This window comes from Triplophysa dalaica, chromosome 12 (assembly GCF_015846415.1).
Source record: "Triplophysa dalaica isolate WHDGS20190420 chromosome 12, ASM1584641v1, whole genome shotgun sequence".
NCBI classification, from domain to species: domain Eukaryota; kingdom Metazoa; phylum Chordata; class Actinopteri; order Cypriniformes; family Nemacheilidae; genus Triplophysa; species Triplophysa dalaica.
Window position 1 is genome coordinate 7,389,474 of NC_079553.1, and position 121,896 is coordinate 7,511,369.

Here is a 121,896-nt window from a genome sequence, read left to right on the forward strand (position 1 = left end):
TTCACATTTTCAGCAAGAGCCAAAAACAATTTTTTGTTCAGCGTTTGTCATTCCCTCATTGATCAGATGGTGTCGCTAAATACAAACAATAATCTGCCAATTATTGTCAGATTCTTTCCTTTTTAATTACGCCAGTGAACTGAGCTTGAGACAAAGATATTGAAGCCGTCTTATGAGCGGTTTCATGGCAGCTTGGCCGCTAATGATCGTGTAACTTCTGTTCGTCTTGTGTCAAATAGTTGAATGAATCACAATGAACCTAATTCTGCCGATCCGCTGTCACATTAAACTATGAAACATATGAATCAAAAAGTAATTCTTCCAATAAACGCAAATTATGTATATAGCTTTCCTGTAGTTTAGTGATAACAGCATTGCGTTAACATCGCAAGGTTGTGGGTTCGATCCCAGGGGATTGCAAATACCTATGTAAAATGTATAGGATAAAAGCAATGTAAGTCGCTTTGGATAAAAGCGTCTGCCAAATGCCTAAATGTAAATGTAATGTTTATGCAGAATTTAGGATATGCTAAAAAAACTTTATTAATAGCTTCTGTTATTCATCATGTTATCAACGCGAGAAGCACATTCAGAGGCTCATTTAAAAGCGCTAGATGTTGTTAAAGTGTTATAAAGGGGGTTTATATGGCACATTGTATTTTTCATCATAATCACAACACGGTCATTTGTCTTAGAAAATGATTCAAGCCCCGCCCACGATTGGGTGTGCGCCGGCCATCGCCAAATCCGATTGGTTGTGGGTGAGCCCAAGAAAAACCGGCCCCTCTTCATTTCCACCTTTCATTCAGAGTAGTGACAGATTTAGTGAGTGTACAGTGTGTGTATTAATATGTAACACAAAACGATTGCAGCTAACAGTGGAGTTGAGAAAAACCGAGTAGGTGCGAGCCTGCGCGCTCATGTTTTTCTAATTCACATCCAAGAAGAGGAATTAACAGAGAGAAGGGAATTACACCAATGATGGCATTCTCTTCTTTATGGAAGTATTGCGCTCCTCTATCTCTCCTGCTGCTCCTGTCCTGTTCGCATACAGGTAAGATGAATGCTTATTTAGCGCACTTTTGAAGTTAACCTGCCGGCATCATATAGCATTGAGAATGTGGAGAACTGTTTCTCCATTTACACATGTTTTTCACTGCAGGAGGTAACGCTGTAGGGTAAATACACACACGCAACCGAACGCACATTGCATTGGATTCAACAACGTTACACTCAGATCCATTTTAATACATTGTTTGGTTCGCGAAGTGTTTGTGGTAAAGTGAAGTCGCTTGCGCAATTGAATTAGTTTTCTCCTGAAAGTTCTTCCTGTTTACGTTTGTCAGATTGTACGCGAGTGTGTAAGCAATTTGACGGCTACTTTACGCTATTGGCGTTTATTATTGGGAGTAGTTTGCGTCAACCACCTATACCTCTCTGCTGACTCCGTACGCTTCAGTGTTAAAGAGAGTTCGCTCAATAATTGGATGGGGTACATTCGTGTATGTAGAAGTACACGTGTGCGTACACGTACGCGCATGCACGTATTCCTCTCACGTCGCCTTTTTGAGATGCTGTGCGCTGTGCAGTTTATTTGTGCATAGATAGAGTTTCAATTGTTATTGTTGCCGATGTCCTTCGTTGGGATTCAGCGCGACGCGCAGAGATCCTGAGGTGGACTTGTACGACCAATGCGGCAGTCAATGAAGGAGTGCATTTACTTCTGTGTCATGGTAGCGGACTTGCGGGCTGTCCCAGGCTGTCAGGCTGTCCCATAACAGCATCACACTCCCGTCTCAAATCCCAACACGGGCCGCGTATTACATGCTTGCCATCGCATGTTAAGTGCATCTGCTGTTGCCTTGGGATTTGGATGACAAGAGTGTCTCGATGCTAGCCGGCCGTTTAATTCTTCATTTCTAGCTGTGCCATCTGTTTGTGAAACGAGGCCCAAATTAATAACAATTAATCAGCAAGAGCTGAACACGGCAACGAATGAGTCTGAAAAGAAAGTGAAGGAGTAATAGCGCCTTGATTCACTCGCACTCCATATTTATTTGACTTTTATGGGAACTGACATTATTAGCATACGGATCTAGTTGAAATTCCAAAAGCATTCATCCATTGAAATTCAATAGCTGTTTGTGGTCTGAGCCTGATCCAGGTTTGCGCGTCTATTTGTTTGACACTGTCTAATAAGTGGGTCTGTGTTGTTTGTTTAAGCATGTGGAACTGAAGGCATTTACGCAATTGTCTGCACACAGCCATGCCTCTATATCCCTGTATGCGCTTGTGCTTGTAATAAAGTAGATTGTGTGTGGAATTTGTGGAATTTTGTAAGTGGTGTAGTATGTATACATTGTTCAAATGGCATGACTGGTTGTTCATTTGGATCTTTGAGGTCAAGAGGGAGCTATGGAGATGACTGTCATTAATCTCTCCGGTGACAAGAGGTGAGAGAGGAGGAGGGATGTGGGGTGAGGGAGCTGGAGGAAGACAACTGAACTGATTATCATGCCCCTTCGTCATATAAATCAATAGAGACTTTTGATACCAGATTCACGTCGATTTATTTCTACTACCAGAAAGAACCAATTTGCCAATGTGGCAAGAGAGATGAAAAAGGGATGTTGATAAGGGGAGATTATCTGATGTATACTATCTGAAGCAGAATGAATAAGAAATAGGAAGGAGAAATTGGAGAAAATGAATATACTGTAGGGTGGAGGGATAATGATAACAAGATGACACATAGTGAAACTACTTGATCTCTCACAGGGATGGGAAGAACATGCAATAAAAGGTGTGTTGTGTGTCAGGTTTTGCCTACCAAAAAATTGCTTGATACTAAACGTGTCTTGGGGAAAATGGTCAAATGTAGAAAGGTAGGTACAGTATAGAGTAAATAATGTTATTTTGGAAACAATGGAAGTCAATGAACAGTCCGTGTACATTTTTGGTTGTTATTTAGGGTGGCCCTGAGAATAAAAGAAGAGATAATAATGTAAGCCTGGTAGCAATGAAAGATTTATAAATTCTCAGAAATAAAGTGAAGCGTGTGTGAGTGTTAATTTCCCACCCCCACCACAACAAATTCAGAATATACTGAAACAGTAATTGTGTGTTTGTGCATGTGTGTGTCCCTTGGGCATAAGCCTGCAGTCTCATATTGTGTGTTCCATCTGAGGCCCTCTTCCAGTGTTTGTTGCTCACTCTCATTGTTTCTCTCTCTCTCTTTCTCTCGCTGCACGGCCTGTTTTGCAGGGACTGACACACATGAACACACAAGCTCACAGTCAATGGGTGCAACTGCGCCAGTTGCATTCTGCATGCTGCATTCTGCGCCCGTCCTCTCCCATCACTGCTGCTCTCAATGGGCCTGCACAGTTAATCATCTCTATTTGTTTATTCGATGGCAAGCAATATGAGAGTCATTCGTTTGAATCTGTTTTCATCATTTGTTGGGACTCTGTCAATGTTGCTTGTGCTGCAGGGCCAAATTGCCTCCTAATTGGAAACACAGTGCAAATATGGCAGTGCCGTTTAAGAACATTTGTATGGATCGTACCTTTTTATTCAAATAGAAAGCAATCTGACATTACAGTTATAGTCATTGCCTTATTATACAGCTTTCCGTGGTTAAAGGTTAAGAAACAGCCATTGTTAAAACTACACAGGACGCAGAATGTTTGATTTATTGGTCTTATTTTTAAAACAAGAACGGGGCTATTGAGCAGCTTCTGTAAAATCACAAATAGGCTTATTTCAATGTGTATTACAATGCAAATGCTCTTCTGCATGTAAAGATAGTTCTTTACCAGCACTTGCATCATATTGGTAGAAGCTATAGGATTAACCTTTTTTAGTTGTATTGCATAAAATACTGAAATTGGTATTTTCACTTGTCACTTTGTTCTGTAATGCCACGAGGAAGCCTTTATCTTAAGCCAAGGTTTATCCTTTGATACCAGCCTATGGTTGTGTAATTCCCTCAGTAAAATAAAAATGTTGACATTTAATTTAAGTAGAAGCACCACCTACCCGTGTGCTGAAAAAAGACGGTGGCAAAGCCTTCGGGTAGCTTCCTATTTTTATTTTTATTTCACAGTGAACGCTGAATCCTGGCTAACACATTATGAAATACACAAGACGGAAGAACTAGCGGCTTTCTCGTATCACATTAATACACGACAGCACTATATAAACAGATGTTCATTAAGAGACATAGAACCTACTGTCACATCATGTCACGGCATGCAGACAGAAACACTGTTGTTTTGCTTAGATCTTAAAGGCCCACTGAAATGCCTTGGTACGCGCAGCATTATTTGATATGTTGTCGTAATTTTAACTGAAAAATTAAGACAATGCGAGACATATTGAGTGCCCCCTCTCCCTTTAAAAATAATCAATAACATTTTGTTTACAGCACAGTCAGCCTCAACCGGGCAATGCTGCATTTAACAGCATGATAGCCACGGTAGCGTGCCGCCCGCATGACGTAATTTTCGTCATCAGGAGGGTCCGTGGTCACCCGAATACCCTGTCTGAGTGCAGACCATTTTTTGAGACCGCGCGGATGTGAATCGTACAACACTAACTAACACAATAACCATAAAAGCATAATACAAATCGTGATTTTTGCAAAATATGATCTCATTTTGGTACCAAAGTCTTCATACTGTGTAGACTTGAAACGGAAAAGATAGGTTATGTTTTCTCAGCGGATTTGTGCGGATTTGTGGGCGGGACTTGATCATTTGATTTGATTGGACAAGAACTTTAACGAGAGGCTGAAGTGTAGCGTCATGGAATTTCTAAATTTGTTTGAGCGCATGTGCCAGACTGTCAGTTTTGAACGGTTACATTTCTTTGATGCAAATTTTGTCAGCGCTTAATAGCATATGAATTTATTGACGTCCTTAAGGCTCTCTCATTTTCAATAAAAGGAAAAAACTTTTATTTGATTTTACTGGGCCTTTAATTATTGCCTCTCCTACTGGATGCATTGAACGCCTCGTATGCGCTTCTGAAAAAAAGATAATTACAGGGAGAAATGCCCAGTTGAATGAATTCATAATAGTGCTTTATGGTGTAGTGATGCTGGCTGGGTATGTCGCAGGTGGCGTGCGTCGCTTAACTATATTTCACCGTGATTATCTCCAATCTGATTCAACTGATTAGACACTCCTTTAATTTTCTCATTTAGTCTCATTGCTTGCCCGCGGTCACCCGCATTAGACGCTCTTCTTTATGTTTCATTTCAGAGCTTAAGTGCTTCGGTGAGAAATAGCTTATGCAAGAGTGTCGTTTCAAATGACAGGGAAGATGAATCAGATGCCACTCCGTCATGTTACGTACAGACATTATTAAGGCCCACAGCCCTTCGCATTGCTATATTTAAACTAAAACTCTTTCATGTCTCCCAAAAGAATGTCTAGATCATTATTTTAATGAAATCCACTCGAATAGGTGCATCAATTAAATAACCTTATTTTTTAGGGTTATCGCTCTGAAGCCATTTCTGCTGTTTGCTTTGATTGAATCGAGGCTCGTTCATTGTGGGAATTTAAGTGCTTGCACTCTGATAGGGATGTGAATTATTGAAACGCGCCTATTTATACTGGACCCGGTTTGGTGAGACGACGCAACCTTGCTAGACGCAAGCTGTCAATAATTCAGCGCCAAACTTTTATAGTTCTGAAGTGCAGACAGATTCAGATCAAATTTTTCTTCCTGTTGTCCTGTGAGATGTCTGAGAATGGCACATTTGTCGTCTGGGGCCTGACATCTTCCTTAGCGTAGTGAATAAGACTTCAGAATAGCAATGCGTTATTTCTCAGCGCCTTTCGAGCACCATTGAGAGAGCCAAACAGAAGTTGTCATCAATCTGCAATCTCTGCCGCTGGTTCCTAATGAATACTGAGATGAATTGTAGTTTAATAGTTCTCCTGCAATATCCCTAAATCATAAGGAAACTTTCTATTTGTCTGCCTCGTCTGATAATGTTCCTGCGCCCTGAGCTATGGTGATCTTTCAGTTCTGTTCTCTCTTGTTTTTAAGCCAGAAAACCAACATGTGAAACGCTTATGAGAATACTCTTGGCAGTGTAGATGGAGAACGAAATCAAACACTAAGCTTTAGGAGCTAAAAAGAAAGTCGGAGAAGTGTTGTGGTTGATGCCACAGAGGTGAACATTCCTCTTTATAGGGGGTAGTGTTGTCATGACTTTAAAAACTCTCTGGCTTGTTTAACAACACCTTAATTCATGTCTTCTCTCTTCGTTCTCTCGCTGTCCCATAATTCCTTTGACTCATCCCTCCACCTGTCTCCAAGACTCCCATTCCGTGCCCACATGTGGTAAAGGTCCCAGGCTTTTGCGGTAATTACAGGACTTTGAGTGGCACTAAAGCCCTCGCTAGGTTTGATTGGATGAGGGGCCCATTAGAACCAAAATGGGCCCCGGCTCCAGATGGAGTGCTTGTGAAAGGCTTTGTGGCTTCTTGAGAGGGCGACTAATGCCGCCCGCACCGATTACATTATGTGGAGAGCATGGATGTGATAATGAGGCTCTGGACGAGCAGAGAGGACAGGAGGGAGCAGCCCTACTCAGGACAGGTGTGTGTGTGTGTGACATGTGTCACAGCACATCCTCATGCGAGGAGAGAAAGAAAAATAATTTTCCCTCTTTGTATATAATGTTTTGTTTAGTATGTTCATTACAAGTTGCCATAGTAACTATGGTTTCTAGCAAAACAACAGATACATTTTGTGTCATTAATAAGGACGAAACGTATCTGTTTTCTAAAGGAACATTTTGACCTACGTTACTGCGGGATATTAGTATTATTTGGGCTCTGTTGTTATTGCATGGAAAACAGAGGTCAGGACTGTCTTCCATTTCCATTTCCTTTTTCTATGGACCCAAGTCGTATGAATTTGGAAGGGCAATAAGGTTAGTTAACCATGACAGAATTTTTATTTTTAGGTGAACTGTCCCTTTAAAGTTGATCTCAGCACCTACACTAGACAGTTCAATGGGCTGTGGAAAAAATGAGCAAAATTGGAAGAGGCAGGACTGCACTGGACGCTATTTAAGAGAGTGACGAGCGGCAGTCGGAGGGAGGAATAACAAATAAATGAGCCTCTGAAGGATCTGGGGGAAGAAAGAGCAACAGCAGAGTGCAAAAGATTCTGTATCCAGTGAGAAGATTAAAGACAGCATTGGGTAGGAAGAGTGTAGAACAAAGTGAAGAAGAAAGACAGGGAGTGAGGGGAAAAAAGGAACACAAACTAAGTGGAAACTAGGAGTTCAGTACTGCCCCTGAGTGTCACAAACAAAAAGGATAAATGATCAATGAGGACATTTTACTGTAAGCCACCCACCCATCAGGAGCAGAGTGGCAGGTCAGAGGGGAAGCGCTAACACACGCACACAAACACAATTACATTTCCCTCCCAGTCTTCTGCTCTCACTGATATGCGAGCTCAACGGCGTGCTAGTAAAAGAGAAGCGCCGCTTTGATATCAGGAGAGGACCTGATTGAAAACCATCAGATAAGGGGTAAATTGAAAGGAACGGAATATAAACAAATTGCTTTCACAAGCGCTCTTGCTGTCATACGCACCGCTGTTGTGGACCTAGGGTCACACTCGGAAGAACATATACAGTGGACAGTTAAAGGGATGGATCACCCCCCCCCCCCCAAAAAAAATCTGTCATTTTACACCTGCGTGACTTTCCTGCGTAGAACACAAAAGATGACATTTTGAAGAACCAAACAATGGCGGTACCCATTGACTTGAATTGGTTTTGTGTCCACTCAGTAGAAGTGAATGAGTTCTGCAACGTTTCGGTGACCAACATTCTTCAAAATATCTTCATTTGTGTTCTGCGGAAGAAATAAAGTTACACAGGTTTGAAATGACAAGAAGGTGAGTAATGATGACAGAATTTAAATTTTTAGGTAAACTTTCCTTTTCATAGCGTAGAGAAAATATCAAAATTATAGAATAAAGATTGGGCCCATAGGGCTTGATAAGACCTGGATCAGAGTAAAAAAAAAATCCCAGCATCAGGAGTTGTAGCAGCCTGAACTTTCCGACATTGCAGTATCAACCCAACAGCGACCCCTTCCCAAACCGAGAACAATGATTTTGTGATTATGCACAAGCCTTTGATCTTTTAATTAGTAAGTGCTAAATAAATCTTCATTAGCTGTAATGAATTTACACTACGAAACAACAAACATCAAAAAGTTGCCGTTAATTCTGCAATTAAAAACTCTAAGCACGGCTGGAGGACGGGGCAACGCTCGCGATTACGTGCCCGCCGTGTTGTTTAGACTTCTTATTGTTCCCTAAGAACCACAGCAGAGACCGCGAGGTCATCCTGTTGTTCCGGCGATGCGGAGAGTTTGTCCTTCCAGCGCTGGCAGGCAGAATTGGCCCCGGGTCTCCAATAGCAGGAGATTACTCTCTCTAACAATGGATTACGTTTCCGAAATTGTCTCGGTTCGAGGGCGGTGACAGACATCCCGGACCGCCGACCTTGAGGGTTGCTGATTGCGGGAACTCAACTTCAGGGAGCTCTTGTGAGAATGGGGAAAAGGAGACACATGATAAGTAGTGCTAGATTTTTAGCGAGCGCAGGCGTGACTGGCCCTGCGGGTGGTTTTGGAAGATGCCTTTTTTGTTCCCCTGATACCAAACCTGGAGCTCTCTGCAATCTCAGTGCACATTTGAAAGGAAAACGCTGATGAGTCAGGTCCCCGCTGTCTTGCCTGTAATCACATTGCTGCGCAAGCTGTTGTATTAACGGTAATTTTTCGACGTTAACAAATTTTTGTGAGACTCGTATTTGAGATGTATGTCAATCAGAGATTTTAGCACCTCAGGCAGGGGCAGATTAAGGTTGTCAGGGGCGGATTAAGGTGGTCAGGGGCCCCTAGGCTGCTCTTTAGTTCGGACCGGGGCACATTTTGCATGAAAAATCTCTAATGTAAAAGCTGTCGTGCAAACTCAGGTGCACACTTTAGCCCATGACAATGTATTTTTTACTTGAATAAAACAAATGTAAGAGATGATAACATTGGTAATTTACCTTGGATTTGAGCAATAGTGAGCCTGCCTTGTTTTATGCATTGCGAGTGGAATCAGAGCGGCAAATTAAGGGTAATTCAGTGTTTCCAGATTTAAAAATAATCCTGATAAATAGTCTGTTTGCAAGCAACAGAAAGCTCTGTAAACGAACATACAGTAAGACCAAGTGTTGTTTACTTAGCGCTGCGCATAATAGCATCAAGTGAATAAAAAACTACATTTATATTGACCCCTGTTCTGTTTACTATCACGTGTCATGCAAGTTCGTGATGACGTAATATAAATGCAAATGCACCAGGGTTCAATAGAATCAAGCTAAGACTCCAAACCAACGCTGCGAGGGAGGTTGGGAACAATCGTACTCGGATACATTTACATTCATGTATTTGGCAGACGCTTTTATCTACATTTGTGCATTTGGCAGACGCTTTTATCCAAAGCGACTTGGATTGCATTATCCTATACATTTATACACTGGTATTTGCAATCCCCTGGGAACGAACGCAATGCTCTTACCACTGAGCTACAGGAAAGCTTTTTTATCTAAAGCGACTTGCATTGCATTGCAATCCCCATTGCAATCCCCCAATCGAACCCATGACCTTGACGTTGCTAGCGCCATGCTCTAACCACTGAGCCACAGTAAAGCTATCTACACACACATTAAGACAGCAAATACTACCTCTACATTTCTGGTTGGTTAGGAATGGCAAAAACCAGGAGAGCGCAAGCTCCGGCCTCTAAAAACGCCTTGTTCGATCTTAACTGAGATTCAAAATACTTTGCATTACATAAACTGTGTATGAAACAAATCCATAATTAAAAACCAACCTGTATAATATGAGTGTCATTGTGGAGTAACTCCTTGAAATATTACCGATGAGCTAACTGCTGCAACAGCTAAGGGTCCCACTGCAGTTGTTTCAACCGCAGCACCGATGTTAGCCAATGCAAGCTGCCAGTCCTCCTGCTACTATCTTGGTCATGTTGTTCTTTTAACCTTTTGTATTTTCCCTTTTTGTGCGCCATTGTACTCTCTTTCGGGCATTTTGCCACTATGCCATCTAGCAATAGAAGTGACGTAATGATTGACTGATTCATGAATGATTTCACCAAGAGCTGATTGGACAAATGTGACCCAAATGTCACATCTATCCAATCACTGGCTTACATTTACTTTTATTTCTTATGGGCCAGTGAGAGTCTATTTTTAGTTTGTGTTGAAGTAAATTAAAAAAAAAATCTGGCCAATCAGAGGCCTTACGCCTAGGCAAGCCTGTATGTTAATCCATGCCTGACCTCGGGGAAGAGAGGAATCAGTCAGTATGTGCCACTTAAATTACCCATGATTCCCCTTCACGTTATCTGTCTGTTCAACTAATGAAGCTCGGAGGAACACAACTCTCCGCTACAGGAAATTGTGCAATTAAAAAAAGATCGCTTATATGCTCGAAGATGGATCGGCGGAGATGACAGCAATTTATGTGCATTGATATTAAGAATATTAAGGTTTAAAACAAGTTTAGGTGATTAAGAAACTAGTTGTTGGCCCTCAAGATGCCTTCACTTGTACATTCAGATGTGGTCGCACAGTCGGGGGGTTTAATCACGTCACCTTGTTTTGAACCATTTCTATGAATCTCTCTGAGATCGCTGGAGATGGCAGCTCTTATCTCTCGCCCTGGGAGCAAAACTGAGGCTGCTGATCTGACATCTGTAGATTTTTTTTTATAGTGTTTAGACAATCTTCCCTCTTACTCAACCTTTTGGCTTCTGCCAATTACATACACATTCGCACACCTACAGACGCCCATGAATTTTCATCACTCTTTTCTCTCTCTCGTGGGAGGTTATGATGTAGTATAAGTAAGGTAAGAGAAGGTGATTTTAAAGTAGTGGCCGTGGGCTATGCTTTGTAGGAGAACCCCTGTGTTTGTGTTCGACAGGTGCTTTGGAGCAGGGCACTCAGTCCAGGTGTCCAGGTTTGACGCCTGTGGCTGTTCAGTGGTGATTTGCATAAAGAAAATCTGTTGTGCTTTTTTCCCCCGCCCTTTCTTACGCTTTAAAGACCTGCTGTGAGGCCATCAGTTTGTGCTGGACTGCGGTTTTCTTATAATCGTTCATATTGTTTCTATTTTTGCCCATTGACATTTCCTGTGCCATTTAATCCCTCATCATACTTTACTGAATCTCCTGCTGTCTTTTTCACTTGTTGTACTCTCGCTTTCGAAACTTTTGCTTTTCCTCTCAGCTCGTTTTCCTGTTTTCCGTCCCCTTGCATTTAAAGTCACCACACAGCATGAGCTGATGTCCACCGGGAGCTCTTCAAGCGCAGCAGTGGGACTTTTAAACCTATTTACTCGCATGAATGTTTAATTTTCTCATCTCTCTGCATTATCGTAATGCTGAAGAATATGAAGCAGACATATCTCTCCTTATCTCTGGCTTCCCTTCTATTTTCCCGCAAATTTATTTATTTTTCCGCAAGCCTAGTTTATCTCTTCATCTATTATATATTGCTCTCCATTTCTTTTTCTCTATTGGGCAGTATCGCATAACTTTTATGTGTTTATAGCTTAGCACTGACTGGTTCTATATGGCTCTATGGGTAATATGCCCCTATGGACGCTAGCAGTCATTGGCACAGCAGCGTGCATCCTGCATGTCATTATAATTCCAAATGCATTTGCCAGCGTGCCCCAGTCATTCATGCGTGCCCACATACCCTTTTATGCTCATTCACACACTCGCTACTTCCAGCACGTAGTATCACGGGATGAATATATTAAAGATATTTGCATCTGCCACTCTTATAAATCAGTGTTGACTAGAGGTGCTGCAGTTTGAATTCACCTGAAGGCAGTACCTTTATTTTATGTAGGCTATACATATTTTAGCCGGCCAGTTGGTCTGCCCTTCACGAACCAGAACTTTTAAATCATTAGAGAGATTCAGGGATGTGAAATTAACCTTTAAAATGAGAATTATCAGCCATTATTATTTAGATTTAAAGTTGAAGCATTTGACATAAATACTGTATATGGCAAGCAGTGGTTATGCCCTGGAAATAAATTTGCCCTCATAAAGGTAAAATAAATGCACCTGTAAATCTATTCGAGAGTAAAAGTTGTCCCACTGAAACGTTTTCTGACACTGTTTAAGATATATGTACATATATCACAAAACCCTTTACAAGGTTATAAACAGAACCATATAAACCTCAGCCCTCCCGTAAAACTGTTTGCAATCTGAAAATAAGAGCTCGCTAAACATCCACTTGTACATAAAATCCCAACAGACCAAAACCATTTAGACATTGACATAGCTACAGGGAGGAACAATATATTTTACATTTACATTAAGTCATTTAGCAGAGGCTTTTATCCAAAGTGACTTACAGAGAGTTCATGGAGCAATAAGAGATATCTCATACAGGAGCTATAATACAATAGGTGCTAATACAAAGTTCCCAGATAGCACAATCCATCTGGCTTGCGTCTATTTGACGTCTGCATTTACATCTGCAAGACCTCTGCAATACATAGTTCGCTCATCTGCAATACGTCTCGGAGACGTCTGAACATTTCTAATACGTAAAAGATCTGGAGATCTGCTGCGTAAAAATATCTGCTTAACATCTTAGAAAGAGCAGCTTTACATCCATTCTAAATCATAAACATCTTACAGACATATTGAAGATGTCTATATGATGTCTGACAGCAGACATCTCCGAGACATGTATTTTATATGTCTTGCAGATGTAAATGCAGACATCAAATAGACGTAAGCCAGATGTATGCTTGCTAACAGGGTTACTAATTTCAACAAAAGCTACACCACTATCTGTCATTTGTCTGTCAACTATTCACAGAAGAGATGGGTTTAAAGTAGTTTTTTGAGAGTTGTGAAGGAGAATGAGCGGGAAAGCGATTTACTTATGAAAAGGCAATACAAGACACCACTGGTTTGCTCCCGAAACGTCCACATCCTAAACCTCCAAAATATATACAAATATTTTCATAAACAAACAAAACATATTTTTTTGTTACTCAGAGAATGAGCCATCCTCAAAATGATTATTTTGTTACAGGTTTATAAAACTTATCAAAGTTTTATGAAACTTTTTTTACTCGCACATGCTGTGCTGACAAAGACGCAAGCTTATCTTTCGTATGGTGTCATGTTATGCACACAGTCCAAGTCCAGGAGGCCTGAAGTTTAAGTACATCACACACTCCCACGGCCCACATGCTAGACGAACACACTAGCACACTGCCATGCTGTCATAATGTTGGCTATGGTAAGTGATGATTCCACCAGGAGGTTTAACACTAGCCAGAGGGTTTTTTAGTCACTCCCACCCCCATCTTCAATCTCACAGCTCGGCTCTCCCTATCAACCCTATGCATTTCTATCTGACTCCGAGCTAACTCGCACCCTGTTGTACTTTGCCAACCCCTTCTTTCAGATGAGCGTGTAGGCGGAGACTGAAAACAGGAGGAAAATCTGAAAAAGGTCTTAATGTGTGTGTGCGTGCGAATAAGGGGCCTAACAGAAAGCCTTGGAAGCAGGCGGCAACACACGTTTTCTGGCTTCGAATTAATCCTATTGATTACACTGCTGAGATCTGGGTTGTGACACAGTTGTTATTGCTTTGAGTTTGCGATATTAATAAAAAACTGAGACGGGGAGAGGAGAGGAGGCTGAAAAGATGGAGAAAAAGAATCAATGCAACGGCTCATGAGGTAATTAAAAGAAGCGATGGACGGCATTGAAGGCTTTATTAGAGGCTCTCGGTAAAATTACTATTATTACGCAAACAGCTCCAGCAACACAGGCCTTTGTGTTTAGGAAGTAATTGCCCCTGCAATGGATTCAGATTCTCAACAATGTTGTTTTTTGTGAGCGATCGGAGACAAGAGAACAGGGGGTGGGGGCTACTCGATGCAAAGGGCACCTCTTCTGAATGCCCTGCTGTCAATATCCAAATTAATCACCTAATCGTTTTCCACAGAGCAAATGTACTTTCATGTTCTCAATTACTCCCTGTTTTCCGGCATGCTGTATTCATGAAGATGTTGTGGAAGATCGGCTTGTTGGAGTCGTATTAGCAGTTAGCGCATAGCCTCTGACACAAAGGACAGCTGTGGGCTTTAATTCATTTGCAGATTCCAAAAGTCTAACCATGACAAAGTAGAGCCAAATATAACCCTCAATGGATAAAAACATTACGTCATTGACTAAGTAAAAAAAATATGAAAAATAGGCCTAACTCACGGATAATAGATCTGATAACAGACACTTTGGAGAAAAAGCCGCCTGCATGCGAAATGATTCAGGTCTCATCATATCAAATAAATGCGCTGGCTTCCCAAAACATCTTGTCGGAAAGGAACTCGTGTGTTTGGGTGATGAGACAAGACATGTGCACTCACACTAGAAAAACATTACAGGCGGAGAGATTCAAATGTTATTGCAAATTCTGTTTAGTAGGCATTAAAAAACAGTGAATATATTAGACATGTTCGCGGATATATTTTTCATACTCTTGGAGATACAGGCTAAGGAAGACCGTGTCAGACAGATAACACTCATGCACCCGTCTACCTAGATGACTAACCAATACGTTGTAATGTACAGATGTGCGTGTGTTACCCAACAACACTTTTAAAAGCATTTTTTGTCATTGTTTTATTTGTAAAGTAGCAATGTGTTATTTAGCGACATCGACCGGTGAGGTGGCAAATTGCAACAAACGTCTCGCTCCACCCCTAAGCTCTCCCGGCTACGGTGTAGGTCCGACGCAGAAGTAAAAAGACGCTTTAGCCGGACATAGCTGATATGTTTCAGCATTTGATATGCACATTATAGTAATGCAAATAAGCGCTTGACAATGCTTGCTATTACCCTAAATGTGTTTTATTATGCTTCTGCAAAGTTTATGAAGTTCAGATTAGCTTCATGTAAATGGTTTTTACTGCTCTAATCACAAGCATTTACTGTGATTTATTGTGTTCTAATGTGCCTGCAATCAGAAGTGGTTTCACTTAGGTGTACATATGGCCATCATTATGGTTCAATGTGAGTTGTGGAGCATATTATTGCTTTGTATGATTAGAAATGATGAACTGTTTCCAGTACTGTTTTATTTCCAGCTACACACCACACAGGTTTGTTTCATCTGAAGAGATTGTATTAGGATAGAACTAAATCTACTGTAAGTCTGCTGTAGCTCTAACTGGCCAACCAGAGTGCCGTCTTATCAAATAAGGATAATAGACCTTCAGTAGTTCAGATTAAAGACTTTACAGTAAAGTTTAAGTTTATCTTGAGATTTTACAAGTGCATAGTGTCCAATGTTCTTAACTTGAAAACTAGTTAATAAAATTGTTTTGTTTATTGTGTAATTGTTACAGCTAGTATTCTCTTGTAGGGATCTACTAACAGTTATTATTGCAGTTGTTATTAAAGAGATCTTTAGTTTATAAAGATCAAAGAATCCATGCCATAGAAGACTCCATTTGACGATAGTGCTCATAGGTGTAGCATAAGCTGTCATTTCCCATTCTTGCACCCTCCTCTTGTCTCCCCAATTTTCGCAACCTCTCTTGACGGTTGTGGTGAGTAAGCGAGTTGGCAAAAAGGCCAAAAACTGAAGTGGCTCAGTCGCAGTTCTGTGTCTCTACACTTTAATGTGAACTGCCCTTGAGAAGGACAGAGAGGCTTTTATCCATGAAAGGTGAAGCATATCAAGGCCTCCACCGATGTTGTTTTTTCACATATGAGAAAATTCGCAGTTTTGTGAAATATTTCTTTGCAGGCAAAGCAGATGGTGTCAGAACCTCAGCACAATGGCAACACACACAACTACACTATTGTGTCACCAGTGACATATATGTGGTCAAAATTCACTAAAGAAAAAGTGAAACTCAGTTCTTAGTAAATATAGCAAAGTTTTATATTTTATCTAATGCAGTTACACTTGCCATTTGTATTTGGGACGGATGTTTAAAAGTGTCCATACTTTTTGGCGGTCATTGTTATCATCATAAACATTGGTTTGAGTATGGCTGTGTACCGGAAGTTGGTAATTTACATCTTTATTTTATGATATTAAGTTGCAATCTGTAACCTTTTTTGTTTATAAATACAAAAGTTATTGAGCATGCACATTAAAAATCAGAGTTTAAAACTTTTTCCTTATCATACCTTGATTCACAGCGATAAGTTTAAAGGTGTGGCAACAAGTTATTTCATGCATTCTGACTTCTTTACACTGATAACCGTTCTGGCTTTCCAGTGCTAAAAGATGCTGGACATGAACCTCACGTGGTAAGTGATACTGAGTCATGTGTCTGTGTTCATGTGTCCGTTGTGTTACAAACATGACTTTATTGAATCAGACTGTTAATGATCACATTTATATAAGGGATCATTTTATCATAGTTTGATCCCATTTATTAAAGACAGATACAGAAGTACGATTATTTCTGAGCTTGTTACCCCTTCACTCATTCGTTTCCCCTGTGGTGGAATGAACTGCCACCATCCTTCACAACTTTCAAAAAACAGCTCAAATTATACAAGTTCCGCATTTATTTGACTAACTGTCTATCTTATGTCAAAAACAAGTCTTGCTTACTCGAGCTTTATTCCTCCTATTAGCATGGTAGTAAGCTAACGGTACTGTTTAGCATGCTGACAAAACGTTTATATCCGCTCCTACTTGTAAGTCACTTTGGATAAAAGCGTCCACCAAATGAATAAACGTAAATGTAATGACAATAATTCTTTCCTGCCCCCAGATAACACTTATGCTGGTGATTATATGACTCTGAACTGTGTCAATATATTACGGTGTTCTTGTACGTGCGTCATTTCCAAGCTGCATATCCTCTTCACTGTTCCTCTCGTCGACCTGTTCAAAGAGGGTATAACAAGCCAGAGAAAGTATAAAAAGAGAAGAAATCGTAATGAGACGATCCAAAAAAACAGGCCAAAATACATAACCACGCTCGCTGTATTACTGTCACAGAGTGAGTCATCAGCACTTCCTGTTCTCTTCGTAGTTCCACACACCTTATCATAACTACTCATTTGCCCCCATACAGTATATATGATATTCAGATGGTAGAAAAGTAACGCATGCACACACTACTCCGGCCCCGTTAAGTAAAACAGAGAGAGGCTAATGCATTTGGATTTGGCACTGTGCAAATTCATCGCCGCTCCTCAGACGTGACCCACTTTATCTGAAGTGGAGCCCCATCCGTTCTGCTAAGAATCTATCACCATTAGAGCTCGGCTCTTCAGTCCCACTGCCTTGTGGTGTTATAGAGACTCACATATACGCAAATACACACAGTTTGTGTCGGCCCAGAGGGGTGCAATCATGTCCCACTACAGGGGATGGAAAAGTGACAGAAAGAAGAGACACAGATGTGTGTGTGTTTGAGTATGGTCTGCCAAACAGCGAGTGTTTGGGGCCTGGAGTTTCCTTGGTAAATGGAGGATGTCCTGAAATACTCTGCAGAAGGGGTTTGTTTAAATGAAGAATGTGTGTTTTAGCAGTTTATCCCAGTTCTGTGTGCTTGTGTGTTTAGCACGATGAGGCGTAAAGAAGCCGGATTATGGCGTATATGAGAGGACAGGATAAACAGATTTAGGAGATGGAGAAACATGAGAGGAAGATCAGAAGAGGAGAGACTTAGGATGAAGGAAACTCAGAAACGAGAGCAAAAGTTAAAAAGGAAATGTTAAGCCTTGAGAGGAACCGAGATACTTTAACACAGATTAAAATGACTCCTCTTGACTACTTAATAATTAGAGATTACTACTGAAAGAGAGCGAGAGAGAGAAAAATGAAGATGACACGATTAGGCTGTCAGTTTTAGAAGACATGTGTGTGCTTTAAAGGAAAGGGTGGTAGTGGAAATAAGAAAGATGGAAAAAGATGTGGTCGTTGTAATATGAAGTCAGGGGATTGTGAAAAAACGAAACTAACACAAACGAAACAGCAGGCGGGTGATAGAAAAGAAAGATGTAATTTGAGATTAAGATAAATGGAAATCGAATGAGAGAAATGAGCTGATTAATGAGATTTAATACAGGTGGTTATATCACATACGTTTTTCTGGAGCTAATAGAGAGAATGTCGTATATCTGAATAATACACCTAATAAAAGTTGCAACGATAAGGCCCATGCTCTGTTTACTTTTTCTTCCTTTGAATCACAGTTTGGAAACTATTTTGTGGTTGCCTGTTTGATAAGGTTGTGCAAAGCAGGAAAAAATAGAAATGCAGCTAACAAAAAGTCATTCATATCTAGGATAGAAAAATACATATATTTTTTCTGTAGATAGTTTTATCTTCAAATTATTCATCCTTTTCTGTGTTCGATTTTTGTAAGCACGTATATTTTGTGCCGATACGGTTTCGGTTCAATATTTAGTGACTTCTTGATTTTAAATCCCCGCTTTAAGCTACCGATGAGAGTTTAGCACTCGCAGATTTGTTTTACGCATTTTTAAATCCATTTCTACTGAAATCCGCTCATTTCCTCCCAGATTCCATGCGGGTCTATAAACAAACAGAACTCTCGTGCTTCTTCAATGATTGTACAGTTTGTTTAATAGTTTTACAGGAGAAATAAAGATGCAGAGAGGATGTGGGAGGTGAACTGTTAGAGAGGGAACAGCAGGTGTTACGGAGCTCGGAGATGAGAGATCTGATTATTATGATCGTGTTGATGATGCCGCTGATGAGCGAGAAGATTCAGAGAGGAAGAGAAAAAGACTGATTAGAATATGAAAGGCGAGTTGATGGCCACTTCTTTTCAGCTGAGGAATGAACCCTTGTCGATCCCTTTTTTGCTCTCTTTCTTCTAGTCACACATACGCAGGTGTTTACTAAACCTTTACCTGTGTGCCGAATGTCGAACGCAAGCCAGTTCCTGACCTTTCACTGTTGTGTTTCAGAGTTTGAAATGGATACATGTCTGCACAGGAAACGGATCATGAATGCTGATGGACACGCAACATGTGAACTTGCATCATTACTGACATTTTCACAGGAACGGTGTGCAGAGATTTTTATTCAAAATCTGTATGCTTGTGCATAGTAATATGGTGATGCTCTGGAGATATATGTCATTATAAAACAAAAACTGTTTGTGTAGCTTGTCCTCTCATTCAGATTCAGAGTCTGGATCTGATGATGTGCTGCTGAGATGCTGTAAATACACGTAGGCATTGGGGAATTATGAAGAAACTAGAATTCAGAGTTAATTAGGTATTTGTTTTCAGAGAGATGTAATGAATGACAATCACGCTGGCCAATTGTTTGATCATTTAGCAGGACTGTGTGGGATGATAAGATGTACTTTTTTCATTTGACTGACAGCTATGGGACACATTATCTTAATATCTTAATGCAAAGATAATGCAGAGCAGTGAGTATAGGCTACCTCTTGATTTGGCCAATAAAAGTCCACACTTTTAGACAAAGCTTATTATGATTACTATACTGTGACACTAGAAAATGTACAAAACATTGCTGCAGTTGAGATGTCTGCAAATGGACATTTTGTCAGATTTACCTTATATCATTGGAGATTTCACTGCACTAGTAGATGATGATGATATATTCGACCCTGTATTGTTCTGATCTATTTACTCTCTCCTTTATTCCCGGGTAAGACAGTAGATCATTTTTCCCCTTGTGCTTGTTCTTTGTGTACTTGACAACTTTAAAGTATCTGTCTGACACTGAATTAAGCCGAGTTGTGAATCACTATAGAATTGCTGAGGAATAGTGTGCAAGCACTGCATATTGTTAGTTGGAAAAATATGAGACAAAAATGCTGCTTTTTAATTTGAGTGGAGCTATAATCGATCTATACTAACAGCTTGCTAGATTGTTCATTTTTCAATATGACAGACAATTTCAAAGCTGTTTTTGAAATTCTTCTATACTAAATAATGCACATTTAATAAATGATATAAACATCTATTTTGGATGTATGGCACATTGAAGAGGTGGTGTATTGCATCAATTTCTCAAAAATGGGTTTTAACTTAAACTTTCTATTTAAAACTTTTAAAATAGGATCCAATCTGTTTTCTGCTGCTTTCATTATGTCTTACTAGCTATCTCTGACTCTCTCAAATGGCATTATTCCTTCCCTGTTCTCTTTCAAATTTATTTTCATTTTTTTCTATCTCTTTAAAGCCTTGGCTGGAGATACCGGGAGCTGTCTCATAGCGGTACACATGTTTCTTGTGTAGGAGGTAGCGGAAAGTCCTGTGAAATTGTTAAAAATGAAAGTCAGATGTTTTTTGGCCTGTTTCAAAAAGGTCACTTTTACTTTCAGTTTGACACAGAAAGTCCCCAAACTCCACCACGTAAGCCCCCCTGCATCACCCTTCCTGCCCTGACCGTAAAAGATAACAAAATGACAGAACAAGAAATACGAGAAGGAGAACCTTTGTGGTAACGGAATGATGTTTTATATTCTTTCAACTGTCCCTGTTGTTGTTGGCTTTCATGATGCAAGTATGTGAAATGTTCTCCCAAATCTTGTGACTTCAGTACTACTACCTCACATGTTCACACATGTCATCTTGGCTCTCCTGCAGATTAGGCTTCAGGAACCCACCACAGACCTGTACAGCCCGGGGCTTTATAAAACAAGAGAACTATTTACCTTAGATTAAATGGAGGTCTTTCATTTTCGGTTTATGGCACATCAAGCCTTGGCAACTGATTGAGGTTTACAGTGCTGTTTTACTCTTCCCAGAATTCTCTCTTAATATTGATGGGGGCCAATAAACCAAAGTCATTTCCTTTCCTGAGTGCTGGCCTTAAAATAAATCACTTTGGTGTAGTATGAAATTCACAACCAGACTATTTGGAGCATTTTTTTTTCACACTCGCTGCGTTGCCTTTTTGTATTTTACCAAATCCTCATAGTTCGCAGTCAGTTAAATCAGACAGATTTGATCATATTTGAATATTGATTTGCAAGTATTTCATGCATAATAAAGCCACGGTAAGTCTTTTTTTTAATGTGAAGTGATTTGTTTTTTACAAAATTATAAAAAAAATGAAATTGCTCAAAATCATTAAAGGTGCTGTGTATCCTTTTTTTGGAGGATCTATTGACGGAAATGCAATATAATATTCATAACTCTGTCTTCAGGGGTGTATAAACACCTTACATAATAAAGCGTTATGTTTTTATTACAATAGAATGAACTATTTGAATCTACATACACCGCATATCCCCTAACATTGAATTCGCCATGTTGTATACCATAGCCCTAAACAGACAAACTGGGCTACGGATTGTATTTCATAAATACTTTATCTCCTTAAGAAAGAAAAGCGAAAAGTGAGCCGTTGCATTACGCAACCTCATATCCCGCTAAATTTCATACACTGGACCTTTAAGAAAGTAGCTTTAACATAATTTGTTTGCATTTGGTTTATGTATTGTTGTCTTTTTATACATCTAATAAAATGCAAATGCTTTAATGTTTAAAAATATCTGAACGGTTATTAGTAAAATTGCAATGCAGATTTGTTATCTAGTAAAATTAATTTAAACAGAATACAGAGTATCACACAATAGTACACATAAGCATTCAAAGCTTAAGGAATAATAAGGGTGGCCTGATAACTCTCGGCAGGAACTTCTTTTACTTTCTCTTTTAAGTAGAATCTTCAGGCATGTGGGAGAGAAGACTTTAAGTGTGAACGTTTTGAATTTAAATAAGGTGTCTGCAACGTAATGATCTCAAATGACTCCGTGTCTAACCACAGACTCCCACATAGCTAACTGCCTTTCACTTGGCCTCGCACAACATCATAGAACATGAACACATGAGTTGTTGTGGACCAAGGTTGAGTGAAATTGCATTTCTTTTTGCTCCGAGGCGCCGATAGAGAAGTGTGTCTAGATGCCCTCGAGCCGAAGGAGTGTGGCTACTGTCAAGTCAGCTTTTCACTAAAACCATCCATCATGTTTCACAATTAAACCGCATGTCAAGTACCGCAGTGTGCGAGAGACCGTTTTGGTTCATAGCGCTGTGGTATTAGCAATCATACTAAAGCTATCCAAGCCTCCTGTCACATGTGAGTTGCCTGCATTCTCTGCCTTTGTTCTGTTTTTAATTGAGGATTTTCCTTTTTCACTTTTACTGACCATAGGGTTGAGAATGAAGACAAAATAATGAGGCAATGAGAGCACATGGGGTTTTTAAATAGCTCAACTCAAACACGTCACCCTTGAGCTCTTGTGCACACCGCTAGGCCACAGTTCTGACCTGCAACTCATGACCAAATTGAACATGAACTGAATGGTCTTAACTGGTCTTGACTGTGTTGATGAACAGATCCATCTAATGAGGATGTCCCATAAGTTCTTTTTCACACTCTTGACTCTAAGACTGCCTTTCTTGAGATGACACATGTTGCACTTCTTCTATCCATCACTCTTCCATTTCTGATTCTCTTTTTCACTTGGGTTGTTCATCCGTTTCACAATCTCTCTTTCTCCGACTGTGCTGAAGCTTGAGTTGTATTACTGTGTGGTGGAGAGATAAATCCTGTTGGCCAGTAGTGCTGATCACCGAGGCCGATAGTTCGGGTGGATTGGCCCGTTAATTGCCGCTCTGAGCCGGATCTCCACAGGGAGGGGTTGAAATCTTGTTCATTCTTTCTTTTTGTCCGTACTTGTGATCGGATAAAGTCAGGGGGGTCTGATCCTGGGAAACCTCACACAGTCAATGGCTTCATACTGTAGGAGTCAGTCGACCTGTTTTATAAGGAGCATAAAAAGAAGATTCTTTATGTTTCTGGATGCTATGCCATGAAACTGTGCTGTAAACAATAAATGTTGAAGAATGTAATGATAAAGAAATGTAGTCAATTATGGACAAACTGTAAGGCTGCCAAACATTTGTACAGAGTAAACATTCTCATTTTATAATAGCTCTGAATGCTCTCATAATTAGAGCTGCATCCACTAGTTTGTGGAGCTTAACTTCAGGCCAGGCACGTACATCTGATGATGCCGTATTTAGGAAAATGTATTATGATATAAAAAATGATTCAAAGGACAAAATGATTATCACAAGGCTAAATCCAGGTCATTATAATTACAAAATCTAAGAAAAAAATTAATGTTTCAAACGTTCAAAGGCAAGTGTTCCTGTAGCACCATTACACTTGTTCCCTGATTCCCAGGAAATGCACATATCTGATAAATAGTTTTAAATGAATTTGAAATCGTATACAAAACAGTCAACACAAAGTTCATAAATGTATTGAAGTCGAAATACTTTTTTAAGCCAACTTAAGCCCACAAAACTTAACTTGTCACTAAACATTTTTTGCTTGGAGAGACTTGCAATGTGTTTTTGTGTATTTGAGGGGCAGTGGAAGAGAGAGATGTTTGTCTCGGAGTATAAGTTGTCTTCTTTTAGTACAAAAACAAGAGCAGCCTGCTCAGTAGGAGCCTCTGAGGGTACTGTGATTGGCTCAGCAGGGTGGCATGAGAGAGAGGCCAATGAGGTGAAAATGAACTACACTCAACCTCCCATCTGAACATATACTCTTTCACTCGCAAACACACACATGTACACACACAAACAGGAACTCTGAAACTCTTTTATAATACAGTTTAAAAATATGAGGCGATAGCTTGGTAGTTTAAGATTTGAGCTGGAAGCTGAAAGGATGTTGGTTCAGAACCCTGCAGGGTGGTTCAGAGTTTGCCCAAGACATCTTGAATGCACTGAATAATGTTCAATAACTTGCAACACTATACTATTTAAAATACAAACTGGCATTCAGACGTTAGACTCTTTATTTTTAAACTATAGTCTTTTGTAATATTACTGGTTCATACACAGTCCTGGGGGTGTTATAAAGAGCCAATTTAGTGTGGCTGTACTAAAGTTTGAAGCCAGTTCACTGAAGTTCCCCACGGCAGCAGTCAAATAGTGTGTACTTCCCCTCAGAAGCAGAATCTTTAAACTCCGTCACCTTCAATCAATTGAAGCCTGTATTGGACTTCTTCTCCTTAGGGGGGAATTTGGACGGGAGTGAGGAAGAGTAAGTGAGAAAAAAATTCACCCTCTGTGAATTGCTTTTTAACCCCTGCTAAGGTTAAAAATAACAGCTTCATGTCTTTGGTAATGTGTTTGATGCGATATGATTGATAAAAAGAAAAAAGAAGCCTAGACCGGTGTTTGCTGGGTTTATGTGGTTGGACCAAGTAAGACTACCACGCTAACCAGGACTCTGTAGCGAAGAAGAAGAAAAATGTATTTGTTGTAAATGAAATGGTCTGGAGAAGATACACAGTCGAGTCCTCTGAGATTCAGGATACAGTTGCCAACCACGCTTGCAAAAGCCCAGTGTGAGATGGATGAATGACAGCAATGCGTACAGGAGATTTGAAAACGCAACACTGAGACTCTATTATTCGCTCAGCATCGTGCAGGATGTGATGGGAGTCATCCACTACTCCAGCCTGCTGCGTTTCATTGACGGCTTCCTGCTGAGCAGCACTGAGAGATGATGTAATGCTCAGTCTGTCAATAATATCATGTCTTGAATTGATTTTAGATGCCGTTCTAATGACTTGATACTATGGGCATGTGTGCAGTTCCAGGGTGTATGATACACTTACACTTAGACATTTAGACTAAATTAGCCTATGACAGGTAATTACTACACACGCAACTCCATTTCAGCAGCTTTTTACAGTCTTTCCAGTGGTTAGAGCATGGCGCAAACAATGCCAAGGTCGTGGGTTCGATCCCAGGGGATTGCACATACTAAGAAACAAAATGTATAGTGTAATGCAATGTAAGTCGCTTTGGATAAAAGCGTCTGCCAAATGCATAAATATATATGTGTATTCAAATCATCTCCATGGTTTGGGATTTTTTTAACTCATGTGGGTGATAAGTATTGTATTTAAAAAAATCATGTGGTCAGTGGGTTGCTTGAATGACTAATTTAGACCATAGACCACCAAAAGATGGATGATGGGTCTCTATTTACTTCCAATGTAGAAAATGAAATCCCAAAACTTCCCAGATATTGCCACTGACATATAACGCTAATGATATAATTCAGAGCTAGAGTCTGTGCAGTAGTAAGCATCAGGAGGAGACATGGTATCAAAGTAACTAAAAACAAAATGATTAGAAAAACAAACATTTGGATATACATCTGCATTATAATAACAGAAACGATCTTCGGCAAAAATGTATTTGAAGTTTAATTGATTTTTTTGTAGTTTGGCGTACATCCCGTTTGTTTACATGAAGAGAGCTGGGCTTATGACCTTCACTGCAGCCAGCCACCAGAGAGCAATTGAATTGCTTTGGATTCCCTTTTTTTAGTTTTTCTGCGGCACCCATGGCCGAGACAGACAGACCACTTTTAATTGTGTATTTGTTTGTTAATTTCAACTACACATAGTCTTAAAGCATCTTCACAAATCATTTGCATCTACAATTGTCTTTTAGGCTTTATTTATATATGCAAATTGCAAAACACTGATAATTAAGCATTTGGGAAAAGATGTTGCAACTCTTTATTGCAAGATAAAGCTTTCTGTTGTTGATGTTGTTGTTATTGATATATATCTCTGATGAGCTCTTTAAATCAGGTCACAGACTTGCGTTATGTAAGAAAAGATGTTTGCCTGAGCTATGAGCGCACTTGCAAACTATTGTTACATTAAGTTCATGATTCAGACAATCACTGTAAAGATATTTAAGTATTTTTATGGTTGTATTTATTATATGTTTGATTATGACTGCATAAACCAGGCGGAGAAAAAGATTGTGTGTTGCACAGGCCTGTGCTTGCTGAACTAATTTGCCTCACTTAATGATGAATAATCCACTGGTTGGCCATCGTGATCAATCTCTTGTTACAATATTCATAGGGAATTTGTATTTTGAAGTCCAATAAAAGGTTTGGGAGGCATCTCCGTGCATGTAAATACGATGGGCGGGACTGTGCATTGACAGTCGTGAAGAGTGACGGCAGCAACAGCCAATCAATAAAAGCCCTCAGCACGGCTATGACAGACAGCTGGTAAATTGAAGACTAGCGTGACTGCAAGATAAATGGATACAATCAGATCTGAGAAGAAGAAGAATGCCTGTTAGGAATAAATGCGCACACACAGGGCTTCAAAGAAGATGAGCCCAAGATAAATAATGTAATTTATTCAATGGCGTAGAGATGGAAAGCGACACACAAGACATGACAGAGAAAGTGCAAGAGAAAGTCATTATGGGTGGGAGATGCAGTCGATATTAAAACTATAGTTTTACTTGTACTTGGATCACACTTTCTATTCAATCCATCTCCCTGGCGATCGCTGCCATTAATTTTTCAGAGCCAATCTGCCTCTTGGACCTGAAACTTCTGTCATCGTAACTCTGTACCATTCTGTGTCGTTTTTCTACATTCTTTTGTCTTGCGTCCTTCTGTTCTTTCTTCTGCTACAGTGGCATTGTTTATTGTGCGTTGTGGCTTCCATCTGGAGTGTTTGTGTGTGAGGACGCATGAGACCGTACTGCATGTTTGATCGCAGTTTAGACAAGACTTTTCTTGCTAATCTGCTTAAGTATCAACCTTTTGTTCGAGCCATAAACAGTCTAAAATGTGTCTGTAAGATAAGGCAAAGCTACTGCTCCATATTACCCATTTCGGGCAGTTGCAGGGTTTGCTTATTTTCTTGAAACTGATGACTGCACATGCAAAGTAATTGCCAGGTACATTTGTAACATGCAAATTCATTGAAACACATGAATCTGTACGAGTTATGGGCTACAGAGAAAGTATCATATGGTGATGGACTGGTAAGTGTCCAACAATATGACGCTATTATTTAAAGAATAGTTTACCCAATAATACAAATTCTTTCATCATTTATATACTCGCATGTCAATTCAAACATGTATATGATTTTTCGTCTTTGTAACATAAAATAAGATATTTTGAGAAAGGTTTTAGTGATTTAGTGTCTATTTAATGGAAGTCAATGAGGGTCAATGTTGTTTGGTTGCCAGTGATGTATGAGAAGACACAAGGGCAAGTAATTGATTCAAGAATTTTTATAATTGTATGAAATATCGCTTTAAAGGACATTTGGGTACATTGTTTTTATTCCATGTTTGTCCCTGCTTGTTTCGGGAAAAGAGGAAGATTTAGACAAATGAAAAACGTGTCCGTCTCCTGCCCTCCCTCTCTCTCCCTTGTTGAATCTACTGGGCTTCTCCATCTATCATTCACCCTTTGCCCTCTCTCTTCGGTTATTTTTCCGCCGCATGTTCCCCTAGACATTTCTCATTTGTTGAGTGAAAGTTGCTGGTTGAATAATCATGTTTGTACTGCTTAATGGTAGGCTCTGGCTCTCATTCTCCGATTGAGCCAAGAGAGCTTATCTTTTGTGAACACTCTTTCCATGCTCGTTTCCCTATGTGCCCCCCTTCGCCAAAACACACACTCATTTTTCTCTGATGTCCCCATACTTGATTTATGTTGACCCCTTGAGCTAATGAAAAATACAGAAAAACAACCACAGCAAACAGTAAATCAGGCCAGACTTCAGCTGTCATTGTGAAACCACTATACTTGTTTGATTTCTTGTGTCTCAAGCAGTTGATGTTAATGACAATCCTCAAGTGCTTTGCAGCTCCTCTGCTATTATATTCATCCTTGTCTGTCATCTATGTGGAAATTGCCTTGACTCCAGAAATATATTTCTCACAGACCTAAGAGACTTTGATGTGGCACGATAATACAGGTCCACAGAAAACAATTCAGCCAGACCAGTTTGTGTGACGTGTGTGCTTTAGAGCTGTCATCGTGGTCCACCGGGGTTGAGAAAGGGCTTTGACAAATGAACGTCTAAGGGGCCAGTATGGGCCATAATTTTCGTCATCTGGAGGTCCTGTGGTCATCCACACATCCTGTCCTTGTGTAGCCCATTTTTTGAGACCACCCGGACAAAAGTGCATGCGCGAGAAAAGTGAAAATTAAATGAAAGAGGGAGATTTTGTCATTATATAATCTTGGATGCTCTGCGAATATAGTGCAGACTGCTGGGATTTTACATTTTTTTAGATTCCTGCGGGCATTCTCCCACACGTTTGTAATCGTTTAACACAAACGGTGTTTCCTGTAATTAAAATTGGAGGAAACTGTCAAGTCTGGTTACGCTCCATATTCAGAATGCCTGTTGAGAATTGTGTGTTTACATCTGTGCATGTTTTGGCGGTCAGGTCAGGTGAACCGAAAAACCCGCTTTACTTGTCCATTGAAAATCTAACAAAGTCTGTTTGCATTTCAGGGTGTATCTTTGGTAAAATCAAGAGAAAGGCACAGACTTAATAGGATAATTACTTTTATTCAACAATGGCAACAGCACTATGATAAAAAGCACATTTGCTTAATAAACCTAAATTTGGGCCTAATATTAATAACTGTTAACCGATTCACACAAGGGTCATTAGGTCCGAAATAAAGTTCTTACTAAGTCAGCACAGTTTTTTTGTTAATCTGATTTAATTTCATGAGGAAGGATGAGTAAAAACTATTTTTTCATTCATTATTATGTCATAATTTTATTTTCATCATAATACTGTGCTTTTCATTATACACATTTCTTAGTCTTTTCTGCATAAACTGCAAAACACCTTGATTTATGCAACCCAAAATTAGCAAAAAGACTGTCCCATTAACACAGTTATTGCTCATTGGTGAAACAATGCATGTTACAGCCTCCCAAGTCTGTAACTGAAAATCTAATTTTACTCTACCAATCCATTGTGACGCAAAGCATGCTCGGAATTAGTTTGACTTAAAACTTCAAGTTAATAAAAACATAATGATACTTTGATCAAAAGGAAGAATGTGTTTCAGTAATTGAAAATGTTTAAGTAATAAGAACTTTTCTATATTAAAAAAGTTTACATTAGTGTGTTTAATTACTTTGAGCATTGGTGTTTTCAGCGTTGTATGTATTCAATGATTTTACTGAAACTGATTCATCTGTTGTTTGCTGTGATACTGTATGGTGTGTTCCAGTGATAAATACAAAAAGCATGTGAATGCAGGTCAGACAGTCTAATTGCCGTACAGTTTGTGTGCATCTGTGTGAGGATAACATTATCTGGCCGGTGGCACTGACCCTGTGTATGTTTATCCATGTGGATATTGTTTATTTGTGTCTTAATGCAAGCCACCGAGGACATTTATGACTAGACTAGTCATGGTGACTCACCTTTATCTAGATTAATTCAAACCATGGTTGTTTTGCTTGTCCATGAGGTGGAAGAAACAATTGCACATGTGTGTGTGTGCACCTGTGGCTTTGTTTGCGTTTCATCGAACACAGTCAGAAAAGATTGAAATACACAGCTCTGAATGGATAATTTTGTCTTTCTATAGATATAAAAGGCCTGTTTACCAGATTCACCGCTGAGAGTGACAGAGTCCTTACTCACTTAAAGAGCGTTGCTTGTTGGAGAAACAAAGTTGAGGGCAAATGATCACCCGTTCCTTTTCTTTCTCTCAGCAGGGGTAGGCTGGTCTTAACACTTGGTACAAAGCGCTGCTGGAGGACGTTCAAACGCATTAGCCGCGTGCACCGGTACTTCTTTCAATATTTAATGTAAGCGTGCGTTCTGATAGCCCGCTGTAATTACCCCTCTACCTCGCTATAACTCAGCCATCTCTCTGAGTGCCAGTGTTATTTTTAGATTTTATTAATGATAATTTCCTCAGACATAAACAGTACCCTTTCTCCACCTCATTTCCTCTACTCCTCCTTCTCGGTTGCCAACTCTTTACTTTAAAGGGAATCGGTGACATTGCATGTCTGCTTCTTCCTTTGGCTCTGTTGTGTCTTTTAATGGAATTGGAAAATGAAAGAGGTCTTTAGCACCACTATCTGTAGATACACAGAAGTGTAAGAGAACATGATAGCAAATGTGTCTGCAATCTTTTTTTTAACTCACTCACTCATACACACACTGAAGGGTTGAGTGGCGAACACAAGGGAACATTATTGGCATGTCATTTACTGCACAAAACTCTTTAGACCAAGTAGAGATGGTACACAATCCTTTTCCCATTATTCTATCAACTTTTTCATGTTTTCTTTCATTTTAGGTGCATTGGAGAGAAAAATATTAAATGAGATCTTCTTTATTGTTTCAACTGAATTCGTTTTAGATTAGATGTAGCAAATTGAGATATTTTGTTGAAGTCAGCTATACTTGCCAGATATTTCTCCTGCTGTAAAGACTCATCTAATGTTTCTAGAGTTTAAGTGAACATCCCAACAAGAACTTAGAAAAAAAAAGTTGTTAATATTTCATATGACTATTAATATTGAACATATTATAATTATACATAATATTGAAAAAAATTCATCGCATTTTCCTGTCCTCTTTTGACAGGATATATCGGCCCTGATTATCGGTTGTTTATAATATAGGCCGATGGCATGAAAAATTGCTTTTACCGACAATACCGATTATGGGACAATATATTGTGCATCTCTATAGAGAATACATTTACAATATCAATATGGATTCAAACATTTATTTGACTCAACTATTTGATTTATTTTGACAGTTTGATTATGTAGACATTCCTTCTATAGCTCCATGCTCTCATTTATGTCAAATTGGAATCCCCTTCAAACTTAAGAGATCAGAGAAAAAGTTGTCAATACAAAATAAAGTGTATCTGAGAGCTCTATATCCTGAGCAATGAACGACATCCTCTGTGAGATTCTGAGTATAATTACATCTCACAATGTGCTGACATATTAAATTATTTAGTCATTGTGAACACATGATTTCCATGAGGTGTTACCCATATTATTGAGCATACATTTATTGTAATTTATCCCTTCCTGAAGGAGTATCGCTCACTTTCTAACCATCACAGTTTCTTTTCTTTGTCATTTTGGCATGCTCTAATATTTTCAGTGAAAGCTGCTTTTGGTAACAACATATATTTTGAAAGCACTCTTCAATACTGTAAACACGACATGACTCAAGTTCCTCAGTTGTTTAGCTTTTTTGTTTTGTCTATTGTACTTTTCTAAACTGTTGTATCCACTTTTTATCTCTCTATCTTCCTCCCATGTGGCGGAAAGCTCAAGTGACACGGGGAACAATATTTGAATAAAGCTTGACCGTGAGAGCCTGAAAGAGTGAAAGGAGGGAGGAGAACGGAGATAGAAGAGGAAAGATAAAGGGCATAAATAAATGTTTGTAACTAGAGGAGAGCGAGAGTCTCTTTTAATTATTGCTCTTTCTTTCTCTCTTTCTCTCTCTGGAGAAAAAGCTTTAGAACTGTGTGAAAATCAATCACTTTACTCTTTCGCTTCGCTCTGCTCTCGTTTCTCCTCTTTCATCTGATCCTTGTAACTTTCCCTCTCTTCTTTTGTGTGTGGATCTTGCTTTTCAGGACTCACACACATCTCTTTCGAATTCGAGTATTTATAAAGCAAGCACCAATTCACCACACATAACGTTTATATATAGACACAGCTTGGCTTGCAGAACATAATGTGTACGTATGGCATTAAAAGCTACAGTATATGTGGTCAAAAGTTCAGTTTCATTGGTTGATTTAACCTGTCAACATGTATGTGATCCTCCGTTTGAGTTCATGGTTTAATTTAACCCCAGGGTTTGTATTGCATTTGTGTCGCCCAATGGAAGCCCTGACTGAGTCAAAAACAATTAGTGCTTTAAATTATATATTTAAACCTCTCAGTATGTTGCCTGTAGGATGAGGCTTCATGCTCAAACAACTACGAATGAAATTCTAGTATGATGCAATTCCTTTATTCAATAAATATTTTACATTTTACAGTACAGTGTCTTTTGTTTTTATATGTTTGTACCTCCAAGCACTTTGTGCCTTTACTGCGTCTTGTTGTCTTATTCTGTTCTTTTTTGAATACATTGTGCAATCCAGTAAACATCCACATGGAGAGGTATGCACTGTGTTGCTGTGCTTTGATGTTTTCATGTTGCATAATATATTGCTTTTCTTTTTTAATTGCGTTTTCAGAATTGCGGTTAAAATATTTTTCTTCTTTTTCTCCTCATCTCTAGCAAATCATTGTTTTCCTTTAGCTCAGCATACCTGCCGTGCCCTTCCGTCTCAGCTCAGCTCTCCACACCTCTCCCTCTTTTTCATCTCCCTCCATCATTTTGCCGTTGTTTGTTCCACGTGACGTTCATCATCATCATCATCTCTCCATCTAAACTCTCTTCACTTGTTTTCTTTCTTCCGTTCCGTATGTGTGCTCTCTCAGCCTTCCACCATTTATCGTTCTTCTTTAATCATTCTTCTCTCCTTATCCGACATCCTCTCTAATCTGTTTTTTGCGGTCTTTTCTCGCTTTTCTTTCCTCTCTATATATCACGATATGTCCCAGTTCTTATGGGGGGTGGCCCCTGAGGGCCAGTCCCTTAATGAATGTGAGTGCCACATGAATATTTCATGTGCCTTGTTCCTGTTTACTTAATGATAGCGCTAATTCAAAGGCCTATTGATTAAAATTTCATTTATTTTGTTAGATGTTTTCTTGTTTATTTTCTTTTGCTCAAGTCAGGGTTTGTTTGTCTGCGTAAGCAGCATGTTTATGTGAAAATGAGTGAGGATAGATATCACTTTTGATTTTAACCGTGTGTTGCTCCTAAGAGTGTGTATGTTTGTGATACTTCAGATACAGCTTGTTGTACAGTAGTTCAGCTTGTCCTCGTTTTTCTGATGTTTTGTTCTTTTGTCTTTCTGTCTCGGGCTTCGGTTGTCTCTAGGGACGGGAATACACCTTCAAAATGTTTCCCATATTAGAGATCCAGGAAAACAGAACAAACTCCCCTCAACAGCATTGATACACTCATCATTTCCCCGTAACATCTTTCATTCTCCTGCTTGTCTTGGAGTCTCGCTTGAGCCATATGTGTCTGTTTTCTATTCTCTTTCTTTCCTGTAGGTAGTAGTTGTAGTCCTGTGTGTCTGGCCTCTTCAGTCCTGACGGTCGTGCATGTGTGTGCGCAGCTGAATCCATTCTGCAGCCCAATGTATCTTTGTTTGACTTTGATTTCAAGTCTCCTTTTTCCATCTCTCTTCCACTGATCTCTGAATCTGTGTTTTTCGTCTTCTGTGATCCCATTCTCCCTGTATCATTTACAACATCCATCTCTCCTGCCCTTACATCTCCTACCTGAAGTCATTCCTTCAAAAATTCTCTTATTTCTCACTCCATACCAGCTTTGTGTCCCCTGATAAGCTCAGCATGTAAAACTGGAAGCTCAGAAAGGAAAAAGAAAATAGAGCCCACCCCCTATCGTTTCTTAATTTTTTTTGTGTGTTCTGCATAGCCAGAAGGGCAATTTTGTCATATTTCTTATATAAGAGAAGGGAGTTAGGAAATAAGGGAGAGAGAGGGGGAAATAGAGTGATAGATTAGGAGTCTCATGCTCTACCGACTGAGCTAGCTGGGCATACACATGCACTACACCTTTGAGAGTCTGCCAAACAGTGTCAGACATGTCTTACTCGGGGAATACGCAGACACCGGTAACCTTTTTTATTCGTTAACTTCATCCCTTTTATCTTTCTTTGTATCTTTTTTTGGGCCTGGAACACTCTTTTTTATATAAAATAAAATACTATTTTTGGTGAAGCATCTAATGCACCAAGACATGGCTAGTACTGTACAATGTAATTATTTGACCAAATAATTGTCATGACAAATGAAGCGAACTTCAATTGAACTTGCAAGCGAGACAGAGAGGTGATATGAAAGCCTGTCAGGCAGTGCTTTGCTGTGGAGAAGAAGGACGGTGTGAGCAGTGATACGAGAGTGTGTCAGACTCACTTTACTTAAAAGCAATTGATGGTTGTTTCAGGACCCGTGTTTTTGTAGTCAGCCAAATAATGTCAAACTCTTGATTTTACTACAGAAATATACACAGTGCTTTGTTCTATAGCAGCACAATATCTGACTGACCATCTCCATGACTTTCAAGGGTCCTTTCAACGAGACTGATCGAGTCTGCAAATATTAGCTATTTGATCAATTTCACCAAAAAATTATGTTGTGATATTGACTCTCTGTTGTCCACCTTGTCAGAGGATTTTTGCTCATTTGAGGTGAGTGAAAAAATATTGTGTATAATGCTCCAAAACTTAAAGGGATACTACGCCCCAAAAAGAAAATTCTGTCATAAATTAGTCCCTCCCCAAAACTTTATAAAAAGATATTTGGAAAAATGGTAGCAACTGACGTTTCTGGGACATTATTGACTACAAAATAAAATGGTAGTCAAAGGTGCCCTTGAACTGTATGCTTTTCTAAATCCTTTAAAATATCTCATGTTGTGTTAAACAGAAAAAAAAAATGATCGTGAATGATGTCCCAGAAATGTCAGTTGGTGACATTCTTCCAAATATCTTTGTTTAACCGAACAAAGAAATTGATATAGGTTTGGAACAACTTAACTGTCATATTCTATAATGTGTGATTCTCAGTCTGTCAGTGTGTGATGGCCAGATTTTGCAGCTACTAACAAAGTTAGCAAATGTGTGGGGCCTTCTATTGTAAAAGCTGTTTAGAATTTAGTGTTAAATTGTTTATGAACTTAACATTATTTGAAGGTCATTTTGTTTTGTTTTTATGGATCCATTGCCCTGTGTGAAAATGCATTTGAATTCATTTAATATATATATATATTTTTTTTACAACAAACTGTGTCTTTTGTAGTAAAAAGATCTTAAAAAGCAATTCCAGGTGACAATTGTTTTTGTAACACTGTCTGGTACACTCCCCCTAAGACTAAAGTTGGTCATTCTGATTTTTATTATTTGTCCATGGTATGCTACATCATCCTGTCAGAGCTCGCACTTTATTTACTTTCAATGTAGCTTTTTGATCTTGCGTTTTATCGACTCCAAATTGAATTCTTTTCTTTTGCCCTATCCTGGATCTGTCTGCAACCTTTTGACATGTTTTTATGTTGTCACAGCCTTTGCTTCAAAATGTTTGTGACTGAAAGTAGCATAATAGTGTGTGTGTTTGTGCAAATATTTGACACACCTATTTACATGAAGCTGCTCTGTACCTGGCACAGAGAACTTTGGAGTACTTTATAAACTTTCCCAGTACAGCTCTCTTTCTCTCTCTTTGTGTGAGTGTAGTAGTAGTAGTAGTACCAGCAGTATGGGAGCTTGTAATATTGTGTTATGGCCACACCGGTGAGTTGGGTGTTGCCAAGCAACTCTGTAGTATATGGACTTGGTTATAAAACTCACTGCTGTATATATACGTCTGCTGAGATGGACGTCTAGTCTCCCCAGTAGACTGTTCAGACATTATCTGCTGAATATCGCACACATAATTGGCAAGAGCTTTCATAAAACGCTAAACTCCAATCTGATTGTCTTGTATCCAATTTCTAGGAGTCAGTCGCACAAGGTTTTTGATCAGTCTGCCAGAAAACTGTCACGTTTGCAAGTTTTCACATAGCAACAATAATGAGTTCAGAAGAAAAGCTAGTCAAGATCAAATCCAATCACTTTACACTTTGCTGTGTGCACAAGTGTGATGATGGGGCTGTGCTACTTAACAAATGCAGTGTTATAGTAACAGTATGTACAGTATGTCGTATATTTTTCACATTTCTGAGAGACATTTTCTAGCTTTTGTTGGAAACTCTAGTTGTTTTACATGTAATTTGTTTTATTCAGCAGACATTTACATTTAGACTTTAGCTCGTAGGCAAAAGTAATAGTACACTGTCAGAAAAGGAAAAGGTACAAAAGCTGTCACTAATGTGGTACCTTTTCAAAAAGTACATACTGTATATGCACCTGAGTAGTGGATATTAGTATGTGCACATATCCATACCTTCATGATACATTATAGGAACTTTTAAAGGGGTACCATCCCTTTTGTATTTTTTTTCTGACACGTACGCCAAAGTAAGCTTTGACTAGCACAAATTTCCATTAGGTAATGTTGGCTTGTGTCTTTTTGATTCAAGTCGGTGTAGCAACGAAAAACATTGCACAATTCATATTCAAGGGATAGTTCACCCAAAAATGAAAATTCTGCCATCATACACTCAACCGCTTGTCATTTCAAACCTATATGACTTTGTTTTTTCTGCAAAACAATAAAGAAGATATTTAAAAAAATGTGCAGTACAGCGGCGGACCTCTTTACCTTTATTGTATGGACACAAAACCAATGCAACCGACGTTTTTCTTCTTTTGGGTAGTGCAGAAGAAAGTCATACAGGTAATGACAAGAGGGCAAGTAAAGCATTTTCGGTTGACTATCCCTTTCATATAAAGATTATTGTAACTTAAATGTGAGGAACCAAGAGGCATTGTGTTTCACAAAAATACAAACATTTGGGCCCTTACTTGTATGTTGGTCAATCTGTGTTTTTTTCAAGGATCGATTGTGAGATGCAAACATTCGCACACATGCACGAAAACACAGTGCCGGTCAATTTGTTCTCTTTGATCCTCACACACATACAGACCCAAACACAGAAAAACAAGACTGATGTTTCTATAAGAAGATTTCCACACAGGCAGAGAGAGCAAGAGAGAGGGAGACACTGCTGATGTAATTGGGCTTGTTGCTGGTATGCGTATGTTGCAGGATCACATGAAGCCGAAATCCAGGACTATTAGAGCTCATTCTAAGCTTCTTAATCCATCCCGTTCCACCACTGCTCAACTATTAGCACTCCAAGCTTCATAATTATAGCTGCTCATTGGGCCTTAATGTGTGGACATGCGCCTTGCTCTCTACCAGTCTGCTTTAATCACACATACAAACACCCATTCCACAGTTCACAATACCCCAAAGCCTCAGGTTCACAGAGAAAATATAAATGTTTTCCAAAATCAATTTACATTGTTGCACAACACGCAGAACATGAATATAAACAAGATAACAGAATACGATAATGGGACAAATATTGTAGTACGTCATCTTCCGTAATGATGTACAAATTCTGTTGTTATTTTACTGTGTTTTAAAACACTCATATAGTGTGTGTTTAAGGATAATCTCTGAAATACCCTTGTGAAAGTCCCAGAAGCAATATCTGCCACATTCCCATAAATGCAAAGTCACCGGTCTACAGAAAGAATGAATATTCTTTTGTGTTCCTGGAGACACTGCAGTCATTGTCAGAGTTATTGCTTGGCGGCACGAGAGCGCTTTGTGCTCCGCCAAGCAACAAAAAAATCGATGTGCTCTGCTGGCAAAAGAGTGTAATAATATTTTCACGATATAAAAGGTAAAACCTTCCATCTCTTTGATGCAAACCAAAGTAATAGCATTACATGTTTTACATTAGAAACGCATTATCTAACAGAGCCAAGGCCATCAGGGTATTTGGAATGATGAGTCTCTCGCACCTGCAGTAACTCATTTCTTTCTGGCACGGTGCAAATTACAAAAGCAGATTTGGCCCCTGTGGCTAAAAATGCTAAATATCGATACACTGTCTCTCTCATTGCAGTCTTTTAAATAGAAGAACAGAAATGCGATTCAACGTCCTGATTTATCTTTTCCACCTCGCTGGAGCCGTTTCCAAATATCTGCTTGTGGTTAAGCGGAATTCTGCAGCTGCTTTGTATCAAACGCGCATTTAGGAGCTAGATTGATGCCTCTGATTCACAGAAACTCTGGTCTCCTCGGCACTAAGGCCTACCTAACTCATCTACAGATGGTATAACTGGTTTGGATGGCAGGGGTTTCCGGGGATGTCCCGCTTTGATGTGCCTCCTCAGGTTTTTGATTTTAGGCCAGGCACCAACGTCAGCTCCTGGATCGCTGGATCTTTTTTTCTACGGTTGTTATCATCAGTGTGTGTTTTTTTGTTCTTCGTAACCACCTGTGCTATTATAGACAAAATGGCCTTAATGGTGATTGTCTGTGAGTACTGGTGTTTCAGTTGTGCCTAATTTAATCTTTTAACTACACTTTTGCCCCTTGATATTCTTGGAAGAAATCTGAATGGTCCCGTGACAGTCGGAGCGAAAAATGTGGAAAAGCAATGCTGAACATGTAGAGGATTTCAAGCTCAAACCAAATTCACACAATGAATACTATATCGGCAGATGTTCTGGCACAGTAAGTTAAGCGCCTGCAGAATATGAACTAATTTCATGCCAGTGAGTAATTTAACATGCTATTTAAGAGCTGGTTTGAGTCCACACTGGACTGCTTCCTTTCAATGGAGCCTCATTTGAAAAAGGGAATGTAGAGTTATTACCTCATAAAATGACAACAGTGGTCTGAAGTTAACAAGACAAGCAAATAAATTTAACATACTTGTTCAAATGAAATCAATTATGTTAATTTGCTAGATAACAATGCTCTTCTTTTAGAGCTAGACTACAACAGCAAGGATTGTTACTCTGTATTCGATTTTTATAGATTGTTTTGGCCCTTAAAGCTGATTGGAGGATCCACAAAGGACGTTAGCCAATAATAGTGCCAGGTTGCTTGGCATAAGTTGTTGTACTAATGAACTACTTTATTTACTGAAAATGTTTGTGATTTAGTAGGATTACAAAATGTTAATAATTCAATTTTGGTGTCTTATGTTTGTGTTTTGCTGCAGTGAGATTTCTCACTGTAAACATAAATATAAAATAAGTTTATTTTAATTAATAAAAAAATACACCTCTTTTAGGTTAACTCCATAAATGTATATTACGCAGAACTTGATCTGAATAAGTTTTAAGGATTGCTTTGTTATTTTAATAAGCATTTCATCAATTTACTTAATTGAAACAAGGTGTAATTCAACATGATTGGTTGAGGGAGATTTCCAGTTCCCAGCATGCTTTGCGTAAGTTTACATTTAGGCAGTATATTTATTAATTTAGTGATATTTCTGGGGGGTTTTTTCAGTAAAGATAAAGACTTGTTTGTGTTTAATATTAATTTATCTTTAAGATTTGGAAGAGTTTTACCATGTTCAGAAGAGTGATAAATGTGCTTATGCTGTTGGAGGTTAAAGTACGGCCACGATGTGTATTCATTCAATGAGCGTCAACTGTGCTAATGCCAGTTATAAGATGTCTCTCATCTTATTTGCTCGTTGGATATCAGACTTGCATGCATTACATCTATATTTAATTTGTGTATGACAACAGAACTAATAAATATTGAGTTTAGTGAACATAAAATTTAAGGTGAGTTATATTAGTAATGTTTTCAGGTGTAAGTTTAAATCTTCTTTGGCTTGAAGGGATGAATCCCTGTAGTCTATTCACAGACGGCCAATCACAAGCAAGCACATACATTATTGTCTTTCAGTACTAATGTTTACCAAGACACCCGTGGCAGACCCGTTTTTCCCCTCACGACATACTGAGGGGTAAACACTAACAGACTACCAAAGTGCTCTGTACGTCATCTCTATTTATCTATTAATCTCTCTATCAGTCGCTCTATCCCTGTCTAGTCCTTTCTGTATCACTCCTGATAAAAATCTTTAATTAATCAATGCTAGCACTGGCGCAGACCTCCAGTGACTCTCTGCTCCTATGCTTCAGCTTTCCATTTCACCATTCCTAAGACGTCAGCTTCTTCCGTCATTATAGTCGCTCATAGCAAACAGTGTTTCTTCTGTCCGGTCAAACGTAATGTTCTTTGTATGCTTGGATTGTCCACTCCAGACAGTGACAACAGTGGCGACCTCACTTAAAAGTTCACGATGTCTCGTCCTTCCCCTCCCGGGAATGTTCCATGTTTATCTCTCTCTTGTTTCGATTCTCACCCACTCGCCCCCTTTTTCCATCTCCCTTTATCTTGCTGAAGTGTATCCATGTGTGGTGATTACCGCCTAGTGGCTATGGAAGTGTGTGTGATGTGTGTATGTGTGATTTAAAGATGAATGTGTTTCAGTGCCGTGGTCAGTTTCTTCAAGCCAACAGTACCAGCTAACTGCAGTCAAGCGCACTTTAAATGAAACAAGCTTGTGACGTTATCCTCAGTAGAGAGGAAAGAGATGGGGAGGGGGACAGTATGTGAGTGTTTGTGTGTTTGTGAATCACCAACGGGTCTGGCTGCAGTATGAGAGTGGAAATGGGCGAGAGAATCAAAAGCAAGTGAGTGAGTCAGTAAGTTGAAGGGTCTGAGTGTTTGTTTGCTGGACTGTGACAAACTTTCCTGTTCTCTAGACTTACCCAGAGTGCTTTTATCAGGAAGTAGTCAACGATATTGGAAGATTTTTTTAGGATCCATGCAGAAGTGAAAGAAGCTGATTGGGGTTTGTCTTGTGATTTAGATTCTGAGAAAACCCTCACTGTGATTGTGAAATGGAAGCATTTCCCTTCATTTCTCTTGTGAAATTTATGAAAGTTTTATGCCTGAAATATATTTCACTCGAGCAAACACATAGCCAACTTTTTGGCCAACATAGCATTGATCTGTTGGAAACTGTAACATAACATTTACATAGGGAATGTTAGAAAAGATAATTTGCAAAATAATTCTAAAAAAAGGGGAGAACTTAATCTGATATTATATCCAGAAATGTAATTTTACATTTATCAATTAAAAAAAATCTTTATATTACGAAAATCAAAATAATAAGATATATTCCCAATATGGCAGACTTCATATACAGCACAAACTTGCAGGGAGAACAGGGAGAAGAGAGTGCCTATGAAAGAGCTTGACGTCATACGTGTACATCGTCTTGAAAGATGTGAAAATCATTAGAGCACTGAAAGAGAGCAATAAAAGGAGCAAATTACTTTGTGTCAGCTGTTTTATGTTGAAGGAAGAAGAGAGGGAAAGAGATCAGCCATAAAATGGGGGTGAGCGATAGATCATGAGATGAATGAAGAAACTGAAAAGTGGATGAGAAAAATGTATAGAAAGAAGCGATAAAATAATAGAGACGAAAGGAGGGAGAGCGAGAGAGAGAGAGAGAGAGAGAGAGAGAGGGGGGTAGAAGTCAAACTGCACATTTAATCTCCTTCCCTCTCTGGCACGCTGTAAATCAACCACAAAACACAGTTACTAGAGCTTGACCATCTACACACAGTCAAACTACACACACGTGCGCGCACACACACACAGAAACTCTCACATGTACATTTTCAGAGAGCACTGACCATTTGACCATGAAAATGTTCTGTGGTATTACCATGGAAATAATAACATTGTAAAATCATATTTTTTCGTTGTATATAAATGTATGTAAACGATTCAGCACCATGGTACAATATAGGTTAAAGGTAAAAATATACGTAAAAAATGTCACAGTGTTTTGATCAAGGAAAGACCACCAGGAACACTGCTCACTAATGCCCCCTCACAGCATTCTCATCGACCTCCCCCCCCCCATAAACACATTTTGGTCTTTATAAATTTGAACAGTGGCCGTTTTTCACAGCAATTTCCAAGATGTATTTGTGTGGCAATCATTTTTGAAAAATGTTAACAAAAATGGTGTCTGGTGAGTGTCAGGGAACGTACATGAGGCCTGGCACCAGGCGGTCATTGATAAAGTGGCTGCATGGCTGTGTTGTGCGCTTCCTGACCTCAAAGACACCTTGTGCACGCACAAGGGAAGCTAGTTCGGCATAGGTGAGACAAGATGCTGGATTTATGAGTCCGGTGACAAAGCAGGCATTATTCATTCCCCTCCCTGTTGCGAGCCTGGACATGGGCCGCTGCTCGGAACTGGCGAGACCGTGATTGCAATCGCAATGAAGCTCTTGAAACACCTCTGCATCGCACACATGCAACAACGTAATACGTTAAAATGAAAACCATGCATGCACCTACACAGCTTACTAATAAAGATTAGAACAAGTAATAAAGCACGGTGTTTAACGCTGTCTTTCACCCTACACACGCAGGCGCTCAACATGCTCCCTTGGCTGGCTGCCCCTCTGCGGCACTGCTTTCTGCCCTGAGGCGAAGAGAAGCAGACGTCACACTGTAACAGCGGGATTGAAGTTGTGTGTGGGAGGGTGGCTAGTGGTAATTAAATGGACAGTTTATGTGAATGTGTGTGTCTGTGTGTGTAATTTTGCTGTATGTTGCTGATGGGGATGAGCTGTCTTTTAAATGGGTTGGAAATGAGGCAATTTGCTTCACGGAGAATAATACTTTCATCTGTTTGAGCTGGTACACATGTGCTTGGTAATTTACAACCTCCTGTCCGCGCACACACATACACGGGCATTCTGCAGTGCCGTACAATTACTGTGTCCTTCTGTTGTCCCCTTTAAATGTCACCATGTGTACGCTTGGGAAGCCTGCGCGAGTGATAGAAGAGTGTTATGTTTGCTTTTTAAGCACACCTTATGGTTTTTGTTTTGCTATTTCAGTGTGTGTTTGTGTGGGGTAGGCGCAAAACTCCACACCCATGATGCCACTGCCCTATTGATTAAGAATTAAATCTTAGCAACCTATCTGAAGTTCAGTGTTCTACTGATCACATTGAATTTTTGAGCACTTCCTCTGCGTCGATTTAAATTACAGGATAAGTCCGGCGAGCCCTCGGTTTATAATTACGTTGAGTAAATAAGATGTTTAAAAGGAATGGGAATTGGAGTTTTGTGGCTTTTAGTCCATGTTGATTAGGTTTGACGTCATCTGTATGCGAGCAGGCTCCTGCAAATTGACTAAATTAACCTTTATCAGATTTTATCTCTGCATTTCAGATTTAGAGTCTCATTTTGGTCCATTCATTCAAGGTATGCTCTGTTGAATAAGAATGTTCCTCCCCTACATTGAAGATCAATTCTGACATACTTTTTCAAACATTAAAACTGAACTCACATCGGAAAGCGTGTTTGTTTCGAGCTTGGCGGCTGTTAATGGGAACTTGTTTGTGTAGGACATTAGGTTTGTGTGTCATTTCTGATGGTTTGGGGAAAAGCGCTACACTTGAAAAGATGCAATTTCAAGGTTTTGATGCATCAACACACACACAAACACACCGCCTCCTTGCAGGCTCTCAGAAATGTAAATTTCACATTTCACAACTTTCCAAGCGTCGCTTTTGCAAAACATTTTATGTACATTCTTGTTCCCTTTTAAATCAATGGATTTGTAGCGTTCGCTATTGTGTTGGCGAACATTGCACTGCTTATAACATTTCCTCTGAGTCTGTTTAACTAAAAGGTCACAGTCTTTCAAGAATATTGAGAGTTTGGAGTGCGTGTAGATGGGAGAGTGAGAGAAAAAGAGAGAGGATTGGTGAGTTTGTGTGATTACCTTAAAGGGATATTTCACAGGCAAAACAAAATGTCCCCATGTTTTACTCACCCTCAAGGCATCCTGACTGAATATGACTTTCTTGCTGAAGAATAATGCAGTTGAAGTTAAAATGCTACGTACCATTTTACTTCCAAACAGTAGAATGGGACTGAATGGGCGTCAACTTTTTGAAATGCATCCATTGATCAAAGAACTGGTCGACATGGCAATGTAGTCTTAACAAATGTCTTCTAAAGCGAATCGAAGCGTTTGTTAATAAAGTGCTATTAACGTTAATATCTAGCTTCCGTTATACTGAGGCATGTTTTTCCGGCAAATGAAGGTGACGAAAGATCTTACTCAGAGGAGGCATCCTATTGGAGCAAAATAAAAAATGCTACGTTCGTCACCAGAACTTACGACACGTCTGCGTCATTTGCCGTAAAAACAACAAGCCTCTGGTTCACCCGCAGCCGAGGGGTTATGGTAAGTAAAACATGGGGAAATTTCGTTTTGCCTGTGAAATATCCCTTTAAAGTCTGCACAGTGAACCATATTGATTTTGTGTGTATTGTGTGGTCTATGAAAAAGTAGCGACACAAAACAGGCCCACATATGTGTGTGTGTAGCCGGTGACAGCATTACTTAGGGTTGATTAGAGCGGCGAGAAGAGAGTGTGAGGAGAGAAAGACAGAGAGGGAAAGATGTTGTAGAGGGTGATGGACAGCGAGATCAGGGACAGACATGAATGACAGCGAAGTGTGGATTGGAGGAAACAAAACGCAGTCAAGCCCAGCTTAATGAAGACGAATCGAGGTCCCAGTCCAAAGGTGGGTGCGATGGATCGGCAGGGTAACGGGGCAGAGAATGCATAATGTTCAAAAATCTCCCCTAAGAGCAACAATAATAGCCCCCTGAGTCTGAGGTAACCGGGCCATGACATCATCGCCTTGGATTGCATCGCTACGACAGCTACTCTCCTCCAGCTGTTGCCAGGCACCGGTCACCATGGAGATGCAATATAGGCTGAGGTTAAGATTAGGGTACCAGAAGGGTGGGGGTAGGGCCCTCGAGGGTTGTAAAGGTTACGTATATTTGTATGCGTGTTGCACACAAGGTCAGGTTGCTACAAAGGTAACATTAATATGCATTGGAAAGTGTTTAATGGATAGGAATAGGAACGTAATATTGCAGCTGTCACCTGACTAACATAATGTAAATGACCAAGATAGACAGTAAATGTGGTGTGAGAAGACCCAAGCGAGAAAAAGAGAGAAAGCGGTGACCCTCTCTGACACTAATGGCCTGTCCGGAGTAGATTGACGTACATTTTTCCGCCCAGCTCTCTAATCATGTACCAGTCATATGACAAAGATGACACATGCACACTCTGTCAAATCAGAGCTGAAATGTTCTCGAGTACTTTTTGTGCTCCGCAACTTTCTTAAAATGATTACTTGGGCTATTTATTTTTGAAGAGAACTATGAAAAGGCACATCAACTATCAACAATACTTTCATGTCAATCTCAGACACTTGGTTATTTACACAATTAACTGGATGTCTGACAGGATGGAACATAACAAATCTAAAGTTAACCTTTCATAGCATTATACAATTTCATAGTTTTATCTTACCAAAGTGAGATAAACCAACTAATTCCATGAATTAGGGGTGTCACAATAAACTGATATTGACAATAAATGTGATAATAAAAAACATATTGAACGCGTGTTTATTTTCTCTGCCTCACTATACTTGTATTTTGAGTGTTATTCATTGGCCATAAAAGAAAAACACAAAATAAACAGCATCAATAAAGATGATTGTTTATTTCTAATATTGCAATAATAGCATTATTTCGATTTATGTTTGGTAAGGATAACCGGTTGTAAAAATCTGATATTGTGACGGCCCCTACCAGGAAGTACAGAATATTTCTTAAATTGGCAGTTTTTATGTTTAAAGGTAATGCATAGATTGTGGGTTTAATAAATGAAATAAACCAAAGAATATTGCCTTCTAGAAAGGACCATCTCCATTTTATATACCCATTTTATCTCACTCCCGCCCTTCATGTGAGCACTGCTTAGTAGGCATGATCTGCTAACTATCTGATAACATTATACTATGCTACTAATGAATGACTACCTACAAATTACAACATCTACTAATTTGTGTGTTACCCCAGTCACCCTCTCTCTCTCACACCCTGGATTCATTGAGTAATGAAACACTTTATCTTACTGCTAAACTCCTGCAGCTCATCTGTGTTAGTGTAACATCCATTAAGCAGCGCTGTGAATCTTAGGCACTGCCGCTAAGCAACCTTTCGTCGTTCCGCATCTCTACCTTAGCGATTCAGAAACGCTGCCCCTGCTGTGCCTCTGCACCTGGCTCGGAGTGAGAATTTATAAATGTATCTTCATGCCGTTTTATTAAAGTCCATTACCGAGGAATGCTGCAGAATCTACTGGGGTCTTTCATCGTCCCTCTCTGCACTTTGTTAGTCTGGCCAGTGGCCATTATTAAATATCACTCCGCGCCAAGTTCAGATCTGCTCGTGCCATTAATATCCTTCTAGGTCTAGTTGCTAAGTAATGAATATCAAAATGGCCACCGGTGAAGCGGCCCTTCTCCAGGTCCTTGTTATCCTCAGGTGCTTATGGAGAGGATCTTTCGATCGATTCTAGCGCTTTTTAATTATAAGTGACAACGCAATGCCGATCAAGGGTCGGTGGTGTGTCGGGGCAGGTGCAATAAGTCCTGTGGCGTTCGAATTTGCGCTGTGAGTTATGCACGCTTGTCAATTTTACTCTGTTCTTTTATTCATGGAGGAAGTGCTAATGGCTCCCAAAGCTTGTTTACTCATAATTAGGTTCCTTTCTCACTCTAGATTACATTCCAACAGCTAATGTACACCGAACACAGACCTGTTAGTGTAATGTTAGCTAGTAGAGCTTGTTCTTATTAACATTTGTTTTTAAAGGCTGTTTAGCGTGTGCAGTTAGTTGCGTTTTTGTCCAATCTCAGTCTAGCGTTTATTAAGAGCCTTTTCGACCAACGCACATTTGTTTTCCTGGAAAAGCTTTAATGCAAGTGTTTAAGTGGGCCGTTTGTTCCCTTGGGGAGAGAAAGGTGTTGTGCACAGGTTACGCAGCACAGGTGTAGTGATTTACCGTAGACTCCCATAGTGCTCTAGCAACAACTTCAGCCAGCCGCTCTGTGTGTGTTTGTGTGTACTCCTGTTTTGATATTGTACCATCCCTCTGTTAGTGTACACGAACACAGCGCCAAGGATTAGCATTTATTTACCTCCTCTCCCTCATTTATTTATTCATTCATTCGTGGGAGTTTTTTAAGCTAATTAGTTTGCAACCAAGGGAAAACTGTAATTGTGTCCTGAGGGATGATGAGATGACGGGTGGGGGGACACAAGAGACGAGAGTAAGCAGAAGAATGAAACCGAGAAAAGAGAGAGATTTATTAATAGAGATTCAACGTTGGTGTAGACGCGGCAAGCTGACACAGCCGTGTTTCATGTGATCCAGTTCCTCATGATGATTCCAGGAGCCTCTTGTGTTGAGATTGAAATGTTTGTCGGGTGAGCTGCCAACCTTCACTGTGAGTTTAGCTAACAGCGTGTTTTCACAGACAGCATTCTTACATCATTTACTTTCACATATGAGTTTACATAACCACATCAGAGGGAGAGATAGATAGAGAGAGAGAGAAAGAGAGAGAGAGAGAGAGAGAGAGAGAGAGAGAGAGAAAGTGGCAGTGAAGTGATGGAGTGCTTTGGCAGTCACAGATAGGGGAGAATTACAGTGAGATGGAACTGAATAGTGTGAGGGGTGATGGAAATTATTCCTCCTCTAGGGAGTTTTTGCCTCCTGTCAATCACTGTATTAATCTCAATCCTTCCTTCCTCTCTCACATCTCGCACTCACTGTTTTGTCCATCACTCAAAATATCGCTTTCTGTCCTCAATTTTCTATCCTCAAATATCCCAGCAAACCATGAGAGACTAGGCAGATCTCATTTCTGCTGCTATTTTCACATGGCTCTTCTGAAACAGGTAGCTGTGGCTCCTATCTGATTGGATGAGAATTCATGATCATTGTAAAATACACTATATATATGCACATGGCTGTAAATTGCCTAAATTTGATACTATTCTGCCAAGTCGCTTGGCAACCACACGCTGCCTATAGTTAGTGTAATTAACTCTATAAGCGGGTGGAAGAGTTGTACATTATGTATATTAACATATTCGACAAAGAGGTTTATCATTTGTTTTTTTAAAGGCAGTAAGTTAAATCAGGCTGATTTTGAACAAGCATGTGTGTAGTGCGTTATCGAACACGCTTTAACAGTGGTCAGAAGGGATTGCAATGAGCATCTTGTGGTTGCCTATTGCTTTAATTTTACTTTCACATCTCCCCCGATGGTTCCTATTCTGTTATGTTATTCCTCTTTTTTAGTTCAAAAATTCACGCTTATACTTTCACATTTCAATTATTTAGTATTCTATGTTGTGGATGGCACAATAACATACAGACTGAATGTACTAGAGGGATTAATTAAACATTGGAATAAGCAGAATTCAATTCTTAGAACAGAAATGAATAGTCTGAATTGACTGGCCTTGATCATATTCAGTTTCTAGACAGATATGTCGTGTGTTGTAGTGAGGTGAATACACAAGCTGTGTTTTTTTCTGAAATAAAGCACTATGTAGAGTGGGTATAGCATTGATTTTTATTCTGCATCTGTGTTCCACTTGGGCTTTTCTGTTTTAGTGCCTACAAGGACAGTTTCTTCAACTAAAAGGTTTCGTATTCATGTCCACTGTTTTATATGAAATACAACTGTCCACTTTTAAAACTCATTGCATTTCATCTGTCACACACAGAGATTCACGCAAACCTAAACCCGGTTCACAACGACAGTGATTAAATCACTGGAGATCATGCCCAGTTTGCACTGGCAGCAAAGTAGTACTCGGAAATTATTTATTTTCAATGAAGGCTGCCAATGTGGTTGTGTTCAGTCGTGTCCTGAAATTTAAACTTCATGCAAATTGTAAGCAACTGTGAATAGGAAAAAAAATTAAAATAATGCAGGGGTGTAAACAATGATGTGTGACAATGTGTGTGATGTGCATGATTTATTATGCACTTCTACAGTTTTTATACAAACTTTCCCCCTGCAGAATGGACATTTTTAGCACCTTGAAAGTGATTATTTTATTAAAAAAAATAAGTGAACAAAATACAGCAACCTGGTGTGTAATGTGATGACTGGAGCCTTAAGAAGACTGCAGCTTCTATGTTGTCAGTTGGCCTTCCTGCTTAAAGTGAACCCCCCAAATTCCCCTTAAAAGCAAATTTACCTCAAAAAATGAAAGTTCTGTCTTTATTTACTCACCGTCTTGTCATTTCACACCTACCTTCTATAGTGTTTTGCGGTAGAAAGAAAATCATAGAGGTTTTAAATGACAAGAGGGTGATGAAATCAACGATTTTTGGGTGAACTATCACTTTAACAACACAGGCGGCAGATTATTGTCTGCACTCCTGTTGGTGGCCACATCGTGTGCCCGCTCATTTGCATGAAGTTGAACCCAATTTCGTTGCTGTCTCTCATGCCACCAGAAATAACTATCATTGAAAATGAATGACTTCGGTCACTTTGTCAATGCAACGCCCCATTACTATCCGACTCTCTGTATCTCTCTTTCTGTCTCTCTCTCTTCATGTTCTGAGCCTCAAAACAGACATTTGTCTGTTTTCATAAAGCTCTCTCTGTATTCAGCTACCCTGTATCTCTCTCAGTCCTTCCCTCACTCGCTCATTCTCTCTCTCTAGCTTTAAATGTCAGATGGGAGTCAGAATGTGGTCATTTTCTGCTGATGCAAACAATGTGTCACATACACTTAGATGCAAACAAGCACACACTGAACTAAAAACATGCGTACGCTCACAGCTAAGTACCAAGCACACATTTCAGCATAATAAATAAGCAGTGGCTTTTGCCATATGGACTACTTTGCATTCTACTTGCGCTGTTCATTTCAATAGTGCTCGTTGTGGGTCTGTTCCGTAGTGCACTCGGCAAACGAAACTCCCAAGATAAAAATGACTTAATTCTCAGCCTCCCCGAGCCATCCGGTTTACAAGACCGGCCCGGAGCGCTCCTGGCGTTAACACTGGAGTGGCCCGCGACTCTACAGCAAAGTTGCTTCCTGTTTGTAAAGACTTTAAAAGACCAAACGCATTAGTCACCCCGTCACGCGTTTGCTAGCGTTTATCGGAAGGGGGCTTAACCGAAATCCTTGTCTTAGAAAAGCAGGCGGCATTTCATTAGTCACCTAAATAAACACAAAACGTTTCGGAATGACAAATTCAAAATGTGTAACTAATTTCACAGCTGCTTGAGGTAGTCTCCTGAGTGATATGGCAGCATGTGTGTGTTTGTGTGTCTCTGTGGAGCTGGAATGCAAATGACGGAAGTATTGGCTGTATCTCCTGCAGATGGGAAGTAAGTCATTTTGTAGCAGCTGTGTTTGGAGCTGCTGGGCAAAAAGGAATGGGGACCACCTCAGTCCCAGGACAACGAGAGACTGTGTGTGTGTTTGTGTGTGTGTGTGTGTGGATGTAAGATTTGCCAATACAGTACAGTGTGGGGACAAAATGTTCTCAATAGGACAGTTAAGCTATAAATCACATAAATTAAAGGGAACAGCCAACGGTCCCCCAGAGAAAAAGGGCTTAATAAACATTAAATAATCTCTTAATGAACATCTAAAAATGCAAATATGTGAGGGTTAGGTGTAGGGTTCGGGAATATGAAATATCATTAGCTCAGCCTGAAAATGTCAATGGAAAGTTCCTACATTAATAACAGTTAAATTATGGGCATACACAGGAAATGCAGGCCTCCAAATGCAGGACTTTTCGTACATTGTGTGCACAAACTAACCTGTGTTCATTAATGGCTAATAAAAATGTATATGTACATAAACCTTAACATACTGGGCTGATTTATCTTACTCCAAGAAACCTTTATGCAACAACCTTGCTTTTATCCTTAAAACATGTCAATGTAACAAAGTTCTTCTAGTTATAAAACTGAATGTGTATCTGTGAGAGTTAGGTGAAAAGAGAAATCAAGTGATACTGAAAACAGATCAAATTTGTGCTAAAAGTGTTAAATAAAAGCAAGTTTAAACCATAACATGATTTGACCAGAAATAGATGATTCAGTCCACTTTTAATTAGAGATTTTTTAATGAGCTCAATTCTTTCATAAGTCTCCACAAAGGTGAAAGAGAAAATTAAGCAAAACGGGTTCACAAAAGGGCAGAACGACTGAAAAAGTGTATAACAGAATTAAATAAATAGCATGTCACGCCGTGCGAGAGACTAAAAAAGCCAGGGGTCAGGGTACAGAGCCATGGTGGGGGTTACACGAACCCCTTTATTGTCAAAGTCAAATGCGGCTGGTTGCTGTGACAACATGCAAATGAGATGCAAACGAGCGAAACATTTGGGAGGAGGGTTGGTTGGCAGGGTGATGTTGTCATGGCGACCCCCAGTGATGCACATCGGAAGAACACAAACAGGCGGGAGAGCTGCGCAGGGGACAGGCAGAGCGATATTAAAAGAGAGAGACGTGTTTAGAGATGAATAGATCATGGAGCGAAGAACTGGACAGGGAGCATATTGAAAAGCGGGATCTTGGCGGGACAGATAAAAGAAGTTATCGTTTATGGATTTGTGGGGGTTAATCATGAAATGAATAAGGAGGAGCGGTATTTGGGGAATATTGGGGAAATAGGTATGAGGGAAGTAGAGGTAGAATTCCAGTGGTTTTTCTTTTTTTTGTTCTTTCTAGTTTCTGTTTTCATCAGATTTAACTGCTTTGGGTCTGTGTGTGAGGTTTGACATCTAACAAATTGATAAGGCAAAGGGAAAGACAAGTGGCTGGAGAGAGAGTGAAGAGGGGTTTGCTTTGTCGGGACAGAGAAATTGAGCTGTAAAATGTATGTGATGCAGCACACTACAACCAATTCCAACGGACAGCGAAAACCGATGAAAGAAGCAATGTCCGTTGAGGGAAACTTTCAGAGTAGTTGGGTTGTCATGATACCAACATTTTGGTACTAATGCTGCTGAAATGTCTATGCTTTTTGTTATCACGTCAAAAATTGCTTTGCATTTAAAATATACAAGTATACATATATAAAACCAAATGTGTTGGATATTTGGAGCTTTGAGCTAACGTACATTTTTTTTCTGTTGAAAAATGATTTATCCCTCAGCACTTCATATAGACAATTTGTTGGTTTTGACAACCCCACCTTACACTATATGCACATCTGCCCTTACTCTCTCATCTCCACCTCTTCCCTTCTCTCTCTCTATTATTATTGTTATTATAGTCATTATAGGATTGGGGAAGGTGAGCAGAGGGACAAATCCCACTTAAAACAGAAGGCTAAAGAGGTGATCGAGCAACATCGAGAGAGACTGACGATTTGAGAGAGAGAGCGAAAGAGAGAGAGATAAAAAGACTACAGATTTCTCCCAGCAAGAGATTGTTCTCGTTGCTATCCAGATCGCAGACGGCTGTGTAGCTGCCTCTCCGGCGGGCGTCCCGCTGCCTGGTCCATCCCCGGTGCCACACGTTAGCAATAGCGTTTTATCACCAGCGCGCGCACAGTCTCGGCTTCCTGCTTGATTCAGTCCAGCGCCCCTGCAATCTCTCTGTGACAAAACCAGTACAGTACCGGCCGTGCGCATTTCTGTTCATTTAACAAAACAAACCAGATGTGGGGAGGTGGAATGAATCACCCCACTATAGAGAGAGGTGAGAAATCGCACTGTAAAGCGAGTGCACATGCTGCTCGGCTCCGTGATGGAGGAGGACCGAAGCCCCGCTGTGGTAGCTGACAGGTCACTGGGGCAACACATCAGCAGGTTAAACACATACAACACTGGCTTACTTAAACAACAGTAGAGTTTCACATCCATCCCCTGACAACATGAAAGCATGCTGCCAATATCTGCAGTGCTCCGTGTGCCTTTTTCTTTCACCATCTTCCCTCTTGCTTTTGTCCTCAGTGTCTGTTTCTGCTTCTTGGCTTCGTTCCTTTCGTCGCTGCTTTGTTGTTCCCCACCAGAACGGTCCTGGAGAACTGGCCGGGAGGGGAATTGGCAAAACAGCAGAGGGAAAGCGCTGACTCTCTAAACACTCTTCACACTTGCTGAGATTAGAAGGCTAATCAGGCAGGCCTCTCTCAGGCACCTGCGAGGCCCCTCCAGTAGATTGGGTTGTTGATGTTAGTTAGCGCCGCATTAGGAGAGTTAACTGCAATTACATTCTCCTGCCTGCGGGGGTCAGCCAGGTTACTCCTCATTAACTTCTCTCTGTCGAGTTTTTTCTCCACTCTTGTTTCTTTCTCAATCTCGTATTCTTTCTAGGTCACATCTGAGACAACAATTAGGGGGAAAGAATAGGACAGGGAGACGGTGAGATTGGGCGTAGAAAAATCTTTTGTGCTGAGTGTTTCAGAGGAACACAATGGCATCAGTGTGCTCAGGACCCGAGAAGAGTGGTCACGGCACACCAGCCGCCCGAATGCAGGCCAGCGTGCTTTTCATCGGCGCCCAGCTGGGCCAAAGGATTGAACGTTTGGAGCGAGCGTGGGCATGCGGTTATGAAGAAGAAATTATGACGAACATGTGTCTGCGCCCGCTTGTCTCGGGATGTGGGAGTGGGTATAATTGTATGTGTGAATGCCTGGCAAGACAGAGAACAATGCGAACAATTTAAGGTTGACATCATCGTCAAATGGCTTGTCAGAATAATAGCGACGCTTCAGCCTCCTTTTGATACATAAAGTCTATCAGCCAACAAGCGCGCACACACAAACGCAAATGCCATTGATCACAGGGACATGACAAGGAACTTCAAGTACAGTAGCAACACAAACACACGCCCAGAGAGTCGATTCATCTCCATCACTGGATAGTGACTAAATAATACATCATCTGTGTGACACAAAATATGAATCTGTTATCTGTTCCTCTGTTATTCTCTGTGCAAATGACTATATTTTATATTTATGCATTTGGCTGACACTTTTTTCCATATTGACTTACATTGCATTGTATTACAGCTTTTGTTTCTGACTATGTGAAATCCGCTGGGATCGAACCCATGACCTTGGCATTGCTAGTGCTATGCTCTTACCACTTAGCCATAGCCGCAGGAAAGCTCCAAACCATTTATGTTATTTTTTTACTCGTATTGTTCTTTCTGTTCATCTTTGGTTTTATTTGAACGAGTTTAGCTACAGTGGCCAGCCTGAATTACCTGCAATAAATAACAAGCAATTCTTCCAATTTTAAGTTTTTTTTTGTTGTTTCTTTCTCAGCCAGCTGTGAGCACTCGTGATGACATGATAAATGAAACATACACAGTTCAGCAACTCTTCAAAGAGCTGAGTGGTGAACGTGGAGCTCAAGACCTCATTTAGCCTCCCCTGCTGAAAACACCAGCATATGTTGTGTTTTACTTGCTGGTCCATTGTGTGGGATGCTGGTTGGAGGTCAATTTATTAATCTGACAATATTTTGCCATTTTAAGATACCCAAATGACCATCGATTAATTGATAGACCATTTTCAAAATCTACCAAACAGTGATTCATAGAATTTATGAATAGATTTATTTTATCCATATTTATTGAATTGATTTGGTAAAATATTTCACACTTTTGGCCATTATCTAGCTATGTAACTACAGTACCTTTTAATAATGGCAACTGTTAAAAAACCCATATCACGTTATTGCTGAATTCTCCACCAGTGTTATAAACTGGCTTTACCATCAAGACTTGCTTAGTCAGCTTACCGGTACACCAGGCATACCTAGCGTGGCAATTCGTGTTGGTCTGAGGTGGTCAGCAGCAGGTTGCGAGTATGTGTTAGGCAGTATTGATTGCCCACAGAAACGATTGTGCCCGTATTTCTCATCCTGCTGTGATTTCCCCGGACCCGGTGCTCTTTGTCGTAGATATATGAGGCTCCATAAAGTAGTTTAGAGCAGCCAGTGTAACCTTTGACTCTACAGCATATTTTTTGGTCCACGCTGAAGCCTATTTTGCCCAGTTACAATCTATGTACAGTACATAGAGCAAGTTCAGGGAAGGTTTATTTGCAATACAAGAATTTTACACATTTCTATAACGCATTTGTGATCCTTGATCCTATCTAGATCGGGAACATTTTTAGTAACAGCAAAAAATACATTGTATGGGTCAAAATCATAGATTGTTCTTTTATGCCAAAAATCATAAGGGTATTAAGTAAAGATCATGTGTCATATGACACGGTTTTAACAAATATTATCGTTTGTTTTAGATGTGATTCAATGTGTATACAGGATTTAAGGTTTAAAAACGCTGTATTTTCCCCATACTGTGAATGTTTGTATCTCCTCTTTGCCACGCCTCTCTGAAACGCGCGGATTTCACACATCAGGTTCCAAAACAATTGTACTGACAGGTATGCCCACCTTACTTGTGCATACATTTGGGTTGGTCTTTGTCATACCATGAACTGACGTAGATTTGTGGGGGTGTGGTTACACGAGGCGATAGGCAGGTCGCGTGAGTATTCTAGAATGCATCTTTTGTTCAGACACTTAAATTTTTGCAATTTTACGTGTCTAATACATGAATGGGCAACTTACAACACACCAAAGATACAGAAAAACATGTATTCGCGACTTATGACCCCTTTGTTGTCCAGGGTAACATTTACACATTTGGCAGATGCTTTTATCCAAAGCTACTTACATTGCATTATAATATTATTTGCAATCACTGGAATCGTACTCATGTCATGGCGTTGCGAGTGCCATTCTCTAACCACTGAAGAACAGAAAAAAAAGTATTCTTATAATATATTAGATTAATAATAGACTGCTGTGAATGTTCAGATTCAAGCAATGCACATTAATGCGCAAAATGTCTAACATTCAATTCAGATTTTGCATGGGGGTCTGTTGTATTGTATATATGTCTTGTTCAGGTCAAGAGATAAAAGTTTGCGCGGGTGAGATTGTGCTTTGTGTTTCTACCTTGTCACCTCCTACCAGCTGCTGTCGTTCCATTTTTCTCTCGCTGTCCTCTGCCTGAACTCTGGCGCTCAGCATCGCCACTGCCTGACACCTCGGCCATACTAATGACAGCAGTGATCGAGAGAGAGGGATATAGGTATATATAACTGACAGAGAGAGGAGCACATTAGTGGGAAATCGAGATGAACCGTATATACCATACATACCCCAGGAGAATAGAGTATAATGTTTTATAATACTATACAAATTTAAAGTAAATATATTGAATAAAATAAAATGTACAACGAAATAGGTATGTAATATTATATTTATGGGTATTGAGTTCAAATTGAGTTCAATATTTTTTGGGTTAGTTTAAACCGGTGGTCCCTTTTTGACTCTACAGTGGGTTGAAATTAGCCCAGCATTTTTATGTTGTGTTATACTATAACCATCATTATTGATATTGTGTTAACCGACACAAGGCCAACTCTCCAACAAAATTGGTGGTGGTATTTGCGCCTTATTAGCCAAAGTGGTTACAATTCCTTTTATCCTCCTACCTACTCGTATTTTAAATGTGATGAAATGTGTCAAACCAAGACCAAATAAAGAAAATAAATAATAAATGAATAAAGATGACTGAGTAATAGCATTGTTTTTTTTAAATGTGATTTCTATCATAATATTGTTATTGTGGATTCGTTTGAACATTATAATGTGTAGTAAAAGTTTATATTGTGACACCCTTATTAGTATACTGTATAAGAGTCAATAGTACATATATAACAGAGAGACTTTGTGATTTACTATTTCTTATATACATAATAAATATATAAATAGTCCCATCAAATATTCAAAAGGTCTTTTTTACTGTTTATTTCTCGCTTGAAGGAGAAAAAGAGCAGTGAATGAATGAGAAGAATAGGGAATGAAATGGGTTTTAGGTTATGCCCAGACCCCTTGTATTTTCTGATCACAATGGAACGACTCACCTGATTGACCAAGTATGCTAGTGTGTGGCCGTAGCACAGAGCCGTGTGTGTCTGCTGATAGGCAGTTGCTTGGCGACTGTGTGCTTTATGCTGAATAACATCACAGGCAGTGATTGATGCAGCCAGTGCCCAGCTGTGCATAAAAAAACAGGTAGAGATGGAGAAAAATGGGAAGAGAGAGAAAGGACGTATTTGCCTGGCTTGGGCTAGTAGCCAAGAGGTTTAATTACTGTAATTATAGGATAATCAGCACAATAATGCACTGAACAGAGAAATTTAAGCCACACCCATAGGAGGTTTGTCTATTTTGTCGGTGATTTTTATTTTTTATTTTTTGTGTGTGTAATAAAGGCAGCTAAAAATAGAAGCGTGTATATGAAGAGAAAACCTTTTCATCAAAAAGACAACCATTCAGAGCTGTGGCACAAGATATAAGCCTATAAGACACTTTGGTGACCTGGGTTTGAGTCCGGCCTGAGTCACGTCCTGTTTAAACTCCATTCCCACCCTATCTTCCTGTCTTCATTTTGATATCCTAAAAGGGAGACAGACAAATGAAAGTGTGTATTTGAAAATTTGTGTGCTTTAGTGAATGTGTGTTTTTGTGTGTAGTTTTAGAGTGTCTGGAGCTCTGTCTGAAAAAACAAGCAAATGAGGCTTGTGATTAATCTATGTAAATGCGTACGGACAAAAAAAGAACTCTTTGGTGCAAAGAGATGCATGCAGCCGAGGAGAGAAGATGTACCAGTGTGTGTGTGTGTTTGTGTGTGTGTGTGTGTCCATGTAGGTGGGAGATAATAATGCTTTTGAACAGCCAAGATGTTCTGTTTTCTTGGCTGCTGACTATCTGATAGCAACAGCTTGAGTTTGACGTGAAGCGTTGTAGTAAAATGTGAGTGCATTATTTATCAAAGAGCACCTGTAAGCTAAGGTCACCTTTCCCAGAAACTGCCCAGTTCCTCTAAAGATGAAGCGAAGAAGGATATTATAGAAGAAGAGAGAATTTTCTAATATGGGGCCTTATTTATCAACAGTGTGTACTCACAAATGTGTGCGTAGTGAGTGCGTAAGAACAATTTCTCGCAAAGTGTGGGATCTACCAATTTGTACTTAGATGTAGAATTGTGTCTTAAGCACAACTCTGAGCATGCTTACGAAGAAAATCTAGTGGTGGAACAGTGATAATACGAAAAGAAAGTGCCACAGTGTGTTTCCTTTGTCCTTTATTTGCAAATACTCAGTTATTAAATAAATAGTTCAAGCTAGACATTTGTATAATTGGTGTGAGAAGCTACCAAAGACAGATGGCAAAGCATTTGAAATGTAGTTTTAGTGACATGGCTGATCTCACTGTGCTGGGTGATATGGCAAACCTTCTTTTATTGAAAGCAAAATGTAAAAATACACTTAACAGAACAATATATTAAACATAAATAAAAGAAAAAACATTCAAACAAACTGAAAAAGAACTTAAAGAGCTTTGCATATTAATCATTATAACAAAAATTATATTTAAAAAATCATATTTTTTCTATTCTTTTCTATTATAACATCGTTTTACCAAATCATAGTAACATTGCAATTTCACCAAAAAAAGAACTCAGATTTGGTTCCTTTTATGCACATTTTAATTGATGCAAAATAAATATCCTATAAATAATTATGAAATTAACAATAAAAACCAAATTGAGTAAAACACACATTAAGGAAAGAATGCGTTTTCAAAGACCGCTGTGATCTTTTAAGTCAGGGCACAGAGGACATTCACCTGATTTTTAAAGGGGGGTTTCGTAACCATATGGTTCATTGGGGGCATTTGTATGAAATTAAGCGACATCTAGGGGAGAGGTTGTGCATTGCAGCCTACGGCTTCCTCCACTGCACGTCCTCCCTTTCGGAGCACTACGTCGACTGACACAGATTCGTAACTTATTTACGAAACACTCTCTGTAGAGCAGTTTGTCCGTTTAGCGCTACTGTAGAAATAACATTGTGAATTCCATGCAATGGGACCCCCAGCGTATGTAGATAGAAATAGCTCCTTCTTAGGTAATAAAAACATAACACTTCATTATGTAAGGTCTTTATAGACCTCTAAAGACATAGTTATGTATATTACATTACATTTCTGTCAATAGATCCTGCAAAATATTACACACTCGATCTTTAAATTAAAAAAATTCTATCATTTACTCAACCTCTCGTCGTTTTAAACCAATAGTCCGCAGAACACAAAAGAAGATCTTGTGAAGAATGCTAAGCGAACAACAGTGGTACCTTTTCACTTCTATTGTACACACACAAAACCAATTCAAGTCAAAGGGTATCGCCCTTTATATGTATTCTGCAGAAAAATCAAGGTCACACAGTATTGAAATGACAAGAGGGTGAATAAATAATGATAGAATTTTAATTTTTAGGTGATCATCTCACTTTCTGCAGCTGTTAAAACATTAAGTTTGAGGTCCTTAAAAATCTAGTAGGCTGTTGTTATGTTACAGCTGTTATTCAGGATTTACGACATCTGTGGCAGATGGTGTTAGTGAAAGTAACTGTGTTATTCCAAGAAGCATTTGACTGGTTAAAAATATCGGTAGCGCAAGAAATTATCCATACTTTTGGTTCATTTCCCAGAGCTTGGAGCGTAATTGTTATCTGGCTTTGGCCAAAGGTTCGTTATTTATATAGTCAGGTATGGAATGGCTGTTCGTAAGCTGTGTATAAACAGTAATTATTTTTGCAATTATGTTTGATGCCATCAGTGACACAGAAATTTCACCTTTCACCAGCTGGACAGTTTTCTCTTGTGGTCACTCATGATCTGTAGTCTTCACAGACCTATATATGCCTCTCACACATACAGTGCACATAATCACAAACAACCTCCTCATTTATTTTCATAAACAAATTTGTCTCACCTGTTGCGCACACTCATTCTAACCCTTTTAAAACAATGTTTCAGACGCAACTTTTCTAAACATCTTATCACACGCTCACGCACTATCTATGCCCACGGGCAGTACAGATGCACGGTAATTGAACTGACATACATACAGTGTATTAATGCAAGTTTAATATGGATGGAGTGAATGAGAGATGATGGGAGACAGAAAGGAGAAAATAGGAGAGAGAGGGCGAGTCAGAAACGGGGGCAGCCGAGCAAATCAAAGCAAAATTAAATGCATTTACATATTTGAATGAACGCCGCAGGTATGCCTTCTAATTATTTCATCTTCCCTCGGCTCTCATTTCGTCAGTTGTTTCTCTCAGTCATCAGACAGCCTGTTGGTTTGATGTAGATGTTTTCTCCCGCTCCAAACTCTCTCTTCCCTTTCCAAACCATTTAAGCATCGCTACTCTTCATTTATTTGTAATGAGATGCTTACTGGTGCTCTTCATGTCCAGTGTGTAATCACCCAATTTCACCTCTTTTTTTCTTTCGGATTGTTTTTCACTGTAATGTCCACCTTTGCTGATCTGCTAATTCATTATTGGAAGGGCTCCTTTTTATTTAAACTCTCCCTAGAGATCCCCTAATTTAAGGAGAACATGACATGAGATCATGAAAATTACATTTCATGCAGTGTGTAATGTTGCTGTGTGTGAATGTAAGAAGTCTGCCAAGTTGTAAATCAGAAGGTGAATGAATAACAAAGTTATTGGCTCAGAACAAAGGGAGTCGACACGTAAACGAGTCATCCCTAGTTCGAGTCGCGAACCGCTGCGGATTTACGTCACTACAGTCCCCGCCTACTTTCTGCTAGGAATGCCCGCGAAAACTTCACTCTTTTCCTCCAAACACTGTTGCTCGTGAGCCTCATTCGAGGTAGACCAATCACAGCAGACTAGACCATCTGACCAATCACATCAGACTAGGCTAGCGGATAGGAGGAGATTAGAAGGATGAACAAATCATTTGAGAGTCAGTCAAGAAGTAAGGTAAGAATAACTGCCTATTGTTATGAAATAATAGTGTTTTTATACCTTCTACGTACATAAACTTGTTGTTGGACACTTCGTGAACCAAAGTAGGACCTTCAAAATCCCTAGTTATGTACTCTTTAATTTAATACTGTAGCGTGAACGTTCACACTATTGACAAACCAATGAGGTATCCGTTATCTAACCCAGTATTATGCAAAGTTACATGGATTGAGCTCATAAATAAGTTAGCACATCTGACATGGTTGAATGCATAGATGAAGCACATGTATGCACATGCATGCATACTGTTATTTAGAAGGCGGAATGGATCATTCAGATTTATCATTTGGTGGATTAAGAAGAGCCGGACAGATTTTAATGCATAAATGTGTAAATGCACATTTTGTAAAAGCACATTACTGGCACACGTTTTCAGCAGTGAAGGCCAAAATCTCTAGTTGATGCCAGGATCCAAAACTAACACCCGCCGCTAAGTGGCAAATGTAAGTAGCGTTCGCTGTTGAATGTAAATATTCTGTAAAGCAATTGCAACAGGATACATCGATTGATGGCAACGAATCACCCCAAAGGAGTCTTTTTATTTGTTAATATTAATCTATCAATTAGAATTTGTTGAGTTGCTTTATTGTGGGGTAGTGTTGGGCTAATAGACCAGGATTGATTTTCAGCATTTCCTTAAAAGCTCAAAGCCTCATTCAAGATGAACACAGCAGCATCTCTTCTTGTTTCCCTTTATGTCTTGTATCTCTCTTGTTGAACAAAAGCACATCTATACCAAGGGTATCCGCTTTGAATTTATATAACGTTGAATTCCACAAAGACAGGAGTGCTTGACCATCACATCAAATAAAAGAGATACAAACTGCACACTGAGAAAAGCATACAGACTTCGCCATTGTCAAATTGCATTACAGTTTGAATGCTCAGCCCTTAGTTTTACAGCTCTGTATCTATATCTGTACCTCTGAAAATGGCCTCATATTCTGTGAATCTCTATCGCACAATGCATCAGGTGAATCTGTATGCAGTCTCTTTGACAGCGACGACATTTTCCGCCATTTCCTAATCTTATTTTAAGGCTCTATGGCATTAGAACTAGTATCATGCTTTGAATTTATACTTTCAGTATTCCAAGGCCATTTATATTATGTTTTGTAATTTGATTTACTTTCATTTCGATTGGGTCAGAAGAGATTTTTCTGATGTGCTTTAGCTCCCACCAGAAGAAATTGGATTTAGAACACAAGATTTGCATTCACATCCTGTAACTTTGTTTTGAATCATACAAGGCAAAAATGGTTTTGTTGTATATATTTTCAAGTGTTTATGTGACAGTGGAAAATATATATATATAAGAGATGTACATTATTGTAAAAAGATGTCTGACAGGATTACCAGGTCTGGTTTAAGCTGGCAAGCCTGGTATTTTTGCTACGGTATTTGTTAAACATTTATTTTAAGTATAAACAGTGAAGGGCAATATCAGCGTTATGGATGTGACATTTTGCATTATGGATTTGACAAATAAACACTCAGATAAAATATTTGTTACACAACTATCGGTTTTACTAAACCATTGTTGATAGTCTAAACATCAGAAAAATATAAGTCTATGCACAACTTTTCTATTTTAAGAAAGAGAAATAAACATGCAGTACACATGTGACAGAAAAGAACAATTTTTGAGAGACTTTGTATACTTCATAGGATTTCTGTGAAAAGTAGAAGCAAAAATAGTCAACAAATGAATGGATGTCTCTTCATAGAACCTGAAATTGTAACTTTAATAAAAATGTAATGTGTCCAATTATGAGGAATATGTATACTGTTATGGATGTGACGATCCGAAAAATTGTCACTTACCTGACTATGGAAAATCATGCTCTTAAAAAAATTTGAAACCTTGTATTTGTATCTGTGCTATATCAGTATAGTAAAATCTTTCTTTTAATGGTAATTGCCCGAAGATGCTTAGTATGCCCCTCCCAGTACATGATTGGCCAGTCAGACTTGAATGTTATTAATAAATAATATTAACATGCTGTATCATCCTTTAACATAGGGTTATTACAGAGTATTACTGAACCGATCACACATATTAGATTTATATTGCACATACATAATAGCAATAAGCTCCCTTTCAATATTTTTTATAGGGATTGGAATTTAATTATGTGTGTTGAATAATGAACTCCTTTGTAATCACTTTAAGTCTCTCAACTGGATGGTCTACAAGCACAACTCCTGATTAAATGTGATTACAGTAACTTCCTACGATTCCTCATCACGCTGCGTCCAAACTCATCACCCCCCCTCGATGTCTTTTTAACGCGATCATGCGCTCTGTCGCTCACTATTTTCTCCCAGACACCTCTGTCATTTCCATCATCGACGTGTAAATGTCACATTAACCAGCTTTCACTGCGTCTATCACTCCATCCACCCTTTCTCTCTCCCGTGCCCTGGCGCCTTCTCTTCCCAGCCCGCTGGCTCGTATAAAAGGTTGTTATGTGAGTTAGGTGTTAATTGGCTGCTGAAGTCCATTAATATTCTCCTTGTGACTTTGTTCATCAAGAGCTGAGCAGGGAAAACTGATGAGTGTGTGATTTTCCTCTAGAGAGAGAGAGAGAGAATAAGAGAATGATGGGGAGGGACGAAAAATGAGCAAGGGTTCAAAGCACCGCTGTAAGGTCACTGGCAGCGAAAGAAAGGGAGAGTTATTTAGAAGAAAGTGACAGCGAAAGACAGCCCGGGAGAGACAGAGAGAGAGAGAGAGGGAGAAAAACAGCGTTGATAAGAGCTACTAAAGGGCACTATTCAGAAGAGCACAGAAAGGGAAGATTATGTTATCATATGGAAAGAAATAGTTCCTTTCTGAGCTGGTAGATAACTGGCAGAATGGGGACAGGAGGAGAATGATTTTAAAAGGAGCGTGCCGATCACAATCCCCGACTCCTGTTCCTTTTAATAAACAACATACAGCTCCACACAAAAGCCTATGATCCTCTTAGGAACCAACACACAACAGCGCTTTCAGAGCCATCGAGAACGCATTTTCTGTTGACCAGATTCTATGTTTGTTTGTTTCTGAGCAAGTGTGTGTTGTCTGGTACACACACACTTGTCGGGTTGTGTGTTGTGAGCTCACTGGAATTTTTGGTTAAAGCCATGTCAGATTGTGCTATTTCTTGGCAAGACTTTGGTCACGTTTGACAGCATTGACCTGACCTGTTTCCATCCTCAATCTTGTCACATACTTAACTAACATTCTCATAGACATGCGATATCCAGTGTTGGGCAAGTTACTTTTAAAAAGTAATTAATTACTAGTAAATAATATTCAGTAGTGTAATTAGATTACTATACTAATTATTTCTCCAAAAAGTGTTTAAGTACTTAAATTACTTTCCACATCTCATATCAACCTTGATAAGTTAAGTGATTCAAGGATAAACATGAAAAACTATTTTTAAATCATTCAAATAAATAATATAAAACTACATAAAGTAGTATTATTAACTGACCAAAGTATTACAAATGTGAGAATTATACATTAAAGCACAGATTTTGAATTTCAATGTCAATTCCACTATTGCACACACATATATTAGACACACTATTTACTTTAATTACTTGTTTAGTTTAGTAACTGCAATTAAATTACAGAAAAAATAAGAGTAATCCGTTACTTTAATTTATCAAGGGAAAATTATTTAAATTACAGTAACTAATTACTTAGTAACTAGTTACACCCAACACTGGTCTTGGCTATGTTTTGTCTGGAAAAAGAAAGACAGAGAAAGCGTCTGTAGTCTATTGTACTCTAGCTGGAGAAAGAATTTATCGCACGTCATTTTGAGTACTCGTTGCCAAATTTTTTCAGGAAATGGAAAAAACACTGAGCTTTTTTAGTTACAAGCACTTTCTAAGACTTATAATTGGTCAGATTTTTGGCAAAACCCAGTAAAAAACATACAAGGTGACTAATAATAATGATTTATGGCAAAAATAAAATTATTGAAATATGGAGATACAAGGTTTCAGAAGGACAGCAAAATACTGAAATGGTATATTTGAATAATATAAATATATTATATAGGGATGCTCCGATCCGATATTTGTATCGGAAATCGGCGTCGATACTGAATAAAATTCTAGATCGGGTATCGGTGAAAAAATTGCACCGATACCCGATCTAGCTTACATAAAATTTCTGCTAGGCGATGTAAAAGTTCCTGGAGACACCGGCGCTTAAACTCTCTCGTGGCTGTGCTTTGCGAAGCGTGTGACATCATACGCTAGCAACGTGCTCTTTACGTAGTGTGCGTGAACAAGCGAAAATACCTTACATTGAGCAGCGAACAGCATGGAGCGACAAAAAATATCTGCCATTTAGATTTACTTTAGAACAGCTACGCCAACAAGTTACACCGCTGTTTGCAATACATGCGAAGTAAATGTTCCGAGGGGTGGTGATAAAGCTGTTCATTATAATACTACTAATTTAAGCACGCCGAGTTCAATAAGCTGAAGAAACTAAAACGAGACGGTACGAAGCAGCTAACTTTGGAGGAGACAACGAAAATAATTCAGAAATTTCCATCTAGTAGTGTGAAAGCAGCGAAAATCATTGAAAGCATTTTGAATTTCATGGTAATGGATTTGCAACCGCTGTCCGTCGTTGCGAACAATGGCTTCAGACTCCTTATAAACCACCTGGAGCCGCGGTACGGCATTGTGAAGCGTAACTGAGACCTGAACTGTACCAAAAAGTCTGCAAACATGTATACGAAAAAAATAAAGATGTTAATTCGGTGAGTTTTGTGGATAATTTGACTTTGAATTTCTATTTGCACCGACTAAACTATTATATCTTTTTCCGTTTATTTTTACATGTGCAGCACAAGCTAGGGAAGCTAGTGTTTTGTTTATCTTTCGGTGTTGGATGTTAAATTTGATTTCCACTAAACTTTAGCTTAGTTTAGTGGACTTTGCTTTAATGACTAAAGCATTAAAAAGAGCTGATTCCTGTTTGAATATCTAAAGCAGTGAAGCTATTGCTTTTTTGCTCAATTTCAGCTGCTTTATTGTTTATTGTGCATTGATTTTTTAAATTATATTTGCACATAACAGTTATTAAGAGATTTTGTTTCCATTTATTAATACTTGTCTATCAAGCTAGTGAAGCTGTTGTTTTATTCAGCTGCTTAATTTGCACTTTAATTTTGAATTTCAAGTTTAAGATAGTGAACATTTTGTTTTATTTTGCTGGTTTAATAAATAATTCACAAAATTTGTGAATCATTTGTTTGTTATTTTGTTTTACGGGGTCAGGAAATTAATGTTAAGTCGAGCTTGATGTCTTGCACAGCAATGCACACAGTTTATTAAGTAATTGTGCACTTTAAAAATGTTACCTTAGTATCGGATCGGTACTCGGTATCGGCCAATACTGAATCTCAGGTATCGGAATCGGTATCGGAAGCAAAAAAGGTGGATCGGAGCATCCCTAATATTATAGGCTATATGCAATTTATTTGTAATATTTATATTTATTAACTTTTTTCCACCATTATTCAATATTTTTAGTACTTTTCTACAAAAACACTAAAACAAATATCATCTCTTTCATAAATGTGATTTTAACTGAGAATAAGGGACAAAATTAGCCATATATGCAGTCTTTGTTGCTTGTACTTGGGATAATGTTAACTAGTAAAAAATATTCACATACATTTTTATGGCTTTCTGCATCCTTCTTTAAATACAAATTCACTGTAGCTGTTCAGTGCTGAAACCAGGCTTTGTGTTTGTTTGTTTAAAGTCCAAATCTCTAAATTAAGTATTTAACACTCTCCCATCAACAGCAGTACTAGGATTTCTGTTCTGCCTGTGTTTTTCACATGCACCTTCTTGTTTGTTCTTGTGTTTGTACGTAAAGGTTGATAATTGTGCTGGTAGGTTTAGAGTTTGCGTGAGGTTTTAATGAGAAGAGCTCGCAGGAAGCTGTCTGATTGAGTAATGGTTGCCGGCTTGGCATAACAGCCTGGCAGTAACAAACAACACGACTCAGAGAGAAGAGAGAGAGCAGTGCAAAGACAGCCTTGCACGCTCACCGAGGGCCACGCACACTCGTTTCTCTCTCTCTCTTTAACGCCTTCTTCCTCCAAGAGGCGTAAATTTACTGCTCCCTCCACCCACAAGCATTATTACATCGCCCCAAGGACAAAGCACAAATTTAATCTTTGATAAGCAGAACACAGGATCAGTGCATCAAAAGTATCCTCAACCTTTTTTTGCTGATGCATCAGGATTCCGGCATCCACAGACACCTCCAGCCTCAGGCGTTTCTTGACCGAACTGTAGACGCTGGATTAAGTGTTAAGGAGCTTTAATGTTTACAGTATCAGCAGAGGAAGGTCAGAGAGCGTACAAGGCATGCGGCAGTTTCTAACATTGTGCTCATGCAGCTGTTAATTCGGGCCCCTTTGGCTGCATTTGTTTCAATGTGGCCCAGATGAAAGGCAGGATGAAAACGATTTGGATTAAAATTAGGATAAAAGAGAGGGAAGGTTGACTAGGGACAGAGATTCGAGCTGCTCGTACTGTGGGATACAGTCTCGTGTTAGCATCGACAGAGTGTAATAAGGACAAAAGGATAAAATTAAATGAAAAAACATCTGTGCATTAGGAAAGGTGTCAAATAGATAAACTGTGCATGCTCAATTTGAGCTAGCGCGAGCATGAGGGCATGCCAAATGCTCTTGAAAACCCATTCACCTACACGTTATCATTTAAAAAAAAGATTTTCGCTGTAATCTTTTTCTTGTTTTTCAGTAAAATATTTAAACGTCTTTGCTAAAATTACTTGATGGCAAATTGCATCAGATATTAAACTTTGTGTTTAGAGAATAGATTTTGAATTAAGTTTGTTTATCGGACCCCATTGGCAAATTCTGTGAGAATTATGCTAAGCAGGAAAAGGCATTTGCTAGCGGCTAAGAAAAATAAGCTTAATTCAAAATATATTCTCTGAAAAGAAAGTTATGCAATTGTAATTTTCAAGTGTATTTATCTTGTTTTGATGGCAAAATCGAAATACTGATTAAAGCGGCGCCTACACATGGGTTTCCACCAATCTCATATTAATCTTGAGTACCTATAGTAGTATTACCTACATCGTATCTTCGAAGAGTATTTAGTTTGATCACATTTATAAAAGATAGATACAGCTGTACGATTATTTCCGAAATCATACAGCGTGTGCGGGGGAAGGGGTAGGCTTAACTGAAGCACATTGTCAACAAAAATCAGACATCATTTTCACGCACCGCATGCGGTTCATGTCCGGCATCCTTTATTGCTGGGACGGCTCCATATATCAGTTATAAACGATCTCCAAATCCAGCGTTATATCCACCGTTTATATAACATTCATCACCCAAATGCAGTGAACAAAAAACACCTGAACTTTACGAACAAATGCGTTCTCTCTCTCCTGCACACAAGTGAAAGTGATGTCTGCGCATGCTCCTTCTCCTGCTCTCCATGCTGCCACGTCGGCGTGCCGCATGCTTTTCCGGGGGAATTGTCCAATAAGGGACTAAGAAAAATTGTTACAAAACAGTTTTATATTTTCGAAAAAACCTTTCCGAATCCTGTACGATTGCTGGGATAGTGTATTGAGCAAAGAAATACAACGTTAAACGCCCAACTCGTTTTTTGACAAGTTGACCATCTTAAGCATGAGAAGACAGCACGTTTAACATTGTAAAGAAGTCAGAATGCATAACACATCATTGCAGCATCCCTTTAAGAACATGACTTTCTGTGTTTTTTTCATGATTTCTTTTCAGTGTATCCAAATTATCATTTCATCTGATGGAGAAGTCAATGTTTACCTTATGTAAATGGGTTACAGTATGCTGTGTCACTTCAGTGGCCTGCTAGTTGTGTCCAATGCCGCGTTAACTGAGGGTGTGAAGGAATGTTAACGCAGCTGAGATGATGCGGGTGAGAAACGAAAGCTTGCATATCTCTATTGCCAGATTCGTGCTGTTTACATTATCATAAATACTGCAGAAACACTCATCTCACGCTCGCTTACCGTTTCTGACAGCCCTAGGGCGACTTGATTAGTTTCAGGTTGGTTTGCGAGAATTTTGCTTGTTTGTGAACACTCCAGATTAATACAGACCATTTTAGATGTCTGCTTGAACAGCGATGGCATTTTATTCAGGCTGACATGTATAGAACAAACTCAGTTGAGGTCGTTGTCGCAGACCTTACGCATCAGAATTAACATGCTAATTGGATAGATGCTTGACCACTTCTGTGCGCAACCACACGACATCAAACCAACATTGAGCTTTCCTCAAGTATAGTTCCTTACGCTCACACCACAGTGTATACTGTTTAAACACATACACAACAGGATGATTTTCATATATGACACTCACAGACACAATCGTTTTCGAACATGACACACACACAAACAAGATACTGTACATAAAAGCACAAACAAAATATACTGTTGAAACATGACACGCAAACGTGCGCACACACACACACACATTGTGTGAACTCATGTATGAACAGCATCCAAAGGCCACTGCATTCATATTGACATGCATGCTCACATAGTGTAGTAGTATAGTACAGAATGTACTGCTCATTGCAAAATAAAACACATTCATTTAAAACGGCCCTCGTGACCCCATGAACACGCTCTGTGTGGCAGACAGATAAAGGCTGATCAGAAAGAAGCTAATGTTCCGGAGAGCCTTGGCAAAATCCACTCCACTGTAGAAATGAGGTTGAAATAGAAAGAGACTCTCTGACTGACTGTCTGTTTTGGATTCTGAATGAGTGCTTTTGTAGCCTTACACCCTCCCATGCCCTTTAGAAAAATAACTGAAATGTGTTGTATGCATCTGCAGACACACACACACATACTCAAGTATATATAAATGTGCGCCACCCAAATCAAGTCTGTGCCGTATTAAGAGGGGTTAGAAAAGCAGATTAATCGAGCCAGAGTTTAGACTACCAAAAGAACATTGTGTTGGAGAAAGAGGACGAAAACTAAATACAGAGGAATTAGAGAGGAGAACAGCCACTTCGTGACAATCCACGGATGGACAGATCAACAAAGAGGGAGAAAGAGGAAAGGAGTTAACTAATGGATTAACTTTGACCCAACCTTGGTGAAAGTGGGACGTTGTGTTTGCGGAGAATCGATTTGGAATCAGGTGGCCATTGCAGTTACCTGGGGCACAGATCTGGGCTTGTGATCCCCTACACAGTCACTGTGACACAGTGGATATTAGCCCTGCCAATCCCTCTGTGTGTGTTTGTATGTGCGTGTGGGACTGTGCAATTCAGTATCAGGGTGTGCTTAGAAGACTGGCATGATTTGGGCTTTAGGAGATCTGCACAGAGGCTCAGGTTGCTGCGATAAGGATCATAGCTCTCTAATAATTATGGATCAGGCCGGACTTTCTTGAGCTTTTCTCTACATTTCGTACTTGGTTTTTAGTTTCACATTTCATGTGTTTTATGTGATCTTAACTTTATTTTCATATTGTACCATCTATCGATCCATTTAGGGGTTTGTTACTATGTAATAACACAGTAATAAGCATGTGATACCTTAAATGTTTAGCTTTGCACCTGCAAAGACATCAGTTCTTGTGTTCAACCCATTAATTAGCCTTTCTGAAGTTGATTGAATGTAGTTGTTTGATTGCCCGCGATTTAAATACAGTTTAACTCGCTTTAAATCTGGTGAAAACAGTTGGCAGACTAGATAGGGTATTGATTTATGGTTGTTTCTGTGAGCCAAACTATGTTCCTGGTATCACAGCGGCATGTTGGCACAGAGGCGTGTGTTACGATGAGGTGAAAATCAGCGGGATCGCCTCGTCAGAGAAAGGAAAAACAAATTCAGCTTGCAAACAGACCAGCGGAAGGTGTGGAAAAAGATTTTCCTAACCGAAAGCATTTTGGGATTTAAATATGTGACCTCAGTTTCGGTTTTGAATATAAAACCAGTGCAAAATAATCTAAATGCAGCTAAGCGTTAATATTTATAACAATTGAGCTTATACTTTCAGTGCTAATAAGTGTTTTGGCAGCATTAATCAGAAAGTTAAGTGTGGAAATTGCCATTCGCTGTGCGTTTTGTTTTTTTCTTCACACTTGAAATGTGGAGATTGGATCGTTTTAATTAGTTGCGTTCAGTTGGCTATTACTGCATCCGATATTAGCTCGAGAATTCAAATGTTGCCAGTTAAGTGATTTAGTTTACCCTGCACTTATTGTGCTGGTGTTTATTGTAGTCATTTTGCAGTGTTTTCAGCTTTCTGCTGTGCTCGCCCGTACTGTGCGTTTGTGTGTATATGGTGAATTGTGCAATCATCGACCACAGAGGCCTCATTGATCAGCTACTGAGCCTCAATACACAATGAGACCAGGCCAGCGACCTCTCCTCTCCTCCACTCCTTCCCTCCTACTGCGATCCCTCGTTCTGCTCTCCCTCAGCCGTGAGTGTCACATCTCCACAATTTCTTCTCCCTCCTCTTCTAGTTTCACATCTTCACGTCTCTCTCTGTCTCTGAAGATGTTCTCTTAATAATTTCTGAACACCCAATTGAATGAATCTTCACTTTCTTTGTCTGTTACCTCTCTCAGCGTTCATTTCTCATCTCCCCCTCCACTCTCAACTTCACTCTCTCTCTCTTTAGTTTCAACAGTCATTGTCTCCTCAGAAACTTCTCTCTGCCCTTCTCTCTCACTCTGGCTCAGAGGAAGATAATTTATGGGAAAGAGTGAGTGAGCGAGGAGAGAGAGAGAGAGAGAGAGAGAGAGAGAGCATGAAAGGAGGATACAGTGAGGAAAGAATGAAGACTGAGCCAGCTGGCAGATTTATGATTGAGGGATCAGAGAATGAGTGTGGATAAAAAAGGAGTGTAATGCACCTATTTTTATAATTCTGAAGGGCTACTAGTGGCATCCCGGCGTGACCAAAAAGTAGGAGGGTGTTTGTAATGCCAAGGTTATGGGTTTGATTCCACCAACACGTACTGCAATACTGATTGCCAGATGTGTTCATGCAAATTACTAGTTTGAGATGTAATGAAGTCAAACCTTATGATTATCTGAGAATTGTTGAATTAAAAACCCACTTTGCTTTGAAATCCAAGGGGGCTGGATTGTGATAAAACAAGAGCCTTCAGTTGAGAGGGAATTGTTAATAAAACCCTTAAAATAAGCAGAACGCTATGGAGAAAGGAAAGTAGTGTAAGACGACAGAGAAACAGAGAACAGGCTCAGTGGGGACACAGAAGACGTAGCATGAAGGAAGAAGATATGACAGCAGCTTTATGGAGGATAACCTCCAACTCACTCAGGGATTTTCGGAGTTAAAGAGTACAAGTATTCAGAGAAGCCTCAAAGCACTCGAGGAAAACTTTGATCGGCCATTTTGTGATGTAATTGTTATATTTCCCCAAGTATTTCCATTAATAACTCTGCCAGGCCCTCGTTGTATCTTTTCTCTTGACTCACTACCCGAGGATGATGTGACAGGCTTTCTTAACTTGTTGTCTTCTGACTCGCGCTGTTGTCCTCTGAATTTTAATAACTGTGGGATTTGGGTTGCTGGAGCTTCTTCTCAAAAGGTGAAAAAGTAAATATAGTCCGAAAGTTTGAGACCACAAACTAGTTCTAATGTAAACCTGAACTTAATTTGTTTGAGTTCAGCACAACTTTGAAATTAGAAATTTGATTTGTCTTTGTTATAAATTAAGCGCATTTGTGAAATATTGACATTGTTAAAAGGTTAGACTTCACTGATTCAATTAAAGCACATAAGATTCATGCTCATTGAGCTCATTGGAACATTCTCAAACCATGCTGTGATTGCACGGTTACCGGATCATCATGTTTAGCATGTTTAGCAAAATTATAAAATTCATTGTTTCATTTAAACTGTTATGCTGATAAAAATAACAAAAAATTGATCTTTTGGAACCCACTGTATATTCATATATCATGGCAACAAAGATCAGCATGTATGTATGAGAGACAGAGAAAAGGATAAGAAATGGTCTTTAGCTTTGGCAGCATTAGCTATTATGTAATTCTCGCCAATAAAGCATTTTTTCTTTTGCGGTTTAAAACTGAGAGGCTGGTGGGGACGAGAGCCAGCTTGGCTTGATAAATATGTGTGTAGGGGGGGAGGTATTGTGATGGTCTGGATCTCTGTGCTGGCCGTAGGCTAACTCTCACTGGCTAGCCTGGTGTAATTGCCCTGTAAAAGCCCCCTTTGTTATGCCTGACTGTAAATGTCTCTGCAGCACCTCGATACAACTCCAAAACAGCATGTCAGGAACACAATGGGTCTAAAACCGCTGAACACACATGCGCGCACTCACAACAAAACAGATATCAGGGACGAAATAACCTGATGGAGTGAGAGAAGCCATCTAGAGAAATGAAGGGATGGAGAGAGAAAGCGAGGGATGAAATGGGGTGAGGAGAGGATATGACTGAAATATGGCGATAGGACAGGAAAGCGTAAAACATGAAGGTCAAAAGAAAGAGAGAGTGCAGCAGTTATAGTGTGGAGAAGAGATAAGCAGAACAGCAGGCAGAAATCACAGACGAGGAACAGATGGAACTGGGAATGAAAGAATAAACATCATAAATAGAAAATGCAACGCTGAAAGAAAAGATGTTTGGGTACAGCTTTAGAAAAAGATACAAAAGAGAGAGGGGGGAAAAAATGGTTGACATAAATTATGGGTGAGCGTGATTGGGTTGTTTCTGACCCCAATTAAGGTTTGACCGTCTCAAAGTTAAAAACTAAGTATTGCGGGGGGGATTAAATTGGTAAAAAACGCAACAGTCTAAATATAAATGTACATTTTTACTTGCAATTACATAAACGCTACATATAGCGTAACAGAATTGCCGGAGGAGGTAACCATAGCAACAGTAGACCTCAGTCTGATCATTGTTGGACAGTACATCAATGAGACATGACAAGTCATTTCACAAACGTATGAGTGACAAGTGTTTGGTTTTGTTCAAAGTCTTTTGGAAAGTTAATGTGAAGCTTTTTGGCAGGTTGGGTTAAGTAAGATGAACATCAGGAGACTGTGGGCGCTAAATTAACAATATAATTTATCTCAAAAACGTCAACCCATCCCACTGCACGCTTTATAGCAGCATGAGGAGAATAATGGAAAAAATGAGCATGAACTAGATGTAATTAGAGAAGTGAACCAAAGAGACAAGAGATGGATGTTCGGTCCATTTTCCTCTCTCGAGGCTTTTGAGTTTTCTACATGTCCCTATCGCTCTCTCCCTCCTATTTTCCACTCCCTCTCTCTCCCTCGGACAAAAGAGGATGATTATACCGCGAGCCTGAGCTGCAGAACAAATCATGTTTCTGAAGGAGAGAGATGAAAATAAACAGGGCCCTCGCCCTGAGAGATAGTACGGCGCAAGAGACAAGAAAGACGATGAGGAATCCATAGCAGGGAGTTAAAGACGAGAAAAGTTAAAAACTAAACTGGGGGAGACTGAAGCAGGGGATGTTCAATGCCTTGAAGAGAGAGTACCACAGAATGAAAGCCAGGAAATGATAACTGTAACACAGAAAAAGGGGGCTTAGCTGGGACTGAAGAGGGAAAAGATGAAGAAAAAAACGGGGGCTTGATGTAAAAGAGGAGGAGGGGAGCGTGTGTAGGTGTGAAAGAGGGAGAGGGAATAAGATTAGTGAGGAAAAGCGGGCGGTAGGAGAGAGAATTATGAGTTTTAGAGCGGAGCGGAAAGCGAGGAAAAGAAGGGCAGGGGATAGAAACGTTCAGGATTGGAGAAGAAGGGTCATAGAGCCGGAAGAAATGGACCTGGAATGAGTGAGTGACATATTGGCATAATCGGGAAGAGAGATTTGCTGGGGATTATGTATTATTTATGCTTTGAACATTCTTTTTTGAACTGGAAATGATTGACAGAGAGTGAGATTATTCGCTGAGATAGCTTTGATTTTGTATCCAGGGAGGTCCGTAGTGTCTTGAGAGAGCTGTCAATGTCAGTTGCTAGACTTGAGCCGGATCTTTTGTCACCGAGAAAGGGTATATTTTATTTGTAATGACCATGTGCAGTGTGTTTTCCCTTTGCCACAATTGACCGGAATCAAGTATTCCAGAGAACAGTGTCAAAAAGAAATATTTGAGCTTTCATGATTGAATTATTATTCCATCCGAATACAAAGCTATTGTTGAATGGCCTTCAATTGAGAAATATGCTTCTCTGCGACCAGATATAGTTAAAATCTTACAGTACCAGCCAACTTTGAGCTCCTGACAGAAATGAAGACTGGTATGTGAGTAAAAGATAGGTGCAAAAATCACAGCCTGTCAGCTTCTCTGCCAAAACGCCTCCATTACGGCTCCACAGACATGATTGGTCTGATTTACCAACTTCAACTTGCTCACAAGATTTTGGCTCCTACAGCCAAACTTGTACACACTGAGGTTGGATGACATGAACAGATGATTCTGTGAGCCTCAGGTTATGGACGCTCATGTTTAGAAGAATAAAACGGGAGAAAGAGAGATCAAGTAGCTCGCGAGTTATGAAGATATCAGGCGCTTACAGAGCGAAGCAGAAGAATTGAAGTATAATTGGATTAAAAGATTGAATTAAGGTCTTAATGTCTTGATCGGCTAGTATTGTTAAACTCTGACGTAAATCTCATGGGAGGTCCTGATCCTCTGTCTGGATATCTGTTAATTCATTCAAGGCTTATAAAAGTGAATACATGACCACTTTCTATGTATGTGTGTGCGTGGTTGGTGTCTTAGCGGCATCTCGGGGCTCCATCGCTATAATTCAGCTAGTTAATCTTGCACAGGGTGGTCGCTCGCATGCCAACTTTGTATCTGGCTTTCAACCAACTCTCTAAATTGAACTCACCTAAATACAGCATAACTCACTACAGCTTCCCCAGGACCATTACGCTGCCATGATATGGCCTTGTTTATTCATTCACTCCTATTATTTATTTATTTTCTCATTCATCGTGAAATAATAACCCTTTTAAAAACCCTACTCTCTACATTTAAGAAGGACTTTTGCGCATGTATGCCAACAGTTCCTGTAGGTATCGATAGGGCGCCCTCACCTGGCCGACATCGGAACCTCTTCACCCCACTCCCTAACCCCCTCCCCCAAATGTGCTTTATTTATTCGCTTTTCATAGTGTCTGTACGTCAGTCTGCCATCGATTGTTTGACTTCCTTACTTAATCCAATTCTGAGCGAGTTGAGTATTTTATTATGGCTTGATTCTAAAAGGGTCAAGATTAATCCATCTCCAGCCTGTCGTTTCTCGTGTTAGCCCGGCCGTTTGTATTCATAAACCCACAATGCAGATATGACCATAAACAACTCCTCCACAAGTTATCATGCGATCAAGTGGGTTCAGCCGATCCCTTCGATATTCACCTCACAGCTGCAAATGCGTCCCAGGCTGTAATTTTTCTCACTGTCCCTCCCTCTGTCTGTCTTTTAAGTTCTTTTTCTCCTCTTCATCAGTGAGTTGGCAGATTTCTCAAATGGCGTATTGGCATCATGGCCGTTTCTCCTCCCTCTTTACCATCTATCTTCCTGTTCGCGTCCCCTCTGTTCGGCCATTTACGTAAAGAGGAGACAGCTGGTGCGTGGCAGAGTGCATTTAACGGATCCTCAATTAGCTGCGTTTTGTTTGACTTCTCAATCAAACACATTTAGCTACTTTTGTTGGTAATTTGGCCACACTTGTTTGAGTTGTGTTAGGTTGAAATTAGGTTTTTAATTGCCTTCCTTGCATTCACATGCTTTCTCTTGATGTATAGTGCTGTTGGAACAATTAGGAGCCATTAAAACAATGGCGGCCAAGTCCGCGGACGCCCGAGTGCTGAGTAATAACAGTCATTAGAATAATAATTGGGACGGCAATGGTGGCAACAACGATTGTCGTGATATGAATCACAATATTGATGCGGAGGACAGAAATAATAATGGCGGCAATTACACTAGCAATCGTGCAAAATTTCTGAATGTTCTCAGTCAATGTCTCCTGTTTTTTACTTCTTTATTTCAGCTTAATTCCCCACCTGTCAATGTTTTATCAACCCGCTCTCCCTCTGCGCTGAATTTAAAACAAAGGGCTCCAAGATGGATAGGCCCTGACAGGACTAAATCTAAACGAAACTAGACTAAAGGATGACGGAAGAGCTTTCTTCAAGAATTCAGATTGGCTGCTTTGACTGAAGCACACAAGCAACTTTTTTAGTAAATGATCAAATCATCTTGGAATGAAAAATCAAATTTAATGCAAATTTGTATTACCAACTTTGTACAAGAAGTCAAATATCCAGCATTCTTACTTTAGCACAAACTTTAGCATTGAATCCAATGCACAAGTCCTAAAGGGGAAACATGCCACCATGCGTCTGAGATGCTTGGATATTCATGATGTACTTCTTCACTAAATAACAAAATGGTTAGCTTTAATATAATTTATAATGAAAAAATCGTAACTAGTAGTATCAGATATTTGGATGCCACTGTACACTATACAGTAAATACAGCACAGACACCTGCTCACAAAATTCCAGATTGCAGCAGATGTAGACAGGACACATGGGTGATCATCATTCCAGTCCTGACATCCCGCAACAATACAGCATTTCTCTAACATGTCAGGTGACATGCCAAAGAGTCCCTCTGAGCATGTAACCATCTAGTCTGAGCCATAGAATGCGAGTGCAGAGCTGGACCCAACACGTCTCAGCCCATATGACAATTTTACCCTAGTGATCGGTCTCAATGATGTCATCAGATTGAGACACAGTACCGCTGAAGAACTTATGTCAGGGTATCGAATCATTACATCGCACCAGCGACAGGCTCTCTGCAAAAAACGCGGCTAATGATGTACTGTGGGTTTCTGCAACATGCTCTCGCAATCCAGCGGTGATGTCCTCATCTTCAGCCTCCGCAAATAAATATCAACAATCCGCCATGTCTGCAAAGATTCAGCTGCGACATATGCCGCAAGTGTTGTTGTGTTCAAATGGCCATTAAGATGTTGTAAACAGACTTCGCATCGAAAGTGCCATTAGTTATGTTTCCATTTCTCTGAGGGATCTGAGTTCGGTCCCAAAAAAAGAGCCGTCATTACTACTGCTCTCAGAGCTCAGTGTCAGGCTGAGCAGATGGAAGAGAGAAGTGTGCCAGGCCCACAGTAATGGATAAAGATAATGATTCTATTGGTCTTACCGCCGCTTAATTAGGACCCTTTTTCTTTCATTTTGTCCTTTTCGCTGCGTCCGTCTATCTGTCAGTCTCTCATTATTCCACTCTTCTGCATAGTTCACACTTCTAAGTGCCAGATAGTTACGTGAGCTATGTGTTAATTGGTCAAGGCCATCTTTTTTATCCTGTCCATCAAAATGCATTTATAAGTGATTTATTTAAATGAGTTAGAGGTCTCCATTAACTCTCTCCGTCTCTTTTTCTTTCAGCGCGGGGGCAGGCCGTGGAGGCTGAAAATGTGACTGTGCTTGAGGGGGGATCGGCACATATTTCATGTCGTCTCCAAAACTATGATGGTTCAATCGTGGTCATCCAGAACCCACGCAGACAAACGCTGTTCTTCAACGGGACACGAGGTGAGCCCAGGCTGCAACTTCCACACTCAGCTGTACTCAAAAGCTTTATTTCCAATCAAAAGCTTTCTGACTTAAATGTTTAAGTTTGCCTACCCCAATCATTTTAGTTTAGCTTGCTTTGTACAAAGGTCCAATTATTTTGATAGAAAAATAGAACACAAAAATAGAAAACAACATCAATGAGTCATTCAAAAATTGACTCAATTATTCTACCATTATTCTGCTATTTATAAAACAAAACAAAACAAAGTTTCTAAAGATGATGAGATTTAGCAATTGAGAAAAGTTTTCGGTGACATAAATTAACTTTATAATCACGTCATTAATAACATTAACAACATTCATTAAATTATATAATGCTTAGCAAATCACTAGTGGATCTCAGTTTTCATTAAAGTCTTTATTTACCAATCTTCATCCATCATAATATAATATAATATATGCTGTAACGTCCGTGAGTTGGTCATCATAGTATATTGTCACCAATTGTATTGCTACATCAGATGCTGCATTTTACAGCAAGAACCCGAAGTAACTTATTAAGACCTCACTCCTTGACATTTAGTAATTCTGACGCATTCCTTATTCACTAATGCGTGTCTCGCAGCACTTGTAAGTGTTAAATATGTTAAACACAACCTTGGAGTCTACGCTACCAGTCTCTTTTCATCCTGGTTAGCTTTCATCATCTTCTGGTGCCATCAGTCTTCATGAAATCCTTTTTAACTGATTACACCTTATTTCAGTTCCATTTAAAGGTCGCTTTCATGTAATAACATTTGTTTTTTCCCTTCCAGCTTTCACTATCTCTCAGATTTAAAATGCCTTTAAGTGATGCCTCCCTGTCACCATCGTTTAACATGATATGCAATATGTTTTCATGCATGCCTTTGTAGCCCTTGATTCGAAAGAGAACTCAGAAAGCACTTTATTCGGTGAAGAGACAAACTGGAAAAAAGAGCGAAACGGTAGCAACCACAAAAGCTGGAAGCTAAAATAGTGTCTGTGATCCCTGCTGTTACAAGTGAACATAATTGGGCCATTTTGTAGGCGCTAAATCATCCCCTCTTCTGAATCATTTACTCCACTGTACCCAGACACGCTTTTTACTAATAATCTTTGGGTTTTTAATATCTGTGGATTCTACGCTGTGACCCTGACAGCTCCTGGCTTCTCTTACTGCTTGAGTGCTCTGGTCTGAATGCACTGAGAAAAAAACACATGAAGTGAAATCCTCTTCTCGCTAACTAATGAATCCCGATGAGTGTCTTTTAGTGGGTGGAAGGGTGTAAATATCCCTCGGCGGTCACGGACACAAAGTGCCCTTTCCGTTAGATTCATTCAGATTGGCTAGATCTTTGAGGTATGTAAATGAGGCGTGACTAAAGGTGATGCCAGCCTGGACAATGCATTGACATTTCCTTGCCATTTAGCACAAGCAAAGGCATTTATCTCCTTTAGCTGGGGTCTTTTATCCCTGTCGTGTGAAACAGGGATGGCGCGAGTAGATACAAATGTCATGGAAAAGTAGACAGCTATTTACTCATCGCTCATTAATTTGCTCATTCACTTATTTGTGTTATTGATTTACTAGTTCATTCATTCACTTGCTCTCAATGTATCTCTCCCTCTCTCTAACTCTCTCACATTTTTCAACATGAAAGTCAGATAAATGCACCAAAAGCCCAGGTGTTGAGAAAGCCCTCTGCCCATTGAGAGCAGTAATCATCTTATGGATTCAGTGCATAGGGCTGTTGTCTGTGAGTGGGCTGATGGCAAAGGGTCATATCTCCATAGCACAGTCAGCCACAGACAAACAGCTTTACAAGAGAGTGGGAAGAAAAGCAGTATTTAGCACCACTCGATACGAAATGAGTTCGTGTGATTTTTATCCCCAAAAGTGCCGTTCGGCCCATGCAACTCGCATCATTATTTGTTATTATTATCATTTTCTGTCAATTGATTTTTCTTTCACCTTGCTTTCAAATTACAAATCATTTTCTCCACTCAGTCGCTCTGTTGTCTGCTTCCTGTGTTTTTGTGTTGTTCTGTGACCAACAACTGTTAAACTTCCATTTTCTCTTTTCTCTTTCATCATTCCGTTTTGTTTTCTTTTTCATTTATTATTTGTCATGTGATTCTCACGTAGAGTTGAAGTCGGGTGGCTCAACATTTGTTCAACTGTGCACAATTCCTTTAGAAAGTTGATTTGAATAAATATGATTTAATGTAATATTGTCACGTGGAAACCTGTAAATTAGTTGACAAAAAAATGAAAAGTAGTTGTGCTACAGTCAAGCTACCTTCTTGATACAGTAGGTAGCCATCGAAAACGTAGCTATACTCACAGTACACTAAAGATACTCAAAGGGAGACACGTCTTATCTATTTTACTATCAAATGAATTCTAATGCTCTCACATTTCATCAGAATCAGGATCTCAACGACAAATTGACTCTAAAAACAAAAATATAATTTATGCCATTTATGTCAACTAGTTTCATTGTTGCAGCCAATTGTAACTTACCTTTCCAAGACTTTTAAAATATTTTAAAACAGAGCACATGTACAGTATACTATCATTTAAAAGTTTAAGGTCACTTGATTTAAAAAAAATCATCTGATCTGAAGGCATATCTATGAATGTTTAAGTGTGAAAAATATGTTTTTTAATTAGTTTTAATTTATTTCATTAATGAACAAAAAATAGAATAAAATGTGTTTTTGACGTGAATGACTTGGACTAAATAATGAAGAAATAACAGCAAAAAAATCTGAATACTAAGAAACTTCTTAAGTACTGTTTACAAAATATCTCTTGATGAGAATCTGGTTGTTAAAATGCAAAACCCTACACTTTTAAACGTTGATGTATGAATAGGGTGTGAAAATGCAAACTGTAAGATAAAAACACACAAAAAGTGAGTCTTTTATCCCACAAGAGTGCAACGTGTTTGCAAAAATAGCTAGCTTACTTAAATACTTTGAACCAACCATATAATTTTATGCTACTAAAATGTAACAAATTATGATCTAACCTTTCTTGTTTTTTCCTGATACTGTATATTTGTATCATGTCTATGCATCCTTACCCCTCTATTTCTATCTTTCTCTCTCAGCGCTGAAAGACGACCGCTTTCAGATGGTCCTTTTCTCGCCACAGCTGGTGCGGATCACATTAACTAATGTTAGTGTGTCAGACGAGGGTGGCTACTTCTGCCAGCTCTACACCGATGACACACACCACCAGGTGGCTACGCTGTCAGTGGTGGTGCTCCCGGAGGTGCCCATAGTGGAGGTGAAGACAGAGGCGGTGGAGGGCGGAGTGATGGAACTCTCATGTGTTTCTCCACGAAGCAAACCTCCGGCAACACTGCGTTGGGTTCGCGACCGCAGAGAGATCCCTGGTGAGTGTGTATGTCTGGTTTAGCCTAAATTACAGGAGTCACGTATAACCATGAGGATTGCCTGATTTTTAGGTCCTCACAAAGAAAACGGCTTAAGCATCACAATTACAAGTTTAAAATCGCAAGGTGATAAACAGAAGTGTGTGGGCAAATGTGAATGTAATACAAAACAAATGTGATATATTCCTATACTTTACATGCACATGGCATACAACCATACAAGTAATACTGTATATACCTTAGAAGATAGAAGATCGCATTCATATCGCAAGAGGCATATGTGCATATTTGCTTTCTCTCACCGTCAGACAGTAAATTGTCATGATTCCACTATCATGTCATGTTTATTCTTGTTGTTTGAGTGGAGTCATGGCATAACCTATGGTTTTGTGTGAGATTGAGTGATCTTTCTCGTGTCTTGTCATTGTTCCCTACATCTCGTCCCTCGTCAGCTTTCCCTGAGTGCTAATCCCCAGCACCTGTTGCTCGTTTCGATCCTCTGTTGTTTCCCCTATAAAGAGTCCTCATGTTTCTGTCTCGTTGCTCGTGCATTGTATGTGTTTATGCTGTTTGATGTCATGCTCTGTAAACTGTATGCTGTTCGTGTTCCTGTTCCCCGTATCTAGTAAGTCTTAGTTTAGTGTTTGTATCCCAGTGTTTGTTTGCGTAGTTTAGTTAGTCAGTGTTTCCTGTCAAAGTTTATATTTCTTCCTGTCTGTTTTCCCCCTCGTGGGTTTTGTTTTGCTTGTTTAGTTTTGTTCATGTTTTATGTTTAATAAAACACCCTTGTTACATCAATACCGTCTGTGTCTGCCTGCACTTGGGTTCTCAAGCCATGTCTCATAGAGAGATTCCTGACAGTAAATGTCATACATTTCTGCTAATTCCTCTGCCAGACAGAAAGATGTGCATTGCCCATTGGCACATTTCCTCCTCTATTGCTTTATGTCACTCTGTTGAATTTCAAATGCATTTGTCCATCTGTGTCCCCTCGCATGTGTGCAGAGAAGCGTTCGTCAAACACACACCCACACACTACTGTGCTAGAATCTGGATCCAGGTGCAGCCCAATCTGTGCCTTCCTTTCTTAACTGTCAACTGTGCTCTCTTTCCCTCTCTATCTCCCCCTTTTATTTCTCACTGCCAGTCACATTTGTTTTGTGTTTCTGTTTCAGCTTTTCTCTTTTGGGCTCTGGGAAAAAAATACTGAGAAAGAGAAATGGCGAGAGAAAGAAAGAAAGTGCAGAGTCGGATTTTAGGCTCAGGGTTTTTAGAATATAAAGATTGAATACATGCACAAGATAGATGCTCTTTTTCCCAAACCTAGTGAGCTGCCTACGTAGGCAGCATTTTAAACACCTCATGAAATCGAAATTAGAGTTTTGTGGCTTTTAGTCGATGAGCTTTGAAGCTATCTATATGGTAGTGTGCTCCTATACATTAGCAAAATTACCTTTCGGTAGACATATGCATTTAAAATGTACAGGATTCTAACTTCTGGAAAAGAAGCCCAAAATATTGATGACTCATCCTACACCAATTTTTAGCCTTAAGTCTTATGTGTCAATTTTTAGAAATTGAGATTTTTACATAATATGAAAAATGAATAGATACTGAGTTGTTATAATATGACAATATCTGGCTGAGATACAAACGTTTAAAACTCAGGAATCTGAGGGGGCAAAATAATTAAAATATTGAGAGCATTGCCTTTGAAGTTGTTAATCAGGGGCACTGTTGTAGGGCATTTCACCCACAAAAATAAAGTTTTTATATATTTAAGGTAGGAAATTTACAAAATATCTTCATGGAACATGATCTTTGCTTAATATCCTAATGATTTTTGGCATAAAAGAAAAATCGATAAATTTGACCCTTATTTTTGTCTTTAACTAAAAATGTTCCCATGCTACCTAACACTGGTTTCATGATCCAGGATCACAAATCACCTGAAGCTCACTAGGTGGTAGCGAATTGTTTTTTGAATGGATTTGAATGGATGTCAAGGCAACATGCTAATGTCAAACTCTACTGAAATCATTTGCTGCCTATGGAGAGTGTTCCAGGTCAGTCACTTACGCGGGCGGGTCTCGCGTAATATTTAAGATGATACATTAGAACAGTGGTTCTCAACCAAGGGGGCAACAACGGTACTGCAGGTGGGGTGTAATAGTTACCCAAAACCCAACCATTGGAACTCGAATGCACAGAGGAACGCGATTGCAAATTGACAGAATGTCAATGTTCTGTATGAATGTTCTGGGAATGTTCTGTATGAAGCTGCGCGCGTGAACAGGCCGCGACTCATTGTAGGTCCTGCACAGTGCAATTTTAGGCTGCGCACAAAAGCTTAATATCTACAAAGTAGGCAAACGTCCACTCAGGATGCAGAATCAGTTACCTCTACATCATTTTAAGAAACAGGTAGATTTTATAAGTATGTTCGTCTTTTAGACTGTAATTTTAGAATAAGGGCAAGTCTCTCTTTCTCTCCCGATTAGTTCAGAGTGATTGTGAAGGGAGTGGTGTATTAATAAAGTGCCTTTTCATGTATTTCTGAACTCGGATGGCTGTTTAAAGCTGTTGACAGTTATTAAAGATGTAAAACGATATTTTCGAAAGGCAAATGGACACCACACCATGTCAAACTGCGAATAAACTCTCGCTGTTGTTTAAATCATGAAACGCACACCGTTCTCGTGATCATGCAGATTAACCTTTTTGGAATAATGGCCAAAACACTACAATTTTGTAATGGTTTTTTATGCAAATGCTAATCGTTCACAATGGTATTTTGATGGAAACCATTCAGTTCTGTGACGGTTTCTTCTGTTTTTATCAGCAGGGTTGTTACATTTATAATCTGATCTCTTGAGATCAATCTGTCATATACAGGTATTTTTTTATTCTTTATATATATTTTATATATGCATAACATATTTTATACATTATCTTGAATGTACAGTATGGGGGGCGGCAGTTCTTAAAATGGGTTTACAGGGGGGCGCACCCATGAAAAGGTTGAGAACCACTCCATTAGAAGAAACAGATCAAGTGTGTGTGTGTGTCTGTGTCGGTCCGCCCGAGACTGGTCTCAGATTAAGTTTAGATCTTTGAGCCAACCCCTTTACCACTTGAAGAAAAATACCCTGCGATATCTCCCTTGTTACCAAAGATGTTCCTATAGCTCAGTTGGTAGAGTAAATATTTTGTTGTAGCTCATGCTTGATTCCCGGAGAGCACACATACTGATAAAATATATAGCTTAAATGCGATGTAAACTGTCTGTCAAACGTTGCAAGCGACCAGATTTCACTTATAAATCTCTAAACTCGGTTAGTTTAGCCTGCTGCTCTGTCCGCCTACACTTCACTCTCCTTAATCACCTCTTTTTCTCACTTTTGGTTTTTGTCCTTCATGCTACACTTGTCACTTCTTTTTTCTTTATCAAATTAAAACATAATAGTCTTGTTCTGTTCTGTGCAACGTGCGCGGCTCACAACAACAAATTCAAGCTGTCTGAAATCATCACGGCTATCTCGCAATCTTTTTAAAACTATTCTTCTAGTGTTAAAACGTTCAACATTTTGAAGAAAACTGACTTATTTACTGCTGCTTTTCCTTCTTCCTCCTCTCTTTCTTTTTCCCAGGTGTGATCTCTCAGCAGGAGAATGGGAAGACTGTGAGCGTGTCCAACACAATCCGCATCCCCGTGGAGAGGAAAGATAATGGAGCGGCGCTGATTTGCGAGGCGTCTCACCCGGCGCTCGTGGGACAGAAGCGAGTTCGCCACTACAGCCTGGATGTACACTGTGAGCCAACAATGCCATCATGTTTCCATGACTACCGCAATATTAGACAGATTAGCTGTTGTTATTAGCTCGCTGAAGCCCCGTCTGTTTAAACATGTTCCCTTGGCAAGTCTCTAACAAGGTTTGTTTGTTTGTGTTACATCTTGCCTGCCATGATAAAGGATGATAAAGATGACATTAGATCCTGTTACACATCACAGAGTTGTTAGAAAACACTTGAAATATGATTCACAAAGTGATGTTTTTTCATAAACCTTAATGAAAGAAACATATTCAGCTTGCCATGGCTGATGGAAGGTTTAAGCATGACATTCATCTCCAGCTAGAAATTCCTCTTACAGACTACTAAATTATTTAAGATAATGCGATACTTAATACAAGTGAAGTGAATTGAAATAGAGGTGGTGATAGGTCTGGGCTAAGATGGCAGGAGATTTTTTTATAAATAATATACAAAGTTATTTAAGCTTTGGTAGTAGTTCGCAGCATTAGATGTGAATTCAAAGTTTAGTTTTCTCATTAACATAGATTCAATTCGACTGTAACTAATAATATAAATGAACTCAAAGCCTCCGCTTTGAGGCACTCAAGGGCTGCTGTATGAAAGGCTTTACTGTATTTAAAGACAGAATATTTTTTGCTGTCTGAACCACAGCAAGTTTGTATCGGACACCTGTTGACACCATGCCTAGATGCTTCCAGTCTCATCCTCCCTCTCTCCTCCCCTCTCTCCATCTTTCTCTTTATCTCTGCAGTTGCTCCTACAGTGAAAATCATTCCCCCTCAGGGCATCCTCAGAGAGGGAGACTCCCTCAGTCTAACCTGCTCCGTTACCGGAAACCCACTGTGAGTGCACACCAATGTGTTTGTTTCCCTTTCACTGTCGTTTCGGTTTGTGCGTGGGTGATTTTGATGGATTTGAAAGCTTGTGTGAAGTTCTGTTTCTACATGTGCTTTAAAAACAAATCATCTGAACTGGTCCCGCAAGAGCGGCTTTCGTCTTCTGAAGATCCAAAGCGATTACGATGGCTCTCAATCCAGCTAAATTATAACAGCTGGGAAAAACCAGCATCTGGACGTGACTCCCTTTCTTTTTCCCGCTCGGTCTAATTATCTGTCCTTGTCCCCAGCGGCATCAAGCCATTAAACCTCTCTGGAGGCTCGTAAACCACCGCGGCTGAAATGAAAGATGAACAAATGGAGAGAGAGATAGAGAGAGAGAGGATGGATGAACTGCCAGTGTCAGTCAGTCAATGCTGAAGTAAAGGAATGAAGGAGAAAGGGAAAGAAAATAACTCAGAAGAGTTTGGCAGTTGCTAGAGCATTACGTTAGCAAGGTCGTGGGTTCATTTTCACGAGAACACCCATGCTGATGAAAAATGTATACTTTGAATGCGCCGTATGTCACTTTGGATTAAAGCATCAGCCAGATTCATAAATGTAAAAACGGGTGTCTTTTCTAGTTGACAAGATCATAATTCTTCATTCAACCTTTCTATCAGACTTGAGTTTAACTGAAAATTATGTTGATCTCCAGCTGAATTAAAGGCATTTCACTTTATTGACCTTTTTCACATTTCAAACCTGTATGGCTTTCTTTCTTCTGCAGAACGCAAAGATGTTGGTAACTGAACAATGGTGGTGTCCATTCACATCTATTGTATGGACACAAAACGAAACCAATGCAAGTCAATGGGCACCGCTGTTATTTGGTTATCAACATTCTATAAAATATCTTTTGTATTCTGCAGAAGAAAGTCATACGGGTTTGAAATTACAGGAGGGATGAGTAAACGATGACAGAATTTTCATTTTTGGTTAAACAGCCCCCTTAATACATGTTGTAAATATGCATTCTTAGTGTATTGGTGCCAATAGATGGTCATAACACTAGACAAAATACAATTTAATGGATGTTTGTTGTTACGTTTAGATGTCTAAATTAACATAGTCTGTCATAGCTGTGTGCTGTTCACTGTTTAAGATATTTGTTCTCTTATGCATATGAGGTACACAAATAGCTCTCATTTCACACAATGACTTATGATTTATGTGATACGGGAACCGGGAGAGAACAGAGCGCGTGAAACATGTAAATGTTTAATTGTAGGGACACGTTTGACGATTACGGGATGCAGTGATGAGAAATGAGAATAGAACGCCCACCCACAGGGAGCGTGCGTCTCTGGATGGGTGGAGATAAACGAGTGCCGTGATAGCAGGATGAGGGATGAGTCCAGATGCTTCTCTATGGTAGCTGAACTCATGGTACAGTACTTCGTGCTGCTTAGTTATAAAGCCATTACGATCCTGTTCGTCCAACATTAATCACCAATTAAACACTGTCTGCTTTTGTTGAAGGGGTGGGTTTATTATCCTGCAGTGCTTTGGCGGGCTCACCCTCAGTGTTTGCAGTCACGTGTTTGGGGGTGTGTATGTGACCGCGTGTGTGGTTCGGGGTCCTGTGAAGGCTGTAATTAAAAGTGCCCGGTGGGATTATGGTGGGTAATGATGGAGGGATTGTGTTCCAGTCAGCGTGGATGAGACATTTCGTGGGGCTCAGAACAGAAGCCTAAGGCTTTTGCCCTACAGCTTCCGTGTATCTCCCGCTGCTATGGATCACCTCACAGCTGCTCGTGTGTGCGTGTGTCTGGTAATCTCCACCTTTCATGCTCTTTTGTCTCTGTCTTTCCGGCGTTATTTGCTCAAACCTCCTGGATTTTTCTCTCCTCTCCTTTTTTATAAATTCCTTTTTGTATTTTAGACATTTGTATCTTACCTGTGTTGAATTTACATTTATTATTATTTGGAGAAGGTTTTTTCCCATGTTCTCTCCTTAATGTTTTTCTCTTTCTTGATCACTCTCCTTTCTTCGAGCTTTTTTCACTCTTACCGGTTTTATTTCCAATTTCCTTTTTTTCCAACTCCTTCATTATTTGGAACCACCGCTTATTTTTCATTACTTCAGGATGCAACTCAAACAACATTTCATGCTTCTTCTGTTTTCAATTCACATTTGTCTTCTCTTCTAGACCACGTGACATCCATTGGACACGGGTAAACGACACTCTTCCCGAGAGAGCGGAAAAAACGGGCAACATCCTCCATATGTCTCGCCTCAGCCAATCACACAACGGCACCTACCTCTGTCAGGCGCATAATAATTACGGCCGTGCAGCGGACCACTACACACTGCTGGTGTATGGTAAGGAAAAAAGAAAAAGCACATTCATTTTGCTCTTTCTAAATTATTCATAACAGTCATCCCTCTGTTCCTGTATCACTAGCCTTCAAATGAAATCTATGTTTCCACGTTTAATAACAATTCAGCATGTATCATGCATCCTTTGCTCCCTCCATCCTCCCCCTCTCGCCCATGTTTGCCCCGGTGGCCCTGCAGAGTACAGCACATTTGCTCTCTATGGACAAGCTGGAGGTGTGATTTATTTTGAAAGAGTGTAAGAAATTAGATCCCCAGAGGTTTCCCCCCTTTCTTTTTCTTTTTTCTCCTCTTATTTTCACATGGTTGCGACAGCCATCAAACACTCTTGTTAACGAAAGAGCTCAGAGAGAGCAGGTGGGTGGGAATGTCATCTTTCATCCAGTCTCCATCCCTCGCTCCCATTCTTTTCTGCTCCTTGTCTCCTTGTCTGTGTAGGTGAGCCTCTTAGCTTTGAAACTCCCCTGCACTTCACAGAATGGCCCTTTCTATATATTCCTTGCTTTGTATTTTCTTCTCTTCACTCGTACACAAAACAGGCCTTTTTAAGTTATCGTTTGTGAATTTTACATAACACCCTATAATGGTTCGCTTCCCTGAAGCTAGCCAAAAAATTGCTCAATTCCACTAAAACAAGCAAACAGACCAGACTAAGAGCAGCTGAGGCATTCATTCTCAGTTTTAGCGTATGCACACATCACCTGCTGGAGGTGCCGTGTTCATTGAGGTGAAGTGGCTGATTGAAGATGAATCAGCGATCATTGTGACAGCTCAATGAAGCTGAAGGTGGAGGAGGGCTGATCTCAATATCTCACCGTTTCGCACTGACAAACATTTTACCCCACAGATTTATTGTCTGTCTGAAGTGACCACGAAGTGCAAAATGAGAAGCAAACAGCCACTTTGGAAAAGAGAGTGCGTGTTTTTTCGAGTGTTGTTTAGAAAGTTTAGATGGCTAGGGAGAGAAAGCTAGCAACAGTGATGAAAACACATACAAGCGCATTCAGCTGGTCTATATACCTTATTAGTGAACAGCACAGTTTTCAACATGATACATGCTGAGGATCAGACATACAATTTAAATGGAATAGTTCACCTAAAAGGAAACATCGGTCATTTTGTCATCCTCAAGTTGTTCCAAACCTCTCACAAAAAAATAGATTTTGAAGAATGTGGGAAGCCAAACAGTTCTGGGGCACTACTCAATACAATATAGTTTTTATTACTACTATGGTAGTCAATGGTTCCTCTGAACTATTTGTTTACAAACATTCTTCAAATGATCTACATTCTTCAAAAAAAAATACAACTAGAGGGATGTTTTCATTTTTGAGTAAAAATACTCTTTATACAATTTGTGTCACACAATAATTGTGTTAAATTAAACAATAAATAATACCTTAAGCCCTCTTGAGACATGCAATGTACTTGTAAAATCATCATGTGCGATCATTTTAATTAGGCCCAGCATTTTAATTAGACAGCGAAGTAAATAACTTGATATGAAGAGCGCCCAGGTCCTGTCTTTGCCTGGACCCCCAAGACCATTGAATTAGCCCTTTGGGAAAAGCAAAGGACAGAGTTGGAGGAGATGTTTTTCAATATTTTACAGCTTTCCGTGTTGCATCTAGTGGTCTAGTGCATTTATGTTTGTTGTTTTTATGTGGTCGGGATGGTTGCTCACGTTTAATAGCAAACAAAACTCCCATTGGAAAGACCATGCAGCCAACGATGAAAACCATTATGTCGCCGAGAGGTCTTTACCAGTAAAGCTACCAAGTTCTGTGTGTGTGCTCGCCTTGACGTATGCAGCCTTTTAAGTGGTCATACAGTCAGACCTTGAAACCCCCCGCAGACGTGCTTATGTAAAACAGAAGCAGCACTTTGCCATGATTGACCTCGCTGCCAATAAAAGCCATTACGATCGAACTGCCTCAGAGAGCCGGCGAAATTGAAATGAATGTAGAGGAAAGCGTGATGGAGGGAGAGATGGAGACAGCGTTGCTCGCAGGAGAGATGCAGACAGTAATGAGCTGGAGGTCTAATTGGGAGAAACAACACAGGCGATTAATTAATGAAGTGAAACTCAGTAAAAAGGCTGAAAATGGAAAATGTGAGTGAGAAAAGGAAGGGTAATTTGAAGATGTCTTTTTCGGAAATCATGATAGGAATATTAAGTGGTGTCGAGTCGACGATTGGGACGTGGCCTTTAAACAGAGAGGGCATAGGTGAGAGATTTAAAGGGGTCGTGTGACATAGCTAAAATGAAAATTATCGTTTGTTTGAGATGAGCTGCGATGTGGATACACATATCAAAAACGCTGTATTTTCCACATACCGTGTTTGTTTGTATCTCCTCTTTGCCCCGCCTCTCTGAAACGGCAAGATTTTAACAAAGCTCATTGCTCTGAAAAGCGAGGTGTGCTATGATTGGCCAGTTAACCAGTGGCAAGTAGGTAGTGATTGGTCGAATACTGCAAGAGTGTGACAGAAATGTAACGCGTCTTACCATATTTGGAACATCAGGTTCTAAAGCAATTGTTCTGACAGGTACGCCCACCTTACTTGCGTATACATTTGGGCAGTCTTAGTCAACTCATACCACAAACCGACGTCGATTTGTGGGGGTGTGGTTACAGGTGGCGTTTCAGGCAGGTGGGTGAGCATTCGCTTTTAGATAGAAAGCATCATTTTTTTTTATATGTCTAATACATGCATGGGCAATTTATAACACACCAAAGACAAGAAAAACATGTGTTTGCGCCATATGACACTTTAAAGGGACCTTATGGTCTCCATATACACTAGAAACAAAGCATATGAAGATATCCTTCAAGTCTCTCTCTTGGCTTTGGTTGTATAATGTCAGCTCAAAACCTAAAGTTCCCAAAACTCAGGGAACAACATCTCTGACATCTGTGTGATGAAATGTTTATTAGGTTCCAGACTGAGCTGTAATGATGCTCGGGAAGCAGGAAGAAAGAAATGCTTTAAATAGCAGATATGTGAGAAGTGCTAGATAAAGTAAGAAATGCCTTTAATAAAAGTGAGAGCTGAAAAGAGAGGAACGGAAAACAGCGGATATGATATAATAAAAGAATGTAAATGATTAAAGATCCTGACTGTTTCGGGAGGCTGTGACTTTGGCACACACATTGTTTCAGTTGTTTATTTAAATTTAGAATTAACTATTTTATATTTAATTTCTTCACACACCGGTTTTACACCTAAATGTGTTCGTACGCACGTACAAGAGTGACACCCATCGAGAAGAGAGGAAGAGAGATGATTAGCTTCTCTCCTCTTTCTGAACATGCAGGGTGGTCTCAAGCTATTGATCCCTACCCGGTTATCGATTGGTCTGGTACTCATCGTCTGTTCATCCATCTGAAGGCCACACACATACCCACTCAAAAAAATAGTTCTTGCTTTGGCTTATATATAAAGGTGATAGACTCATATGCAGATGGAAGAAAGAGTAGCTGTGAGCCTTTGAGAGGAACGAGACAGAGCGAGAAAGAGTGATGAGGCAAGTGCTTATATTAGAGGTGTGGAGGATGGTGAGCACAGCAGAAAGATTGATGATCTTGGGGACGGAGGGATTGAAGATTACAGTGAGAGAGAGCAGAACCCCGGGTGCATCGTAACTGCAGTATTTTTCAGCGGTGAGGAATTGAGGGGCGTCACAGAAAGTTGCTGCACCCTGCTGGCTGCAAACGTAACCCACACAGAGACCCTTGACCCCCAACCCTCTTTCTCTCTCTCTCTCTCTCTCTCTCTCTCTCTCTCTCTCTCTCTCTCTCTCTCACAGGCATACAAAGACTACCATGTCTTATTTTGAATGTGTTTGTCGCTGCATGAGCTTTAATTTAGTTCCAATAGTTTGTAAATAACCCTATGTCACTGCCATTCCCTTGTAGTCTCACCCACCTCTCATCCTGCCATTGCTCAACCCACCTCTCCATCCTTCAGGTTTTCAGGCGAATATAAAGGTAACCCTTCCTCCATCCTCTCTCCTCCAATGATCTTCATCCCATCCCTTCCGCTTACTTTCTTAAAGGAACAATTCTCCCCAAAATAAAAATTCTGTTATTTACCCAAAAAGTTTCTTTGTTCTTATGAACCCAGAGCATTATATTTGGAAGAATGCTTGTAACCAAACAGTTCTTGTCCACCATTGACTACCATAGTTGGAAAAATTGCTTCATACATTTCTATGTTCTTTGTTCAAAAGAAGATATTTTGAAGAGTGGAGGAAAGCAAACAGTTCTAGGGCACTTTTGACTACCATTGTAATGTTTATAAAGTAATTTAGGCCTTGTAGTCAATGGTGACCAAGAATATTTGGTTATAAGCATTCTTCCAAATATCTCCGTGTTCATCGCAACTTAGACATGAATACAGATTTGGAACAATGTTGACAGAATTTTTATTTTTGGGTGAACAGTCCCTTCAACTGATGTTTTTTGCTAATGTTCCTTTATGCAATTTCATGTTTTTCTCCACAAATGATTTTACAATTGTTCAATATTTCTCATTGGCTTGTGTTGATTGTTCAATGTATAATATAAAACAGACTGAGGCCCGATTCACATTTCGCCTCTGTAGATGCGTGGCAGGCGTGCGGAAATAGAGGCGCTCTTTCAAATAGGCACATCGTCGCCGCTTCGAGATGAAAAAACTTTTCAGAAAGCCGCAAGTGCACCGCATGTCATGTGACAAGAACCAACCAGCCAATATAGACAAGATCAATGAAGATGGAGACACATAAGATCACAGCATAACTAAATCTTAGTTATTGTTAGTTATTTTCAGTGCAAATAGTCCATATATTTTTTGCTTATACCTCCTTCTGTCAGCGCCTATCGTGGCCGATGGTTGCTTATAGACAACAGACGCCAGGAGAACGCAAAGTCCAGGCGCTTTGGGGGATACGGAGAACGCAGTGCAGCTCCACTCGTTTTTGACACGAAATATGAATCGGGCCTGAGGATGTTCTTGTATTGTGAATCATGATTGATGTTTCTGTAGCTGTCTTTGACCTGAACACTGAAAACAGAAGCTACCTTTATATTCATCCATCTGTATTGCATATTACTGTCAAGAATACTCTCAACATCTATTTGCATCTACTGCCTTCCAACGCTTTTTCATTTTACCTTAAATGTTAACACTACTCTTTCAGCGACTCACAAACACCGGTATAACTTTTAGGAATTGCATATCTTCTTTTCCAAATTATTCTGACTAAACACAAGTGAATTCCTCGCTCTGAATGCTTTACTTCAAATCAGCTTTCTTCAATATGTTTTTGTCTCATTGTTATATTCATGTGTTTATGTGTTTATTATTGTTCCTTAAGATGCATGTGCACACACTTCCATTGTCTTCTAAGTGTCCTTGTCATCTCAAGCACAAGCACTGCTCTCTGGAGTATCTGCAAAGCTGTTGTTCCCTGTTTCTTGTTAGCATTTCAGAGTCCATGAACAGAAGAGACGTATGCTAAAAGGGGAAAGAAAGACCCCTTATATTTATAATGTTGTGTGAAGTGGGGTCGTGTCAGCAGAGAGCCCTTGAACCGCCCACCCAACAGAGCTCATGACAGTCTTGACTTTTCTCCATAGCAACACTGCACAACGCACACACATTTGGTCTTTTCACATTTGAAGTGTCGTTTCACTGTTCATACTTTCCAGCATTAGAAATGTATCCTGGATAATTACATATCAAGATTTTAAGCTGTATATTTGTGAACTGTGGGTTAATGTAATTATTTGCATATTTATGAAGTCAAATGAGACAAGCTCACAACTTGCTCTAATAACTGCTTTTTCATCCGTGAAAATGATTTCAATCTCCTGAAACGAGCTAACACAAAAAAACGCTGCAAAAAATGCTCTCTTCTTCCAAAAATGAAAAAAAAAATACCATTGCTGTTCGACATCTCATTTTACTCACACTAAAACTAAAATTTTCTCTAACAGTTTATTTTATGATTGGTTGTCTGTTGCTAACAATTGCAGTATTTTGACAAATCAATTACAAATTACAAATCATCTTTTTTCAGAGACAGCAATGAACTATTGAGAAAGTTACACTCCTGAACAAGATCTTAAGACCATGGGAAACATTACAAGTATTCGGATTTCTCGCTGGTGGATCATAACCAAGTTGTAAGTCATGCTTCAAAATCCCAAAACAGACAAAAAAACAGAGTCAGCAATTTATTAAAAACTTCATTTAACTCAAACAGGCTGTTCATCAGCTGATCAAAAGTTTAAGACCATAGCCTTAAAAAGTTAAAATCTGCACAAAAATATGGCTTTCATGTTATTGTTGTTCAGGTTGTGACACACGGTAATGATCTCCTGATGGCAATGGCAAAAAGGCTTTCTGTCTTTGAACGTGGCAGGATTGTTGAGCAAGGGCTCTCACAAAGTGCCATCGCTGCCGAGGTTGGACACAGAAAGACAGTCATTGCAAATTTCTTTAAAGATCCTGAAAGTTATGGGACAAAAAAGTCAAGTGGAAGACCTATCCTGCATGTTCCCCTGATCTTAAATCCCATTAAGAACATTTGGGGGTTAATGGCAAGGGATATTTACAAAAACCGACGTTAGTTCCAGATTGTGATGCTATTCGTGAAGCCCTCTACACCACATGGAGCAACGTTCCCAACAACCTCCTGGAAACAATCGCAACAAGCATGCCGAAACGAGTGTTTGATGTGATCAACAAGAACGGTGGGGCTACTCAATACTGAGTCCATTTTCTACACTTTTAGTTCTGTTGTCGGGGTTTTTAGGGCTATGGTCTTAAACTTTTGAGTTTAAATGAAGTTTTCAATAAATTGCCTACTCTATGTTTTTTGTCTCTTGCTCATGTTTCTTGTTTTGGCATTTTGAAGCAGTACTTACAAACCTGGTTACGATCCACCAGCGAGAAATGTGAAAAATGTTTCCCCCGATCTTAAGGTCTTGTTCAAGAGTGCAATAGTGACTTCAAGTCTTCTTTTTCTCAGATTTTAATCCTCTATAAAGTTTCAGGAGGAAAATCTCAACAATGGCTTAAACTACATGCTTAGATTTGCTCATGCAGCGTCTCAAAATTCTCACTTTTCATGGTTGCATTTTATTTTACAATCCTGTTTCCCATGGACATACTGTTTACTTATTACAGTAAATATAATAACTGGGTAATAACTTGGTACTAATGCTGAACCTACCCCTAAACCTAAATTTATACCATGTAGTTACGTTATACTACCCAGTTCTTTCTTAGGTAAGTACTGTAAGTACACTTTGGGTACACGTACTGTAAAATGCAACCGACATTTTTGTAATCATTTTTTTATTAAAAATTAATCCACTGAACCAAGCCATGCTATCTACATTGTTATATAAACATCTGGAGTTGATACTCAAATGAAAAATATTTGAGCACTTTATGAACCATGAATGAGCCAACTCTCAGCAATAAACCTTCATTCAGAGAAAGAATTCACACTTTTGCCATTGACGCTCAGCGTTGGGTGCAAAAAAAAGTGGTCATAAGATGAGATCATAACCCAGGGTTAAGAACTGTGTGAAAAATCTTATTCTGTCCATCTGACCTGCAGAAGATTATATCACATCCGTTCTAACATTTTCATTTCATGCACGTCACAGTGAAGAGTCACAGAATCTATCACCTCTGCTCTCTTTTCCTTTATAGCCTTCTCTCTCAGGACCTTCCGTATGGGCACTCTCTCTGCCTTTCTTTCTTCAATCTGTGCAATTTTCCATCTAATTCCTAAGTTGCTGTTCTTCACATTTTTTTGCTTTCTCCGATAGCCAGCGAGAGCTGAAAGGATGTTTTCTTGAATAGATGGAGAGGGAAAGACAATATCAGGCAGAGAAGTAGTGCACTGCAGACACAAAGGCTGTGTTCTTGCTTTAATGTCACTTGCTGATACCGGGTGACTGGCTCTCTGAGAAGTTTGTGTGAGACAGGGAGCGCTGTTCATTTTTCATTGTCTCCTAATGAAGCCTCCCTCTCTCCAGACCTCACACTCTTTCTTTGTTTGAAGTGTTTAATTGTTGTGTTAAAGGAAAACTATTAGAAATATAAACTCACCTAAAGGATTATTAGGAACACCTGTTCAATTTCTCATTAATGCAATTATGGTGGTTATGTAATGGTGTGGGGGATGTTTTCTTGGCACACTTTAGTGCCAATTTGGCATCGTTTAGATGCCACGGCCTACCTGAGCATTGTTTCTGACCATGTACATGCCTTTATGACCACCATGTACCCATCCTCTGATGGCTATTTCCAGCAGGATAATGCACCATGTCACAAAGCTCGAATCATTTCAAATTGGTTTCTTGAACATGACAATGAGTTCACTGTACTAAAATGGCCCCCACAGTCACCAGATCTCAACCCAATAGAGCATCTTTGGGATGTGGTGGAACGGGAGCTTCATGCATCCCACAAATCTCCATTTACTGCAAGATACTATCCTATCAATATGGGCCAACATTTCTAAAGAATGCTTTCAGCACCTTGTTGAATCAATGCCACGTAGAATTAAGGCAGTTCTGAAGGCAAAAGAGGGTCAAAGACAGTATTAGTATGGTGTTCCTAATAATCCTTTAGGTGAGTGTATGTGGTTGCTTTTTCAGAAACTTGTGGAACCATTTCTTGTCACTATTTTGCTGCAAACAATTATTTTCTGGTTCCTCCTTTGTCTTTATGTCCTTTTTCATGACATCAGTCTTTTATGTCTGTCTTCCATTCATTCTGTATCCTTGTCTTGTTCTCTACCCGCTGCTGTGTGTGTGCAAACAGGTTGTTAAATATTGAAGTGTGTTGTCCAGGCTTATATGATGACGGTTCTGAGTCAGCCTCTGTTTGCATTTCGCTGTTTCCTATCTGTCAAAAATGTGACTGAAAATTAAATACTTAACAAAACACACACACACTTCTTCTTCCACCCATCAATCATCTGCAATCTTTCCCTATTATTCACTATGTTCAGATAATGAAGCGTTATGTTAAATGCATTTTCCATTATGTTTTCCCATGTTCTGGCTGTCATTATAATTCAAATGCTAAAGTTCTGTTCTTTATTTTTGTGACTCAGACCCCGGGGCAGTTGTGGAGACCCACAGTGCAGTTCCGTATGCAGTCATAGGGGGCATCCTGGCTCTGCTGGTCTTTACTATCATCTGCGTGCTCATCGTCACCATCTGGTGCTCCGTCCGACAGAAAGGTGACCTCCTCTGTCCACATGCACTTAACCGGCCGTGACACACTGACACGCTACACCTTGCTCTCAGAGGACAGAAAAGCACAAATAAATATATAATGATAGCCTACAAAGAGAGAGTGGGTGAATATTGAAGGAAATTAAAAAAGCACAGGGCTGTATGGGAATGTAAGATAAAACTTAAATTTACAAAAATGACCAATTTCTTGGTTACTAATTTTAGACATTGTAATCTGTCTTACCTCTTTTGTACAAAAGGTCAGATTTCTGCTTCTATACAAGCACAGTAGGTGCTGATTCGAACATTCTCCCATCATGCTGAGATAATTTCCATATTGTTATGTTAATGTTCATTTTGCAATTCAACGTTTCATTCTTAACTGTTCATGCTCCAAACAAATCTAAAATGGATCAACGGGTTTAAACTTTACAAAGTAATATCATATTTATTTCAGAATGTTGATTTTGAAGGTGTGCGTACATCAGCTGTTTTACATGCATATAGCCTAAAATGTTTGTATTCCAGTAAGAATTCAAAGTCTGAACTGTGTTGAGTCCTTCATTTATAAACGTTGAATGTTGCATAATGTGCAGTTGTTTTTGCATGGATCCAAGACTTCATTCCTCTGTAATGAATAATCGTATCAATGGGTTTGTAAACAATATATATATATATTAGTCTCAGCCTCATGGGTCAGGCCCACGGACCATTGGCTAATGCATAAGGCACACTTTTCTGGAAACACTTCAGCATGTTCTAAGTCGTTATCTGATTGGTTGAATTTCACAGGATTGTTCGGGAGACGTGCGTTTCGCGTTCTTTACTGGCCTGCCAGGAAACCACACGAAGCCGTCTGGTCTAAAGCTGTGTCTGAATTCTCCCCCTATCTCCTATTTAGTGCACTATATCAGTTGTCTGCCATTTTGCGGTGTTGTCTGAATTCTGAGTGAACAACTCATTCCTAACATTCGTTCACTACTTTTTACACACCATTCATTCTGACTTTGTGTGTACATCCAATGTTCACTCGTTCACTCATTATTCCCATGATACACCGCAAATCAACGGTCTCAGATTAGAATCAGCTGGTGGAGTGTGACCATTAATGCCATAGATATCAGGTTAATGCCACAAATGCAAATTTATACTTTATAATACGTCTGTACTTTGTTCTTGTTGACAGTTATTTTCTACTTTTTGAGAATAAACAGATTAAATGTTTAGTGGTGCAAAATTTTAAATATAATAAATAACTTTATTAAACGTAATAAATGTAATAAAATAAACATGGCAAACAGTTTTATTAAAAACTATGACAAAAACGTGTCAAATAAAGTAAACTGTTACTTTTTTAACCATTTTATTAAACAACGAATGTCCAAGAAAGCACTGTGAGACGCAGGTTATATTACGTCAGTGTACTTAATCTTTCACTCATTTTCATTCACTTCTTCACAGCGGCGACGTGAGACTATAAATATATATACTTATAAATATATTGGGGCTATTTCAACCCTGCGGTGGGACATGTACACACCTGTTGAGTTCAATTACCCCAGATTTTTTTTCTATTTTACTCAAAAATATAGATAGCATTTTGGCTTAAAACAACCCAGCATTGGTTAATATATAACCCAGAAGTTGGGTTTGTCCCTTTTTGACCCTTGTGCTGGATTTGAAAATACCCAAAATTTTTTAGAGTTTCTATTTCAAATGATTTACACCGTGATGTAACATTTTTGATCCTATTTGGTCATACATCCCACTTCTACCCCAAGAGAGTGATGGGTGAGTGAACACCCAGCAGGGTAGAATAGTTGGTGTAGAGACATCTTGTATTCCTGAGGGCAAAGCACACATAAAAAGAGCGTATGTGTTACGATGAGAGGAGAGAGGCTGTGACAGAACTGTTATATAGAGATCTCGCCCAGGGAAACGTAGGCATAGCCCTTATGTTTAATTGCCTTCATTCGCCAACCGTATCACGCTGCATCTCTAATGAAAACTTAATTACCTTGTTCCTGTGCTGCTTTAAGAACTTCTGGTCGTCTCAGTATGTCACCATTTCCAATAAAGATCACAGCACCCGCAAATTGGGGGTGGAGGCCGGGGGAGGGAGTGACCAGAGCCCACCTGCCAATCAAAGTCAGAAACGGTTAGTTCACCCATCAGCGCAGAGACGGAGAGCATTAGGGTTGATCCTGTCCAACCTTGAGCCGGCTGGGAAGGCAGAATGGAAGTGATTAATCAGAAGCTTCGTATAGGTGATGAGGAACATTAAAGCCCTTGATGCATTGTCCTGGACGCACACGGCCTGTGACACCATGGGTTTTGTAATGACCCTATCAGCCCCTGCTTTACACTTAGAAATAAAACCTCACATACATAAGATCGATTTTTTAATTAAACGCTGTTGTGCCGGTACCACGGTTATTAGAGTTATTTGTCCCAGTGCCACAAAGACAAAACTGTTGGCTCATATAATGATGGGAATAAAAAGGTTACATTGTACAGGGTTGCTGACTTTGCGATTACATTTTAGGGAAGATTATACCTTCAATGAATTTCGTAATTAATTAACTAAAAGTTGGGTGCGTAAGGTTCCAAGTTACAGTAAATGACTTTTGCTGGTCCCTCAGAAAAGCCCACACTGTTTTTCTGCTTGGCAGAAATCTGCTACACAGGTAATGAAGATTTAGATTTGTATGCAAGGTATTCAACACGGCAATCAATCCCCAGAGGCCAATTAGTTTTCAGCAGACAGACTAAAGGAAAGAAAGATGCGTACTCTTCGGTATAGCTGAAGATGCAAGACAAACCATAAATATGACTTTTTTACATAAAACAGATATATGTTCAATAAAAAAACTGTTGGATATAATGTAGTATAGAATGAACAATAAAAATGTCCCCAAAAAATGAAAATTCTGTCATCATTTACTGTCGTCATTTAAACCTGTATGACTTTCTTTCTTCTGCAGAACACAAAACAAGATATTTTAAAGAATGTTGTTAACCAAACAATGGCAGTACCTATTGCCTTGCATTGGTTTTGTGTCCGATGGGTACTGCCCAGACTCTTTAAGACAGAAAATATAAAAGTTAAAATATCTGTCTCTATCTTCTAGGTTCATATTTGACTCATGAGGCCAGTGGGTTGGATGAACATGGCGAGGTGCAGGAAGCCTTCCTCAACGGCAACGATGCCAGCCAGGGCAAGAAGGAGTACCTACTGTAGTGCCGCCCTAGTGGATCCCTTCAGAAACACTGGACCGCAGCAGACTGCACACCACAACCACACACAACATTCCCAACAGACACACAACCACCATGACAACCGGAGGGAAGCATCACAATCGTGCCATATGAAGATGGAGTGGGATGGAGAGGACGGAGACTTTAATGGGCGGAAAAAGAGAATAAGTGAAAGTAAAAGAGAGAGAGAGGGAGTAGGAGCCAAGACAGGAGGATAATTATTATAATAGAAAGAGATGGGAGGAACCACAAAGACCATCTCATCTCTCACACATAGTTGTAGTTGTGTGTAAGATTGAGACAACTAGCTGTAATTATAGGGCCATGAGAGTAAAGTGTCTTTTCAAAATTACTGATCCATAACTGGCCGGGACAGCATCACTGCGGGAAGCCGCAAGGGCTTATGAGCTATTGAATGTCCCAACAAGAGCATACTGAAATACCGTGAATTGCTGAAGCGTCTGGGCTTCTGATACTGAACTAGTAGAAAATACATCCTCTAGTAAAAGCGCTGAGAGCTCAGAGCCGCCCTCATAAACTATTCATACCGGGCTATCACCGTGTTTCATCCGGCGACTCCATTATCTGCTCATGTTGGCCAAAACTCACCTCACATAATCGCTTCCGAAGATTTAGTGGTCCTGCCGAAAGACCTTCCCTCTCATTTTCATCCCCTCTCTCTGCGATTCTCCGTTTCCTCCTCTTGGATTTTCCCTCCTCTCCGTCCTCCATCTCTCCACTTCTGTTTGTTAATAATTAAGGCGTTAGACGTGTTGTCTTTTATGAGTGAAAACTGTAAAAAGGGGCTAAATTATAGCAAAGCGTCAATGTGAATGACGAAGCTTGACTCATGTTAGAAAAACAAGAGGGTTGGGAGAGATTGTTCCAGAAATAAAACAATTTTTGATCGCTACCACACAAACCACTTACACGATGAAACAATTCTCAGAAGTGATTATTTGTATGAAACAAAAAGTCTACAAAGTTACATTTCTCTTTTAAGAAATCAGTACAAAAAAGACTTTCTTTTGCGCGCATTACAGAGCGATGCTATCGTACTAACACAGAATATTAGCTTAGAGGTGCAAAACTGAACAAACTACTGTTAAGTCATCTTTAAAAAAACTGAGAAAATGACAAAAAATATATATTTCGTTTGTCTTAAAGAGATATCTGAGGTCTTAATTGTTTTTATTAATTATTTTTTGGACTATTATAATCGTTGTTATTGTTATTATAATTCTTACTGTTATTATAATTGTAAATGTTATAATTGTATACTTTCCATGCTTCAGTTGACCTGTAGAAACAGCTGTGTGCCCACTTTTCTCTCCTCTCTTTCATCTTTCTAGACCTTTCTACCCTCTTCGTGTCTTTCTCAGAATTTGTCCGACCCTCTTTGTCTTTCACTTCCTGTTTATTTTATAGTCTTGGCGTCGCTGTTGATATAGCTAACTGTACATCTTTATAGGGGAAAGATACTGAGCACGACAAAATAAAAAAACACTTAAAGAATCTCATGTGAATGACTGATTTTTCTCCACCTTACTGACTTCCTGTAACGTTTTAATCAAAAGAGAAAAAGACACATTGATAGAGTTTTACCAAGTGGCAATTAAAAGCAGGGAGGATACTTTAATTAGCTAAAGCAGCAACAGAATAATAAAATGAACAAAGATAGAAAAATGAGTGACTGGGATGATGGATGATGTGGATGCAGTAGAAGACAGACAGTGAGAGACAAACTAGGTGCATAAAAATATGAAGCCTCCATTATTCCAGAGCAATCAATATACGATTGTGTCAGAAGTCACATGCTGAGCGTTGAGGGGGGGCGGGTGCATTTAGATTTAAAAGCAGAAGAGAGGATGAGAGATCGATGTGTTTGTCCTTTATTGATGGAGAGGCACTGCAGAAGCCAGTCGTAAACAGTAAGTGTCACATGACAATCCAAGCGCACACTGCGTTCCCTGCTGTTCTCTTCGCTTTGAGCTATTGCATGGCCTTCTTGGATATAGAAGGACATTCGCGTGTAATATTTTTATAACTGCTTTGCCAAACCCAATCAGATAAATCTAAGACAGGTAGAAGATGTTCTCAAGCAAACAAATGGAGAATTGAAATGAAAAGTGACAGCATAGACATCTGAAGTTATCTTCAGTCTCGTATTAATTTAGTTTATAGGACACGGCCAAATTCGGCTGACATAAGTCACGGGCAGATCCACGGTTTATTGGTCAAATACCACATCAAGGTTTCCTTCAGCTTTATCCAGGCAAGGACAATGAACATTGCATTCTCTGCATGACGGATTTGAAGCTTCCGTGCTTCTGGTAATGACCCCATTCAAGGAGATCTGGATTAGAGCAGGTGTGATGAATTGACTGAAGGTGCTCCGGTGATGGAAAATTGTCATATTGGCAGGAAGCTAAAGGCTCTCGAGCGAAAAGAACAATTGAATGTGCTTTCAGTCACGGAAAGGTTTTACTTGTTTTTTCCTTTTGACAGCATGTCTTCACTCAATACTTCACCCCAGCGTTTGAGGTTAGCGCACACTGCAATGAGAAAGAGAACAAGCTCACGTTTTCACCAAGAGAAAGATGGTAGGCAAGAAATTAAGAAAAAGCACGAGACAAATTACAGTCTCAGAGTTCGGCCTGTGGAGTGTTAAAAAGATAAACTGGGGCGTTACATTGAGGATTTCATGCTTGAAACAGATTGATAATGGGTGGTTTGGGACAGAGAGAGGGAGACGGTGCAAAGGGAGAAGAAGAAAGGGGGAGATCAACACAAATATACAGATACAAAAGGAGCCGTTTCTCACACCGGCACTGACACAAATGAGCGAAAAAAGTAATCCAATTAGTGTGAAACAGGGCTTTCATTCAGGCTCCACGTAAGAAGTGTGCATTTAATCAAAACGGCTATGGAATCCTGTTTTCCCTGGGAGTTATTGAGAGGTTCATTATCGCAATGCATTCATACAGTCTTTCCCATTTGATTTGCTATTATAGTGGTTTTAATTAAACATTTAGATCAAAACCCAAAAGCTTACAGTACACTAGGTTAAAACACTGATGTGATACATTTTAGTGTAGTATATTTTATTAGTGACTCATTGATGCCCTTCGTATAACGTCATCTGGGACTGGTGGGTACATGGTCCTAAGGATCCCATTTCTGTATTGTTTAATTGAACCATTAATACTGGGGGATCACTGATATTAGACATGGCACCAATGCGAGGGTTTCACAACATGACAGGAATTACAACAAGTTTAACATTGTTTATAATGCAAATAGACTGCAGAAAGCCTGGCATCTAAGATGAGCTATGGATTTGTTTTACTCGACTACTGAATAAATTTACATACTGAATAACTCAAATCCCCGGAGGAAATGTTTTCTTGCTTAACGTCTGCTGTTTATGTTTCATTTAGGAAATCAAAAAAAGATAAAGATGACAATCATAGATGTGCTGTAATATTTGTATTGTATATATTATTAAAACACCTTTAACCCAAGTTCCCCTATATCATAAAGAAGAGATTGATGAATTTGGGAGTCTCTTGAACAAGTCTGAAGCATTGTTAGGAACAGTTCACCCAAAAAGGAAAATGTTGTCTTCATTTACTCACCCTCAAGTTATTCCAAACCTGTATGCATTTCTTTGTTCTGTTGAACAAAGAGAAAGATATTTGGGAGGATGCTTGTAACCAAACAGTTATAGTAGGAAAATTAGCTTTATAAATTTCTTACGATATTTAGTAGATTGAAGGTAAGTAAACAGTTCTGACTTTTGACTACCACGTCATTTTTCCAACTATGGTAGGCAATGGTGGCCAAGAACTGTTTGGTTGCAAACATTCTTCCAAATATATTTCTCTGTGGTCATCGGATTCGGTACAAAGAAATTTACTCGCCCTCAACTTGTTCAAAATCTGCATAAATGATGACAGATTTTTTTGTGAACTGTTCCTTTAAGACATTTTCTACACCTAGAGGAGATACATGAGATTACTGGAATCTGTTTCTGAGGAGAAAAATTGGACGAGTACGCAAAAGTCTCCACTTAATCTTATTACTGAAAATGAAAAAATTGAGATATTAAAGAAATCTCATTTGCAGTGTTTTGTTCGATGAGTGTACTCTAAAGATAATAGCTGTGTAAGTGCCCTCTTCAAATCTCATGACATTACACTCCTGGGGATACTTTGCCTTGAGAAGTTGGACCAGAAGAACAAAACTCTACAACTGAACAGAAAGCACCTCACAGACTTCACATGAGAGGAGGGTGTCAGGTGGGCACAGATAACAAGCAGAACTCGCTGCCTGCCTCCTGCGAAGTGCTGGTGAAGAGGAGGCGCAATGCCATAGATATGCCAGAGTATGGAAACCATAATAGAAGATCATTTGAATCTAGTGGCATTTGGAGCGAAGAGGTGCAAAGCGTTGGTGATGTGGAGGGGCGAGCAAAGCATTAGGGAAATTGAAAAAATCCAAAGAGTGAGCCTTAGATTTTTTTTGAGTATGTAGCACTTATGTGAACTTGCAACAGACACAGGGGAAAAGATCTTGACCAGTAGAAGTGTTAAAACCTGGTGATGCTTAAAAATAGACCATAAAGAACATTGAGCACAATGTCTGGGGCACAGACATCCCAGTGGTTTTTGTAGATCTCAGCATGAGTGAAGTGTTCTCCACCAGGAACTTCCCTGTAAAGCAAGAACTCCCTGATTTCAGAGCAATCCTGTGGGAAGGCCGTTTGACAGGTGTGCCATCACATCCTTTGATTCAGACCGTTTGTTCAGCTTAGGTCCTGCTGTACCTTCTTTCTGAGCAGCTCTCCAGGTGTCAGGAGAGCTTGAAAGGATGAACTGGCCAAAGGCAGCAATCACAGAGATAAGCCAGCACAAAACCTGTATGAGTCACTAAGCCTTCATATCGTAGAAACTCCAGCACTATCTGAATTTTACTGTTAGGCGGAGTCAGCAAAATGTAATACTCTGATTTTGTAGTCAGCACAAATATGTCTTAAGGTTATTTCATTTTTCTATATCCCAAAATAAAAATAGCTAAGTTAATTCACGGCAACTGTGTTGCATATGCTAAACAAAGTCACTTCAGTTTAATCAATTGAATTGGTTCCAAGGACTTACTGAACCGCCTGTTCTTCAGTCTGTATTGCCAGTGTACGATGAGGGTCAGCAGGAGCACCAGACACATGGTGAACTATCCCAATCAGCAGGGGGCAGGACATTGAGCCTTACCTACCCTAATTTCCATGTCACATATATGGGCCATCCTACAGAATTGGTGCAAAATCAGAGTTGGAAAGATCTAGAAAAAACGTTTGATTGCCCTAGAATTCTTTTATATTTGCAAGTTGTATAATATCAAAGGTACACATTTCTAGTAACTCTGCAGTTCATTTTCATATTGCAATTTCAGAAAGTTTTGGAAAATTCTTCTTCTCCCCAAATTTTGTCACTACAGACACAATGATATATAATTTAATAATAAGGATTATATTTATGTATTAAGCTTTTGTTTAAATCTTTTCAAATATATATTTTTGCTATTTAAAAAAAGAATTCCACATGTAAATTTTAACAATATTTCAAATGTAATTTATGAGATTTGTTGAATTTTTAATCCAATCTTTCTTTGTAAAAGGGATAAAATGTATTATACCGATTTCAAAGTTAAAGATTCATTAGTTTATATATACATTGAACCAAACACTATCATAACATCTTAGTTGATAATTTAAAATACTTTTTTTTTTCAAAACATCCCATGTTTCGTCGTGACACGCACATTTTCACTATTGAGGGTAATGTCTGGTTCGCATAATAATTTTTTTACAGCTGAATCGGACTTTCAACATTTTATGTTAATACAAAAACTATGTTGCACATACGCAGCCAGCACATATTGCAGACACACATCTGACAGTTAATATGTAATAGATACTTTATCACTACTAAAACAGTAATGAATTGCATAACTGTAAGGAGTTGTTTATTTCCCAAATAAAGTTAAGTGTTTCTTTTTCTCACTAAGGAATTTTATTTGGCATTACCGAAAGAATGATACCCAGTGATAAGTTTTGGTTGTGACTGTTTTGTTGGCGACAATTTTTTAATACTTTTGAGCCTAGCACAAAGATGCTTATCAACACATGGTTTACAAACACAGTTCTGAACAAATGTACACACATACATTTCATTGGTTACACCCCAAAAAGTTTGCTTAATTGCAGAAAAAGATGTTTGGTAGTGACGTTCCTTAAATTTGAGATTTTTTAACACATTTACTTCAAAATGAGAATTTCGATCTACTCACCATGTAGTTTATTAGAGAGAGGGACACAGTAATGATTCTTGATGTAAAAACAACAGTTAAATTATTTTTTTAATATCATTTTCATAAGTTAAAATTTAGAAGTTTGGGTTTGTGACACCCATCTCCCAATTGAAAGTACCCAATAAATAATGATTTTATATATATTAAGCTTACTGATATTTTAAATATTTTTATATTATGGGTTTCGAAAGATGATAGAAGGATCTTCATAAACAGACTTGATGTGGATTTTTGATGTGGGACCACATTTAGCACGAATTCTGTTGAATGGCCCATTTATCTAACAGCTCCTTCCCTGTCTCTTTCTCTCCAACAAGAAGCTCTTGGCATGAAAAAGGTTGAAGACCTTTGAATCAATAATTGAAATACTCTGAATATATTACGGCATTGTTTCTGTTGAACTACGTCTCACCTGTGATAAAATCCCCTTTACCAACGAATAAATGTAAATGAAATGGGGTTCACCGATCTCGACAGCAACCAAAGGGCCAAACCTTCACATTTGCTCCCTACTTCTTATTTTTCTGTAACTTGCAGGTCAGTCGTGTGTTCCTTGTTGTCATCACTCCAGGTGGGATTAAAAAGATAGCTGGCAACAGGAGAACAAAGACCGAGCGATTCCTCATGGCATTTGTGGTTTACACTTGGTTGAAAAGGTCAGAAGAGTCTTGCTGTGACAGGGCATCACACGGCGTATGTGAGCATAATGCGAATCCGCAGAGGGAGCAGCCAAGGAATCACACTCACCGTTACAGCCGCTGTGGCAAACTAATCACGTCCTTGCCACAGTCGCTGCTTTGACAGACAGGTTATTTCATTTTGTGCTTAGACAATAGGCAATACATATTGGGATGAAAAAAGCTGTTAAAATATCCCCGGAAACGCTTCAATATGCCACCTGTCTCCTTATCGTAATGAGTTTGACCTTTTCAACAGCCACCGACAGTAATCAGTTCCAGAATGCCCATGAGTGTTTTATAGTAATGAACAATGATTGCGCAATCTCTTAATCCTCTGCTCCTCACAAGCATGGGCTGGGCCACTGGGTCCGCTCTTCTCTTATTGTTTTTCCCACTCACACAAATTGATTAGCTGAAATAATTAATGGTGTAAAAGTTAGAAGTCTTCTCATTGTTCTGCTCCCATTGTAATTCTTTTGCACTTCACTCGCTGCACAGTTAATTTCTCCAGTTAATCAACTATGAGCCCAAATATACAACAAACACATGCAGATACACACTCCTCTTCGAACTGAAGGAACAGGAGACATGCTAATTAAAAATCAAAACATTGACAGTTGAATAAAACGGTGAGAGAAACAAGTTATTAAAATTACCGTAATTGGACAAGAAGATAAATGTGAATTCTTTAGCCTAAAGTTATCCTTTACCATTTATCTCATCGCTAATTCCATCTGCCTCTTACTGTATGCTCTGTGTCGACTCTGTGTCGCTGATGGACAGTTTGAAAACACATTCATTTTCTATTTTTACCACACCTCAACAGTAGATTTGTCAATTTAGTCACGTTTGTGAGCAATACGGCCCTTTCCATTAGATAAGTACAAAGGACAGCATTGCGTAAAACATCCATTTCATCCAGAAATACAAATGGCACCGTTACATACTATCACGATAACAGACACACAAGCACAGATTTGTGTACACTTTATCTCTAAAGTAAACAGATATGGCTTGGAGAAAAAATCACAAGGGGAAGTGCTTATCTGTTTGAGAGTTTAGGTGTCAATACCAGAGATGGGAACAAGTCACATATGGCCAAGTCCAAGCAAGTCTCAAGTCTTAACTATCAAGTCTCGAGTCAAGTCTCGAGTCACAGTTTAGACAAATCAAGCAAGTCAAGTCAAGGGTTCACCCTAAGCAAGTCAAGTCAAGTCCTGATAAGTTTCAAGTCAAGTCAAGTCGCAGTACTAAAATAAACAGAGGTTAATTTTTTAGATACATGTTTATTTTTGCACAGAAAAGATGAACTTATATACATACATTATTTATCTTATTCACATTGCTATATATGAATTATATGCATATCTGTGCAACATTAATATCTGAAAATAAAAGTGTTGCTTACACAAAAGAAATCCAGTCTGAAATGTATAATAAAATCTAATTCAATTTAATTGCAACGTCTACACAGAAATGGAAATACTTGTATCTGAGAGAATGCATTTATACAGGCTATGAAGCTTATAAACTAAGAATTGTGATTGAAAACTTGACTATTGTATGTTTTAAGTATATGATGCTGTAATACTTGTGCTGTCCATTAATGTGAACAGTAGGCCTATAGGGAATTTGCATCTATTGATGGGAATCCCGGATCATTTTATTGACTTCGGTATTGAATCTTGTTTATCAAAATGAACGAATCTTTTTCATTTCGGTAGAATATAAATTAAATGTATGTTAATATAGCCCAGTGATGAAGTTATGATGCTTAATCGTCATCTCTGCGGTGGACACGCAGTATGCACGTTTCATACGTAATATATAATCTGAGAATATTTGTTTTCTATTTGAACTGGTTTCATTATTTTACAGCACAAAACGTTTTGCTGTTATTGTGAGTATAAAAAAATTTTAGACATTTAACAGATTCGAACTATGAAATTATTCTCGTCAGTATGACCGAAAAGTTTTTAAAGAGTTTTTTTAAGTTCAAGTGATCTCACCGGGCGCGTCCATGTTAGCCAGTCATGCAGTATATAAGAGAGCTGCTATTCAGTTTCCACACGCAGTCGACACAAACACTTGAACATGCGCACATTTAATATAGACATTCGCCTACATGTAATACAGAGAAGCCCTTCTTTATTTTAAGATGATTTTAATGTTTTAAGAACATAACAATTCGGGCTACGCCATTATAGCCAGATTCCCCAATTCATCACCTTATGAGATGAGATGTAGGCCTACCAGTGATGATCGATTATCACTTTTCTAATGATAAAAAACAACCAAAGCAAAATTATGACAAACAGAAACGATTAATTCATTATATTAGTAATCGTTTTATTACACTGACTATAAAGAAATTACTTTGTAACCTTTCCTTGTGGTTCTTATAATGTCGGATGAAATTCGACGTTGTGGTTGTCGCGTCAGAAATCCTCGTGTTGCATGCTCTGCATCTGGCAAATATTTTTTTATTTTCACGGTCCAGTACAAAGTCCTTATAGCCAAACGTGACTGTGGAGCTCGACTGTTGTCCGCCATTGTAACGGCCACAACTGTTTCAAGCCGCCAGGCGCATGCGCAGTTTCCTCTCTATCGTAACTGCTCTACAGTAATTGGCTGTTTCACCTTGTTTGGCGCGGTTTGAGTTGAGCAGCGTTAAAGGCACAGGCGCTGTAGTGCTGCCGAGTCACAATAATTATTTTAGGTAATTTCATTACTTTACAAAGTTCAAGTCATTGTCGAGTCTTCCATTTAAAGTCAAGTCAAGTCTCAAGTCACCTGCTCTCAAGTCAAAGTCAAGTCAAGTCATTTTCTTACTTCAATCAAGCAAGTCGCATGTCCTGAAAATTGTGACTCGAGTCAGACTCGAGTCAAGTCAAGTGACTCGAGTCCCCCACCTCTGGTCAATACACATGAATTAATTCCCTTCTCAGCAGGATCTGAAATGATGGAATTGCACAGTGGTTCAATAATGCTTCTTCAGTGCTTTTCTTAAAATTTCTAGCAAAACAACAATCTTAAAGGTCAGAAAAGTATTCTTAGTCTGTCTGTCTAACACGGGATGGATGAATGGATTCTTTAATATTTTGTTCTTAAAAACACACACACACGCAGGCACTCATGCACACACTCTTCAAAATTTCTTCTTTTGTGTTGTGCAAAATTAAAAAGTCATATAAGTTTGAAATGACAAGAGGGTGAGTATTCATTTTTGGGTGAGGTCTCAATCACAATCTCAAATGCATTAGTTGCATCAGATGATTTCACCATAATTCCACCACTTTGTGCTCTATTGACCACAATCATAAAGCCATTTACTCACTTCTTTCTGTTATATCTGTAATAGATATTGCATGTGCTCTGATACAAAACACGTCCTTTAATACAAGAGATCAAACCGTATTTTGTTAACCGTAAAATAAGTGACCGGTTACTAGCAACAATACGGTATTTTAGAATCTCGCGATAACAAGCGTGACTCGCCCCTGTTATCACGCATAGGAAACCCTGCGTATCCCTCTTCTTTTTGCTGTCCACAAGCAAGGTAACGCAATCTCCGTATGTTTCTGTGGTATAAAGCGGATTTTAAGCGTTATTTGCCACTAGTACGCTCCCAGAAGCGGTTTAATATTTAGCAGAACTCGTATTTATGCCGGCATGTACATAAAATGCAACACAATACATTGTATTTATAAAAAAATAAAGATTGAATCGCATGCAAGGGAGCCCCGATGTTCAATGGCGGCGCCCATGCATACGCTGCGGCCTGGTCGACTCGTCAGCGTTTTACTTCTAACGCATTTTTGGTTCAATAATTAATGATTACAATTAGACATAATGCTCTTTGACTTAATGACTGTGTAATTTCTTTAAACTATATGTTTGGTTGGTACACTTCTAAGGGTTGTTTTCCGCGTTGGTATAAACGTGGTCGGTAATGTAGCTAACCGCTATCACGCCGGGAATATGCGCGGGGACCGTTTTAAAATATTTAATTTTTAAGGTAATACAGTGATCTTAATTTTTATTTTTTATAATTGAAGATGGTTTCTTTTACGTTTGAACTGGTTAGTAAAATGTCTTGCGCTTTGATATCAAGGAAATCGTTAAAATAAGGTAACGTTACCATGTTTGATTTTGGCTTTCAGATGCCAGGCGGTGGTGTTACAATGAAAGATGTCAACCAGCAGGAGTTTGTCCGTGCGCTGGCAGCCTTCCTCAAGAAGTCAGTTCAACTCTGTTTGATGAAATTGCCAGTGTCGATAGCGTGCAACTTTGTAGTAAAAACGTTCGTAGGCTTATATTGAACATTGATGTCTTCGCAGGTCAGGGAAGCTGAAGGTGCCGGATTGGGTTGATATCGTTAAATTGGCCAAGCATAAAGAGCTGGCTCCCAGTGATGACAACTGGTTCTACATCAGAGCTGGTGAGTGTTAATCTTTTTGGGAAAATATATGCCAGAGAAACGTTCATCCACATATTGAAGTGGTGTGATCGTTTCAGCAGAGATCTAATCTTCTGACTGCAGGTAAAGAATGCTGGCTTCTTTTGATCAATGTATCACACAAGCTTTGTGCCAAAAATTCATAGGTTTTTCATGTCAAAGAGCAATTATTCTTTGTTTTTCAAATTTAAACGAAGCCAATGTATGCATTGTAGAACATTGGGTGTTATATCATTACATGTAATGTGACAATTTTAATGTTATTTTCTATAAAAAAAAAATCATGATTTGCTCGTAAGCAGTCAAACTATTTTGTGTGAGTGCTGTCCCATGGGAAATGATGATTTTTTTTTTTTTTACTTACAACGAATTACAATACGACTTTCCTCACACAAACTCTAGCCAAAGGTTACTTGTTGCAGAAAATGAGCTTAGTGGTCTGAAAATGTTTCACTACAATAGGGTTATCAATAATGGATGTTGAATGCAAGTAGTTGTGGCAGGCTTGGGCCTGATTATTGATGTGTCTGTCCTGTTAATGTGTGTCAGCATTTGCTGTAGTATGCTGGAAAACTGCTTCTGTTTCAGATAGATATTCATCAAACAGCTCACTGACACACTGTAGAAATTTAAGAGCCAATTTTGAGACTCTAGAAACAGATTTTGTGTCAGTGAGAGCTGCAATAAAGTGGGTCAGGCTTGCATCAGAGTCTTGGATGGAAAGTGTTGTTTTCTTCAGCTGGCCTAAATGTCCACTTTTCTCACCTCTCCCATTCAGCCTCCACAGTCCGTCACCTGTACCTTCGCGGAGGTGTTGGTGTGGGCGCTATGATCAAGATCTATGGCGGGCGTAAGAGGAACGGCGTGTGCCCTGCTCACTTCAGCGTGGGCTCCAAGAACGTTGCCCGCAAAGTGCTCCAGGCCCTGGAAGGCCTTAAGATGGTGGAGAAGGACCCCAATGGGTAAGTGCCCTCCAGTAACTAAGTGTGCTATCACTATACAGTCTTTCTCAGGCTAACTTGGTCCTGAGATGATTTGTGGGCTGCCATTTGAGTATTTACCTTTGGCTACATCTATACCCATGATCGCTTATTGTGTCATAATGCATGGTTGTTTTGTTTTCCAGCGGGCGCAGACTGACCTCGCAGGGGACCAGAGACCTGGACCGTATTGCTGGGCAGGTAAGGACTCTTCTCTCACTTTACAAGTCCTCAGCCCTTATTAATGCTTATCAGCATCTCAGAATTCCGAAAAATGCAGCTTACTGTTGATTTCTATGTAAATTAAGTAATTAAGATGAATCTGTCTCTGCATGAATATTCTGGTCCATGTTCAAATTCAATGGACCTTTTCTCACTTAAATTTAAAGAAGCTTTAAAACCTTGAGGATTGACCACAATAGCTTTGATGTAGGGGTGTGATGAGATTGAGTTCATGAGACCGAGACGAGATTTTACGATTTTTTTAAAAGAAATCCTCAATGACGAAATGTATAGGGGGAATAGTATTTTATTATTTCCCTCGTATCGATACCAGCTGCGCTTTCCTGTGCTTTTTTTTTAATGACAGCGAGTTGACACATTGCACATGAACGCAGTGACAACAGAGCCCTGCCTCCTCTCACAGACTTGACTCGTTCCCGGCAGTTAAAAAGTGTCATTGTTAGAAAAGATGGCCATTGCAGAGTCCAAGTAACACATCTGGCGCACGAGTGCATGCTCGTTTACGCTTTCCATGTTTACCATAGTGCTCTATGTATGTGCACTGATCAATAATTTCATCCACTCGTTTCATTCGCCCTGGTTAAATGATGTTTATGTTAGAAAGATGGCCAGTACAGAGTCTCCGCAGCAGTTCTCATGTTTAATGCACGCGTTTCTGTCTTTGGGCGCTCATCAATTATTTCATCCACTCGTCCCATTCGCTCTTGTTAAGATGATGTGTGAAATGATGCTGATGCGGGTAAAGTCTCCAACTGTTCTTGCGTGTGATGCACGTTTTCACTTCCGTGTTTACGATAATGCTCCGTGTTTGTGCTGATGAATGAATTCATCTCGTCTCATTCACTCTAGTTAAAGTTAAAAAGATGTCCAGTGCGAGTCTCTTCAACAGTTCTTTGTGTTTCTGTCTATATGTATGCTGATCAATGATTATTTGTGAATAAAATTCAAAGTTATATATTTTATCATATAAATGTAGGCTATTAACATTAATAAGCAATGAATAACCAATACATTTAAGTATTTATTAATCTCGCAACTATTTATGTAAACTCTGGTCCATTAATATTGACAAATGCAACTTTGATTTTTAATAGTAAATGTATTTGTAAAATTTACATTAGATTTACAATTAATGTAAATATATAATTCATTGTCTAGTCTTGTTCAATTTAACTTTAAATAAAAGTAAAACAATTCCCTATGGTATCGGTAGATTTTTTTTAGGTATTGAATCGAAGTTAGAAATTCCAGTGTCGTGACAACACCATGAATGAGACATATGATCAGTTTTTAAGAGGTTTGCCGGTGTTGAAAATACATTAATGTGTACTTTCAATTGCTGTACTCTACTTGTGGTACGGACTGCCGCTGCGGTCCACCTGCGCGAACTGCCATAAGTGATACGATTGCCGTGAGGCTTGAGACCCAGCCATCTAGCGTGTTTAAATGGAGAAACGGTGCGAAAGTAGTGCAGCGGAATGGAAAACCACGTGTCTTTATTAATGGCCTGGCCGGTCACTGCATCTCACAGTACCCAGGTTAAATTAGGGAGCATATGCGACAAAAATGGTCACAATTTTGAGCCCAGCACTCGATAATGCCAAATACGTGAGGATATTGTTTTCTCGTGAGACCAATCAGATATCGAGGAACGAGATCTCACCCCTACTTTGATGTTTAATATGATTATGGTAAAGTCTTGAAAAAGGCACGTGTATCCTACATATCCTCCTCCGTAAAGCCTTTGCTTGGTTTTTGGCCCTCCGCTTGTCCTTCACTCTCCCGCGACATACCGCTGTGAGCCAATCCAATGCTGAAGGAAGTAAACAAGCCAATTGAATTTCATGCTCGCTGGGTAGCCGTATGGCAGCATTTTATTCTGCCTGATCCCCTTAATGAGCTGAATTCAGATGAGTTAACGTGATTTTCTTGTTGCGCTTGCTTTGGCTGCATCTTTCGCTCTCTGACTTCTTCCAGAGCACTGTTGCTATTCTTGGCTTTGCACTGACTGCGTGAAGAAAACCAATGTTAGTGTATGGCAGCATGTTGATCTTAATCTCGTGGCTAAAATCAGGTCCAGAACTTGATTGGCCTACTAAATATTTTCAGCAGATGGGTAATTTCTCAAGGTTTTCAGGGGTAATGTTGAAAATTGCTTGACTGATTATTAATGGACTCTTGTTGTCATGTGTTAATTTTGTACCCTTTCTGATTTTTATTTTACAGGTCGCCGCTGCAAGCAAGAAATCTTAAAATGTAAAATAAACTTTTGTGGAAAAACTCAACCTAGTGTCTTGTCTTAGTGTTTGGGTTCCTATTCAGTTATAAAATCTGTGATTTCATTATCTTTTGCTTGAAAAATGCTTGATGCTCTTGGAGTCGTTGAACAATATTGTGCATCAAGTCTGTCTCTGTGTATTTGGCAAAAATAAGAGTATGATGAGCAATACGTCTGTATTCCTAACATCACATCTTGGTACTGGTGGTGACTGATTTACTCAAATAAGACAAATGTATATTTTTCCCTGCTGCTAGATTTGGCAGAGGAGTTGGGATCTTTGATATCTGCTATGTAACTACTTTATGGTTACTCTAACAGTGCCATCATGTGGACCTTTAGATTATGGCCAGTACAGCTGGTCATCCATTTATTTTTGCCCAAAACATCCAACAGTATAGTGTGGTGCTCGAAAAGTTTAATTCTCTGCGATGGGAATTTATTTACAACTGCAAGTTACGCTAGAGGCGATCTGAAGTGTAACAATGCTAAGCATGTTTGAGTTTATATATTAAGCACATTTTTTTAAAGAATGTATTCAAACTCATGACATTCATGCTTGAATAACCATCCTTCAGTAAATGTTTAAGTGTATTTTCAAGTATAGGTAAACTAAATCATTGATTTGGAAAGATTTTCTACAAATAAAGCCAACAAATGTATCTCTGGGCGTTCTGAATCATTTGCCATCCATTTATCTGCAAATATGCACAAAAATGAAAACCGTTGTGAATTACTCGAGTTGTACTAAACCTGCATACTTTTATTTATTCTGTTAAACTCAGTTAAGTTATCAACCTTGGTAGACACAATTAAAATATTCAAAAGGTGCTCAGAACAGTTTTTTTTTTCAAAATTCTTTAAAATATATCATTTGTTCAACACAACAAATGGTACTATAAAGATCTAATGTGGTAGTCGATGATCAGTTGAGCTAAGATTCTTACAAATATCGTTGTGTTCAAACTTGAGGGCGAGTGATTCATGACACATTATTTTTGGGCGAACTTTCCCTTTAAAGTCACAAAGAAAATTTGCCATTTACATCTTTTCCGCATCGTGACGTATATCCGAGTGAAACTGCTTCTGAAATTAGAAATGATGCATTATTTTGCCCTTTTTGACTGGTTTGTTGTAAGTTGTGCCTGGAGGGGAGGGCAAAACATACCTGACCATTGGTCAGTGAGTATAGTCCTACCTCTTTTTGGTTACTGACATCATGAGGTGAACCGTTGTTTGGTGAGGGAGTGGAGCTAAATGTTTAAATGATTTAAGATTACAAGTGCAAATTAATTGTGAAAATAATGGTGTGCACGGAAAAATCATAATAATCACTGCAACACTGTAAAAACTCACAATTTTCCTTTTTATTCTTGTTATTATTTTAGTGGTCGTACATATTTGGGTTTGCTGTTTGTTTTTAGAGAATGTTTTTGGACGGCTTTACCATTTTTATTGTGATAACAGTACTGACAATGTTATACTATTGGGCTACTACCTATATTGTGGCTAGGAAGAGTAGCTCTGAAAATATCTTCACTACATTTGCATGTACATTTATTTATTTAGGTTCTCCACTTTTTTTTTTACTTCGAGGGCCCCCATTTTGAGCTCAATATGACTAACATCAATTGGTCATATGCAAGAAAAAGATATGCATGAAATGTTTATTTTTCATTTAAAAATAATTAAAACACTGAGAAATAGCTGGACCTATGGAGGGGATTCCTGGACTATGCTTAAGCCCAGTGTCCCAGACTAAAGTGCTAGGTGTCTTAAATGAAAACCTCTTTCACTGACATTTGTTCATTCATTATTTATTTTGTAATGTTTACTGTATAAATTAATTCACTAACGCTTTACTTATTGAAGCTATTTACTATTATTTAGTGGGAGCACCACTAAATTCTCGCGGTGGGTTACATCAGCCATTTCATCAGCCAAATGATGAAACGTTGCCTTTAGGACACCATGAACGAGTTAACACAAGAGGTAAATGTAATAGAGGAAAGTTTATTTGTTGCCTCTGCGCGTTCATCAACCCCTGTTTATATCCTGCTTGTAGTACTGATATTCAACACCAGAGGGAAGCAAAGACAGCGACTTATGCGAATCAGTGCTCCGAAGGTGACCTTCATCAAAATGAAATGCCTCAACCAACTTTGTCTAAGCATTTAAAAATGTAAATGTTCTAAACAAACAAATTTATTAAAAATAAATCCCCCGGTGTTTAGACACAGTGGATGTTTTGTTCTGTGTGTCGCTGTATGACGAATGAAGTTTATCTGTGACTGTAAGTACACAAACCGCCTGAACTACGATCAGTCAGGACAGCTCGTGCATCTTTTCATTAAATCTATTCTTTTGTAACATTTAATTCTCAATAACTCTATTTCTCTCCATCTTGTTTTTCAGAGCAGCAGCTGTTGCTGAACACCTGAGCCTCTCCCCCTTCTCACCTGCCCCCTTCTCTCTTTCTCTCCCCTGTAATTTGGAAGCACGGGAGAAAGATAAACATGTCTGTGAATGATAGAGGAGAATGTAAAGAATGCTGGCTGTGGAGGTGTTGCTGTTTGTTCACTTGCTACTGTTGAGGTGGGGAGATTTAGTCTTGGCTCCAGTGTCACTGACGACTCCCGCAGCCTTGATGTTTCGTCTGGTAACCTTTCCAAGGTGTTATTTCCATAATGGCACATGTGGGTGTATAGAGTAGATTAAAACTAGAATTGCTGTAATTTAATTATTGAGATTGGAATCTGGGAACATACATGAAACATTTAATGGCGGTAAAAATTTGAGTTCATGACCGAAAAGCTGTCAGTGTGCACTCAATCTACCAGGTGTCTGTTATATTTCACTGCAGATGTGTCGATTTGAGGATTTCTGTCCTTTTTAAAATAGCAGCGGTTATCGGTGACTACCACTTAACACCATTCTTCTCTCCGACAGTCTGTTTTTCCAGTAGGATAAGAGAGAGAGGTAGAAATGAATGTGTGTGAAGTAGAAATCTAGTGTTCCTGATAAACAAATCTTTTGTGTAGCCTTTTCTATCTCCGAACACAAAACACTGTTGTGTGTGAGATTCACCCTTTTTTTCCAGAATCTATTCCTACAGAGGTCTTCCTCTTTACACAACTGTTAGTGTGTGCAAATATTTATTCCTCTTTTCTCACCATGTTTAATCTAATCTCACTGTCCACTGAATTGAGCACAGAGTTGTCGTTGTTGATTTTGCTGTTTGGCTGTGTCGAGAAAAGTAAACACATTGAGTAGAAGTACTCACAAAATTCTTTCCCCAAACAAACAGTTTCATCATCTGCTGGCCACCTCCAGCTCTCTGTCTCTCTAGGTGTCTGCTGTCTCTTTTTCTCTGTCAGACCGTCACTGACACTTACAGCTTCGGCATGGCGTCATTGGTAATCTACACATCATGGTCTGTTTTTATTTAGGACAGGTGGTGTGCAAGTCCTGATGTTTTGGTAGATTAATCTTGTCTTTGTGTGCAAACGTGGCTGTGATGCTTCCTGGTGTGTGTGTGGCATGGCTTAGGGGCAGACAAGCCTGTGTTGTCTTTACTCAACAGGCGCATGGCACAGTCTGCTCTCTAGAACATAACACCTGTTTTGAGGGCAAAAGGCGAACAGAGAACAGATGCAGGTTAGAACGACTGTGTTTGTCTGGCACATGATCTGGGATCATACAATTGAATAGGAAAGTCAAGCAACTGTCAAAGAAAAATACTTTTCTTAACCAAGTCAATGTTTCATTTAAAGTAAAATAATTTACAGTCTCCTTTAAATAGCATCATTTTAATAGAACAAAGATAGTATTGTTATCAGAACGTGCCTTAAATTAGATAAGGTTTTCTCACACCCTTGTCAAATTTTTTCTTTCAGATTTTGTAAAAAAATCTTGTGGGGCTAGAATTTTTATTCTATCTTAAATACTACAATTTACCTCATAGTCTTGCCTGTAAGTAGATTTGTTTAATGGGACAAAAATATTAAATAACAATATTTGGATATATATATGGATACATATACATGTGATTTGAATATGTTTGTAAACCTTACAGCACTTTAAAGTAAGGTTGTATTTGTTACCATTAGTAAATGCATTAACTAACATAAACTTACAATGAGCAGTATGTTTTTTTGCATTTAATAATTTTGTTAATGTATGTTAATGAATATACATTTTTTCATGACAGTTCACTGTGCATTATCTGTGCATAACGATACAAGTTACAACTTTTGATTTTAATGTTTAAATGTAAAAAGTAAATGCTGAAATGAACATAAACTAAGATGAATAAATGTTTAAGAAGTATTGCTGTTCGGTAGTTAATATTAGCCAATGCATTAACAAAAACAATCTTATTGTAAAGTGCTATCCATCTGTTAAATCCAGAAAGGAAGACCAATGCAAAGAAAAAAATAATACGGTGAGACCCCTATATTTTGTAACCCAGCTTATCAGAAACATCTATGAGGGATATAATGTGATCATGCCTACCTCCGGTTCCATAAATAACAATCACACAAAATTCTGTTTGGGCTTATTAAAGGGGCTGTCTCTGTCTTTCCTCTAAAACAAGTCCTCCTGATCTAATCACATAAACTGATAACCAGACAGTCCTTTCATTTCTGCAGTATTTATCTCACCTTCGTCCCAGCGCCAGTTCAGCTTCATTCGGTGGGAGTGAGTTCTTTATGTGGTTACTTCACCTCTCTCTCAACTCAAACCACTGTTCACTATAAGCTCTCAGATGTGTTGTCTTATCTCAACAGTTTCCCTCTCTGGTTTATTCCTATCAACCTCCTTCTGTCTGTTCTCTGCAGACAATGCACATCCACATTTCCATTCCGTCGAGCAGATATATAAATTTTGCAACATCCTGGTATTAAATATTTACTAGAACAGTGTCCAGAAGAATGTGAACACAAGCCATGCACATACCTGTGGTTATTTATTAAGTCTCATGTGACAGGCCATATCCCTTCAGTTAGTAAAGACTAGCAGAGCAGCACGTGCGAGTAGGATTTATCAGGATGAGTATATTCTCAGGAAGACAGGAATGATGGATTATTAATGAGCGCTGTAATGGTTAGTACTAATGCTATGATAGTCATGCGGGTCCTCTAGCTTTCATGTTGAATGTAGCTTTCTGTTTTTTACTTGTGCCAAAGTTTTAACACTTTTCTCCCCTTGTGTCCATCAAAGTTCAGACTTGCAGTTTGTTGTGTAGGAATGCTCGTGGGCTGTGTAGTTCGATTTGAGGTGTACTGTATACGTGTTTGGAATGGATGGTTTTTGTATTTTTCTACATTCAATAACTTCTCCCATACTTTATATTTTTCAAGTGTAATAATAGACTATACTATCCGTTATCATAGCACTGAGATAATTTGCCACCAAGTGATAAGGGTATGTTTACTAAAAAAAGCAACGTTAAAATTTCAGCGAACTACAGCTGAGCAAGCCTCGAGTAAGTGCAAAAGTTTTTCTGTGTTTGTAGCTTGAAACGTATAGCTCGAAGGCTTTCCCCTTTTTGGTTGTCAATGTATGACGTGGATGTAGTGTTTTGAGAATATGACAGACGTCGTTGACCGCAATCCTACAGTGTATTTAAAAAATAAATCTGTTATATTTTTTCTATGTATAATGGAAACAAAAAATGTAAAATACAAAAAAAATTAAATGAAAGA

The 121,896-nt window shown here is 39.3% G+C and overlaps 2 protein-coding genes across 4 annotated transcripts; both read left to right on the top strand.

The window, feature by feature from the left end:
• Positions 1 to 800: 800 nt before the first annotated feature.
• Positions 801 to 102,699, top strand: cadm4 (cell adhesion molecule 4). 3 transcript variants are annotated; one of them, XM_056762298.1, is made up of 9 exons: positions 801 to 1,054; positions 78,085 to 78,231; positions 81,351 to 81,638; positions 85,289 to 85,450; positions 86,206 to 86,296; positions 88,483 to 88,655; positions 92,591 to 92,662; positions 97,798 to 97,926; positions 101,053 to 102,699. In XM_056762298.1, exons 1-9 carry the CDS (start codon positions 979 to 981, stop codon positions 101,160 to 101,162), a joined length of 1,248 nt encoding a protein of 415 aa, XP_056618276.1. In that variant the 5' UTR covers positions 801 to 978; the 3' UTR covers positions 101,163 to 102,699. The 3 variants fall into 3 exon arrangements, with proteins under 3 accessions (XP_056618276.1, XP_056618275.1, XP_056618277.1); XM_056762297.1 differs by lacking the exon at positions 801 to 1,054 and adding an exon at positions 69,520 to 71,047; XM_056762299.1 differs by lacking the exons at positions 801 to 1,054; positions 92,591 to 92,662 and adding an exon at positions 69,521 to 71,047.
• Positions 102,700 to 111,726: 9,027 nt separating this feature from the next.
• rps19 (ribosomal protein S19) lies at positions 111,727 to 116,195 on the top strand. Its single transcript, XM_056763261.1, has 6 exons — positions 111,727 to 111,787; positions 112,392 to 112,468; positions 112,569 to 112,669; positions 113,466 to 113,649; positions 113,814 to 113,868; positions 116,137 to 116,195. The coding sequence occupies exons 2-6, from the start codon at positions 112,392 to 112,394 to the stop codon at positions 116,161 to 116,163; spliced, it is 444 nt and encodes a 147-aa protein (XP_056619239.1). The 5' UTR covers positions 111,727 to 111,787; the 3' UTR covers positions 116,164 to 116,195.
• The last annotated feature ends 5,701 nt before the right edge of the window (positions 116,196 to 121,896 follow it).

What these genes read in the sequence shown, in the direction of transcription:
- cadm4 (XM_056762297.1), top strand. Translation starts at nt 70,969, where the DNA reads ATGAGACCAGGCCAGCGACCTCTCCTCTCCTCCACTCCTTCCCTCCTA. An exon ending in GTTCTTCAACGGGACACGAG is followed by an intron (nt 78,232 to 81,350) that starts GTGAGCCCAGGC and finishes TTTCTCTCTCAG; the next exon opens with CGCTGAAAGACGACCGCTTT. An exon ending in GTTTTCAGGCGAATATAAAG is followed by an intron (nt 92,663 to 97,797) that starts GTAACCCTTCCT and finishes TTTGTGACTCAG; the next exon opens with ACCCCGGGGCAGTTGTGGAG.
- rps19 (XM_056763261.1), top strand. Translation starts at nt 112,392, where the DNA reads ATGCCAGGCGGTGGTGTTACAATGAAAGATGTCAACCAGCAGGAGTTT. An exon ending in CTGGTTCTACATCAGAGCTG is followed by an intron (nt 112,670 to 113,465) that starts GTGAGTGTTAAT and finishes TCTCCCATTCAG; the next exon opens with CCTCCACAGTCCGTCACCTG. An exon ending in TGGACCGTATTGCTGGGCAG is followed by an intron (nt 113,869 to 116,136) that starts GTAAGGACTCTT and finishes TTTATTTTACAG; the next exon opens with GTCGCCGCTGCAAGCAAGAA.